The sequence below is a fragment of the Arachis hypogaea genome, chromosome 20 (assembly GCF_003086295.3).
Source record: "Arachis hypogaea cultivar Tifrunner chromosome 20, arahy.Tifrunner.gnm2.J5K5, whole genome shotgun sequence".
Classification (NCBI taxonomy): Eukaryota; Viridiplantae; Streptophyta; class Magnoliopsida; order Fabales; family Fabaceae; genus Arachis; species Arachis hypogaea.
The window spans coordinates 113,822,686-113,966,864 of record NC_092055.1 but is presented as its reverse complement, the minus strand read 5'-3'; the positions used below and the strand labels follow the sequence as shown (position 1 = coordinate 113,966,864).

The 144,179-nt window shown below is 36.4% G+C and overlaps 8 protein-coding genes, 1 long non-coding RNA gene and 1 other non-coding gene across 14 annotated transcripts; 5 read left to right on the top strand and 5 right to left on the bottom strand.

The window, feature by feature from the left end:
* Nucleotides 1-81,514: 81,514 nt before the first annotated feature.
* On the bottom strand, nt 81,515-81,623 carry LOC112786998 (small nucleolar RNA R71). Its single transcript, XR_003194437.1, has one exon. It is a non-coding gene; the product is annotated as a small nucleolar RNA R71 (small nucleolar RNA).
* A 15,169-nt stretch (nt 81,624-96,792) lies between these two features.
* On the top strand, nt 96,793-99,668 carry LOC112782886 (uncharacterized). Of its 3 annotated transcripts, none has more exons than XM_025825540.3 (4): nt 96,793-98,018; nt 98,422-98,527; nt 99,094-99,242; nt 99,331-99,668. In XM_025825540.3, exons 1-4 carry the CDS (start codon nt 97,878-97,880, stop codon nt 99,424-99,426), a joined length of 492 nt encoding a protein of 163 aa, XP_025681325.1. In that variant the 5' UTR covers nt 96,793-97,877; the 3' UTR covers nt 99,427-99,668. The 3 variants fall into 3 exon arrangements, with proteins under 3 accessions (XP_025681325.1, XP_025681326.1, XP_025681324.1); XM_025825541.3 differs by having other exon boundaries at nt 96,842-98,018; nt 99,369-99,668; XM_025825539.3 differs by having other exon boundaries at nt 97,663-98,018; nt 99,328-99,668.
* A 318-nt stretch (nt 99,669-99,986) lies between these two features.
* Nucleotides 99,987-103,808, top strand: LOC112782884 (uncharacterized). Its single transcript, XM_025825535.3, has 6 exons — nt 99,987-100,506; nt 100,594-100,808; nt 100,994-102,601; nt 102,698-102,830; nt 102,928-103,280; nt 103,370-103,808. The coding sequence occupies exons 1-6, from the start codon at nt 100,236-100,238 to the stop codon at nt 103,592-103,594; spliced, it is 2,805 nt and encodes a 934-aa protein (XP_025681320.1). The 5' UTR covers nt 99,987-100,235; the 3' UTR covers nt 103,595-103,808.
* Nucleotides 103,809-104,158: 350 nt separating this feature from the next.
* LOC112782885 (uncharacterized) lies at nt 104,159-107,443 on the bottom strand. The gene is made up of 6 exons (XM_025825537.3): nt 106,101-107,443; nt 105,758-105,928; nt 105,406-105,640; nt 105,041-105,263; nt 104,736-104,880; nt 104,159-104,555 (listed from the first exon to the last, which is right to left on the bottom strand). Exons 1-5 carry the CDS (start codon nt 106,467-106,469, stop codon nt 104,772-104,774), a joined length of 1,107 nt encoding a protein of 368 aa, XP_025681322.1. The 5' UTR covers nt 106,470-107,443; the 3' UTR covers nt 104,159-104,555; nt 104,736-104,771.
* Nucleotides 107,444-107,861: 418 nt separating this feature from the next.
* LOC112784421 (mediator of RNA polymerase II transcription subunit 21) lies at nt 107,862-110,103 on the top strand. The gene is made up of 4 exons (XM_025827618.3): nt 107,862-109,016; nt 109,121-109,198; nt 109,350-109,401; nt 109,803-110,103. The coding sequence occupies exons 1-4, from the start codon at nt 108,810-108,812 to the stop codon at nt 109,877-109,879; spliced, it is 414 nt and encodes a 137-aa protein (XP_025683403.1). The 5' UTR covers nt 107,862-108,809; the 3' UTR covers nt 109,880-110,103.
* A 1,828-nt stretch (nt 110,104-111,931) lies between these two features.
* Nucleotides 111,932-117,429, bottom strand: LOC112784420 (uncharacterized). 3 transcript variants are annotated; one of them, XM_025827616.3, is made up of 7 exons: nt 116,827-117,429; nt 114,923-115,041; nt 114,491-114,832; nt 114,214-114,260; nt 113,770-113,832; nt 113,511-113,643; nt 111,932-112,352 (listed from the first exon to the last, which is right to left on the bottom strand). In XM_025827616.3, exons 2-7 carry the CDS (start codon nt 114,999-115,001, stop codon nt 112,336-112,338), a joined length of 681 nt encoding a protein of 226 aa, XP_025683401.1. In that variant the 5' UTR covers nt 115,002-115,041; nt 116,827-117,429; the 3' UTR covers nt 111,932-112,335. The 3 variants fall into 3 exon arrangements, with proteins under 3 accessions (XP_025683401.1, XP_025683402.1, XP_072086364.1); XM_025827617.3 differs by having other exon boundaries at nt 114,923-115,031; XM_072230263.1 differs by having other exon boundaries at nt 114,923-115,864; nt 116,827-117,428.
* Nucleotides 117,430-119,376: 1,947 nt separating this feature from the next.
* Nucleotides 119,377-120,208, top strand: LOC112784068 (uncharacterized). The gene has a single exon (XM_025827179.3). It carries the CDS (start codon nt 119,523-119,525, stop codon nt 120,030-120,032), a length of 510 nt encoding a protein of 169 aa, XP_025682964.1. The 5' UTR covers nt 119,377-119,522; the 3' UTR covers nt 120,033-120,208.
* A 7,835-nt stretch (nt 120,209-128,043) lies between these two features.
* On the bottom strand, nt 128,044-128,799 carry LOC140183159 (uncharacterized). The gene is made up of 2 exons (XM_072231179.1): nt 128,588-128,799; nt 128,044-128,167 (listed from the first exon to the last, which is right to left on the bottom strand). Exons 1-2 carry the CDS (start codon nt 128,797-128,799, stop codon nt 128,044-128,046), a joined length of 336 nt encoding a protein of 111 aa, XP_072087280.1.
* A 1,109-nt stretch (nt 128,800-129,908) lies between these two features.
* LOC112784875 (large ribosomal subunit protein bL27c) lies at nt 129,909-131,284 on the bottom strand. The gene is made up of 3 exons (XM_025828210.2): nt 130,840-131,284; nt 130,329-130,430; nt 129,909-130,237 (listed from the first exon to the last, which is right to left on the bottom strand). The coding sequence occupies exons 1-3, from the start codon at nt 131,122-131,124 to the stop codon at nt 130,061-130,063; spliced, it is 564 nt and encodes a 187-aa protein (XP_025683995.1). The 5' UTR covers nt 131,125-131,284; the 3' UTR covers nt 129,909-130,060.
* A 2,052-nt stretch (nt 131,285-133,336) lies between these two features.
* LOC140182688 (uncharacterized) lies at nt 133,337-134,160 on the top strand. The gene is made up of 2 exons (XR_011878723.1): nt 133,337-133,561; nt 133,681-134,160. It is a non-coding gene; the product is annotated as an uncharacterized lncRNA (long non-coding RNA).
* The last annotated feature ends 10,019 nt before the right edge of the window (nt 134,161-144,179 follow it).

The following is a 144,179-nucleotide window of genomic DNA, read 5'->3' as shown; positions in this document are numbered from 1 at the left end:
ACTCAGGCTATAACCAGATTGCAGTAGATCCCCAGGATCAAGAGAAAACAGCATTCACATGTCCATCTGGAGTGTTTGCTTATAGAAGGATGCCATTTGGGTTGTGTAATGCGCCTGCAACCTTCCAGAGATGCATGCTCTCTATTTTCTCTGATATGGTGGAAAAATTTCTGGAAGTCTTCATGGATGACTTCTCAGTATATGGAGACTCATTTAGCTCCTGTCTGGATCACCTGAAACTTGTTCTGAAAAGATGTCAAGAGACCAACCTAGTTTTAAACTGGGAAAAATGTCACTTCATGGTGACTGAGGGGATTGTCCTTGGGCATAAAATCTCAAACAAGGGAATAGAGGTGGATCAAGCAAAAATAGAGGTAATTGAAAAATTACCACCACCTGCCAAAGTTAAGGCGATCAGAAGCTTTCTGGGGCATGCAGGATTCTATAGGAGGTTTATAAAGGATTTTTCAAAAATCGCAAAACCTCTAAGCAATCTGCTAGCTGCTGACACGCCATTTGTGTTTGACACAGGGTGTCTGCAGGCGTTTGAAATGCTGAAAGCTAAGCTGGTCACAGCACCAGTCATTTCTGCACCAGACTGGACATTACCATTTGAGCTAATGTGTGATGCCAGTGATCACGCCATTGGTGCAATACTGGGACAGAGGCATGACAAGCTTCTGCACGTCATTTATTATGCTAGTCGCATTTTAAATGATGCTCAGAAAAATTACACAACCACAGAAAAGGAATTACTTGCAGTGGTTTATGCCATTGACAAGTTCAGATCATACTTAGTAGGATCAAAAGTGATTGTGTATACTGACCATGCTGCTCTTAAATATCTACTCACAGTAGGATTCAAAACCCATGCTTATCAGATGGGTGTTGCTTCTACAAGAGTTCGATATAGAAATAAGAGACAGAAAAGGGACAGAGAACTAAGTGGCTGATCATCTGTCCTGGATAGAGCCAGTAGAAGGGACGCCCCTCCCCTCTCTTGAGATCTCTGAAACTTTTCCGGATGAGCATTTATTCGCCATTCAGGAAACCCCATGGTTTGCCGATATTGCAAACTATAAAGCTGCAAGGTTCATACCCAAGGAGTACAACAGTATACAAAAGAAGAAATTAATCACTGATGCAAAGCACTACTTGTGGGATGAACCTTATCTCTTTAAGAGATGTGCAGACGGAATAATCCGTAGGTGTATGCCTAAAGAAGAAGCACAGAGGATCCTATGGCACTGCCATGGATCTCAATATGGAGGCCATTTCAGAGGTGAGCGAACAGCCACCAAGGTCCTCCAATGTGACTTCTATTGGCCCACACTCTATAGAGATTCCCGAGAGTTCGTACGTAACTGTGACAGTTGCCAAAGAGCTGGTAATCTGCCTCATGGTTACGCCATGCCTCAACAAGGAATCTTAGAGATTGAGTTGTTTGACGTATGGGGAATTGACTTCATGGGACCTTTCCCACCATCATACTCAAACACTTATATTCTGGTGGCAGTTGACTATGTATCAAAATGGGTTGAGGCCATTGCCACACCCAACAATGATACTAAAACAGTGCTGAAGTTCCTCTAGAAACATATCTTTAGCAGGTTTGGCGTCCCTAGAGTACTAATTAGTGATGGGGGCACTCACTTCTACAATAAACAACTTTACTCTACCATGGTTCGGTATGGAATTCGCCATAAAGTGGCAACTCCATATCATCCACAAACCAATGGGCAAGCTGAAGTCTCTAACAGAGAATTAAAGAGAATCCTAGAACGGACAGTAAGTACCTGTAGAAAGGATTGGGCACGGAGCTTGGATGATGCTCTGTGGGCTTACAGAACAGCATTCAAGACCCCTATAGGGACCTCTCCATACCAACTTGTGTATGGTAAGGCATGTCACCTGCCCGTGAAACTGGAACATAAAGCTTACTGGGCAACCAGATTCCTAAACTTTGATGCCAAATTAGCAGGAGAAAAAAGATTGCTCCAGCTAAATGAGCTAGAGGAATTCAGATTCACAACTTTCGAAAATGCCAAGCTTTATAAAGAGAAATAAAAAAAATGGCATGACAGAAAGCTGTCATCTAGAATCTTTGAACCAGGACAGAAGGTTCTGCTGTTCAACTCTAGACTCAGGCTATTCCCCGGGAAATTAAAATCCCGGTGGAGGGGACCATACGTGATTACAAGTGTATCACCATATGGTTATGTGGAGCTTCAAGATATTGATTCTGATAAGAAGTTCATTGTCAATGGACAGAGAATCAAGCACTATCTTGAAGGCAATGTTGAGCAAGAATGCTCAAGGCTGAAGCTAGATTAAAAGCTCAGCAAGGTTCAGCTAAAGACAATAAAGAAGCGCTTGCTGGGAGGCAACCCAGCCATGGGGCATCAATCCTCTAAGTATTTTGCCCTATTTTTATTTTTATTTGTTTATATAAAGTTCACTGACACTAAGGTAAAGAACCATTTGCATAAGTTTACAGGGTTACAAAAGGAATCTGCACACAAAACAGAGATAGGGAGCTCACTGGTAAGAAAACGCCAGTGAAGGCCATTTTGGGCATTCAACGCCCAAAATGGGCATCTAGTGGGCGCTGAACGCCAGTAAGGATAGCTATCTGGCGTTCAACGCCAGAAAAGGGCAACAACTAGGCGTTAAACGCCCAGAAGAGCAGCATTTGGGCGTTGAACGCCCAAAACAGGCAGTGTTTGGGCGTTCAAACGCCAGGATGGTGGGGAGGAGCTCTCCTTCTACCCATCTCCTTTCTTTTCTTTTGCTTGAGGACAAGAAAAGCTCTAAGTTTGGTGTGCTTATCCGTGATCACTAAGATCATGGCCCCTAAAGGAAAACAACCCACTCCAAGAGGCAAGGACCAAGCACCTCACAGACTAGAGGAACATCCACTTCCAAACCTCAAGGTTGTTGAGTTCTAATCTTAGCCTTAACTCTGTGATAATTATTCTTATTTTAGTTTTACCTTAGGAGTCATATAGTAGTAATTAGTATCTATTTTGATTTTATCTCCAATTAAGTTATAGTTTATTTTTCTCATCATCATTAAACATGAATAAAATAGTAGATCTTTTGAATAAGAGGCAATAAAATTTTGAGTTTTTAATAAGAGAAATTCTAATTAGTTACATGTGGTGGCAATGCTTTCTGTCTTCTGAATGAATGCTTGAACAGTGCATATGTCTTTTGAATTTGTTGTTTAAGACTGTTAAATATGTTGGCTCTTGAAAGAATGGTGAACATGAGACATGTTATTGATAATCTGAAAAATCATAAAAATGATTCTTGAAGCAAGAAAAAGCAGCAAAGAACAAAGCTTGCAGAAAAAAAATAATAAAAAAATAAAAAAAATATAGAGAAAGAAAAAGAGAAAGCAAGCAGAAAAAGCCAAAGCTCTTAAAACCAAAAGGCAAGAGCAAAAAGCCAAATATCCCTTAAAACCAAAAGGCAAGGGTAACAAAAAAAGGGATCCCAAGGCTTTGAGCATCAGTGGATAGGAGGGCCTAAGGGAATAAAATCCTGGCCTAAGCGGCTAAACCAAGCTGTCCCTAACCATGTGCTTGTGGCGTGAAGGTGTCAAGTGAAAACTTGAGACTGAGCGGTTAAAGTCAAGGTCTAAAGAAAAAAGAAGAGTGTGCTTAAGAACTCTGGACACCTCTAATTGGGGACTTTAGCAAAGCTGAGTCACAATCTAAAAGGTTCACCCAATTATGTGTCTGTGGCATTTATGTATCCGGTGGTAATACTGGAAAACAAAGTGCTTAGGGCCACGGCCAAGACTCATAAAATAGTTGTGTTCAAGAATCATCATACTGAAATAGGATACTCAATAACACTATCTGAATTCTAAGTTCCTATAGATGCCAATCACTCTGAGCTTCAATGGATAAAGTGAGATGCCAAAACTGTTCGGAAGCAAAAAGCTACTAGCCCCGCTCATCTAATTAGAATCTGAGCTCCATGCAAAAAAAAAAAACTCTGAGATATTATTGCTTCTCAACCTATTAGTCTTCTATTTTATTTGTCTAGTTGCTTGAGGACAAGCAACAGTTTAAGTTTGGTGTTGTGATGAGCGGATATTTTATACGCTTTTTGGGGTTAATTTCATATAGTTTTTAGGATATTTTAGTTAGTTTTTAGTTTAATTCTATTAGTTTTTAGGAAAAATTCATATTTCTAGACTTTACTATGAGTTGTGTATTTTTCTATAATTTCAGGTATTTTTCTGGCTGAAATTGAGGGAGCTGAGCAAAAATCTGATTCAGGCTGAAAAAGGACTGCTGATGCTGTTGGATTCTGACCTCCCTGCACTCAAAGTGGATTTTCTGGAGCTACAGAACTCGAAATGGCGTGATTTCAATTGCGTTGGAAAGTAGACATCCAGGGCTTTCCAGCAATATATAATAGTTCATACTTTGCACGAGGATAGACGACGTAAACTGGTGTTCAACGCCAGTTCTCTGCCCAATTTTGGCGTCCAGCGCCAGAAAAGGATCAAAAGTTGGAGTTCGACGCCAGAAATGGACCCAAACCTGGCATTGAACGCCCAAAACAGCCTTATGCATGTGAATTGCTTAAGTCTCAGCCTTAGCACACACCAAGTGGGCCCCAGAAGTGGATCTCTGCACCATCTATCAGAGTTTACTCATTTTCTGTAAACCTAGGCTACTAGTTTAGTATTTAAACAACTTTTAGAGACTTATTTTACATCTCATGACATTTTAAATCTGCTGTGTCTCGATGAATTAATGCAAGTATTTCTGTTTTCCATTCAAACACGCTTGTTCCTATCTAAGATGTTCATTCGCGCTTAACTGTGATGAAGGTGATGACCCGTGACATTCATCACCTTCCTCAAACCATGAATGTGTGCCTGACAACTACCTCCATTCTATATCTAATTGAATGAGTATCTCTGAGATCTCTTAATTAGAATCTTTGTGGTATAAGCTAGAACTGATGGCGGCATTCATGAGAATCCGGAAAGTCTAAACCTTGTCTATGGTATTCCGATTAGGATTCAATGATCGAATGACTGTGACGAGCTTCAAACTCGCGAGTGCTGGGCATTGGTGACAGACGCAAAAGGATGAAGAACCCTATTCCAGTATGATCGAGAACCGACAGATGATTAGCCGTGCTGTGACAGAGCATGTGAGCATATTCTTCACTGAGAGGATGGGATGTAGCCATTGACGACGGTGATCCCCTACATACAGCTTGCCATAGGAGGACGTGCGTGCGTGAATCAGAAGACAGAGGAAAGCAGAGATTCAGAAGACAAAGCATCTCCAAAACTCCAATATATTCTCCATTACTGCATAACAAGTAACCTTTAATTTATGCTCTCTTGGTTATTCGTAATTCAACTGATAAACATAATTGATTTCCTGACTAAGAATTACAAGATAACCACAGCTTGCTTCAAACCAACAATCTCCGTGGGATTCGACCCTTACTCACGTAAGGTATTACTTGGACGACCCAGTGCACTTGCTGGTTAGTGGTACGCGTTGTGAAAAGTGTGATTCACAATTCGTGCACCAGTCGTCCAAGTAATACCTGAGTGAGTCAGTGCCAATCCCACGAGGATTGTGATTTGAAGCAAGCTATGGTTATCTTGCAGATCTTAGTCAGGCGGATAGAAGAGTTGTTGGATTTGGTTAAAAGCATAAAAGAAATAAAGATGGAATTACAAGGTTTGATTATAAGAAGATGGTTAAGGCTTGGAGATGCTTTGTTCTTCTAGATTAATTCCGGTCTTACTGTCTTCTTCAACTGTGAATGATTTCTTCTATGGCAGGCTGTATGTGCTTAACGCCGGTTGAGAGGTCGCCAATGCTCCTCCAGATCTGAACCCCAGGGTTAGTGTGGATCCATTCTGATTGAGGGTGAAGCTCCTGCAATCCATTCTCCCTAATGATCCTACTCAAAATGCCACAGACAAGGTCGGATCTTCCGGATTAGAGAATGCTGTGCCTTTGGGTTCTAGCCTCTACCACAAAGACTCTAATCTCTCCATACCTCGGCTAAACTGATATCTCAAGAAGTTCCCAACGAAGTCGTGGATTAGCCGTCTAAGAGATGTATAATCAAGCTGGTAGTTCAATGCTTTCCAGTTACGTAGTCACATGAACCCAAGAAGAACACGAGTGGTTGTCAGGCACGCGGTCTTAGAATGAAGAACAAAGATACATCTTAGAATAGACAATCAAACACCAATTGAAAAGAAACAGTAATACTTTTATTAATCCATAAAACTCAGCAAGGCTCCTCCCCTCAACCTAGGAGGTTTAGAAACTCATACTGATAGAAAATACAATGTGAAAAACAAAATATGCTGGAAGAGATCCTAAACAAGTGTGATATTCTCCCTTTAATACTAAACTAATGACTAAGGATTACAGAAAAAGGGTAAAACAGTCTTTTAGTGCTAAAATCCACTTTTGGGGCCCACTTGGTGAGTGTTTGGGCTGAGATTTGATGAGATCTATGTGCTAGGAGGCCTCTAGGGTATTGAACTCTGGCTAGGGGGTCCTTTATAGGCATTGGACGGTGGTCTCTTCTCCTTTGGGCGCTGGACGCCAGAATAGAGCAGGAGGCTGGCATTGGACGCCAGTTTTGGGCCTTCAATTCTGAAGCAAAGTATAGACTATTATACATTGCTGGAAAGCTCTGGATGTTAGCTTTCCATAGTCATTGAGAACGCTCCATTTGGACCTTTGCATCTCCAGAAAATCTCTTTCGAATGCAAGGAGGTCAGATCCGGACAGCATTTGCAGTGTTTTCTCTGCCTCTGAATCAGACTTTTGCTCTAGCTCCTTAATTTAAGCCAGAAATTACCTGAAATTTCACAAAAATACAAAAACTCAAAGTAGAATCCAAAAATATGAATTTTACACTAAAACCTATGAAAACTTAATAAAAATTAAACAAAACATGCTAAAAACTATATGAAAATGATGCCAAAAGCGTATAAAATATCCGCTTATTACAACACCAAACTTAAACTGTTGCTTGTCCCCAAGAAACTAAAAACACAGTAGGATAAAAAGAAGAGTAAGATACAATAAATCTCTGAGTTTTTAATAAAGTTCAGTTTCAATTAGATGAGCGGGACTTAGTAGCTTTTTGCTTCTGAATAGTTTTGGCATCTCACTATCAATTGAAACTCAGAATGGTTGGCCTCTTTAGGAACCTAGAATCCAGATGGTATTATTGACTCTCCTAGTTTAGTTTTTTTTATTCTTGAACACAGCTTTTTAGAGTCTTGGCCGTGACCCTAAGGACTTTGTTTTCCAGTATTACTACCGGATACATAAATGCCACAGACACTTTTAACTGGGTGAATCCTTTCGGATTGTGATTCAGCTTTGCTAGAATCCCCAAATAGAGGTGTCCAGAATTCTTAAGTACACTCTTTTTGCTTTGGACCACGACTTTAACTACTCAGTCTCAAGCTTTTCACTTGACACCTTCACACCACAAACATATGGTTAGGAACAGCTTGGTTGAGCCGCTTAGTCCAGGATTTTATTCCTTATAGGCCCTCCTAACCATTAATGCTCAAATCCTTGGATCTTTTTACCCTTGCTTTTTGGTTTAAAGGGTTATTGGCTTTTTGCTCTTACCTTTTGGTTTAAAGAGCTATTGGCTTTTTCTGCTTTTTATTATATTTTTTTTCTTTTGCAACATGCTTTTTATTTTTCTTTTTGCTGCTTTTTCTTGCTTCAAGAATAAATTTTTGAGATTTTTCAGATTACCAATAATACTTAACTTTTATCATCATTCTTTCAAGAGCCAACATTCTTAATTTTAACTTCAAATATGCACTGTTTATTCATACATTCAGAAAATAAGAGTAATGCCACCACATCAAGATAATTGAACTATTCTTATTATATAACTTGAAATTCATATATCTCTCAATTCTTTTCAATTAATTTTTTTTAAGCAAGGTGAGAGACATATGGATCATTTTATAACTTTAAGACATAGATAGAAATAATCATGCAATAAGAACAAGAGAACAGACAATAAAGCATAACAGAAAACAGAAAAAATGACATAAGGAGAGGGGATTAAGAGAACGAATCCACCTTAATGGTGGCAACTAGTGCTCTTCCTTGAGGATCCAATGTAGTGCTTGATTTCTTCAATGTCACTCCTTTGTCTTTGTTGTTCTTCCCTCATAGCCCTTTGATCTTCTCTAATTTCATTGAGGATGGTTGAATGCTCTTGATGTTCCATCCTCAACTGATTCATGTTAGAGTTTAATTCTCCCACAGAGGTATGCCATTGATCCCAATAGCTTTGAGGAGGAAAATACATCCCTTGAGGCATCTCAGGGATCTCATGCTGAGGCGGCTGCACAGGCTTATGTGCATGTTCTCTAGTTTGCTCCATCCTCTTCTTAATGATGGGCTTGTCCTCCTCAATGGAGATATCTCCCTCTATGACAATTCTAGCTGAATTGCATAGATGATAGATGAGGTGTGGGAATGCCAACCTTGCTTTGGTGAAAGGCTTCTCAGCTATCTTGTACAGTTCTTGAGAAATCACCTCATGTGCTTCCACCTCACTTCCAATCATAATGCAATGGATCATGATAGCTCATTCAATAGTCACTTCTGACTGGTTGCTAGTGGGGATGATAGAGCGTTGGTTGAATTCCAACCATCCTCTAGCTATGGGCTTGAGGTCAAGCCTTCTTAGTTGAATGGGCTTGCCTTGGGAATCTCTTTTCCACTGTGCTCCTTCCACACAGATGTTTGAGAGCACTTGATCCAGCCTTTGATCAAACTTGACTCTCCTAGTGTAAGGATGTGGGTCTCGTTGCATCAGAGGCAAGTTGAATGTCAACCTCACACTTTTCAGGCTAAAATATAAGATTCTCCCTCGGACCATGTTGCTCCAATTCTTGGGATTTGGGTTCACACTAATGTCATGATTTTTCGTAACCCATGCATTAGCACAGAACTCTTGCACCATTTAGATCCCAACCTCTTGGATGGGATTGGTTAGGACTTCCCAACCTCTTCTCCGGATCTCTCTTCGGATTTCTGGATACTCATTTTTCTTGAGCCTAAAAGGGACCTCAGGGATCACCTTCTTCTTTGCTACTACTTCATAGAAGTGGTCTTGGTGGGCTTTGGTGATGAATCTCTCTATCTCCCAAGATTCGACGGTGGCGACTACTGCCTTTCCTTTCCTCTTTCTAGAGGGTTCTCCAACCTTGGGTGCCATAAGTGGTAATAGAAAGCAAAAAGCAACGGTTTTCCAACACCAAACTTAAAAGCTTTGCTCGTCCTCGAGCAAAAATAAAGAAAAGAGAAGAATGTAGTAGAAGAATAAGAAAATGGAAGGAGATGGAGGGAGAGAGCAATTCGGCCAAGGAGGCTTTGATGTGTATGAGAGGTTTGTGTATGAAGGGTTAGAATGAAGGGTATTTATAGGAGTGGGCTAGGGTTGGGTTCGGTCATGGGTGGGGTGAATGGGAGAAAAATTTGATTTTGAAGTGGGTGGGGGTTGGTGGGAGTTATGATGGATTTGAGGAAGTGATATGGATGTGATTGGGCTAGGGTTTATAGGGAAGAGTATATAGGGAAGTGTGAAAGAAAGAAGGATGAAGTGGGGTAGGTAAAGATACTATGGGACCCACTGGTCCTGAGAGGCTAGGGAATTCAGATTTTCTGCCCTCTTCATGGGCGTTGAATGCCCAGGGCTATGCCTATAGCTGGCATTCAACGCCAGCTTTGCTGCCATCTGGGGCATTGAACGCCCAGCCAGTGCTCCCTGGCTGGCTTTCAATGCCAGCAACACTTCATCCAGAGTGTTTTGTTTTCACTGCTGAACTTTTCTGTCTCTGTTCTGACTGCTGCACATGATCATGAACCTAAAGAAATAACTTAAAGAAAAAACAAAATTAAGGAAAATAGAAATAATTAATTATGGTTGGGTTGCCTCCCAACAAGCGCTCCTTTAACGTCACTAGCTTGACGGTTAGCTCCTTACGAAGATGGATATGGGCTCAGAATTTCACCCCTTACAGTGAACTTTCTTCTTGTCTTCTCATGAATGAGCTCCACATGCTCTAGAGATAGGACACGACTCACTGTATGTGGTATGACTAGTTTCTTTGTGAAGACAACTCTCATGCCAGGTGAGAGGCTTTCAGTGGGGACTTTCTTATCCCTCCAGCCTTTAGGTACTTTCTTCCTAGTACCTTTGTTCTCAGTGCTTCTTAATGGCTGCCCAACACTAAACTTAGAATTGATGTTTGGGGCTTAGTACAGCTTTGCACTGAAAGAGATGGTTGGAACACTAAGTGTTGAACAGTTATCTCTCTTTTCTCAGAGGGAGAGTTGGGGTGAGGTATCTTGAACAAGATGTGATCCTCCCCTAGTTGTAAAATCAGTTCTCCCTTAGCTACATCAATGATAGCATTAGCAGTGGCTAGGAAAGGTCTTCCAAGGATGATGGATTCATCCTCATCTTCCTCAGTATCTAAGATAATGAAGTTTGCAGGGATGTAAAGGCCTTCAACCTTTACCAATACATCCTCTGCTAAGCCATATGCTTTCTTCATTGATTTGTCTGCCATCTCTAGTGAGATGTTTGCAGCTTGTACCTCAAAGATTTCCAGTTTCTTCATCACAGAGAGTGGCACGAGGTTTATGCTTGACCCTAAGTCACACATATCCTTTTCAAAGGTTATGGTGCCTATGGTGCAACGAGTCAGGAAGCGTCCAAGATCTAGAAGCTTCTGAGGTAGCTTCTGCTGAAACAGAGCATTGAGTTCTTTGGAAAGCATTAGAGGTTCTTCCTCCAATGGCTTTGTACCAAATAACTTGGCATTCAGCTTCATGAGAGCTCCTAAGTACCGAGCAACTTGCTCTTCCCTAGTGTCCTTATCCTCATCAGAGGATGTGTTCATCAGAACTCATGTACTGCAGGAGTGTATGCAAGGGAACCTCTATGATCTCTATATGAGCCTTGGCTTCCTTTAGTTCTTGGATAGGGATTTCTTGAGTGGGTATTGAGCACTCAGAGGGTGTGTCATTACTAGCGTTCAACGCTAGCTCTTGTGGCTCTTTGGGCGTTGAACGCCCATCATGCACCTTTTCACTGGCGTTAAACGCCAGGTTCCTTACCAAGTTAGGCGTTGAACGCCCAGCAGGGCTATCCTTGCTGGCGTTCAACGCCAGAGTCCCTACCTATTTGGGCGTTGAACGCCCAGTGAGGGTTTCCTCACTGGCGTTCAGCGCCAGGCTCTTGGCCAGTTTGGGCGTTGAACGCCCAGTGAGGTCTTCCTCACTGGCGTTCAATGCCATCTTATTCTCTCCAGATTCAGCCCCTACCTCTATGGTGATGGCCTTGCACTCTTCTCTTGGGTTTACTTCAGTGTTACTAGGAAGAGTGTCAGGAGGAGTCTCAGGAGTTCTCTTGCTCAGTTGACCAATTTGTACCTCCAAATTTCTGATGGAGGATCTTGTTTCAGTTATGAAACTATGAGTGGTCTTAGAGAGGCTGGAGACTAGAATGACTAAGTCAAAAAGGCTCTTCTTAGGAGTCTCCATATTCCCTTGAAAAGATGGGAATGGTGGCCTGCTGTTGAACCTATTCTGGTTCCTTCCACCTTGATTATTATTGAAGACTTGCTGAGGCTTCTGTTGATCCTTCCATGAAATGTTAGGATGATTCCTCCATGAAGGGTTGTAGGTGTTTCCATAGGATTTTTCTATGTAATTCACCTCCTCCATGGTGGGTTGATTAGGATCATAAGCTTCTACTTCAGAAGAAGCTTCTTGAGTGCTGCCAGCTGCAGCTTACATTCTAGTAAAATATTGAGAGATCATATTAACCTGTTGGGTCAAGATCTTGTTCTGAGCCAATATAGCATTTAGGGTGTCAACTTCAAGAACTCCTTTCTTCTGAGAGACCCCATTGTTCACAGGATTTCTCTCAGAGGTGTACATAAATTGGTTGTTTGCAACCATCTCAATAAGTTATCTTGCCTCTGCAGGCATTTTTCTTTAAGTGAAGTAATCCACCTACAGAGCTATCCAATGATATTTTGGACATCTTAGACAGACCATCATAGAAAATTCCTAGGATAGACCATTCTGAGAGCATGTCAGGAGGACACCTCCTGATCAGTTGCTTGTATCTTTTCCAAGCTTCATAGAGGGATTCACCTTCTTTTTGTCTGAATGTTTGAACTTCCACTCAGATTTTGCTCATTCTTTGAGGAGGAAAGAATTTGGCTAAGAAAGCATTGACTAGCTTCTCCCAAGAGTTTAGGCTCTCTTTAGGTTGAGAATCCAACCATATTTTAGCTTTGTCTCTAACAGCAAAGGGAAAGAGCATAAGTCTGTAGACCTCAGGATTCACTCCATTGGTCTTAACAGTGTCACAGATTTTAAAGAATTCAGCTAGGAACTGATGTGGATCTTCCAATGGAAGTCCATGGAACTTGCAATTCTGTTGAAGAAGAGAGACTAACTGAGGCTTAAGCTCAAAGTTGTTAGCTCCAATCGCAAGTATAGAGATGCTTCTGCCATAGAAATCAGAGGTAGGCATGGTGAAGTCACCAAGAACCTTTCTTGCCTCTCCTTCATGATTAGGTTCGGCTGCCATGTTCTCTACCTCTTATTCAAAATTTTCAGAAAGGTTTCTTCTGGAATGTTGTACTTTAATTTGTTGTAAGCTCCTCCTTCAAGTCCTCTCAGGTTCAGGATCAAGATTAAAGAGAGGCTCTTTATCTCTGTTCCTGGTCATAAACCAAGAAGAATAAAGGAGAATGGGAGCTCTATGTTCAAGAACAGAGGACTCCCTCTGAGATGTGAAGAAAAAAGGAAGAAGAATGAAGATAGAAGAAGGAGAAGAAGAATTCGAATAAAGAGAGGAGAAGAATTCGAAAATTAGAAGTAAAAAGATAAACAAGAATTAAAATATTTTTTTGTTTTTATTTTATTTATTTATTTAATTCGAAAATCAAAAGCTAATTAATTAAAAAGATTTGAAAATTAATTAATAAATTTTGAAAAAGAAGAAAGCGAAAGAAGAGAATTTTCAAAAATTAGAAGAGAGAGGAATTAGTTAGGAAGTTTTGAAAAAGAAGAGAGAGAAAACAAGTAACTAACAAGATAAGATTTGAAAACAATATAAGATAGAAGATTAGAAAATATTTGATTTTAAAATTTGAAAAAGTCAACAAGATAAGATAAGAATTGAAAAGATTTGAAAAAGATTTAATTTTAAAATTTAAAAGAAGATAAGATAGGTTAGGTAAGAAAGATAAGATAGGGAAGTTAAGAGAAGATAAGTTTTAAATTAAAAATATTTGAAATCAAAATAAAAAAGTTAGTTTCTAATTTAAAAAGATTTGAAATTTAAAATTTGAAATTTGAATTTGAAATTTTGAATTTTGAAATTTAAATTTTTAATTTTGAATTTTGAAACAAGATAAGATAAAGATTTGAAAAAAGATTTGATTTTTGAAAAGGTTTTATTTGAAAATTTTAAATTTTGAAATTTAAATTTTGAATTTTGAAATTGAATTTTAGAATTTGAATTTGAAATAAGATAAGATAAGATTTTTGAAAATTGAATTTTGAATTTGAAATAAGATAAGATAAAGATTTGATTTTGATTTTTTTTTTGAAAATATTTTATTTTGAAATTTAAAACTAAGATAAGATAAGATAATGATTTGAAAAAGTTTTGAATTTTAAATTTTAAATGCTAGATAAGATAAAATAGAATCAAATTAAAAGAAAGATATGATAAAATTTAAAAAGATAAAATTTGAAATTTGATTTTTGAAATTAAGATAAGATAAGATAATGATTTTGAAATTAAAATTTGAAATTTTGGTTGAAATTTTCGAAAATAATTTTGAAATAAAGATAGAAAAGATATTTTTTATTTTTTGAATTAATGAAGAAAGAGAAAAACAACCAAAAGGCACCAAACTTAAAATTTTTAGATCTAAGAGTAATAATTTTCAAAAATTTAAAAAGAAAAACACCAAAATACACCAAACTTAAAACTTTTAATATCAAAACAAGAAGAAAAACAAGAACACTTTGAAGATCAAGAAGAACACCAAGAACAAAACTTAAGGAATTCAAAGAAAGCAAAAACATGCAAAGGACCCCAAACTTAAAAATTTTGAAAACCAAAAACACAATTCTTCGAAATTTGCATGAAAAACACCAAAATACATCAAATTTAAAGAAATTGAAATCAAACACAAGAAAAATTACCAAGAACAATTCGAATATCAAGAAAGAAAACCAAGAACAGGTTAAAAGAGATGAAAACCAAAGTGACCAAGGGACACCAAACTTAAAAATTTTTAAAATCAAAGCATATAATTTTCAAAATTTTGAAAAGGAAAAACATAAAGAGACACCAAACTTAAGGATTGGCACAAGACTCAAACAAAAGATACTATTTTTGAAAATTTTTGGAAAAAGAAAGCAAGAAATTCAAAACTTTAACAAGAACAAGAACAAAATATTCAAACAAAAGATAAAGATTAATAAAGAAAAGAAAAAGTTTTGAAAAAAATTTTGAAAAAGAAAACAAGAAATAGGTAAGACTCAAAGTAAGAAAATCAAAAGTGAATACATAGCCAAAAGCAGAAAAGGTTTTGAAAAAAATTTTGAAAAGAAAATAAAAGATTCAAAACAAAAAGTAAAAAGTACCTAATCTAAGCAACAAGATAATCCCTTAGTTTGTCCAAACTCGAACAATTCCCAACAACGACGCCAAAAACTTGGTGCGTAGAATCCCACACTTCCGCACAACTAAACCAGAAAGTGCACTGGGTGGTCCAAGTAATACATGAGTGAGTCACGGTCGATCCCACGAGGATTGTAATTTGAAGCAAGCTATGGTTATCTTGCAGATCTTAGTCAGGCGGATAGAAGAATTGTTGGATTTGGTTAAAAGCATAAAAGGAATAAAGATGGAATTACAAGGTTTGATTATAAGAAGATGGTTAAGGCTTGGAGATGCTTTGTTCTTTTGGATTATTAATTCCGGTCTTACTGTCTTCTTTAACTATGAATGATTTCTTCTATGGCAGGCTGTATGTGATTAACGCCGGTTGAGAGGTCGCCAATGCTCCTCCAGATTTGAACCCCAGGGTTAGTGTGGATCCATTCTGATTGAGGGTGAAGCTCCTGCAGTCCATTCTCCTTAATGATCCTACTCAAAATGCCACAGACACGGTCGGATCTTCTGGATCAGAGAATGCTACGCCTTTGGGTTCTAGCCTCTACCACAAAGACTCTAATCTCCCCATACCTCGGCTGAACTGATGTCTCGAGAAGTCCCCCAACGAAGTCGTGGATTAGCCGTCTAAGAGATGTATAATCAAGCTAGTGGTTCAATGCTTTCTAGTTACGTAGTCACATGAACCCAAGAAGAACACGGGTGGTTGTCAGGCACGCGGTCTTAAAATGAAGAACGAAGATACAACTTAGAATAGACAATCAAACACCAATTGAAAAGAAATAGTAATACTTTTATTAATCCATAAAACTCAGCAGGGCTCCTCCCCTCAACCTAGGAGGTTTAGAAACTCATACTGATAGAAAATACAATGTGAAAAACAAAATATGCTGGAAGAGATCCTAAACAAGTGTGATATTCTCCTTTTAATATTAAACTTGTGACTAAGGATTACATAAAAGGGTAAAATAGTCTTTTAGTGTTAAAATCCACTTCTGAGGCCCACTTGGTGAGTGTTTGGACTGAGTTTTGATGAGATCCATGTGCTAAGAGGCCTCTAGGGTGTTGAACGCTGGCTAGGGGTCCTTTATAGGCGTTGGACGCTGGTCTCTTCTCCTTTGGGCACTGGATGCCAGAATAGGACAGGAGGCTGGCGTTGGACGCCAGTTTTAGGCCTCCAATTCTGAAACAAAGTATGGACTATTATACATTTCTGAAAAGCTCTAGATATTAGCTTTCCATTGGCATTAAGAATGCTTCATTTGGAGTTCTATAGCTCCAGAAAAGATCTTTCAAATGCAAGGAGGTCAGATTTGGACAACATTTGTAGTGCTTTCTCTGCCTCTGAATTAGGCTTTTGCTCCAACTCTTCAATTTCAGCCAGAAATTACCTGAAATTGCACAAAAATATACAAACTCAAAGTAGAATACAAAAATGTGAATTTTACACTAAAACCTTTGAAAACTTAATAAAAATTAAACAAAACATGCTAAAAACTATATGAAAATGATGCAAAAAAATGTATAAAATATCCGCTCATCAACCACCGCTGTCAAGGAATCGACGGATGATATCGTAGTCCCTAAATGTCTGTGGTGAGAATGGGGAAATGTCTACCAACTCGAATCCAAGATTTCTGTGCTAGCTGTGATGTGATATGTGATGAGACTGATGTCTATTATGCGTGCTGCGATGGCTGGGCTACCCATGATTCGATTTGTTGTGCTAAGATAGTTATGTGAGATGATAATAAAATGGCTGAAACACTGCATAAGGTTGTGCTGGCCTATTGGGGTGGATGCTGGAATGGCTACTGCGGTGGATACTGGGGTAGCTGCTGCGGTGGCTGCTGAGGAATGACATCTGACAGCTTTAGGTACATCCCGTATGATCCAATATACCCACTTCGATAATCGGCAGACAGGGTGAAGTCGACAATTGGTTGCAGACCCCGATCTCTCAGATGACTGTTGCGGCGGTTACCCCATTATTGTATCCATTCGTCATGAATCTTACGCCAGTCATGGTGTTGTACTCCCCAAAGAGTATAGCAATGTGTATCAACTGGTATTGCTTGTGTTACCAGAGGGGGGATTGTGTATATCCGTATTGCGAACCACTCGGTCCGTAGGAAGCCATTCGACACACTAAAATGACACCAATGGCCCCACCATGTCACAGACCTCAAGGTGTGCGTGTAGTTCGACAGGAATGATGATGCCGACATACGACCTCCAAACAAACTGCAAAATATTTCAAGGGGTATTAGATTATTAATAATACCATAAATTATAACAGAAAACCTCAAAACCCATACTCATCTCTTCCATAAAGTCGATTGTGTTCCTAATGTTCGCCTGAGTCATAGACAGCCATTTTCGGGTCCGTGAATAATGACTCCATCTGCAACAGAGAACATTATTCACATAGTTTGAATTACGTCTTGCCAATAAACCATAAATAACATACAAGTCAAATTCCAATAAAATAATGACGGTTACCTGCGTGCCACTGGTATTTCAGTCGGCGTAAGCTGGTGTCGGGGAATGGGCTTCAACCAAGGCATACGCTCCCACGCCTAAGTAAACAACAAACCAAGTGGCCCCTCCATCTCCTTACAATCGTATCGTGATGCATGACATAGTGACCTGTAAAGGGCGCGAGGCAAGCTGACCCCCAACTGTAATTGCTGATCTGATCAAAATTCTGGAGCAATGGTAGATACTTCGCATGGACATAACCGTCGACTTATCCACGAAGAGGGTGGTACCCAGCAGACAGAAGATGTGACACCTAACATAGCGTATAACAGACTCCCATGTGTCCAAAGGCTGTGTGTCTCTAATATGGCGAACCCATGAAAGATTTATGTAGCTCTTGGAGGAATTTCTCACTTGGGGTTTGCTGCCGAATATCGCGAGGCTCTGGGTGACCAAGAAGTCATAACTACTATTGGTCCAACCAGTCACAACCTCTCCGTCGATCGGTAGACCAAATAAGTGTAACACGCCCTTCAATGTCACTGTAACCTCACCCACTGGCATTACAAACGTATGTGTCTCCGGCCGCCACCTTTTCACAAGAGCAACTAGCATCATGGAATGCCCTATGATCACTCTAACTCTCGAGAGCTAGTAGAATCCGGTGGTTCGTAAAGCTTCGTCAACCACCGGATGCCATGTCTCTGGCTAGTCAAGCTTACGGGGAAAAAAAGATTCCTATTAGCCTGGTAAAGTTCAACCACAAAAAGAATTAATTTAATAAAGAGCAAAAAGAATAAATTAATAATTATTTTTAACAGAAAATAAAATAAATAATAATTAAACAAATTCAAATATCTTATTATTCACATTTATAACATCATTTTATTAATTAAAACAAAAAATAAAATAAAAATAATATTAAAACACAAAACAACATATAATTATATATTATTGGCTAGCAAAATATATGTTTATAATCCTAATATGTTGAAACAAAAAATAAAATAAAAAACCACATGAAATTCGAATTTTTAATAATAAATATTTTTATTATTTCTCAATTTAATCATTAAAATTTACATAACATAACAATAACCATAATATTATACCAAAAAATTAAAAAAAATACGTGTCTTATTTATTAATTTAAAAATTAACAAAAATATCATATTCTAATAAAGAATAAAAAGAATAATATTCATTAATTTTAATAATTATTAAGAATATAAAATATCATATTCTAATAAATAATAAAAAAATATATACATACTAACAGCACAAGAATAGAAAAAAACAACATAGGATTAATTTCGAAAAAAAATTATGATCAATTATATTATTTATTTATATTAATATTTAACAATACATTTAGAATAATATTATCTAAAATAAATAATAACAAACTATTAAACTTGTGTTAATTAAGTAAATACATAATTAGGATGTCCCAAATAATTGATAACATGATCATCAGGAGACGTATAATTACGTACCATTTTAAATATTCTAATCTCACTCTCAATCTTAAAACTAATTCAAAATATACAACCCACTGAATGAAACCCCAATCCCCAACACTCCACTACCCCACCACTCTCAACAATGAAATGAAATGAAGCCCCAGTCCCACCACTATTTTATACACCTACGGCACCAACCCTCAACCTTCACCATAAATGACTGCTGTTCCCGGAGTGGGGTCTGCCGCTTGCAAGGAGAAACGGAAAACACGCATATTGCATGCTGCTGCATGGATGACACATGGCGTAGCGGTGTTAACACGCAACCTGTGTGTTGTTTGGATGAAGACACATGACATTTGCGTATTTGAAGCCACTGATCAATGCACCTTAGCTTGATGAGCTGAAAATGCATAGTGTACGGTGATAGTGAAGGGGAACGAAAATGATATGCAGCCTAGCCCCACTCCTCCATTTTTATACACCAGGGGTGGATTTAAAGCCATAAATATCACCTGTTTCCGGAGCAAGGTTGCCTCTTACATGGAGACAGTAGGCAACACGTTATCTGCGTGTTGCTGCATCGCTAACACGTCAACACGTTACCTGCACAAGGATAACACATAACATGTGTGTTGAAATGCATTTCTGACACGTTCACAACTCTGTAAAACACCCCAAATATCAATATTTAAGCAAAACACCATTCTTTTCTCTATATCTAAAATAATTTCCTTCCGAACAAAAAAAGAGAAATACAAATATACGAATTTAGATCTCTAAAGTGAAAATATTGATATATTAATAAAGTAAGGGGTTAAGGATTTTTTTAAATAAATAAAATAAATATTTTATTTATTGAAATAGACAATTTGCAGCATTTTTGCCAAAATGCATTCTATGTCTGCTTTCGCTTATAGTATAAACGAATTAATACTATACGTATTTCGTTTATATTGTAAACGAAATAAGGCAAAGAATGACGTGGTCGTATCACGTTTGTACACGTGGTGTGTAATGCTCTTATTTTGTTTACAGTGTAAATGAAATACGTGTAGTATTAATTTGTTTGCACTGTAAACGAAATAAAACTGGACGGCGCCTATATATATGCATTTTGTCCACAGCGACTGTTTGTACCTTGAACTATCCACTTCTTCAACTTGTCTCCCACTTTTACCCTTGTCTACTCAAATTTACGACTTACTTCAAGATTATGACAAGCGTCGATAATCATGATGCGGGCATCAACCGAATTAAGGCGATGTGGCACATTGCGGGGACAACCGACTTTAAGGTTGGTGTTGTTCTTCGTTTTATGTTTATGTTAAAACATAAATGTGTTGCCATAGTTAGGGTATCTTTACAGAAGTAGTATGCAGTAGATGTTAGACGTATGAATATATTGTTAGGAACGGTTTAAGTGATATGATGTGATATTAGGCATACTTTAACATGAATTTCGTAGTTAAATATTTATTTAGAATTGTTTTCCTTTAATGTAGGTTATTAAGCATATTTCTATGACTTTAGTTATTAAAATAGGGTTATTAAAAATTTTTGGTAAACTTAATTATGTAAGAAGGTGTGAATGTTTTTATTTAGTCAACATTTAACTAATTGATTTTTTAGTTTAAATTTGTTAAGACTTAATTTAAGTTATTAAGTTGATGGTGTATTTGTTATTAGTTATTTAAGTAAATATTTTTACATAATCCAACTTATGAATGAGATGGAAAATGAATGTTGCTATTAATTATTTAACTAACTAATTTTATTTACATTAAATTATAAAGACGTTTATTAATTTGGTAACAAATTTTTATTTAGATATTTTTTATTTAAATTATACTACATAGATGTTTATTAATTTAGTTATTCATTACTTAAGTAAATGTTTTTATTTAAATGAATTTACAATGTAGATATACGTAGTTATTTGTTAAATTAGTTTACTTATAATCCAAATTAATTTGTTATGTAAATGTTTGTTGGTAGGATTATTTACTTTGAAAATTTTATAGTTTTATAGGTTTACACATTTTTTATTCGGGATTTTTATTATTTACCAGAGGTCTCATCTACTTTTTCCTAAGAGAGTCAGTCACACACTCCCACTACCAGACGTCATTATCCCCTACCTGAGGGAGGCTGGCTTTGGCGACGCCGTGCCACTCAGGGATTTCGTGTTTTGATAACTCCTTTATCACGACATTTGTAGAGCGCTGATATCGGAAAAAATTCTGCCTCATACACCTTGAACACTTCCTACTGCATGTACACACCAGATGGACGTATGGGCCCCATTCAACACTAGCGGCGGCACAGGTGGCATAGGCGGCAAGTACATGCCGATATGGAAAATGAAGTGACTGAAAAAGGCCACAGTCACATGTGCTAGCCGTCAATAGAACACAGAACGACCCTTGCGACCACCCCTCAAGAGGATCTAACTCCTCAACCAGGAACACTGAAGCCCGTCTGTCATAGTGAGTGGCGCATCTTCGAGATTTTCTCTCTGCTCTTCTTAATAGCATCTATTAGCCATTGTGAGAATTGATTACCCGCCACTAGTTCTGCTTCTACCTCCCATCCCTTCCTGACGAACAACTGTTGTAGCCTCTCATAGGTGCATCGCATGATGGCTGAAATCGGTATATAGCGTGTACCCTTGAGTACAGCATTCATGCACTCGGAGAGGTTCATCGTCATGTGCCCAAACTGGCGGCTGCTGTCGCAGTGTTAAAGCCAGATCTCTTTGTTGAACCTACCAGCCCAGTCCGCCATCTTCCGCGACAAACTCCTCAATGCATCCATGTACCACTCGTACCCAGCCTTGCTTGGACTGTAAGCAGCATTTATAAGATACTATTTTTTCTCGGCAGACTTGAAACGAGACATGAAGTTTGCCATAATGTTCCAGAATAGTAAGCATGAAATGCTCTAGGAGGATGTCAACCACTATCGTCTGCTCTCAGTGCAGCCTTGATCGCCTGAGATTCATCAGAAATAATCAACAGGCCTTCCTGTGGGGTGACGTGTCGCCTCAGATTAGTAAGGAAGAAAGACCATAACACCGTCGTCTCAAACTTAATAATTGCAAGGGCCACAGAAAGGATATTACTGTTACCGTTTTGTGCTACCGTAATAAGCAAAACACCACCATATTTGCCATACAGGTGCGTGCTATCGACGAAGATGAACGGCTGGTACTGCACAAAAACCTCCACACAAGCAGGGAAGGCCCAAAATACCTTATCAAACATGTTGCAATCACGCACCATGAGGTGCCCATCATAGTACGGTACAACACTGATCTCACATATCATTCCGGGACAACAACTTTCGAGTGCTTGCAGCAACCTAGACACCTTATTGTTGACTTCTCTTAATCACTGTATATTTGCGCAATTGCCTTTTGCTTTGCCATCCAGACCTTTCTAAACGACAGTTTAAAGTGATAGCTTTGCCTAACTACACATTGTAGGACAGAGATTCGATGAATGGGCTGAATTGTATCAATGGCAGGATGACATGGCAGATGAGAATGCTGTCCAATTGGCAGTGGTCTTGAGACATGGTAGGGGATAAACACATGTGCACTCCTTCTATCCTATGCACTTCCCTAACATAATAGAACAACCATGATTGACATGTACAGCAAGTATAACAATGATAATTGATAATACATAACACAATAAACTTAAACTTACCAATATCCGAGAGTTTTGTCAGAGAGCAACACGAAGACTCCAAGGGTAGCCTAATTCATATTGTCGGTAATGCACATGGTACTTCAATCGATTCGACTCTAGAACTTGGTACTCAGCACTTCTGCAAATGCTGTAATTCTAGACACTCTGCAGCACTACATCTTTGCTTTTAAATCTGTGGCCAACCCAAAACTCTACACCACCATCTAAGTTGTAATCGTCTTCACCCGTGTTGGAAAATAGATTTTTCTCTTGCATCGTGTCCAGATCCAATGTACGATAGTGACAAGGTTGGAATTGGGTGTGGGGCAGCCAGAAGATACCGATGTGATGGCTTGACCGGAGTCTCCGGTAAAAATTCCTCCTCATCATCATCTTCAAAAGAACCACTCTCGTTGCTATTTGCAACATACTCCTCGTCTAAGTCCTCACCATCAACATCCATGTCTTCCACTGGACTAGTCACGTGTATCGGTGGTGGTGCGAGAGGTGGGTCATCCTGCACAAAGTCTAACTGCCCAGATCCACCACTACCGACATTACCAACCTCCGTAGAAAGTTGCATCACTTGTTCCATGATGATTCTCCCATAGATGTCAAACATCAGGTGCATATGCTCGTCGCCATGGATCCAAAATAGACAAAACCAAAAAACTCCATTTCCTATCGGTGCTAGTATCCTATACCTCACCCTTTCGATCTCTTTTCTCCCGCTACCACCGACGATACTCAATATCAGACTCTTCAACTCAAACAAAGAACTTACTCGCCGGGTACGTAATACAATGAGATTCTCGCACTCAAATATCATCCCTATTATCATTGTTTCTCATATGACAGTTAGGATACACACTTACAACCAAATATCCACTACTATTGGACATTTTAGTTTATTTTCAAAAGAAAAAGGTAGAGAAAAAGTAATGAAATATTTGTGAAGAATACAAAGGGTTGCTAATGCACCACTATTTCGTGGTATATTTTATGCTTAATTGAGTAGATTTTATCCACTAAACTCACACTTATTCATATAATTCGCATGTTTTACATTTTCCTTCCTAATTTTGTGCTTTGATTGAAAACATGCTTCTTTGGCCTTAAATTACTAATTTTAATCCTCTCTTATTACCATTCGATGCCGTGATATGTGTGTTAAGTGATTTCAGGGTTTATAGGGCAGAAATGACTTAGAGGATGGAGAGGAAGCATGCAAAAGTGGAAGGAATACAAGAAATTGAAGGAATTGCTAAGCTATCAAGCCTGACCTCTTCGTACTAAATCGATCATAACTTGAGCTACAAAGGTCCAAATGAGGTGGTTCCAGTTGCATTGGAAAGCTAATATCTGGGGCTTCAAAATGATAAGCAATTTGCTATAGTGGCCATGCAGTTAGATGACGCGCACGCGTGCATGACGCGTATGCGTGACATGCGCCACGTGCAAAAATTGCAGAAGACGCTGGGGGCAATTTTTGGGCTCCTTTTATCCCAGTTCCAAGCCCGAAAAACACAGATTAGAGGCTGCAGAGTGAGAGAATTAATGAGGCATTCATTCACACAACTCTCATTCACATAAGTTTAGGTTTTAGATGTAGTTTTCTAGAGGGAGAAGCTCTCTCCTCTCTCTAGGTTTTAGGGCTCCTTTTAGTTCTTCTCAATTCCAGATTTCTATTTTAGTTTAATTTAGTTCTCTTCTACTTTTATTTATTCTAGTACTTTAGTTTATCTATTTCTCTTGTTGACCTCTTTATGTTGCTAATTTAGTTTATGAATTCTCATGTTAGATTTGATTTCCTTTTTTAATGCAATTTGAGGTATTTCATATTTATGATTGCTTTCTTCAATCTATGTTGTTGATGCTTTTAATTGGTTGTTTGGATTTTATTATCTCTTATTGCTTTTCTATGCTTTTATGTTATGCCTTCCAAGTGTTTGATAGAATGCTTGATTGGATTTTAGTGTAGATTTCTCTCTTTTTGGCTTTGGTTGAGTAATTGGAGACTCTTGAGTTATCAAACTCCTTTGTTGATTGATAATTGAAAGTTGCTAGTTAATTTGGATCCTTCTAAAGCTAGTCTTTCCTTAGGAGTTGACTAGGACTTGAGGAATCAAATTGATTCATCCACTTGACTTTTCTTCATAGTTAGAGGTTAACTAAGTGGGAGCAATGGACAATTGATGTCACAATTGATAAGGATAGCTAGGATAGGACTTCTAATTCTCATACCTTGCCAAGAGCTTTCTCAGTTATTAGTTTATTTTCTTGTCATTTAAATTCCTTGATCCTTATTTCAAAAACCCAAAAAGATACTTTTTTGTAACCAATAATAAATACACCTACCTGCAATTCCTTGAGAGATGACCTGAGATTTGAATACTTCGGTTATTATTTTTATTGGGTTAGTTTTAGTGACAACCAAATTTTTGTATGAAAGGATTATTCTTGGTTTAGAAACTATATTTGCAACGGGAATTTATTGTGAATTCTTTATTAGCAAAAAAATCCGTTCATCAAAATGGCGCCGTTGCAGGGGAATTGCAAACGTGTGCCTTATTATTGGTTATTGTGAATATTGTGAATAATTTTGCTTTTTCATTTCTTTGTTAGTTATTTCTAGTTTTAGGAGTTTATTCTCATTAGTTTCTTATTAGTTTTTGTTTTTACTTTCTTTTGTTACTATGAATTCTCACCCCTTTGGCTATGAGTTTGGTTCAAATTATGTTGTAGGGAATGGAAGCTATAATGAGAATATGCATCAAGGTTGGGACAATCAGAGATGGGAGCTGAGGAGCCACAAGGATTTGATCAACCCTTTCGGCAACATCCTCCTCCAACTTACTATGAGCAAGAGCCATTCCAAGGTGCATACCAAGACAATGGATATGGTGGACCCCCTTGTAGTTACCAACAAGCCCCACCATATGCCTATGGACCCCCTCCTCAACATAGCTTTGAACCACCATACTCACAAGCCCCTTTTCACCATTCACCTACATATGACCCTAACCCTTATCTACCACACCAACCACCATACGAACCATATGAACCATACGCAGAACCACCACCTCAATATACACCATCTCCATACCCTTGTCAAGAAGAACCACCTCCGTATTATGAATCTTTTCTCCCAATAGATGAATCCTCCTATCCACTCCAAGCTCCCATAGATGATACCTTTAGTGTTATTCGCCAAGGGCAACAGGATCTTCAAACCACACTTACCTCTGCTCTCATTGGTCTCACCTCTGCTCTCCAAGCTCTTATATCCCGTGTGGATCCATCTTTTACCCCCAATACTCAACCCTCAACCTCTGGTGCACTTACTTTTCACCCATATCCATCAATCCAAGAGCAACATGATCCCAATTATGCTATTGACATGGAACAAGAGAGAAGAGATCATCTTAGGGACGTAATAGATCGGGTTCACACATACATACTTCAAGAGAAGCAAGAGGAAGCCCAAAAAGTGGAGGTAGGAGAGACCCTTGAAGATGAAGGAGTAGTTGAAGAATTAGGGGGAATTCAAGAAAGTTATCAAGAGGTGAAAGTTATCAAGGAGGAGTTAGATTTTATACTAGAACAAGTGGAGAAAACCAAAATTATCGAAGAAGAGGAAGTGGTTGAGGACTTAGTAGATGCGGAACCTCCATGGGAAACTCAAGTCATAGAGCCTCCTTCCAAGACGTTTGAATTTGATGTTAAGGAGGGTGTACAACCTCCAAGGCATATCATGGTTGAAGACTTTGAGGAGGTTGATCATGAGATGGGTTCTATAATTAATGAGTTTTTACCTACAATTGAACCCTCTCCCATTGAACTAGAGGAAGAGGTTAATATTGCAGAAGCTTGTCAAGAGGTGGAGATCATCAAAGAGGAGCCCAAGAGAGTGAAGCATACACTGGCAAGGCCACCACTAGAGATACCTTCCCCCAAGCCATTACCATCCAACACAACATTCAAGTGGGTAAAATTCTTATCCTTAAAGTCTACCTTCCCCCTTGAATATGGTCTGCTTGAAACGGATGGACAACTTAGAGCTATCTGCGGTTTTAAGAGTAAAAGGGAGATGGTGAGTGGTTGGCAACACCATCCTAGGTTCGTTATGGTTAGAAGCTCAAGGCCTAATTGCAAGGGTTGGTATAATTCTCAATTGATTGGGTCTAGGAGGATGCTTGGGTGCCTAAATGAGAATTCCAAGGCTAAACCACCCGGATGGAATCAAGATGATCAACTTAAAGATGGGTGTAGAAACAAGATTTGGGATCCCGACATACAAGAGGATCAACTTTGGGAGCTCGAAGCTTGTGAAGAATTTCATCAAGGCTTGGTGAATTCACTTGGAGATGTTAGAGCTTATTGGAAGTCCAAGCATTGATGGAAGTTTCAAGATGAGTTCAAGCACAAGCCACCATGACCCGAAGCTCATAGAATGTCCAACTTAAGGACAATAACTAAAAGTGCTAGGTGGGAGACAACCCACCATGGTATGATCTTTCCTTTTTATTAGTTTTAATTTATTTCTATCAGTTTTAGTTTCCAATTCTGCATATTTACTTTTATTTTGCATATAAAAAAAAGGGATCGACGCGTAAGCGTCTAAGACGCGCACGCGTCGTATGTGTATGCGCAAATGAACAGAGAGTTGCGATGGAGACACACGGGAGGGGTGCGTGGCGCACAAGCCACCCCACGCGTACGCGTCCTCTACGTATTCGCCAATCCACGCGTAAGCGTCAGCGACGCGTACGTGTGGGCTTGTCAATTGGCGTAAAAGGGTGCTTGAACAGAGAGTTGTGATGCCATGGCGCTGGAATCGCGCAAGTAGTCACGCGTACGCATGACCGACGCTCACGCGTCAGTATTCATGTTTGGCCACCCACGCGTACGCGTAGGCGACGCTTACGCGTCGCATGGCTAATTCAGTTTTCACGCTTACGCGTGATGCACGCGTACGCGTCGCATCCCATTTTTCATTCCCTTCTCATTTTTTCTATCCTTTCTCCTTCTTTCCTCATCCTTTCTTAATTTCTTCTTCTTCATTTCTTTAACTTCTTGATGAGCAGATAATTTATATGCTTTTGGCATTGTTTTTACATAGTTTTTAGTATAATTTGATTAGTTTTTAGTATATTTTTATTAGTTTTTAAATAAAAATCACATTTCTGGACTTTACTATGAGTTTGTGTGTTTTTCTGTGATTTCAGGTATTTTCTGGCTGAAATTGAGGGACCTGAGCAAAAATCTGATTCAGAGGCTGAAAAAGGACTGCAGATGCTGTTGGATTCTGACCTCCCTGCACTCAAAGTGGATTTTCTGGAGCTACAGGAGTCCACATGGCACGCTCTTAATTGCGTTGGAAAGTAGACATCCAGGACTTTCCATCAATATATAATAGTCCATACTTTGCCCGAGTTTAGACGACGTAAACTGGCGTTCAACGCAAGTTCTCTTCCCTATTCTGGCGTTAAACACCAGAAACAGGTTACAAGTTGGAGTTAAACACCAGAAACAGGTTACAACCTGGCGTTTAACTCCTGAAACAGCCTAGGCACGTGTAAAGCTCAAGTCTCAGTCCCAGCACATACCAAGTGGGCCCCGGAAGTGGATTTCTGCACTATCTATCATAGTTTACTCATTTTTCTGTAAACCTAGGTTACTAGTTTAGTATTTAAACAACTTTTAGAGATTTATTTTGTACCTCATGACATTTTCACGTTTTACATTGTATCTCTACGGCATGAGTCTCTAAACTCCATGATTGGGGGTGAGGAGCTCTGTTGTGTCTTGATGAATTAATGCAATTACTTCTGTTTTCTATTCAATCACGCTTGTTTCTGTTCTAAGATACTCGCTTGTACTTAACCGTGATGAATGTGATGATCCGTGACACTCATCATCATTCTCAACCTATGAACGCGTGCCTGACAACCACTTCCGTTCTACCTTAGATTGAGTGTGTATCTCGTAGCCTCTTGGTTCATGATCAAAGTCTTCGTGGTATAGGCTAGGATTATTGGCGGCCATTCCTAAGATCCGGAAAGTCTAAACCTTGTCTGTGGTATTCCGAGTAGGATCTGGGATGGGATGACTGTGACGAGCTTCAAACTCACGAGTGCTGGGCGTAGTGACAGACGCAAAAGGATCAATGGATCCTATTCCAACATGAGTGAGAACTGACAGATGATTAGCCGTACGGTGACAGCACATTTGGACCAGTTTCATTGAGAGGACGGATGGTAGCCATTGACAACGGTGATCCACCAACATACAGCTTGTCATAGAAGGAGACCTGCGTGCGTGAAGAAGAAGACAGTAGGAAAGCATAGATTCAGAAGACAGAGCATCTCCAAAACCTCAATCTGTTCTCCATTACTGCATAACAAGTACTATTTAATTTATGCTTTTTACTCTTCATAAATATAATCACTCTTATCATTGATTTCCTGATTAAGAATTACAAAATAACCATAGCTTGCTTCAAGCCGACAATCTCCGTGGGATCGACCCTTACTCACGTAAGGTATTACTTGGACGACCCAGTGCACTTGCTGGTTAGTGGTACAAGTTGTGAAAAGTGTGATTTACAATTCGTGCACCAAGTTTTTAGCGCAGTTGCCGGGGATTGTTCGAGTTTGGACAACTGACGATTTATTTTGTTGCTTAGATTAGGAAAAATTTATCTTTTTAGTTTAGAGTCACTAAAATTGCGTCTTCTATTATTGTTTTTGTTTGAAATTTTTTAAATCCTTATTTTTTCTTTTTAAATTTTTCGAAAATTTTTATAAACTAATAATTGAGTTTTTCTGTTTGAGTTTAAATTCATATTTTAAGTCTGGTGTCAATTGCATGCTTTTATTTTCCTTTAAATTTTCAAAATTTGTGCTCATTGTTCTTTCTTGATCTTCAAGTTGTTCTTACTATTTTTCTTGTTTGATCTTTAGTTTTTCTTGTTTTGTGTCTTTTCTTGTTTTTCTTGTGCGTTTTCAAATTATCAGTATTCAAAAAAATTTATATACATTAAATACTTTTTTTAAAAAAACACTTTAAATTTATAACTCAATTGGCTAGAGCATTATGCTTATGTTCTTGGTAATTGGGAATCCTCCTTTTAAAACTTTTTCAAAAACAATTTTTCTTTGATTAAATCTCATGTCAAACTTTTAAGTTTGGTGTTCTCTTGTTATTTTTCATATTTATTTTCGAAACTTATTTTTAGTTTTCTAAAAAGTTTTAAGTTTGGTGTTCTTTTTATGTTCTTGTGAGTCTTCAAGGTGTTCTTGATGCTTCTTTGTGGTTTGATCTTAAAATCTTTAAGTTTGGTGTTCCTTGGTGTTTTCCCTCCAAAACTTTCGAAAAACAAGGAGCATTAGATCTAAAAAATTTTAAGTCTTGTGTCATTTTATTGTTTTTCTCTTTCCTCATTAAATTCAAAAATATCTTTTCTCTTTATTTTAAATTGAATTTTCGAAAATTATTTTTAAAAATTCAGATTTTTATTTTAAAAATCAATTCCTTTCAAAATTCAAAATCTTTTTCAAAAATCATATCCAAAGTTTTTCAAATCTTCTCAATTAAGCAATTATTTTCACTTCCAAATTTATTTTTCTCTAAGTTTTCGAAATTCACATTTTAATTTCTAATTATTTTATTTTATTTTATCTTATTATTTTTATTTATCTTAATAATTTGGTTTGTTCTACTTCAATAAAATAAAAAACAAAAATATATTTTCTTTGCAATTCATATCAATTCCATTTTATCCATCATGGATCTAAGTGGAAATGAACAGTCCAGAAGGACTCTGGGATCATATGCTAATCCCACTACTGCTGCATATGGGAGTAGTATCTGTATACCTCCCATCAAAGCAGGCAGTTTTGAGCTAAATTCTCAGCTCATTATCATGATGCAGCAAAACTGCCAGTATTCCGGTCTTCCACAGGAAGAACCTACTAAGTTTCTGGCACAATTCTTGCAAATTGCTGACACAGTACGTGACAAGAAGGTAGATCAAGATGTATACAGACTGTTATTGTTTCCATTTGCTGTAAAAGATCAAGCTAAGAGGTGGTTAAATAACCAACCCACAGCAAGCATAAGAACATGGAAACAGTTATCAGACAAATTCCTGAATCAATATTTCCCTCCAAAAAGGATGACACAGCTAAGGCTGGACATCCAAGGCTTTAAACAAGAGGATAATGAATCCCTTTATAACGCCTGGGAGAGGTACATAGGGATGCTAAGGAAATGCCCCTCTGAAATATTTTCAGAGTGGGTGCAATTAGACATCTTCTACTATGGGCTTACAGAAAGAGCTCAGATATCTCTAGACCACTCAGCTGGTGGATCTATACACATGAGAAAAACTATTGAAGAGGCTCAAGAGCTTATTGATGTAGTTGCTAGAAATCAACATCTGTACATAAGTAGTGGGTCCTCCATAAAAGAAGAAGCCAAAGCAGTGTCTACTGAACTTGGTCCTCCAGAACAAGTTGCTGAACTTAATCAACAATTGTGTTTTCTAACAAAATAGCTAGCAGAATTCAAAGAGATGCTACAAGACACTAAAAATGCTAATAAAAATATGGAAGCACAATTGAATCAAATAAAACAGCAGTTATCAAAGCAGATAACAGAAGAGTGCCAGGCAGTTCAATTAAGAAGTGGGAAAACATTAAATACCTCACTTCAGAGCAGCAGAAAGCCAAGAAAAGAACAACTGACAGAGGATGAGCAAAATATTATCCAAAATCCCTCTGAGGACAGTAAGAGCCCAGAGAGGAACAACTCTGGCATTCAAACGCCAGAAACAGGCAAGGAGCTGGCATCAAATGCCCAATGGAAGCTCAGTTCTAGCGTTATCAAGCTTCTGACCCTGGCATCCAAACGTCAGTGAGGGATCAGACACACACAAGTGCTGATAGCAACCCCTCTAAAAAGGCTTCTCCAACCACCTCTGTAGGAAATAAACCTGCAGCAACTAAGGTTGAGGAATACAAAGCCAAAATGCCTTATCCTCAAAAACTCCGCCAAGAAGAGCAGGATAAGAAATTTGCCCACTTTGCAGACTATCTCAGGACTCTTGAAATAAAGATTCCGTTTGCAGAGGCACTTGAGCAAATATCCTCTTATGCCAAGTTCATGAAAGAGATCTTGAGTCATAAGAAGGATTGGGGAGAAACTGAAAGAGTTCTCCTCACTGAAGAATGCAGTGCAGTCATTCTGAAAAGCTTCCCAGAAAAGCTTAAAGATCCCGGGAGCATTATGATACCATGCATATTAGAGGATAATTGCACCAAGATAGCTTTATGTGATCTTGGGGCAAGCATCAACCTAATACCTGCATCCACTATCAGAAAGCTTGGTTTAACTGAAGAAGTCAAACCAACCCGGATATGTCTCCAACTTGCTGATGGCTTCATTAAATACCCATCAGGCGTGATTGAAGACATGATTGTCAGGGTTGGGCCATTCGCCTTCCCCACTGACTTTGTAGTGTTGGAAATAGAGGAGCACAAGAGTGCTACTTTCATTCTAGGAAGACCTTTCCTAGCAACTGGACGAACTCTCATTGATGTCCAAAAGGGGGAAGTAACCCTGAGAGTCAATAAGGATGAGTTTAAGTTGAATGTTGTCAAAGCCATGCAGCATCCAGACACACCAAAAGACTGCATGAAAGTTGATCTTATTGACTCTTTGGTAGAGGAGATCAACATGGCTGAGAGTCTCGAATCAGAGCTGGAAGACATCTTTAAAGATGTTCAGCCTGATCTGGAGGATTCAGAGGAATTGAAAGAGCTTCTGAAACTTCCTCAGGAAGAGGAAAAATCTCTTAAACCCGAGCTCAAACCATTACCACCATCCCTGAAATATGCATTTCTGGGAGAAGGTGACACTTTTTCGGTGATCATAAGCTCTGCTTTAAATCCCCTGGAAGAGGAAGCGCTACTTCAAGTGCTAAGGACACACAAGACAGCTCTTGGGTGGTCCATAAGTGATCTTAAGGGCATTAGCCCAGCAAGATGCATGCACAAGATCCTATTGGAGGACGATGCTAAGCCAGTGGTTCAACCACAGAGGCGGCTAAATCCAGCCATGAAGGAAGTGGTGCAGAAAGAGGTCACCAAATTACTGGAGGCTGGGATTATTTATCCTATTTCTGATAGCCCCTGGGTGAGCCCTGTCCAAGTTGTCCCCAAAAAGGGAGGCATGACAGTGGTTCATAATGAAAAAATGAACTAGTTCCTACAAGAACAGTTACAGGGTGGCGCATGTGTATTGACTACAGAAGGCTCAATACAGCCACCAGAAAGGATCATTTTCCTTTACTATTCATAGACCAGATGCTAGAAATATTAGCAGGTCATGATTATTACTGCTTTTTGGATGGCTATTCAGGTTACAACCAAATTGTAGTAGATCCCCAGGATCAAGAGAAAACAGCATTCACATGTTCATCTAGAGTATTTGCCTACAGAAGGATGTCATTTGGGCTGTATAATGCACCTGCAACCTTTCAGAGATGCATGCTCTCTATTTTCGCTGATATGGTGGAAAAATTTCTGAAAGTCTTCATCGATGACTTCTCAGTATATGGAGACTCATTCAGCTCCTGTCTTGATTACCTGACACTGGTTCTGAAAAGATGCCAAGAGACTAACCTGGTTTTAAAATGAAAAAATGTCACTTTATGGTGACTGAAGGGATTGTCCTTGGGCACAAGATTTCAAACAAGGGAATAGAGGTGGATCAAGTTAAGGTGGAAGTAATTCAAAAATTACCACAACCTGCTAATGTTAAGGCAATTAGAAGCTTTCTGGGGCATGCAGGATTCTATAAGAGGTTTATAAAGGATTTTTCAAAAAATGCAAAATCCCTGAGCAACCTGCTAGCTGCTGACACGCCATTTGTGTTTAACACAGAGTGTCAGCAAGCGTTTGAAACTCTGAAAACTAAGCTGGTCACAGCACCAGTTATTTCTGCACCAGACTGGACATTACCATTCGAACTAATGTGTGATGCCAGTGATCATGCCATTGGTGCAGTATTGGAGCAGAGGCATGACAAGCTTCTGCATGTCATTTATTATGCTAGCCGTGTTTTAAATGATGCCCAGAAAAATTACACAACCACAGAAAAAGAATTGCTTGCAGTGGTTTATGCCATTGACAAGTTTAGATCATACTTAGTAGGAACCAAAGTGACTGTGTATACTGACCATGCTGCTCTTAAATATCTACTTACGAAGCAGGATTCAAAACCCAGGCTCATAAGATGGGTGTTGCTTCTGCAAGAGTTTGATATAAAAATAAGAGACAGAAAAGGGACAGAAAACCAAGTGGCTGATCATCTGTCCCGGATAGAACCAGTAGAAGGGGTGTCCTTTTCCTCTATTGAGATCTCTGAAACCTTTCTGGATGAGCATTTGTTTGCCATTCAGGAAACACCATGGTTTGCAGACATTGCAAACTATAAAGCTGCAAGGTTCATACACAAGGAGTATAGCAGGCAACAAAAGAAAAAATTAATTACTGATGCAAAGTACTACTTGTGGGATGAACCCTATCTCTTAAGAGATATGCAGACGGAATAATCCAAAGGTGTGTGCCTAGAGAAGAAGCATAGAAGATCTTATGGCATTGCCATGGGTTGTAATATGGAGGCCACTTTGGAGGTGAGCGAACAGCTACCAGGGTCCTCCAATGTGGCTTCTACTGGCCTACCCTCTATAGAGATTCCCGAGAGTTTGTACGTAACTGTGACAGTTGCCAGAGAGCTGGTAATCTGCCTCATGGTTACGCCATGCCTCAACAAGGAATTTTGGAGATTGAGTTGTTTGATGTATGGGGTATTGACTTCATGGGGCCTTTTCCACCATCATACTCAAACACTTATATTCTGGTGGCAATTGACTATGTATCCAAATGGGTAGAGGCCATTGCCAAACCCACTAATGATACTAAGACAGTGCTGAAGTTCCTCTAGAAACATATCTTCAGCAGGTTTGGTGTCCCTAAAGCACTAATTAGTGATGGGGCACTCACTTCTGCAACAAACAGCTTTACTCTGCTATGGTCCGATATGGAATTAGTCACAAGGTGGCTACTCCATATCATCCACAGACAAACAGGCAAACTGAAGTCTCTAATAGAGAACTAAAAAGAATCCTAGAACAAACTGTAAGCACCCGTAGACAGGATTAGGCGAGAAGCTTGGATGATGCTCTGTGGGCTTACAGAACAGCATTCAAGACTCCTATAGGGACCTCTCCATACCAGCTTGTGTATGGTAAGGCCTGTCATCGGCCCGTGGAACTGGAGCACAAAGCCTACTGGGCAACTAGATTCCTAAACTTTGATGCCAAATTAGCTGGAGAAAAAAGATTGCTCCAGCTGAATGAGCTAGAGGAATTCAGACTCACTGCTTTCGAAAATGCCAAGCTTTACAAAGAGAAAGCAAAAAGGTGGCATGACAGAAAGCTGTCATCTAAAGTCTTTGAACCAGGACAGAAGGTTCTGCTGTTTAACTCTAGGCTCAGGCTATTCCCCGGGAAACTGAAATTCCGGTGGAGGGGACCATATGTGATTACAAGTGTGTCACCATATGGCTATGTGGAGCTTTAAGACATTGATTCTAATAAGAAGTTCATTGTTAATGGACAAAGAATCAAGCATTATCTTGAAGGCAATGTTGAGCAAGAGTGCTCAAGGCTGAGGCTAGATTAAAAGCTCAGCAAGATCCAGCTAAAAACAATAAAGAAGTGCTTGCTATGAGGCAACCCAGCCATTAGCAAAGCTTTTTATTTATTTATTTATTTATTTATTTATTTATTTATTATTAATTATAAAAGTTTAATATAAATAATCTTCAAGGTAAAGAATCAATTGCATAAGTTCACAGGGTTACAGAAGGATTCAGAATACAAAATAGGGAAAAAGAGCTCACTGGCAAGAAAACGCCAGTAAGAAGTATATTTGGGCGTTAAACGCCCAAAAGAAGCATCTACTGGGCGTTTAACGCCATACCTGCAGCATCCTGGGCGTTCAGAAAAACGCCCAGTGACGAAAGATTTATGGTGTTTAACGCCAGCTAGAAGCAACAGTTGGGCGTTAAACGCCCAAAACAGGCTACAGATGGACGTTAAACGCCCAAAACAAGCAGCAGTTGGGCGTTTAACGCCAAGATTGTGGAGGGGAGGAAGTTTTTGTTCCCAACTTGATTTTTTTTCAAAATTTCATATCTCCATCCATTTTTCTTGCATAAACATGTTTCCATATTTTCATTTTTCAAACTTTTTCCAAAAATTTTTTAAAAAAATATCTTAATCCTAAAATTAAATCTTTCTCAATTCTTCTTCAACTTCTTCTCAAATCTTTTTCAAAACAAATCTATCTTTTTCAAAATTTTTTTCAAACTCATCAATATCTTTTTCAAATCTTCACAATATTTTTAGAACAAATCTATCTTTTTCAAATATCTTTCATATCTTTTCAATTTTAAATTACATCTTTTCCTATCATATTTATCTTTTCTAAATCACATTTTCTATCATATCTTTTCAAAATTTTTCGAAAACCCACCCCTCTTCCCTTTAAATCCTCGTTCGGCCTCCCCCTCTCTTCCACAATTCGAACTTGGCTCTCCCTCTATCCCTCTCTTTTCCTTTCTTTTGCTTGGGGATAAGTAAACCTCTAAGTTTGGTGTGTTTATCCGTGATCACTAAGCCAATACCCACCAAGATCATGGCTCCTAAGGGAAAACAAACCAACTCAAGAGGCAAGAAAGAGAATATTCCAAAACTACTTTGGAATCAAGGGAAGTTCTTAACCAAAGAACATTCAGACCTTTACTACAAAATAATGGGTCGAAGGTCAGTGATCCCGGAAGTTAAATTCAATCTGAAAGAAGACGAATATCCGGAGATCAAAGAGCAAATTCGAAACAAGAGCTGGAAAGTCCTAGCTAATCCTGAAACAAAGGTGGGAAGAAACATGGTTCAGGAATTCTACTCTAATCTGTGGCAGACAGACAGGCAGAGAATAGCTGGAACCGCATTCTATGACTATCGAACTCTGGTCAGAGGGAAAATTGTTCACACCCACCCTGACAAAATAAGGGAGATCTTCAAGCTGCCTTAACTGCAAGATGACCCAGACTCCTTTAATAGGAGAATGATGAGACCAAATCAGAGCTTGGACAAAATCCTAGAGGACATATGCCTCCCTGGAGCCAAATGGACAACCAACACAAAGGGTGTCCCAAACCAACTCAAAAGAGAAGATCTCAAACCAGTCGCCAGAGGCTGGCTGGACTTTATTGGGCGCTCTATACTGCCCACTAGCAACCGCTCTGAAGTCACCATCAAAAGAGCAGTGATGATTCATTGTATTATGCTGGAAAAAGAAGTAGAAGTTCATCAACTGATTTCTTGTGAGCTTTACAAAATTGCAAACAAGAACTCCAAAGACGCCAAATTGGCTTATCCAAGCTTGATCTCCCTGTTATGTAAAGATGCTGGAGTAAAAATAGGAGTAGATGAGTATATCTCAGTTGAGCAACCAATCACCAAAAAGTCAATGGAAGGACAAGCGTAGGACGACCCCATCAAGAGGAGAGCACAGGAGTTTCTCCCAGAAATTCCTCAATTTGAATACTGGGGGCACCTAGAAGCATCTATCACCAAGTTGCAAGAAGCTATGGATCAACTGAAGGAAGAACAGCAAAATCAAAACAGCATGCTCTGCAAACTGCTTAGGGAAGAAGAAGAGCAAGGGCATGAACTGAAAGAACTGAAGCGCCAGAAGCTATCTCTTGAAGGATGGTGCACGAAATTGTGATCATCAACAATAGCGCCAAAGGACTTGGAGCTCTTAAACGTGAATCACACTTTGTCACAATTCCGCACAACTAACCAGCAAGTGCACTGGGTCGTCCAAGTAATAAATCTTACGTGAGTAAGGGTCGATCCCACGGAGATTGTCGGCTTGAAGCAAGCTATGGTCATCTTGTAAATCTCAGTCAGGCAGATTCAAATGGTGATGGAGGATTGATAATTAAAAGATGAATAAAACATAAAATAAAGATAGAGATACTTATGTAATTCATTGGTGGATTTCAGATAAGCGTATGAAGGTGCTTTGTTCCCCTTGAACCCCTGCTTTCCTATTGCCTTCTTCCAATCATTCATACTCCTTTCCATGGCAAACTTTATGTTGGGCATCACCGTTGTCAATGGTTACATCCCGTCCTCTCAGTGAAAATGGTCCTGATGCTCTGTCACAACATCGGATAATCAGCTGTCGGTTCTCGATCATGTCGGAATAGGATCCATTGATCCTTTTGCGTCTGTCACACGCCCCACAATCGCGAGTTTGAAGCTCGTCACAGTCATCCCTTCCCAGATCCTACTCAGAATACCACAGACAAGGTTTAAACGTTCCGGATCTCAGGAATGGCCACCAATAATTCTAGCCTATACCACGAAGGTTCCAATCTGAGATTAGAAACCCAAGAGATACACATTCAAGCTTGTTCATGTAGAACGGAGGTGGTTATCAGTCACGCGTTCATAGGTGAGAATGGTGATGAGCGTCACATAATCATCACATTCATCATGTTCTTGGGTGCAAATGAATATCTTGGAGAAGAAATAGACTTGAGTTGGATAGAAAAACAGTAGTAATTGCATTAATTCATGAAGAACAGCAGAGCTCCACACCTTAATCTATGGTGTGTAGAAACTCCACCGTTGAAAATACATAAAAATAAGGTTCATGCATGGCCGTGAGGCCAGCCCCAAACGTGAAAAGGTCTATCAAAGTATGAGTAAAGGATTGATAGTATCAAAATACAATAGTAAAATGTCCTATTTATAGAGAACTAGTAGCCTAGGGTTTACAGAAATCAGTAATTAATACAGAAATCTTCTTTCGGGCCCACTTGGTGTGTGCTTGGGCTGAGCGTTAACACTTCCATGTGTAGAGACTTTTCTTGGAGTTAAACACCAGCTTTTGTGCCAGTTTAGGCGTTTAACTCCAGCTTTTGTGCCAGTTTTGGAGTTAAACGCCAGAATTCTTGAGCTGACTTAGAACGCCTGTTTGGGCCATCAAATCTTGGGCAAAGTACAAACCATTATATATTGCTGGAAAGCCCAGGATGTCTACTTTCCAACTCAATTGAGAGCGCACCAATTGGGCTTCTGTAGCTCCAGAAAATCCACTTTGAGTGCAGGGAGGTTAGAATCCAATAGCATCTGCAGTCCTTTTTCAGCCTCTAAATCAGATTTTTGCTCAAGTCCCTCAATTTTAGCCAGAAAATACATGAAATTACAGAAAAATACACAAACTCATAGTAAAGTCCAGAAGAGTGATTTTTATTTAAAAACTAATTAAAATATACTAATAACATACTAAAAATAATAATCCTAGCCTATACCACGAAGACTTTAGCCTATACCCCTTTGCTTTTAAACTTAAAGCTTCCAACCATAATGAACCTTGCAGGATAATTCTTACCACTGACCATCTTCCTCTTACTCTTAATGCCACAAAGAGCTCTAAGTTGACCATCCGTCTCCAGTAGCCCATATTAAAGTGGAATTAGAAAGCTAAGGGATATGAATTTTACCCACTTGAATGTTGTGAAGGATGATGGAAACTTAGGGGGAGGGGTCTCCAATAACTTTGGCAAGGTGATTTCAAGCTCCACTCCCTTGTGCTCTTTGACAACTTCCACCTCTTTGCAAACTTTTTTAATTTCAACCTCTTCCTCTTGGTAGCTTTTCTCCAATTCAATCTCTTCTTTATTGCTTACCGAGGGCATGGGAGACTGTGTTTCTTCTTCTTTAGTCTCCATCTCTTGATCGACCTCTTCCAAGTCCTTAGTCATGATATGCATTGGAGGTTGTACACCCTCCTCAGCATCAATTTCAATCGCCTTGGAAGGAGGTTTTATAACCTGACTTTCCCATGGAGGTTCAGCATCTCCTAAGTCTGCAACCACTTCTTCTTCTTCAATAATTCCGGCTTCCTCCACTTGTTCCAGTATAAATTCATGCTCCTTACTGTCCATTAGAGTTTCTAATGTCTCCTTCATGCTACGTTCTTCATTAGATTGTCCACATGAAGCCATGTGGGTTCCTTGAGTGTCCGAACGTCGAGAAGCTAATTGATTTATTGCTTGATCCAGTTGGCGAAGGGTTGCCTGAAGTTTTTCCACTGTTTCCGTGAGACGATCCGTTGATTCTTGTTCCGCTTGGGTATCATAAGTAGGACCATAAGGCTCTTGGATTGATGGATATGGAGATGGCAAATATTGAGGTGGTGGTTCTTGGGAGTAATTGGGTAGGAATTGGGGTGGTTCTATATATGGTTCATATGGCTCATAAGGTGGTTGGTGTGGTGGATACGGATTAGGGTCATATGGAGGTGAATGGTGGAAAGGGGCTTGTGAGTATGGTGGTCCAAAGTCATGTTGAGGAAAAGGGTTCATAGGCATATGGTGGTGGTTGTTGATAGTCCATTGGAGGTGGTTGTTGCCATGAGGGTTGATCAAATCCTTGTGGTTCCTCCCATCTTTGATTGTTCCAACCTTGATGCATGTTCTCATTGTAATTTCTTCTTCCTGCAACATAATTATAACCAGACTCGTAGCCAAAGGGGTGAGAGTTCATAGTAGGAGAAAATAAAAATAAAAACTAATAAAAAGAAAATATTTTGAAAAAGATATAATTTTTGAAAAAGGATAAGAAAAGATTTTTGAAAAAGATATGATTTTAAAAAAAAATATTTGATTTTTTTAAAAATAAGAATGATAAGATAATTTTTTTTTAAATATTTACAATAACCAATAATAAGGCACACGTTTGCAATTCCCCGGCAACGGTGCCATTTTGATGAGAGAACTTTTGCGTGGTCTAGAAATTTGCAGATAAATCCTCGTTGCAAGTATAGTTTCTAAACCAACAAAAGTCCTTTCATACAAATATTTTGGTTGTCACAAGTAACAAACCCCTTTAAAATTGATAATCGAGTATTTAAACCTCGGGTCGTCTTCTCAAGGAATTGCAGGGAGGTGTTCTTATTATTGGTTATATGAGTCTTGTAAATTGGGGGTTTTGGAAAGAAGGAGCAAGTAATGTAAGATAACAAGTCGTTAAAATAATAAATAACAAAGCTCTTGGCAAGGTATAAGAACTGGAAGTCCTATCCTGGTTATCCTTATCAATTGTGATGAGAATTGGATTTTTCTCCCACTTTGTTAACCTCTAACTATGAAGGTAAGTTAAGTGGATGAATTAATTTTTATTCCTCAGATCCTAGTCTTTCCTTGAGAAAAGTTAGAGTTATTGGAACTCGAATTAATTCTTGAAGAATTCCAATTTTCAATCAACAATGAGTTTGATAACTCAAGTGTCTCCAATGACTCAACCAAAGCCAAGAGGGAAAATTCTAAATTAAATTAAAAGCATCAATATAAATAAAGCAAAGCAATCTTAAATCTGAAATACCTCAAATAATATTAATTAAGAAAATCATAACATGAATGTAGCATAAGCCAAATAGGCAACATAACTAATATAAGCATTAAAGTATCTGAAAGTAAGAGATAAATATAAAGCAAAAGAACATTGAACCTGGGATTGAGAGTCACTCCTAAAACTAAGAGAAATCCTAAATCCTAATCCTAAGAGAGAGGAGAGAACCTCTCTCTCTAAAAACTACATCTAAATCCTAAAATTGTGAATATGAAAGCTTGTTGATGAATGGATGCATTCCCCCACTTTATAGCCTCTAATCTATATTTTCTGGGCTGAAAATTGGGTCAAAAACAGTCCAAAAATCGCCTCCAGCATATTCTGGTACGTTCAGGTCGCGGCAAAGTGACGCGGAGGCGTCATCCATGCGTTAGCGTGGATTAAAGTTTGCAGATGCGACGCGGGCGCGTCATTCACGCGTTCGCGTCGCCTAACTTCGGGGAAGCTATAGAAAATTATATATTAAATCGAAGCCCCGGATGTTAGCTTTCCAATGCAACTGAAACGGCATTGTTTGGACCTCTGTAGCTCAAGTTATTGCTGTTTTAGTGCGAAGAGGTCAGGCTGGACAGCTTAGCAATTTCTCCAACTTCTTGTATTCCTTCCACTTTTGCATGCTTCCTTTCCATCCTCTGAGCCATTCCTGCCCTGTAATCTCTGAAATCACTTAACACACATATCAAGGCATCTAATGGTAATAAGAGAGGATTAAACATAGGAAACTTAAGGCCAAAGAAGCATGTTTTCAATCAAAGCACATAATTAGGAAGGCAATGTAAAACCATGCAAATAGTATGAATAAGTGGGTAAAGAGTTGATAAAAACCACTCAATTGAGCACAAGATAAACCATGAAATAGTGGTTTATCAACCTCCCCACACTTAAACATTAGCATGTCCTCATGCTAAGCTTAAGAGAAGCTATAAAGATGAAGAGGAATGGTAAAATATATAAAATGCAACCTATCTATATGAATGCAACTACATGCAAAATGTTTCTACCTACTTGTTTAAAAGTAAAAAAATCTTTTAAGAACAAATATGAACTGGATTTCACTAATTCAAATTACAAAATAGAGTACAAATAGACTTGCAAGAAGAAAATAGCTCATGAAAACCGGGAACAAAGAATCGAGCATCGAACCCTCACTGGAAGTGTATACACTCTAATCACTCATGTGTTTAAGGTTCGATTCTCTCAATTCTCTACTATCCTTGCTTTCTAAGCTTGCTCTTCATCTAACAATCAACAAAAATTTAATGCACAGATACACATATCAAGAGGTCTTTTAAGGGTTGTAATGGGGTCAGGGTCAAGGTAGGATTGTATTTGGCCAAGTGGACTAAAATCTGAATCCTTAATTAACTTAAATTTTTCACCTAACTTAGACAATCCATGTAATCATAATACAAAACCTAACTGTCCATTAACTATGTTTTTCACATATTCATGCATTCTAATTTCAAGTACAATACATATGCATTTCTTTCACCATTTACTTTGGAGCATTTTGTCTCCTTTTACTTATTTGCACTTTTTCTCTTCTTTTTCTCTTTTTCTTCTTCTTCTTTTTTCTATTATATATATATTTTTTTTCAATGCATATGATTAAATTATTGAATGCATGAACATGTCCTAAACATTTCTTTCACATTTTTAGAAAATTCTAACATACTCAATTCTCAAACCAAATATTTTCAATCCCAATTTCTCCACACTTAATTCATGAGCACTCTCACTAGTCTAAGCTAACCAAGGATTCAAATTAAGGACATTATTATTTTTCGCTTAGAGTTAATGATGTGCTAAAGTAAAGAACAAAGGGGTAAAATAGGCTCAAAATTGGTTTGCAATGGATAATGAAAAGGTTAAGGCCATATAGGTATGTAAGTTAAGTGAAACAAGGGCGTCAATCATATAAGTGCATGTATACATCAAACCATGGAAATATAGAATTAAGCAAGACAAAGATTACAATTTTAGAGAAAAAAATACACACTAAAACAAAATTTTTGGTTGATAAAATGCAACCAATTCAAATAGGCTCAAAATCTCACAGGTTTTGTGTGTTCGAGCTCCAAACCATGTTTCAGTATAATATTTCTTCAAACAAGTGTAACATTTAAATTTTATTCAAATTAGTGAAATGCTATAAAAGGTTTCTTAAAAAAAGAAAATATTACTTTAACCAAGTGGTAAAATATGCACAAAAGTCAAACAAACATGCAAATGCAACAACTAACAAGGAAAATAAAATATTGGTGTTGAGAAGAAAATACTAACCCATGGAGATCGGTATCGACCTCCCCACACTTAAAGATTGCACCGTCCTCGGTGCATGCTAAGATGTACAAGTGGACGGGTCTCTCCAACTGATGCTTTTCTCCAAGGATTGTGCAGATGGACTTGTTTGTCTCCCCTTTTAGAAGTTTCTCCCTTTTTCCGTCTTCGGTGGCCAGCCTGAAAAAGGAAAGAGAAAGTAAATTAAATTTACAGGGGTAGAGCAAGGAAGAGGGTGGTGTAAGTGATAATCAATGCACAATAAAGAAGAATTACGTTAACACATGGTTATGACCACATGGAAAAAGTCATCAATGGAAATATAGCAAGTGCATATGGGGACAAATAAATGCAAGGGGTTTATTGGCATGCAGGCAAAGGCATGAGTAGCATAGATCAAGCATTCAATGTCCAATTAAAATATGTTATCACTCGTAACTAACCATCACGTTTGTATTGATAATTAAATTCAATGAATAAAATAGTAAACGGAATTTGTGAAAAGCAAGCATTGAATATTAGAGTAGAAAAATGTAAAGAAGTTCATAATGCCAAATGGGCTTTTTCACAAACACATAGCATGCATGTAGAAGAAGCTCTTGAAAATAAGAATTTGAACATGCAAGTAATCCCTTAAAAAGTAATATATAATTGTCAAACAAATTTACAACAATCCACAAGCATATAATAATGAATAATGACTCACATAAATTGATAACACCAAGTAAAAAAGAAAAAAGAAAGAAAAAGAAAATATGAATAATGAAAGTAAAAAGAAAAGAAAAAGAGGATAACATATAAAAATAAGAAGAATAATAGAAAAGTAAGGAGGGAAGGAGAAAAAAAAAGAAAAACCTTGTTAATGGGGTGAGAGAGAGTAAAAAGTGAGAAAGAAGGAAGAAGGGAGGAAGGGAGGGAGAAGAAATAAGGAGGGAAAAGAGAAAATAGGATTTGGGGAGAAAAAGATATGATAATTGGCAAACTAGGAAAACTGTGCGGCGCAAGCGATGCGGTCGCGTGGGGCATGCGATCGCGCGACTTGCGCTTAAACTGAATGACGCAGTCGCGTCGGTCACGCGGTCGCGTAACCCGTTTTAGGCTAATGGCGCGAGGGTAGCCTCGTACTCGCACAACTCTCTGTTCAAAATCATTAAATGCCAAATTTTGGATGACGCGATCGCATGGGGCATGCGATCGCGTGAGTGGTCAATTATTGGGGTACGACGCGGACGCGTGGGGCACGCGATCGCGTGAGCGGGACTGCGCGTCCAGCGCCAGTCCAGCACCACTCTAGCACAACTTTCGGGTGTGCACCACTTTGACGTCGAAATCCTGGTCACGCGGCCGCGTGGGGCACGCGGTCGCGTGGGAGGCCATTATTCCCATATGACGCGGTCGCGTCAACGACGTGGTCACGTGGGACAATTTGTGTCATTGGCACGCCTCCAGCTACGCTCTCGCGTGACTCTCTGTTCAATTTTCTTTTCTTCCCAATGCACTGGCGACGCGGACGCGTGGGTGACGCGGTCGCGTCGCATGCGATTTTTTTTTTAATGCATGAAAAATGCAGAATGCAATGCTAATATGAATGTGATGCAAAACTCCAGGTTCAATATAATAAAATAAAATAAAACTCGAAAACAAATAAAACTAAATAAAAATGAAAAAGGAACGATCATACCATAGTGGGTTGTCTCCCACCTAGCACTTTTAGTTAGAGTCCTTAAGTTGGACATTTGGTGAGCTCCCTGTTATGGTGGCTTATGCTTGTATTCATCCAGGAATCCTAACCAGTGTTTGTACGTCCAGTGACCTCCGGGGTCCCAAACTAGGCATGTAAAGCCCTTAAGAAGCTTCAAACAGATTCTTAGGCTCCCGGGGTGACAAATGTCAGAGCAGATTCCAGGATCCCAAATCTTGCTTTTACACCCATTTTTGTTGGAATTTGTATTTTTCCAGCCAGGTAATAAGTAATTTGAATTCTCACTGCAGGTACCAAACAGCTTCCTAGACCCATTCAGTTGAGCTCTACACTAACCTTTGCTTTTAAACTTAAAGCTTCCAACCATAATGAACCTTGCAGGACAATTCTTACCACTGACCATCTTCCTCTTACTCTTAATGCCACAAAGAGCTCTAAGTTGACCATCCGTCTCCAGTAGCCCATATTCAAGTGGAATTAGAAAGCTAAGGGATATGAATTTTACCCACTTGAATGTTGTGAAGGATGATGGAAACTTAGGGGGAGGGGTCTCCAATAACTTTGGCAAGGTGATTTCAAGCTCTACTCCCTTGTGCTCTTTGACAACTTCCACCTCTTTGCAAACTTCTTTAATTTCAACATCTTCCTCTTGGTAGCTTTTCTCTAATTCAATCTCTTCTTTATTGCTTACCGAGGGCATGGGAGGCTGTGCTTCTTCTTCTTTAATCTCCATCTCTTGATCGACCTCTTCCAAGTCCTTAGTCATGATATGCATTGGAGGTTGTACACCCTCCTCAGCATCAATTTCAATCGCCTTGGAAGGAGGTTTTATAACCTGACTTTCCCATGGAGGTTCAGCATCTCCTAAGTCTGCAACCACTTCTTCTTCTTCAATAATTCCGGCTTCCTCCACTTGTTCCAGTATAAATTCATGCTCCTTACTATCCATTGGAGTTTCTAATGTCTCTTTCATGCTACGTTCTTCATTAGATTGTCCACATGAAGCCATGTGGGTTCCTTGAGTGTCCGAACGTCGAAAAGCTAATTGATTTATTGCTTGATCCAGTTGGCGAAGGGTTGCCTGAAGTTTTTCCACTGTTTCTGTGAGACGATCCGTTGATTCTTGTTCCGCTTGGGTATCATAAGTAGGACCATAAGGCTCTTGGATTGATGGATATGGAGATGGCAAATATTGAGGTGGTGGTTCTTGGGAGTAATTGGGTAGGAATTGGGGTGGTTCTATATATGGTTCATATGGCTCATAAGGTGGTTGGTGTGGTGGATACGGATTAGGGTCATATGGAGGTGAATGGTGGAAAGGGGCTTGTGAGTATGGTGGTCCAAAGTCATGTTGAGGAAAAGGGTTCATAGGCATATGGTGGTGGTTGTTGATAGTCCATTGGAGGTGGTTGTTGCCATGAGGGTTGATCAAATCCTTGTGGTTCCTCCCATCTTTGATTGTTCCAACCTTGATGCCTGTTCTCATTGTAATTTCTTCTTCCTGCAACATAATTATAACCAGACTCGTAGCCAAAGGCGTGAGAGTTCATAGTAGCAGGAGAAAATAAAAATAAAAACTAATAAAAAAATATTTTGAAAAAGATATAATTTTTGAAAAAGGATAAGAAAAGATTTTTGAAAAATATATGATTTAAAAAAAATATTTGATTTTTTTAAAAATAAGAATGATAAGATAAATTTTTTTTTAATATTTACAATAACCAATAATAAGGCACACGTTTGCAATTCCCCGGCAACGGTGCCATTTTGATGAGAGAACTTTTGCGTGGTCTAGAAATTTGCAGATAAATCCTCGTTGCAAGTATAGTTTCTAAACCAACAAAAGTCCTTTCATACAAATATTTTGGTTGTCACAAGTAACAAACCCCTTTAAAATTGATAATCGAGTATTTAAACCTCGGGTCGTCTTCTCAAGGAATTGCAGGGAGGTGTTCTTATTATTGGTTATATGAGTCTTGTAAATTGGGGGTTTTGGAAAGAAGGAGCAAGTAATGTAAGATAACAAGTCGTTAAAATAATAAATAACAAAGCTCTTGGCAAGGTATAAGAACTGGAAGTCCTATCCTGGTTATCCTTATCAATTGTGATGAGAATTGGATTTTTCTCCCACTTTGTTAACCTCTAACTATGAAGGTAAGTTAAGTGGATGAATTAATTTTTATTCCTCAGATCCTAGTCTTTCCTTGAGAAAAGTTAGAGTTATTGGAACTCGAATTAATTCTTGAAGAATTCCAATTTTCAATCAACAATGAGTTTGATAACTCAAGTGTCTCCAATGACTCAACCAAAGCCAAGAGGGAAAATTCTAAATTAAATTAAAAGCATCAATATAAATAAAGCAAAGCAATCTTAAATCTGAAATACCTCAAATAATATTAATTAAGAAAATCATAACATGAATGTAGCATAAGCCAAATAGGCAACATAACTAATATAAGCATTAAAGTATCTGAAAGTAAGAGATAAATATAAAGCAAAAGAACATTGAACCTGGGATTGAGAGTCACTCCTAAAACTAAGAGAAATCCTAAATCCTAATCCTAAGAGAGAGGAGAGAACCTCTCTCTCTAAAAACTACATCAAAATCCTAAAATTGTGAATGGCAAAGTGACGCGGAGGCGTCATCCACGCGTTAGCGTGGATTGAAGTTCGCAGATGCGACGCGGGCGCGTCATTCACGCATTCGCGTCGCCTAACTTCGGTGCAGCTATAGCAAATTATATATCAAATCGAAGCCCCGGACGTTAGCTTTCCAACTCAACAGGAACGGCGTTATTTGGACCTCTGTATCTCATGTTATGGCTGTTTTAGTGCGAAGAGGTCAGGCTGGACAGCTTAGCAATTTCTCCAACTTCTTGTATTCCTTCCACTTTTGCATGCTTCCTTTCCATCCTCTGAGCCATTCCTGCCCTGTAATCTCTGAAATCACTTAACACACATATCAAGGCATCTAATGGTAATAAGATAGGATTAAATATAGGAAACTTAAGGCCAAAGAAGCATGTTTTCAATCAAAGCACATAATTAGGAAGGCAATGTAAAACCATGCAAATAGTATGAATAAGTTGGTAAAGAGTTGATAAAAACCACTCAATTGAGCACAAGATAAACCATGAAATAGTGGTTTATCATCTGTCTTGAAGAACTTGTTTACTTTCAACTAAGTAGATAGAAACATCTTAGCATATAGTTGCATTCACATACATAGGTTGTATTACATGAGTCTTACTTTCCCTCATTCATTCCTTTGTCTCCTTGAGCTTAGCATGAGGACATGCTAATGTTTAAGTGTAGGGAGATTTGATGTACCACTATTTCGTGGTATATTTTATACTTAATTGAGTGGATTTTATCCCCTAAACTCACACTTATTCATATAATTCGCATGTTTTACATTTTCCTTCCTAATTTTGTGCTTTGATTGAAAACATGCTTCTTTGGCCTTAAATTACTAATTTTAATCCTCTCTTATTACCATTCGATGCCTTGATATGTGTGTTAAGTGATTTCAGGGTTTATAGGGTAGGAATGACTTAGAGGATGGAGAGGAAGCGTGTAAAAGTGGAAGAAGTACAAGAAATTGAAGGAATTGCTAAGCTGTCAAGCCTGACCTCTTCATACTAAATCGATCATAACTTGAGCTACAAAGGTCCAAATGAGGCTGTTTTAGTTGCGTTAGAAAGCTAACATCCGGGGCTTCAAAATGATATGCAATTTGTCATAGTGGCCATGCAGTTAGGTGACGCACACGCGTGCATGACGCGTACGCGTGACCTTGCGCAGAAGACCATCGACGCGTACACATGACGTACGCGTACGCGTGACATGCGCCACGTGCAGAAATTGCAGAAGACGCTGGGGGCGATTTCTGGGCTCCTTTTGGCCCAGTTCTAAGCCCAAAAAACACATATTAGAGGCTGCAGAGTGGGGGAATTAATGAGGCAGTCACTCACACAACTCTCATTCACATAATTTTAGGTTTTAGATGTAGTTTTATAGAGGGAGGGGCTCTCTCCTCTCTCTAGGTTTTAGGGTTCCTTTTAGTTCTTCTCAATTCTAGATTTCTATTTTAGTTTAATTTAGTTTTCTCTTCTACTTTTATTTATTCTAGTACTTTAGTTTATCTATTTCTCTTGTTGACCTCTTTATGTTGCTAATTTAGTTTATGAATTCTCATGTTAGATTTGATTTCCCTTTTTAATGCAATTTGAGGTATTTCATATTTATGATTGCTTTCTTCAATCTATGTTGTTTATGCTTTTAATTGGTTGTTTGGATTTTATTATCTCTTATTGCTTTGCTATGCTTTTATGTTATGCCTTCCAAGTGTTTGATAGAATGCTTGATTGGATTTTAGTGTAGATTTCTCTCCTCTTGGCTTTGGTTGAGTAATTGGAGACTCTTGAGTTATCAAACTCCTTTGTTGATTGATAATTGAAAGTTGCTAGTTGATTTGGATCCCTCTAAAGCTAGTCTTTTCTTAGGAGTTGACTAGGACTTGAGGAATCAAATTGATTCATCCACTTGACTTTCCTTCATAGTTAGAGGTTAACTAAGTGGGAGCAATGGACAATTGATGTCACAATTGATAAGGATAGCTAGGATAGGACTTCTAATTCTCATACCTTGCCAAGAGCTTTCTCAGTTATTAGTTTATTTTCTTGTCATTTAAATTCCTTGTTCCTTATTTCAAAAACCCAAAAAGATACTTTTTCATAACCAATAATAAATACACCTCCCTGCAATTCCTTGAGAGATGACCCGAGGTTTGAATACTTCGGTTATTATTTTTATTGGGTTTGTTTTAGTGACAACCAAATTTTTGTATGAAAAGATTATTGTTGGTTTAGAAACTATACTTGCAACCGAAATTTATTTTGAATTCTTTACTAGCAAAAAAATCCGTTCATCAGTTGCACATCCTTTTATAACTGCTGAAAATTTGTCATTAAGTATCTCGTTTACAGTGTAAATAAATTACTACTACACGTATTTCGTTTACACTATAAATGAAATATACACCTTTCCTGTTTCATGTCTTTTTCGTTTACAGTGTAAACGAAATAAGACATAGACATAAGATGCATTTTGGTAAAGTGCTACAAATTGTCTATTTCGATAAATAAAATATTTATTTTATTTATTTAAAAAAATCTAAGGGATTAATCATCATTAATTTTGTAATTTTTATAAAATATATATTCTACTATCTTAATTTAAGTGTAGTCAACTCTTTATTTTATTATTTGATCAACTTTTTTATTTTAGAGTATTTTTTACTATTTATTACAAAAAAAAATTATTATTTCGAGCTAACAATAATATTGGTGTTAAAATTATATAATTAACTAATGAATATTTACTTGGTTGCAATAAGATTTGAGATAAACTCTAAATTATTGTTAAAGCATTATTTTTTTAAATAGAAAAAAAGAAAAAAAAAAGCTACCCTAAGAGAAAGAAATAATGTCTTTATATAGCAAATTACATAAATTATCCCATAGTTCTAACTATTCTAAATTTACAACATCTTTTTTTTGTTGTATTTATTGTTGAATTAGTTGATCTTTAAACTAACTTCATTTCAGTGCTCCAATGCCTATGCATAACTTCATGTATTCTAATAACAGATCAGTATCTGAACTCTTATTATTAATTCTAGTGTCGTGCAATGGTTATAATGAAAGTTGTTTCGGGATCCATTTTGCGGGCTACTAACTCGACGGGTCCTCGACCCATACGCGTAAAAATACCCGCGCGTATCTACCTCCTGAGGAAGACCTGGACAGTTGGCAGAAGTTTTGAGATGGATGGGTCCAAGTTAGAGGGCCCATCCGAGTACAAGGTATAAATGGAAGGGACCTACCCCTCCCCCAAAGTACGTCATCTTTGCCCTAATTAGTTGCCTCGTCGTACGGACACTTACTTTGGCATCCTCAAGGTCTGGTTGCCGAAGAACCTCGACAAGCCAATAGAGATGAGGTACGATAGAACCAAAAACCCACAAGAACACTTAACGGCCTTTGAGGCCAGAATGAACTTGGAAGGCGTAGGCAACGCCGTTAGATGCCATGCGTTTCCCGTAATCTTGGAGGCACCGGCAATTCGTTGGTTTAACTCCCTTCTGTAAGGATCCATTACGGCCTTCGTTGATATCACGCAAAAGTTCTTAGCACAATTCACCACTCGGATCGCCAAAGCGAAGCACCTGATCAACCTATTGGGAGTGACCCAATGTATTGGCGAACCAACAAGGAAGTTCCTCGACCAATTTAATGATGAATGTTTGGAGATTGATGGCCTGACGGACTCAGTGGCAAGTCTGTACCTGACCAATGGTCTGGTGAATGAAGATTTCAGAAAATACCTCACCACCAAACTCATCTAGATGATACAAGAGATTCAGAATGTTGCAAGGAAATACATTAATGACGAAGAGGTCAGCTAAGTATTAACTGCCAACAAGCGGCAGCCAGTTGGCCATCCAGCCCGTCAGCCCGGCAATACCGAAAAGCCAAGAGAAGCGGCAAGAGAAGGGACATCCGAAAAATTATTTAAACTATTTTTCCAGGTGGATAAGTTCACTAACTATACCCCCCTTAACCGCTCCCATTATCGAGGTCTACCAACAGACCACAGAGAAGGGTATACTAGCCAAACTAAGGCAGCTCAAGGATAGGACGGGGGGAACAAAAGCCTTTACTGTGATTACCACAATGGTTTTGGCCACAAAACACAAGTTTATTTTTACTTGAAAGATGCACTGGAACAAGCCATCCGAGAAGGAAAGCGAGCTGAGTTCTCACAATTTACTCCGGACACTACTCCAACGATGTTGGTAAATGTAGTGGTGGGAAGGGATGCCCCACCTAAGTCGAAGTCAGTGGCGAAGAAGGACGCCAGGGTGTTAGTCGTGTCCTCGGGAAGCTCCAATGTCCATTTCAGGGAACTCCCTGAGATATCATTTAGCTCGGGAGACCATTGATGCCATGACCTTCCTGAGGACCCGCCAATGGTAATCACGGCGAAGATCAGGATTGGCCTAATCAAACGGATCTTAGTGGACAAAGGGGTTGATTCAAACATCATGTTCTGAAACGTGTTCGATGTCCTAGGACTCAAGGAGAGTGACCTCATGGACCACCGTCATGGGGTCATAGGATTGGGAGACAACTACATCAAGCTTGATGGATCTGTCACCTGCCCAATCTGTGTGGGTTCCAAAGAGAGCCAGAAGTCGGCAATGGCAAATTTGTGGTTTTAAGGGATTCTACGGCATATAACGTAATCCTTGGCAGAAAGACCATCAACCAACTGTCGACCATCATTTGTACGAAGCTCCTTACAATAAAATTCGTGGTGGACAACAGATCTGTGGGGTTAATCCAGGGTAAAGGTACCAGGCTTAGAGGGAAGAAGATGAATGAGGAAAGAAAGAGAGAGCAAAGAGAAAACAGAGAAGATGAGTTTTCAGTTGTGTATATTTGAATGGAATGAATGAATCATTACAATGAATGAATATCTGCAATATGTAACTGCAACAATAGTTGGACTCCCTGCCAGGTGGCACACCAAGAACCACACACCTACTAACTAACTAATGCACCATCACAGTAATACACTTATCACGCCTAATACACTACCACAACTAATACATACACTATCACAGGGAGACTTAAAAACGGCAGTTGCTTATGACAACGCCAGCTTAACACTCAGAAAGAAATCAAATGAAGCAGTCGGGGTGTTCTTGGCGGACCTAGAGGCCAGGGTTGACGAGAAACCAAGGCCTGAACCATAAGGAGACCTGGAGAAATTTTGGGTAGGGGATAGAGAGGATAAGTTTACGTTCGTAAACTGAAACCTCCCCCATGAATTGAAGGAACCGCTCATGGAGGCCATTAGAGCAAATGGAGATCTTTTCGCCTGGACTCTAGCTAACATGTCAGGGATAGACCCTGACTTCATGTCGCACCGCTTGGCCGTGAAGCTGGAGGCCCAACTGTAATACCCTACCACACAAAGTCTTATGTTTAAGTCATAAAGCTAAGGTGGCAAGGTATTACGACCTCTAAAAGTAAAAATATATTTATAATAATATTTGAAAGGAATTTTAACTAGAAGCCTGTGAAGAAGAGTTAAGCAAAGCATTAAACAGAAAATCGCATCACTCACGTAAGCGATAAATATGAGAGAAGAATTCCAAAGATACATATAGCAAGGCTTCTGACTCAGCTCGCGAAGCTAGAGCCGGCCAAAGCAAATACACACACACACACACACACACACACACACACACACATATATAAGATTCCAAAAGACCCAGAATACAATTTATAGAACCTGTTTCTCCAAGTCGACCTTTAGGAGGGACAAAAACATAAAATATACATAGTGGAGAAATAATAGTATCTATATGTACAACTTAACCAAAACATAAACACAAAGGACTAGGATCCTTCGCTGACAGAAGCTCCCAGAATGCTTCAACGAGGTGCGTCTCGACCTGCATCTGAAAACCACAACATATGTATGGGGAGAGAACCAGAGGTTCTCAGCATGGTAACGGTGTCCACATAACTAACATATGAGGTCCTGAGAAAGCCAAAGGCGATCCTAGAGCTTCTGACAACAGATTATAAAACTTAAAGATTTAAAACAGAAACCATAAATAGGGTGGTTCTCTAAGGTTCTTCAATTTAACTAAACTCTAACTAAAACTCTCGACTATTTCCCCTTCCTCCATAATCCTCAAACACTAGTAGAACTACACAGACAAATAATACAGACAAAGTAAACACAAGTAGAATACAAATACGGCAGGTAGCAATTATAGCAGGTAAGCATAGATTATCAATTAGGCAATCCCTAGAAATACAAACTCAAACAAAACAGACAAATGCATATGATGAATGCCTGCCCTATGGCTGATGATATTATGTGTTGGTTATATAGCCAATCCGACATGTCCTGGTAGCTAACCATAGACTGAAACACCCATTGCGGAGCAAGTGGATTTGAGCTACAACTTCCTTGCTACTACCCGCTTAACCCAAAGCTAGTGGAATAACCACTACTGTGGCTACTATCCATGCGGGTGTTTAAAAGCTCAACCTGGAGCAAGTGGAATAATCCACTACTACTGCTACTATCCAGGCATCATAAACAGTGACCTGGAGCAAGCGGGATGATGAGCGGATAATTTATACCCTTTTTGGCATTATTTTTACATAGTTCTTAGTATGTTTTAGTTACTTTTTATTATATTTTTATTATTTTTATGTAAAAATCACATTTCTGGACTTTACTATGAGTTTGTGTATTTTTTTGTAATTTCAAGTATTTTCTGGCTAAAATTGAGAGACCTGAGCAAAAATCTGATTCAGAGGCTGAGAAAGGACTGCAGATGTTGTTGGATTCTGACCCTCCTACACGCGAAATGGATTTTCTAGAGCTACAGAAGCCCAATTGGAGCTCTCTGAATTGCGTTGGAAAGTAGACATCTTGGGCTTTCCAAAAATGTATAATAATCCATACTTTGCTCGAGATTTGATGGCCTAAACTAGCGTCTAAACGCCCACCAAAGACCTTTTTCTGGCGTAAAATGCCAGAACTGGCACCAAAGCTGGAGTTAAACGCCCAAACTGACATCCAAGCTGGCGTTTAACTCAAGAGAAGGCCTATGCACGTGTAAAGCTCAATGCTCAGTCCAAGCACACACCAAGTGGGCCCTGGAAGTAGATTTCTGCACTATCTGCACTTAGTTACTTATTTTCTGTAATCCCTAGTAACTAGTTTAGTATAAATAGTACTTTTTACGATTGTATTCGCATCGAACCTTGAGTGTTTATGCCATAGGTTACGTTTTGGAGGCTGGCCATTTGGCCATGCTAGACCTTTTTCTCTTATGTATTTTCTACGGTGGAGTTTCTACACCTCATAGATTAAGGTGCGGAGCTCTGCTGTTCTTCATGAATTAATGCAAGTACTATTGTTTTTCTTTCAATTCACACCTACTTCTTCTCCAAGATATACTCTTGTACTTAATTCAGTTAAGTCAGAATGAAGGGGTGACCCGTGACAATCACCCACTATCTTCGTTACTCGCTTAGACGAGATCCGCGTGCTTGACAACCACAAGCGGTCTACATGATGTTCAACGTAGTCATTGAACGACAGCCGGAGTATACTCTCTTGAGTCTCTAATCCACGGACCGAGTCCGTGAGATTAGGATCTTCATGGTATAGGCTAGAACCAATTGGCAGCATTCCTGAGATCCGAAAAGTCTAAACCTTGTTTGTGGTATTCCGAGTAGGATCTGGGAAGGGATGACTGTGACGAGCTTCAAACTCGTGAATATTGGGCGTAGTGACAGTGTGCAAAAGGATAGAGAGATCCTATTCCGACGCTAGTGAGAACCGACAGATGATTAGCCGTGTGGTTGCTGTACCTGGTATTTTTCATCCGAGACGAGAAATCTGACAGTTGATTAGCCGTGCAGAAACCGTACCTGGTATTTTTCATCCGAGAGGATCTTATAGCTTGCCATGGAAGGGAGCACGCATTATTGGAAGAAGACAATAGGAAAGCAGAGGTTTAGAAGCAACAAATCATCTCCAAACGCTTATCTAAAATTTCCACCAATGATTTACATAAGTATCTTTATTTTATTTTATGTTTTATTTATCTTTTAATTATCAAAACCTCATAACTATTTGAATCCGCCTGACTAAGATTTACAGGATGACCATAGCATGCTTCAAGCCGACAATCTCTGTGGGATCGACCCTTACTCGTGTAAGGTTTTATTACTTGGACGACCCAATGCACTTGCTAGTTAGTTGTACCGGAGTTGTGAAAAGTGTGATCATAATTCCGTACACCACGGGGTGAGCCACAATCCTTCTACTACCCAGGTATCTTAATTACTGACCTGGAGCAAGCGGGACGAACCACAGTCCTTGCTACTACCCAGGTATCTCATTCAAGAATTCATTCAATCTCAAGTCAAACATTAAGTATAATTCGTAATCATGTCATCATTTTCATAATTTTCCTTTCTCATCTTATACCCAGAACAAGTGGACAACGCCACTGCCTACTACCCGGGGTTCACATATCACATTCATTTACAAACCCTCATTTCCAAACTTCCTAAATCATCATTCATTACTTCAAACCTTTCTTCACAAAATTTACATTATTTCACCGACAACAACCTTAACTTGCCAAGCTTCATAAATACCAACCAATCCCAATTCATCAATAACATCAACATTCCAATAATATCATCCTTATTATTTACCAATCCTCACATACAGTATTAAACACATCATTCATACAACATATAATCCAACCACTCAACTCAACAACACTAACAACAAGTACTCTTATGTTCATTAATCAAATCAACAACCGACTTCAATTCAAACTTATCCTATATATGGTCATCTAGACTAAGTTTTCACAAGACATTATATTTTAGTTACGAGAAACCAAAACCATACCTTGGCCGATCTCTCCCTAATGCCGAAGCACCACAAAATACCTCTACTCCTCAAGTGTCCAAAGTGTCACCAATATCACTTAATTTGCCTCCAACATCATTATTATTGTTCCAATTCACATTTACACAACCTAATTTCACACAATTACATACACAACCACTAATTTTACTACTCAATCTCATTTAATTAAAGGATTCATAAGAGTTATGAGTTTCTTACCATTACCGACAAGCAATTGGGTAAAAACCCGATAATTTTCCATTGCCAGAGTTCATCTAAACCATCAAAATTATTCAATTCTTAAATTCTCAGAACCTAATATTTTTGAAACTGAAGGAGGAGAAACTGGGAGAAAAAATACAGTAGTCTAGTGCACAAAATTGTGATCTCAACTGTGCCAACAACTTGATACGCATGTTCATAATCTCAATTCTTTTTTACAACTCCGCACAACTAACTAGCAAGTGCACTGGGTCGTCCAAGTAATAAACCTTACGTGAGTAAGGGTCGATCCCACGGAGATTGTTGGCTTGAAGCAAGCTATGGTCATCTTGTAAATCTCAGTCAGGCAGATTCAAATGGTTATTGGGTTTTGATAATTAAAATATAAATAAAATATAAAATAATATAGAAATACTTATGTAATTCATTGGTGAGAATTTCAGATAAGCATATGGAGATGTTTTACTCCCTCTGAATCTCTGCTTTCCTACTGCCTTCATTCAATCATTCATACTCCTTTCCATGACAAGCTGTATGTTGGGGGATCACCGTTGTCAATGACTACCGTCCGTCCTCTCAGTGAAAATGGTCCAAGTGCGCTGTCATCGCACGGCTAATCATCTGTCGGTTCTCGATCATGTTGGAATAGGAACCATTGATCCTTTTGCATCTGTCACTACGCCTAACACTCACGAGTTTGAAACTCGTCACAGTCATCCCATCCCAGATCCTACTCGGAATACCACAGACAAGGTTTAGACTTTCCGAATCTCAAGAATGCTGCCAATTGATTCTAGCTTATACCACGAAGACTCTGATCTTTCGGAATAGAGGCTAAGAGATACACGCTAAAGCTATTGCAGATAGAACGGAAGTAGTTGTTAGGCACGCGTTCATAGGTGAGAATGATGATGAGTGTCACGGATCATCACATTCATCAGGTTGAAGTGCGAGTGAATATCTTGGAATAAGAATAAGCTTGAATTGAATAGAAAAATAATAGTACTTCGCATTAATTCATGAGGAACAACAGAGCTCCACACCTTAATCTATGGGGTGTAGAAACTCCACCGTTGAAAATACATAAGTGATAATGGTCCAGGCATGGCCGAATGGCCAGCCCCCTAAATGTGATCAAGAGATCAAAAGTGATACAATGATAGTCTCAAAAATGATCAAAAGATGTGAAATAAATCACTAAAAGTAGTTTTTATACTAAACTAGTAGCTAGGGTTACAGAAAATAAGTAAATGATGCAGAAATCCACTTCTGGGGCCCACTTGGTGTGTTCTTAGGCTGAGCATTGAGCTTTACACATGTAGATACTTCTCTTGAAGTTAAACGCCAGGTTGTAGCCTGTTTGTGGCGTTTAACTCTGGTTTGTAACCTATTTCTGGCGTTTAACTTCAGAATAGGGCAGGAAGTTGGCGTTTGAACGCCAGTTTGCGTCATCAAAACTCGGGCAAAGTATAAACTATTATATATTGCTGGAAACCCTGGATGTCTACTTTCCAACACAATTAAGAGCGCGCCAATTGGGTTTCTGTAGCTCCAGAAAATCCACTTCGAGTGCAGGGAGGTCAGAATCCAACAGCATCTGCAGTCCTTTTTCAGCCTCTGAATCAGATTTTTGCTCAGGTCCCTCAATTTCAACCAAAAAATATCTGAAATCACAAAAAAATACACAAACTCATAGTAAATTCTAGAAATGTTAATTTTGAATAAAAACTAATAAAAATATACTAAAAACTAATTAAATTATACTAAAAACTACCTAAAAATAATGCCAAAAAACGTATAAATTATCCGCTCATCATAGCCTTACCTCAAGGTTAGAATGGTTTCGAAGAGGATTTCGAGACGAACGCGTGGCTGCTGACGGCTCGTCAATCGGAGCTTCGAATTGAAAGTTATAGTGAACTGTATTCGGGCAAGGGTTTGAGGTTTTCCCCCTTTCCCCCACCGTTTTGCACTCTCTCTCTCCCTTAACTATCTTTAATGAGCTTTAGGCCCAATACGGGCCCGATTTGTCTGGTTCGACCCGTTCAAGCCAATCTTGGGCTAAATTTTTTAAAATTAGTTTCAAAATTCTTATTTTAATTAATTCTACCTCATTAAACTATAAAATTCTATTTACTAATTTTGCGGGTTTTACACCAACCAGTCGTATAGCAAAAGAGGGAAATGTTGTTAGAAAGAATCGACGAGGTAGCCAGACAGACAGCTAGCTTGTTGGAAGCCAGCTTCATCAGGAAACTCAACTACTCCACATGGCTCTCAAACATGGTGCTTGTGAAGAAGGCGAATAGAAAATGGAGGATATGTGTTGATTACTCAGATCTCAACAAGACGTGTCCCAAGGACTTGTTCCCTCTTCCCAACATTTCAAGGAGGCTTCATCAGACAAGGGTACAACGCCGAGGATTTGAGGGTCCACCCACTTAAGACTAGTAGGCACCTCGACAGAAAGCACGTGATACCCTTCCTTGCCATCTATCTTGGTAACCTACAAAACGAAGATAGTTCCACTAAATGGGTTTACCGTCAGACTTTTCTGCCGATAAACCTGACAAAAAAAAAAAAGAAATATGACTTATTTATTGACACTTTTTCTTGCACTTATGAACAAATAGCTTTACGGTAGTTAGTTATGTGTTTCCAGTGTTATTTGGAATAACCTCTTGAAGTTATGCAATAATATTTTTAGTGCTTATCACACTACTGAAATTGGCAAGATTTTGCATTAATCAACAAATTTAACAAGTTATAATTAACAATATAACATAAACAGATTCATAATCAATAATTTAACATCATTAATTAGTTACTCATTCCCTTAATTAAATTAAAATCCAATTAAATAACTAAAACAAACAGAGATAATGGGTTTTACTCTCACTTCACGAATGCACAAAAGTGATGAGATCAACCTGAATGAGCACAGCGAAGCAAACTTCAGCTAGGGGAAGGCAGCAGCGATGGAGAGGACGTGATGATGACGACGAGAGATGCGAAGCAAGGAGATGCAACGAGGCAGGTTGCTTGTGAGCCAAAGACGCGACGACACAGGCGCCACAGACGCGATGTTGTCGGAGACACACCAAAGCCGACAACGAAGCAGAGGAGACGGCCGACAATCATCAATTCTAAAGTGAGATTGAGAGAGACTAAGAGACTATGATGTGATGAGGTGAGGAAGAAAGACAGTCTTCGAGCTCCAGGGGAGGGGTAGCCATTTAGGGCATTAGGCATTAGGGTTAGGGCTTTTCTTTTTTTCTTCTTTTTATTTAAAACGATCAAAACAATGTCGATTTGGTAAAGGAAAAAAAAAGGAGATTTTCGAACCAGTCGAGTTACACAAACACCGATTTGTTGATTTTCATCAAAACTAGATGTTTAACCTAATTCTTTCTGGTTCTTTACCTTATGCGGTCGCTGATCAGATTGCTTAATTGGACCGGCCAAGTGACTGATTCACTAATTTTTCGGCCAATTCAGTCCAGTTTTTATAACTATAGTAACATGGGAATTAATTATTTTGATCGTGCAACAGGCTAGTTAATTCTTTTTGTTTGCCAATATTAAACTAGAATTTTCTTTCAAGTAGAGTCAAAGATGCCTTTAAAAATTAGAATTGACCTCATCTACTTGTGCATATACGTATTGTACAACGGATATTGGATATCATTAGATACCAAATACATGTTACTATATTAAGTGGGTTTGAATCAATATAATTTCGTACAGTGACGAGTGACGGATTCATAAAATTTTAATAGTGAAGATAAAATATATATAATATGATAATTTTTATAATAAAAATATTATTTTTATATAAAAAATTAGCTATCAAATTATCTACTATAAATTTGTATATATATATATATATATATATATATATATATATATATATATATATATATTATTTAACTTATTTTCAATGTATATTTTATATTTTAAAATTTATTTTATACAAATAATTATTTTTTATGTATACGTAACATAATTATTGGTATAATTATATTTTATTATTATAAAATATGATTAGTTTTCAGAATATCTAATTACAAATTAAAAAACTAAAATAATAATTTAAATAATAACATATAATTTAGAATTTTATTTTTTTATATTTCATATTTAAAAAAATTGAATAATTTTTCATTGACAATATAATCAAAATGTCTCTTTTATATATATATATATATATATTGTTAGACAATTATTTAAAAATATTTAAAACCCACCTTTCATATAATTAGCTCTGATCTTAATGATATTCATAGTTGAAAGAGTTCATTCAATTAGTGTAATCGTTATGGAAAAAATTAAAACTAATTTCAAAAGAAAAAAAATACCAATGGATAGATAATATTTTTTAAGTCGATTTTTAAGAAAGAACACCAATCTCATTTAAATTTGAGAATTTATCATTATAATGCACATCTAATATGAAATTTTTAAATTGACTATCAAGTGTCAAAAGTTGAATAAAAAAATATTGTGGGGCCAAATTTAATAATTTAACGGGGATAAATAAATATTATTATTATGCACTATTCAAAAAAATTTTAAATTGTAATGGAATATAAGTAGATTCGTCCCTGATTTCATGGAACATAGCGAATCCAGAAATCTTTTAAAGAGAAAACCAAAAATTAAATATTATATTATATAATTGATGATATTAATTTTTATTATTATTTTTAATAAAAAATTATTAATAAGTGCTATATTAAAATAGAAAATTCTATTAAAAAATAATAATTTTATATTTAATATATATATCTACTTAATATACTAAAATTGGTTTTTCCCCAACTAATAGAAGTGAGGTGTCGATTCCTCATGAATCTATTTTTCCGCTAAAATGGATGTACTATTTTCTCTTCTAAGTTTATTTTATAAAAATATCTTTATTATAATTATACTATAATTAGCATTTAAGTAATAATGCATAATTATACTAATTTAGGAAAATATCATTATTATAGTTATATAAAATCAATATTTAATGCATTATTAAACTACTTATCAATTATCAATCGAAAATATTTTTAATCATTTTAATAATAATAATAATAATAATAATAATAATAATAATAATAATAATAATAATAATAATATGATAGTAGCACCAGTTATTAATAACCAATTTATATTTCTCTAAATAAATTTATTTTAGAAAAATATTTTTATTATAATTATATTACAATATTACAATTAATATTTAATGAATAATGCATAATTATACTAATTTAAGAAAATATCTTTATTATCTATCTATTCTATCTATCTATTCTATTATATAAAAATTGGATTTTTGTACTTGATGAAACTGATGTGGCATACTCTTGAGGTGTTTCCTGATTTATTTCATTTAATTCGTTAAAGCAAATCAATTATAATTAATTAATTATATCAATTAATTAATTTGATTAGACATTCAAATATCATCATTTATTATAATTTATATGAATTAATTAATTATAATTTATTATATCAATTAATTAATTTAGTTAATTATATTAATTATTTGATCTGATTGGAATAAATATCAAATTATTTAATCAATAATAAATATGATAATGAAATATATGAATTAATTTAATTAGTTTATTTTTTTCAATACCATCTATTTATACAAGATCAAATGTTTTTTTATTCATTCGTTCTCTTTTCTCTCTCTCTTCCTCCCTCCCTCCCTCTCTCCTTCCCTCTCTCTGGTGTTTAGGGTATAATTTTTGTAATTTATTTATTTTTTGTTTTTTATCTTTATTTATACATTTAATTTTTTTTTTTTAAATTTTTGTTTATTTTAATTGCTTATTATTAGGCACATACTTTTTTTTTCTTTTAACTTCTGATTAACAAAAAAAATGTGCCATCTTTATGCTGTTTTTAAGAGCAATATGATTATGTCACTATTTTCAGATTTCAATGTCCTACAATAGAAAATAATTATTAGTTTTTTATTGTTGTAATATAAGAAAAATAGTTGGAGAATATTAGGCACAGTAGAAATCAAAATAGGGAAAACGAGATTCTAGGATTCTAGGAGAGATTTTATTTTTTATCTTTTCCTAGAGTCCGATTGTTTACATATATATATTTTTGTGATTCACAATTAATATATACATTGTTCGTGTATGTGGTTTATATGTTAATATTATTATTAATTCTTTTTATTATTATTATTTTTTGTGTGTCTCTTTGTTGCTCTTTATTTTAGTTATATTAATTGATTTCTCTGTATTGATGCTCTTTTTATTTGAAATATCGTGACAATTTAGAGTGTATGTTGTGATCCATGTGATATTCGTTAATTTTGTGTATCTTTTCAGATGGTTTATGTTATAATGTGTTTAAGGAGTTGACTTAAAATTATAATATGATTTATAGTATGCTAAAATATTAGGATATTATCATATAGATATTTTTTTTATTTGGCCATTAAATTCAACTATATATAGGATCTAGAAAATTATGCAATTATGTGATTAGTTATTTTTTCATATAATTATTGTATTGATCATTTACATTAGTGAGATTATTTTTATTATTAATATTTATAAATATGCTATTATTTATATAATTGATTGAATCATCTTATTCGTTTAAATTTAATTCTATTGAATTAATTATTCAAGGTGCCATCGCTATTTCTATTTTTAAAGAATTTTTTTAACATTATTTAACAAATCTAATAACATAATAATAATTAAAAAAGACAGAACAAAAAATTTTTTAATGTGAAAATAGGACAAAAAAATAAATTTATTTAATAACTTTTTCTGGATATATGTTTTTTTTATAGATAATTATTGTAAGTCACAAAAAATTATTAAATTCTAACAATAATTATTAAGGAAAAATAATTATTATAATTAAAAATAATATCAATTTAAATGATATACAAATAAATTATGCCAAACATAACAATTTAAAAGGGTTACTTTTAAAAGAATATAGTTTATGATATTTAATTTTTTACTATTTATTAAAAAAAAGCATAATTACTTAACGATATTTATTTTTTAAATTCACTATGTATGCAATTTTATTTATTTTTTTTTTTTTTACAAAATTTTACTCATGATGGTAATTCTTCTACTGGTGTAAATGCGGATAAGTATATTTTTACTTTTTGATATAATTGATATATTATTAATAATAAATGGTAATTAACCCCTCACATTTTTAATCAAAGCATTTTGATGATAGTTTCTATTTATAGATATTAATGGATGATTATTTCTTTAAAAATATAATGCATTATGATTTTAGGTTATTTCATAATTAACAATAATACTTGATTATTTTTTTAAAAATAAATTGCATTATGATTTTAGGTTATTTCACAATATAATTAATGTTCATAATATTGAATTACTCTAAATTTTTTTATTTTCTATTATTAGTAGTTAATCCCAAATTAAAAAGATTATATTGAATTATTAAATAGTCCAAGAATAACCGGAATTAATTTAGTTTATTTGTTTATTAATATAATTGATTGAAAGCATAAATGATAAATAAGACAAGTAAATAATTAGAAAAATAGAATGTTAGTAATTACTTAAAATAGATAACAAAATAAGTTATAGGGTATTACTTTATTTAAATTATTAATAATTAAAAGAATAAAAGGTCAGTAATTATTTTTAAAATAGATATTAAATTTAGTTTTATGGTACTAATTTATTTGAGTTGTTAATAAAATTTTATCATTTTCAGATTTATATCTACTCAATTTATGTATTTTATTTTATTCTACTTTAACAAAAAATTGAGACGTGCATTTTTAATTATTTTTTTAAATAGTATAGCGAAATAAGTTATATCAATTATAATTAGTTATCGATAATTGATATCAATTAATTGATTGTATTAATTTATAAGATGAATAACGTATAATAAATGTTGTGAAATTAATTATAATAAATTAATAATTAATAAATAAAAAACTAAAAGAGACCTTTTTATTGCTTTTTAATAGCTATACGTTTTTATAATTTTACTTTCTCTTTATCTCTTCCTTTCACATTTATTTTTTTAATTTATTGAATTAAATCAATTATACTAATTATTTATATTAACTAATTAAATACTTTTTAATGGGTTATTATAACTGTGCCTTTAGACCATAGGTTAAAAATATTATAAAAAATATTTTATAAAAGTTGTTAAAAATAAATATTTTTAAAATGTGTCCTTAAAATACAAATTAACTAAATTATTTTTCAATTTAATGTGTTTGATTCATTCAATTGTATTAATTATAACTAATCAATTATGTAATTTGATATGATTAGGATAAATATTTCATCATTTAATATTTTATTTGATTCATTAAATTACATTAATCATAACTTCAAATATTTAATTTAATTAGAGTAAATATCAAATTATTTTAAATTTTATTTGATTCATTAAAACAAATTAATTATAACTAATTTATTATTTAATTTGATCGAGATAAGTATTTGTAATTTTTTATTTTTTTTTATCTTAACTTTGCTAATATTTTTCTATGATTTTGTTTTATATTAATTTTTTTTATTTATTTTGATTAATAATTTTTAAGGGTATTATTATTTTATTTAAAGACAATTTAAATTTTTTGTAATATTTTTATTAAAGTTGATCAATAGGTTCTTTTCTAAAATATTGTTTTTGAAATTTTCTTAATAAGATCATATTTTAATTTTTCTCTTTCATCCTTTGTATTAATTAATTATATTAATTTTCTATTGCAATACATTTTTTGGGAGTTCTATGGTGGCATTAGTTTTGGTGACTAAAGATTGCTTAAGTTTGACTTACAAATAAAATACTAACACATGACATGACAAGAAAATTAAATCTAAAATCAAAATGATTCTTTCTCTCTTTTATAATTTCTTATGATTATTTTTATCAAAATAATTTTTATAATTACTTTTATAATTATAAAAAATAAAAACAAAATAATTTTTTAATTATATTTATAATTATAATTATTATTTATTATTATTTTTATTTTTGAAAAATAATTTATTATAATTATTTTTACTAAAATAAATTTTTTATAATTATTTTTATTTTTTAATTATTTTTTATTATTATTATTTTTAATAATTTCTAAAAATAATACTAAAAGTATTTTTAGTTATTTTTATTATTATTTTTACTAAAATAATCTGTTTATAATTATTTTTTTTGTAATTTTGAAAAACTAACACCAAAATGATATTCTCTCTTTTGGTGTTAGTTTAAAAATAATCATAAAAATTTATGAGAGAGAATATCATTTTAGTGTTAGTTTCCTAAAATTACAAAAAAAATAATTTTGGTAATAATAATAATAATAATAATAATAATTATTATAAAAAATTTATTTTTTTTAAATAAAATAATTAAAAAATAGTTTTGGTGTTGTTTTTAAAAATTATTAAAAATAATAATAATAATAATAATAATAATAATAATAATAAAATAATTATAAAAAATCATTTTAGTAAAAATAATTATAAAAAAATATTTTTTAAAAATAATTATAAAAAATTATTTTTTATAAATAAAAATAATAATAAAATAATAATTATAAATACAATTAAAAAATTATTTTTATGTTATTTTTTAAAAATTATTTTTTATAATTATAAAAATAATTATAAGAAATAATTTTACTAAAAATAATCATATATAAAAAATTTTAAGAAAAAAACTATTTTTATTTTAAATTTAATTTTTTTATGTGTTAATATTTTATTTATAAATCAAACTTTTACTATTTTTAATCACCAAAACTAATGCCACCATAAAATTTCTCTAATTACTATAGTTTAAAGTTGAAATATTTTACTTTCCTTTAGTTAGTAGAGTTATCATCATTAGAAGGGTCAAAGCCTACATTCACTTTCTTTAAATGTAACAGATGTCAATCCCGAATTGGTTTATTGAGCTTGGCCACCTTAGCCACCAAAACAATATAGCCACCACAGACCTCTTCTACATTTTTTATCTACTCTTCACATTATTTTTTCTATCTTCTTTTACTTATTTTTAATTGATCTTTTTATTTTATTTTTAATTGTTTATTTTACTTTTACTTCTCATACATAGATTTATTATAATTCATCAAGGTTCTTTTTGAATTTAAGTAATTTTTAGGTTATATTTTACCATTGATGCTTTTATTTTGTTTAGTTTATTTTTTTTCAGTCTGTGTTTAATATAATAATCTATAAATATCTATTCTATTATATAAAAATTAAATTTCTGTACTTAATCATAAAACTGTCGTGGCATGTTTCTGATGGTGTTTTTTATTTATTTTTTTAACTCATTAAATTCAATTTATTATAATAAATTAATTATATCAACTAATTAATTTGGTTAATTATTTAAATATCATACAATTTATTATAATTTCTACCAATCGATTAATTGTAATTCAAATTGAATGATTATTTTGTTACTAAATTATTATTTTCTAATCTATTTATGGACAATATATATATTAATTATAATCGCAAATTAAGCTATTTTACATTAAATGACTTATATAATGGTCTTTATTATCATAAATGTTGAATTAAATAAATCATTATTATTTTTGATTTAGAATTAAATGAGAATAAAACCAAAGATACTATTTTATTTTGCCTTTCGGGTTTAATAGGTGTCACATTCAAATATAAATAGTGACTTCCGAATTTTGGTCTCCAACACATCAAAGCCATCTCCGTAACTCTTTTTTCATAAAAGGAATTGCGATTCAACTCTATCAGAGATACAGAAGGTTTTCAAAGAACAAGGGAATGATCTGAATTTACACGAATTCTAAATATTCGAACTTACGATGTTGTTTCAGTTAGTTGTCGTTATGAGAATGACTCTAATCTATACGTGTCTAAGGATTAGAATAGATTAAATATTATTTAAGTAATTTATTTCTAATATTGGTATTTGATTAAATTAGTTTTAGAGAAATTTAAATTGTTGACTCAATTTATATATTACGACTATTCTTTTTGAATATATTATTTTTATATTTTTAATATAAATTTTCTTTTTTTCTGATTTTTAAGTTTATTTTCTTTCTTGGATATATGTATCACTTTTTTTTATATTTTAGATTAGTAATGTAATTATTAAGAAAAATATATTTAAGAAAAAGAAAAAAATATTAAAACATCACTATTTTAAAAAAAACAAGAAAGATACGTGAAAAAAAGGAAAACAAAAAATTAAAACATCATTATTAGAAAAAAACTGTTAATATACGTATGAATGGGTCAGAATTGAGGAATATATATGGATATAAAAAATAAAAAATTATTACACGATTGTAGAATAAAAAATAATCATATATATAAAACGAAATAATTATAGTAAAAAATAATTAATATATGTGATTTAAATATTTTTAATAACTTATAACATAGAGTTTAACAAAATATAATTTATATATTTTTTATTTATATATGTATAGAATTATTTATGTATATGTATATATATTAAGGAAAACTACTGTAATATATATATATATAGAATTATTTAACAAAATTAATATATAAGGTTATGGAAAGTCTCATCTAAATTTGATAAGAACAAGACGATTAGCTTCCATAGAAATGGTTCTCATGGATAATAAGGTAAGTTGATTATTTTTCATGATTCTTTCAAGTGATGCTAGGTCCATTTTATGAATATTTTTTTGTTTATATTTTAAGTTTATTTGATAAGTAAACCCTTGCACGAATCAAAGACAGTGCGATTTTATAGATTTATAAGTACTAATAGCTTTTATATTTAATTTGTTTTATAGTGTGATAATAGCTAATATATTTGTTGGTAGATTTAACTATTACTATATTATTTATGATCACATTCAATATATATGTCTGATTTATTGAAGAAAGTAGATTATTAAAACCGATTAATAACTATTTTAGAGTTAATCCAATTAACACTAGATTAAAAAAAACAAACAATGCATAACATGTTACTTTTTTATTAATCAAATTATTATAATTCAAAATAATTTTAAAAAATAATTTAAAATTATAATTTCAGTCTTATCACGTGCATGGCACGGGTAATTACACTTGTTTTTTTACTAAAGATAGGGAGACTCGAACCCACGACCTTTTAGGTGAATATAGGGAGACTATACCATTTGAACTATAACTCGTTAGCATATTTAATATTATTCATAATAACCAAAATTTTAATTTTTATCCGTTATTATTATAAAGAATGTGTTCGGTACCTCGGGGTTCCGGACGGGTCGGGATAGATCCCTGGGAATTGGTGGGGATAAGCTTGAATATGGGCCTGATGGAAGTGATGTGCGAGCAAATGACCTCTCAAGATCTTTGTGTAGATTGGGGGGAGCCACCTGCAATGACACTCCGACGCCCAAGTCAGGAAGTATCCAGGTAGCAGAGAGTAGGGTATGGTGACGTACCTTGGGGAGGGGTAGGCCCTCCCCATATATACTGTGTCAGAGGTGGGCCCCTCAAGGACAGACCCACCTTCCGCGAAGTTTTCCTTTGCCAGCTGTTGCCAAGTGAGCTGGCTCCCTAGAGGAGAGGTACCCGGGTCAAGGTCCGGTTGTGTGGTGCCCTGTAAACCGGTCGCCCGGATCCAATGAGGCAGCACGTTGGCCGGGTCGGCCATGAGGCCAGCTAGACTATTCTACCCGTGTGCAATGACTATTCTAATGGGTTTAATGCTCATAATGGGTTATTCAAAATCCCGTGTGCAATGACTATTCTACCCCTGTCTTTTGCGCTTCTTTATGCGTCAGTTTCCTTTACAGTTTCTCATTCAGTTTTTCAACTTCTACTATCATCACAATCTTTCAATATTCTCCTTCTCCATTCCAAATTCACTGCGGCGATCTTCCCCCTTTGCTCAAGCCTCCCTCATCCTTTCGACTCCTTCACACCAACGCTACTATCCAGGTACGCTCTATTTCTCATTCTTCTAACTTGTATAGCTTTGTTTTGCTATTCGTGCCATTTCTGTATGCATGGTGTTCCTTTGGGTTGAATTGCATGCTAAATGACGTTAGTAGTAGGTAGATGCATTAGTGGGGTTACCATTCCAAAATGTTAGTTTTTTAGGCGTTGTTTTGACTAGATTTAGGCTTAGCTTGACTCTAAGTTTCTGGTAGGCAAACTGTAGCTTTCATGTATTAGTGCCGACCTCCCAGTCTCTTAGACTAACTGAGTGGTGCCCCCACTGTAGGTATGACCCAGCGTCCTATGGCCTCACACCCCGTTGCACGAGCTCCCGTTGCAAGAGTACCTTACCACCGGTATGCTTGGGTAACTTCAGACGTAAAGGATTCTCCCAACCAGATGGATCTAGTAGAGCTCATCGAGTTTCGGCAAGCCGAGTATCTTTGCAGTGGGACCGATGAGGAATCCCATTACGAGGTCTTCGTCCTTGCCCCAAATGAGCGGATCTATCAACTAAATATGCACGCCCCCCAAGTTGCCGATTGGATCTGGTTCTATAAGGCAATGTTCACCCAACTGGGAGTTCGCATCCCCTTTTTCCCCTTTCAGATGGCGCTACTCAACCGGTGTGACGTAGCGCCATCTCAATTGCATCCGAACAGCTGGGCTTTGATCCGCTGTTTCGAGATGGTCTGTGAATATTTGGAGCTGCCGATTTCTGTCGAAGTCTTTTTGTTTCTTTTTTACTTTGACAAATCCCTCTAAAGAGGGGAAGGCGAAGAAGGGCTTTATGTCTTTCCGGTCTGCCCAGTGTCGGAGGATTTTTGGTCTGTTTGAGAAATCTTACCATGGGTTTAAAGATAAATATTTCAAAGTTCGTCCAATGGAGGGCTGTCACCCATTTTGGTTGACGTTGGAGGGAGAACGCCGCATCCCGACCTATTGGAGTTTCGGAGCGGGAGCCAACGCCTTTACCAAAGTTACATATAAGGGATTGACCTCGGAGAATAAAAGGGTTGCTGACGTCTTGTTGGCTATATTTGGAAAAAATCATGTTAATCCCCATCTTCTTATGGGTGATCAGGATGTAGCTAGGAATTATATACATGAGTAATGGTGTTTTTTTTTTTTTTTGCTTCTGTTATTATGCTTGTTTGATTATCTGGCCCAACGACTAACGAGTTTTCGTGTTCTGCACCAGTGTCAATGGCTGGCGAGCAAGTTGGCCTTGAAGCTTTGTTTAACACCTTCCTTGCTGGCGATAGCGACAAGGAACCGGCCACGAGAACCAGGCCACTGATAACCAGGAGGAGCCTTCTCAGAACACCCTCAAGGCCGGAGCTCAATCCCAGCCCTCCCAGGGTGAGGTGATCGGGACTAGTGGTGGCCCGAAACCTCAGCCAGAGATCGAGGTGGAGAACCTGGACGTGATGATAGTGGACAACCCGAGAAAGAGAAAACCGTCTTCTAGATCGGAGGGAGTTCTTACCATGATGGAGAATAACTTCGATGCTGGGAAATTTATCGATTCCCAACTGCTCCCGAGCATGGAAGACTTCTTCCATGGTGGGGATCTCCCTGCGCAGGCGAGGTGGATGTATCGTACACTGCTCCGGGGAGCTGCTATAGGGAGGAAGGTGGAGTTTGCTCTGGCGGGGACGTATTCCTTGGAGAACAAGCTTGAGTCCTCTATTCAAGCGAACAACAAATACAAGGCTGAAGTTGAATCACTTCGGGAGTAGCTGGCTACTGCCGCAGAGAAGGTTAAGACTTCTGATGCCGCCATTGTGCGGCTTACTGAGCGGGAGATGACTCTGGAGGGTCAGCTCAACGCTGCCCAGGGCAAGGTAAAAGAGGTCGAAAAAGAGCGTGATGAGGCCCTAGCCTCGGCAACTGCGGCTAAGGATGAGGCGGTTGAATTAAAAAAGAAGTACAAGGAGACCGTGAAGCAAAGGAAGAACGCCATCTTGATGACTGAGGAGGCCCTCATGGCTCAAGTAAAGCTGCTAGCTCCCGACTTCGACACCTCCGTTGTTAGCGTCTTCAAGACTATCAAGGATGGCAAGATTGTCGACATCCCGAAGAAGTGATTTGGTCTTGCCTTTGTACTTTGATTTCTGTAATATGTAGATTTCTATATACTTTTGGCGAACTTAACTGCCATTTTTTGGCGTATATGTAACAAGTATTGTTTTGGTAAACTTGGTTGCCGTTTTTGGCATATATGTAACTAATTGCTTGTCTACCGTCTGCATTTCTTATCATTTTACTGGTAGCTAATCGTTTTGCTTGGTAGTCGTTGGAGCTGTCTTATGGCTTTTAACATTTTGGATTCCCGGGGTGATCAGTCCTGGGGTGTCGTTTTGTTTTGCTTTAATTATTTAAGTGTGAAAAGAGAATATGATGAGTTTCAAATAAAATCAATGGGCATGATAATGTGGGCATGATAATGCCGAGTAATATAAATGCAGTGCAAAAAAGACATAGGATAAACAATAATCATAGGACAAATGATCCCACATACAGCAATACAGATCTTACTCGCCCGGTTAAACCGGTGGGGTGCTTGGTCGCCTAGCATGCCTCAGCTGCTAGGGATAGAATCTCCTTAGGTTAACCGCGTTCCAAGTCCTTGGTATTTCTTTGCCATCAAGCTATTCCAATCTGTAGGCGCCGTTGCCGAGCACCTCCTTCACCCGATACGGGCCTTCCCAATTCGCCGCCAGCTTTCCTTGCCCAGGCGTCGGTAACCCGACGTCGTTACGTCGTAGGACCAGGTCGTTCTGCTCGAACTCTCTCTTGAGTACTTTGGCGTTGTAGCGCAGGGCCATCCTCTGCTTCAATGCCGTCTTCGACAAGTAGGCCATCTCCGTGGCTTCATCCACCAAGTCTTTTTCCACGGCTTCTTCGACTCTGCCCAGGAGTAGCCGCGGGCTCGGTTTGCCGATCTCTACGGGTATTATTGCGTCTACCCCATATGTGAGTCGGAAGGGGTCTCCTCAGTAGACGACTACTGGGTCGTGCAATAAGACTAGAGGACCGATGCTAGCTTGTCTGCCCATGTTCCCTTTTTCTGGTCAAGTCGCTTCTTGAGGCTCTGCAAGATAACCTTGTTCGCCACTTCGACTTGTCTGTTAGTCTGGGGGTGCTCAACTGACGAGAACTTTTGCTGTATTCCCAGACCAGCGAGGAATTCCCCGAATCTCTTGTCAGCAAACTGGGTTCCATTATCCGAGATGACGACTTCCGGGATTCCAAACCTGGCTATTACCTGTCTCCACATGAACTTCCGGCAGTTTGCCAAGGATATGCTAGCCAGCGGCTCGGCCTCTATCCACTTGGTGTAATAATCGATGGCCAATATTAGGTATTTGCCCTACCCCGGCCCCATTGGGAAGGGTCCCAACAAATCGATTCCCCACTGCGAGAAAGGTTGGGAAGCTGTTATTAGACTCACTTCGGTCACTGGTGACTTGTGGAAATTGACATTCTCTTGGCATTTTTTGCACCTTCTAACGAATTCCTTAGAATCTTCCATCATAGAGGGCCAGTAATAACCTGCTCTGACGAGCTTTTTGGCTAGGGCCTTCCCTCTGATGTGATGACCGCAACATCTTTCATGGACTTCTCTGAGCATGTAGTCTGTTTGGTCGGGACGTAGGTGCTTCAACAGGGGTTGGCTAAGCCCCTTCTTAAATAATTGGTCCTGTATGATTGCATACTTTGCCACTTCTCGCCTTATTGTCCTTTCCACTTTCTCGTCGGTGGAGAGTTTGGCCCTTTCCGAGAAATCAACGATTGGGCTCATCCAAGAGGGTTCTGCCTGAGTTAGATGCAAAGCTACTGCCAGTTCCTTTATCAAACCTTGGATGAGAGATCGGTTCCCTATCCCTGGTTTTGTGCTCGCCAGTTTTGATAGGAGATCTGCCCGTGTGTTCCTCTCTCTCGGGACGTGTTGGACCGTGACTTCCTCAACTCTCTGACTTTCTTCAGGTATTTCTACAATAATGAATCTCTGGCTTGGTAGGCCCCATTGATCTGCGACGTCACGACCTGTGAGTCACTACATATTTCCAGCCTCGTAGCTCCGACCTCCCTTGCAGAGCTAGGCCGCCTAGCAGGGCCTCGTATTCTGCTTGATTGTTCGACACCGGGAATTCGAACTTGACTGACTGCTTGTATACAACTTCAGTTGGATTTTCTAAGATGATTCATGCTCCTCTGAACGTTTGGTTGGATGCTCCGTCCACGTGGAGCCTCCAACATGTGTTCGGAGTCCTGGAAGGGTCCCCTGTGACCTCTACCAGGAAGTCAGCCATGGCTTGAGCTTTGATCACGTACCTGGGTTCATACTACAAGTCGTATTGGGATAGTTCGACAGCCCAAGTCATCATTCTACCCGCCAGATCGGGTTTCTGGAGTACTTGTCGGATTGCCTGATCCGTCCTGACGATTACTTGGTGTCCTTGAAAGTACTGCTGCAACCTGCGCGACGAGGTTAGGAGCGCATATGCCACCTTCTCCAGCTTGCTATACCTTAGCTCTACTCCTTGTAGTGCTTTACTCACAAAATATATTGGTTGCTGGGTCTTCCCCTCTTCTCGCACTAAGACTGCTGCCAATGCCTCATCGGTTACCACCAAGTACAAGTACAGCACTTCCCCATTCTTAGGCCTCGCGAGGACAGGTGGTGCCGAGATTATCTCTTTGAAGTGTTTGAAAGCCTCCTCACATGCCGGGATCCACTCGAATGCGATCCCCTTCTTCATCAAGTTAAAGAAGGGCAGAGCTTTGGCCGCCGACGCACCGAGGAAGCGGGATAGCGCGGTGAGTCTGCCCGCCAACCTCTGGACGTCTTTCACACTTTCCGGGCTTTTCATTTGTAGGATTTCTTCACACTTTTTCGGGTTGGCCTCCACTTCTCTTTGGGTTATCATGAATCCCAAGAATTTTCTGGCTTTGACGGCGAAGGCACACTGATAAACCACTATTTTATGGTTTATATTGTGTTTAATTGTGTGGTTTTGTCATGATCCTTGCCCACTTATTCATCAATTTAGCATGCATTTTGATTTCCTTCCTAAATTCAGTACATGTTTAAAAATTGCTTCCTAGAGACTTTAATTATTTACTCTTAATTCTCCTTTGTTCCATTCGATGCCGTGATCTGTGTGTCAAGTGTTTCAGGCCTTATAGGGCATGAATGAGATGGAGATTGGAGAGGAAGCTAGCAAAAATGGAAGGAACACAAGAATTTGAGGAGATAACCAGTGAGAAGTGACGCGGTCGCATGGCTCACACGACCACGCGAAGGAGCACAAATCGCAGTGACGCGGCCGCATGGCTTGCGCGGCCGCGCGGATTGGAAAGCGCAAGCGATGCGGTAGCGTGGACGACGCGAACGCGTGGAGAGGAAAAAGCGCAAGCGACGCGTCCGCATGGACGACGCGATCGCGTGACATGTGCGATCTGCATAATCTGCAGAATTCGATGGGGGCGATTTTAGACCTTATTTCGGCCCAGTTTTTGGTCCGGAACAGCAGACTAGAGTCAGAGAATATGCAGAAACAACACACACATTCATTCAGTAGTTTTAGATCTAGTTTTTCACTCTCTTAGGTTTTTCTCTCTAGTTTTTAGGATTTTAATTTTCAATTGGTCTTAGCATTGGAACAGTGAGAAGATTTATTTCCTCATCAAGACTTCATCATTCTAGTTTGTTCTCTTAACTTGGTTTTATTCTTCCATGTTCTTTGTTATGTTCAATTTTGTCATTCAGATACTTTTATGATTAATCAATGCAAGGATTATTTCTCTTTAATTCAATTTCAATTCCAATAATCATGTCTTCCTTTAATTCCCTTTTATGTGCCATGGATTCTTTATTTACAATGTGTGAGTAGTTTCATTACTTGATAGGGAGTTGATTAAAAGGAATTCTTGAGTTAGAAGGATTGAAAGAGAATTTTATAGTTGGGTTAAATGTTGGATTGCTATCTTGTCACCAACGCCAATCCCTTTGAACTAAGTGGGTTGTAACTCGTGAATAGATTTGGCAGTCCAACTTGTTTGACTTTCCCTTACCTAGTAAAGGATAACCAAACAGAGTAACCGTTAATTATAAATCAATCTTAAAAATCACTCCATCAATGATAGAGATTCTAACTAATCAATTCCCAGTCAAGGCTTTTATTTATATTATTTAAAATTTCTCAATTTAAATTCTAATTTACTTAGCTCAACTTCTTGGAACATCTGATTAATAAAACAGCACACTTTTCTGCAACTCGTTGGGAGACGACCTGGGACTTAAAACTCCCAGTAATTTTAATTTAAACTCTCTGTGACATATTTCTAAATTGATAGACAGATTTTCGGTGAGTTAAGAACTATACTTGCAACGTAATCATTTTAATAAATTTTTAATTCACCAGCTTCTGCTTCCCATCACACACTTCAGCGGATTGAGCCTCATATCGTGTCGTCGAAGAGAGGTGAAGACGTTTTCCAGGTCGCCGATGAGGTCCTCGGCTTTGGCAGTCTTGACCAAGATGTCGTCTATGTATACCTCCACCGTCTTGCCGATGAGGTCTTTGAAGACCTTGTTCATCAGCCGTTGGTATGTAGCCCCTGCTTTCTTTAGTCCGAACGGCATCACCTTGTAGCAGTATGTCCCTCCTGGCGTTATGAACGCCGTTTTCTCTTCATCTGGCCGGTGCATCGGTATCTGATTGTACCCAGAATAGGCATCCATGAAACTCAGATACCGGTAACCCGCCGCCGCGTCAACAAGAGCATCGATGTTGGGAAGGGGGAAGGAATCCTTGGGACATACTTTGTTAAGGTCAGAATAATCCATGCACATTCTCCATTTCCCACTGGGCTTTTTCACCAAAACCATATTCGACAGCCAAGTCGAGTAGTCGAGTTCCCGAATGAAGCCCGCTTCTAGTAGGCTGGCCGTTTGCTTGGCCACCTCTTCTGACCTTTCTTGGGACATTTTTCTCCTTCTTTGGGCCACTGGCTTTGCCTCTGGTCTCACGGCTAGCTGGTGCGACATGAACTGGGGGTCTATACCCGGCATGTCGGCCGGAGTCCAGGCAAACAAGTCACTGTTAGCTCTGATAATCTCCATCAGGGGTTCTTTCAAGTCATGGGGTAGGTTTCTGTTTACAAAGGTAAACTTCTCATCCGATTCGCCGACCCTGAACTTTTCAAGGTCCCCCTCCGGTTCCGGCCTGGGTTTGTCATCAACTCTGGCATCCAGGTCGGCAAGGAAGACACCGGATGCTTCTCTAGACTTCTTCCTTAGGGAGAGGCTGGCGTTGTCACATGCGATCGCCGTCTCCAGATCTCCTCTGATGGTCCCCACTGATCCATCATCAGCAACAAATTTCATTAGCAGTAGTTTGGTGCAAATTACCGCCCCAAACTCGTTGATGGTCTTCCTCCCCAAGATGAGGTTGTAGGCCGTGGAGTCCCTTAAGACAACAAACTCCGCCATTAGTGACCTCTTCCCCCGACCTCCGCCAATGGAAACCGGGAGGGAAACTACTCTGTCAGGCTTGATGAAGTTATCGCCTAGGCCTACCACGCCGTGTTGGTGGCCCCTCAAGTCGGTGTTCCGTAGGCCCAAAGTATTAAATATATTGCGGAACATGATGTTGGAATTAGTTCCCGTGTCCACCAGGATCCGTTTTACTAGATCGGTGCCCAGCCTGGCCGTGATCACCATCGGAGGGTTCTCTGCGACCTCGTCAAACCATTGATCTTCGGGGCCGAATGATATCGAGGGTACCCTCCGGGAGGGCGGCGTGGAGCCAGAGGACATAGCTAAGACCTTGGCGTCCTTCTTGCTAGCTGATTTCGATCTAGGGGGGACGTCTCTTCCGATCACCACATTTACCACAGTGAGGCCACGCTCATTATCCTCCTCGGGCTCCCGTCTTTGTCTTACGGCGTGGCTTTTGTCCTTGTTTGATCGGTCATGGTCCCGCCTCCTCGGTTCCCTTATAAGATGGGAGAAATTAGCCAACTTTCCTTCCCGGATGGCTTGCTCCAGGGCATCTTTGAGGTCGAAGCAGTCTTAGGTCTTATGGCCATAGCCCTTTTGGTAATCTCAATAGAGGTTTTTGTTTCCTCCCGTCCTATCCTTGAGTTGTTGGGGCTTCGACAAGATGCCCTTGTCGGTGATCTGCTGATAGACTTCGATAATTGGAGCTGATAGTGGGGTATAGTTGGTAAACTTTCCTACCCGGGAAAACGGCTTGAAGGTTTTAGCTGATCCTCCGTCTTTGGAGTGCTCTTTCAACCTTTCCCCGCCGCCGGATGGGCGAGTATTGGAGTAGGCAGGCTGCCGTTTATTGGCTGCCACGACCTGGCTTACTTCTTCATCATTGATGTACTCCCTGGCTATGTTCTGAATTTCCTGCATTGTCCAAACGAGCTTGGTGGTAAGGTGTTTCCTGAAATCCTCGTTCAATAACCCGTTGGTCAGACACAGGCTGGCCACTGAATTGGCTAGGCCGTCAATCTCCAAACACTCGTTGTTGAATCTGTCCAGGTAATTCCGAGTCGACTTGCCGGTTCTTTGTGTTACTCCTAGCAGATTGATCGGGTGTTTTGCTTTAGCGATACGCGTGGTGAACTGAGCCAAGAAGGCACGAGTGATGTCGGCAAAGGCAGTTATGGAGCCCTAAGGGAGGGCATTGAACCAACGAATCGCCGGTCCTGCTAAAGTTACGGGAAAAGCGCGACACCTTACTTCATTGCCTACCCCTTCCAGGTTCATCCTGGCTTCAAAGGCCGTTAGATGCTCCTGGGGATCTTGAGTCCCATCATACCTCATATCTGTCGACTTGTCAAAGTGCTCCGGTAGTCGGACTCCGAGGATTGAGTGGTGGAAAGGGGTCGCCCCATGACCACCAGTCGTCGAGTTCTCCTCGGTCTTTCCCTGCTGTTCTCTCTGTGTGGTCGGCTTCTCCTTGACCTTTCCCTGTTGTTTTCTTGATGTGGTCGGCTTCTCCTCCTTCGCTCCCTGCTGTCTTCTCGTTCTACGGTATCTCTTGTCGACGATCGGGAGTAAATCACAGGATCTCGTCGTCTCCGGGGCACTTCCCTACTTTCCTGGCTTTCTGACTCTGTCCGGGGGCTCGGAGTGTGCCTGGAGTGACTTCGTCGGAGACTTCTTTCTCCCCTTTGAGGAGATCGGGAGCGCTCTTGACTAGGAGTCGGCTGATAACGCTCCCTACTAGCCACCTCTCGCTCTAGGTTTTGCACCTTGTGGCGCAGTTCTTGTATTATTCTGGCGCTATCACTACCTGTTCCTCCAAAGGGTCGTCTCTCGGGTTGCCGCGGGGGGATCTGGTACGCTCACGAGTGGGAGCCCCAGTGGCCACTGATGCGTGAGCATCTTGTCTATCTTTTCCTAGTGAATTTGCATCTAAATTGTTGAATTTAATTAAGAATTAATTATATTTTAGCCACTATGGATGCTATTTTGAGTTTTGTACAATACTGTTTATTTTAGGTAGCATTTGGCGGAATTTGATGAAGTTTCTACAGAGAAAGAGAAGAAGCCAAGGAGATGACCAGCGAATACCGATGCAGACGCATGGCTCACGCGACCGCGCGGAATAGAGGAAATTGCAATGACGCGATCGCGTGCCTAACGCGAACGCGTGGACTGGAATCTACACAAATGACGCGAACGCGTGGACGACACGGACGCGTCACATGCGCCATGTGCAGAAAAAGTAGAAAAACGATGGGGGCGATTTCTGGGCTGTTTTGACCCAGTTTCTAGCCCAGAAATCACATATTAGAAGCTGCAGAATGGACAAATCAAGTGGTCCCACCCATCAGCTGAAGACTTGTTAATTAATTCGAATTTAAATTCAAATCTTAAATTAGAAAGAGATATTATTTTAAGTTTAATTTTAAATATTAGATTTTAAATTTATTAGGATTAGTTATAAAAAGGAATCTGATGCCATCAGATGGGAACTCTGTACATTTGGACCTGAATCCTTATTTTCTCTTTTCCATGAGCAACTAAACCTCCACTGTTAAGGTTAGGAGCTCTGTCTATTTCTATGGATTGATTTTATTGCTTTTACTATTTTAATTTATGTATGGATTTATATTTAAGAATTGTTTTCGCTCTTTATTTTATGAATTTGGGTGGAACGGAAGTATGACCCTCTTTCTATTTGAGTTCTTGTAAAACTTGGAAAACCTCTTTACCTGAACAACAGCTTGAAAACTATTTCTCCTAAATTTTAATTATCTGAATTTAATAGGATACGTGACATATAATCCTTTTACCTCTTGGATAATTAGAGTTTTTGTGGCATATAAACTAGAAATTGATTATCACCCTCTAATTGGAATTAATTGACCAAGGAATTGGCAGTTAATGAATTTTAGGGAGACTAGGAAGGTCTAAGGAATTAGGGTCTAGTCACATACAGTTTGTCATAAATTAAATCCTGCATAATTAAATTAGTTAGTAAGAAAAGTTAATCCGGAAAAATAGATAACTCTGAAACCTTAACTATCTTCTCCATATATTATTCTCATCTTAATTACTTGCCTTTCTTCAATATTTTTGATATTGTTTAATGTCTTTTATATTGCATCTCAACACTATTTTCTGTCTGTCTAACTAATCCTATCAAACGCTATTGTTGCTTAATCCATCAATTCTCGTGGGATCGACCCTTACTCACGTAAGGTATTACTTGGTACGACCCGGTGCACTTGCCGGCTAGTAAGTGTGGTTGTAAAATACCGCATCAAGTTTTTGGCGCCGTTGTCGGGGATTGGCTGTGATTAACAACTATTCGTTGTTTGATTGCTTAGATTAGATAATTTTTTTATTTATTTTATTATTAATTTTTATTTTGCGTTTTTTTTAAGTTAATTTTTTTTTCTTTTCTTTTACGTTAAATTTTTTTTTTCTTTTCCTTTACGTTTATATCCCCCCTCCCCTGTTTCGTTTTTCATTCTTTTTTTTTATTTTTATTAATTAAAAAAAGAAAAATAAAATAAAATAAAATAAAATTAAATTAAATTAAAATTAAAATTAAAATTATATATTTTGATTTATTTTCTCAATTTCTGAATTTATGTTTGGTGTCACTCAGTTAATTTTATTTTAAATTTTTCTTTTTATTTTTCCTTTTAAATTTTGGAATTTTTGTTATTTATTTATTTAGTATTTTTTATTTTATTATTTTACACAGGTTACCTCACAGGAACTTCTCTACACTCGGACGTAGAGAGTCCCATCTTTTCTTGTCTTCTGGTTGTTTATGCGCAGGAACAGAGACAAAGGACATCTCTTAGACTTTGATCCTAAACCTGAAAGAACTTTCAGGCGACGTTTACAACAAGCAAGACTTTGCAAGGCTGCAGAATCCACTATGGCAAATAATAATGCTAATGCCAATGTGGTAAATCTGAATGGGGATGATCAACAGAGGAGAGTGCTTGGCTCTTATTCTGTCCCTACTGCGGATCTTTATGGAAAAAGTATTGTGGTACCTCCTATAAATGCAAACAACTTTGAGTTGAAGCCACAATTGGTCACCTTGGTGCAACAGAATTGCCAGTATCATGGACTTCCTCATGAAGATCCAAATCAGTTCATATCTGATTTTCTGCAGATATGTAATACTGTGAAGACAAATGGAGTGAATCCAGAGGTGTACAGACTCATGCTTTTTCCGTTTGCTCTGAGGGATAAAGCAAAGCAATGGCTAGATTCCCAACCAAAGGAGAGTCTGAATACTTGGGAAAAGGTCGTTACTGAATTTCTCACTAAATTTTTCCCACCAAAGAAGCTGAATAAGCTCAGGTTGGAGGTTCAGACTTTCAGACAGAAGGAGGGTGAAACTCTTTATGAAGCTTGGGAGAGATACAAGCTACTGACTAGGCAATGCCCTCCTAACATGTTCTCCAAGTGGACCCAACTGGATATCTTTTATGAAGGCTTAGGAGAGATGTCAAAGATGAGCTTAGATACCTCTGCAGGCGGTTCATTGCACAAGAAGAAGACACCAGAGGAGACTATTGAGCTGATTGAATTAGTTGCAAGCAACCAATATCTCTACTCATCTAACAGAAATCCTGTGAACTCTGAGACCTCTCAAAAGAGAGGTGTGTTGGAAGTAGAAGCTGTTAATGCTCTTCTTGCTCAGAACAAGCTGATGTCTCAGCAAATAAATCTACTTACTCAACAGATGGGTGGCATGCAAGTCTCAGCTATCAACACCCAAAATCCACCACAGGAAGTCTCCTATGACATGGCAGGTAACTTTATGCAAAATGATAATTATGATTATGCTCAACCCTCTTCTGAACAGGTGAATTACATGGGGAGTGGTCCTAGAAATCCCAACAATGATCCATATTCTAAGACATACAACCAGGGATGGAGAAATCACCCAAACTTTGGGTGGAGGGACCAACCTCAGAGACCTCAGAACTTCAACAATAGCTCTCAGGGCGGTTTCCAGCAGAACAATGATTTGGAAGCAATATTGACAGGTTTTAAACAGGAAACTAGAGCATCCATCAAGAACATGAAGATTCAAATGGGTCAATTAGCCACAAAGGTTAATGAAATTGATCAGAGGACCACTAATAGCCTTCCTGGTAACACAATTCCAAATCCAAGAGAGGAATGCAAGGCTATCACCGTAATAAGTGAACAAGTGGCAAGTACGGAAGCACAAGTTATACAGGAAACCAGAGCCTCTATTAGAAACTTAGAAGTGCTAGTGGGCCAACTGAGCAAGCAAATACTTGAGAAGTCTGCAAGTACATTTCAAGAGGATACAGTGGTGAACCCAGGAGAAGATTGCAAGGCTATTCAATTGAGAAGTGGTAAAGTAGCTGGCTCTGAAACCAAGGCCAATGAAGAGCTAGTTGAAAAGGAAGCTCCAGATGAGAAGAAGGAAGAAGTAGAGCATGCCCCTCCAAAGCGTGCAGACAACCCATTCCCAGACTCTCTTGACACTTATCCTACACTGCCAAAGGCTCCTGAGTACAAGCCTAAGATGCCGTATCCTCAGAAACTTCAAAAGGAGACCAAGGACAAGCAGTTTTCAAAGTTCTTGGAAATATTCAGAAAGTTACAAATCAATATTCCTTTTGCTGAGGTTTTGGAGCAAATACCTATCTATGTCAAGTTCATGAAGGAGCTGTTGTCAAAGAAAAAGCGTTTAAAGGGAGATGAGACAGTAGTCCTGACTAAGGAATGTAGTGCTGTCATTCAGAATAACTTGCCAAGGAAGATGGCAGATCCAGGGAGCTTTCAAATTCCATGCACCATTGGGAGCACAACCTTTGAGAAAGCCCTATGTGATCTAGGGGCAAGCATAAATCTAATGCCTTTATCTGTGATGAAGAAGCTGCAAATTCAAGAGGCACAACCCACAAAGATAGCATTACAGATGGCAGACAAATCTATGAAGCCTGCATATGGATTAGTGGAAAACATCTTGGTTAAAGTGGGAAAGTTCTTCCTCCCAGCAGACTTTGTGATTCTTGACACAGGGGAGGATGAGAATGCCTCTATAATTCTAGGAAGACCATTTCTAGCCATTGGAAGAGCTCTAATTGATGTAGAAGTGGGTGAATTAGTGCTTAGAGTGCATAATGAGCAACTGGTCTTTCATGTCTTCAAAGATGTACATTCAACAGGTGAAGAAGAGAGGTGCATGCAGGCTGAGCTTATTGATCCAAACCTTCAAGAACCCCCTGATGATGCACAGCAGAATTTGCAACTCAAACCTCCTGTGGCGACAACCGATAAAATTCCGCCTGACATCAAACCTAAGTTTGGTGTTGAAACTGCATCATTCACCAAGGAGGAGGTCCCCAAAAAGAAAAAAATACCCAGAGGATGGAGAAACAAAAAGATCCCCACTGAAGGTTTCTCCCCAGGAATGAAGGTGGTGTTGACCAGCAATCCAGCATGGGTTTATACAGTAATCAGAATCCTCTCTCTGGAGCATATTGAGCTACGTTATGGAGACACAGGAAAGAAGTTCAAAGTAAGGGGTGAAGAGCTGAGCCCCTATTATCCTCCTCCTTAGAGGAGATGATCGTCAAGCTAGTGATGATAAAGAAGCGCTTGTCGGGAGGCAACCCGATAATTTCGTATCCTTAGCTATTTTTCGTAGTAGTAGTTTTCTTAGTTATTTTATTTTATTTTTTTGAGTTCTTACTAATTTTCTGATCATGCAGCTATGTTCTTCCAGGAACCGAACACCTCAAGCTATATTTATGAAAAAAAAAAAAGCACCCGACGAGCCAGCGTCGCTGACGCGAACGCGTCATCTAGGGGTGCAAGAAAAAAAAATAAAAAGTTACAGAGAGTTGCGCGGGAGTGGCGCCAGAATGGAGCCTTTCGCACAAACGATCCCACGCGATCGCGTATCTCACGCGTTCGCGTCGTTTGTAATTTTCGTCATTCACGGGTGACCTGCAAATTCGACGTAAAAGAGCGTTTGGGCAGAGATTTGTGCCAGCTTGGGGCAAGAAGTGTGCTAAAAGCACAAATTTGGTCACGCGGACGCATGACTGATGCGTTCGCGTCAGTAGCATATATGGCCATCCACGCGAACGCGTGCCTGACGCTATCGCGTCATTATGAAGAATGCGCGTCGTACGCGATCGCGTGCTGCACGCGAACGCGTCGCTTGCGCCGCCCAGTTTTCTTTCTCTCTCTCTCTCCCAATCCTAGTTCTCTCTTATTTTCTTATCCTTTTATTTTTTTTTCATTTTAATATTTGTCTCCTCTATTTTCAGTTCTTATTTGCTTGAGGACAAGCAAACCTTTAAGTTTGGTGTTGACGCTGCGCTTATAGGTTTTCTAGTACAAAAGGGAGGCGAATCGTCTTCACGGAGGAACACAACCTGAAGAATAAAATGACCGCTAGGATAATTAAGGTGGTTGAGTTCCTTTCATTTTTATTCCTTCCCTCTTTTCTATATTATGTTCCAGTTTCTTGTTATTTTTCTTTATTTGTTGCATGATCCTTTATTAGTTAGAATCCTAGGACTAGTTTAGTTTTACTATTGCTTTAATTCTGAAAAAAAAATGTCTCATGTATTACTCACTGAGCCTAATTTCAAATCAAAAATACAGGAGTGATATATTGCATGAGAAAGTGGGTCTATATTGAAGAATAGTCTTATTTACTTAAATGTGGTGGTGTTTTCTGTGATTCTGAATGCATGACATGAATAGTGCATAATTTTTGATAGTGAAGTTTATGAATGTTAAAATTGTTAGCTCTTGAAAGAATGATGAAAAAGAAAAATGTTATTGATAATCTGAAAAATCATAAAATTGATTCTTGAAGCAAGAAAAAGCAGTGAAAAACACAAAGCTTGCGAAAAAAAAAAAACAAAAGAAAAAAAAGCAAGTAGAAAAAGCCAATAACCCTTTAAACTAAAAGGCAAAGGGAAAAAAAAGGATCCAAGACTTTGAGCATTAATGGATAGGAGGGTCCTAAGAAATAAAATCCTGGCCTAAGCGGCTAAATTAAGCTGTCCCTAACCATGTGCTTGTGGCGTGAAGGTGTCAAGTGAAAAGCTTGAGACTGAACGGTTAAAGTCGTGATCCAAAGCAAAAAGAGTGTGCTTAAGAACTCTGAGCACCTCTAACTGGGGACTCTAGCAAAGATGAGTCATAATCTGAAAAGGTTCACCCAGTTATGTGTCTGTGGCATTTATGTATCCGGTGGTAATACTGGAAAATAAAATGCTTAGGGTCACAGCCAAGACTCATAAAGTAGCTGTGTTCAAGAATCAACATACTGAACTAGGAGAGTCAATAACACTATCTGAATTCTGAGTTCCTATGGATGCCAATCATTCTGAACTTCAAAGGATAAAGTGAGATGCCAAAACTGTTCAGGATTGCAGTTGTAAACCCAACTATAAGAGAAGACATGGGCTTAATCGAACTCTTATTCTCATGCAAATTCACATGCTAAGCTTATATTAGTTTTGGTTGCTTGAGGACAAGCAACAGTTTAAGTTTGGTGTTGTGATGCGTGAGCATCTTGTCTATCTTTTCCTAGTAAATTTGCATCTAAATTGTTGAATTTAATTAAAAATTAATTATATTTTAGCCACTATGGATGCTATTTTGAGTTTTGTACAATACTGTTTATTTTAGGTAGCATTTGGCGGAATTTGATGAAGTTTCTGCAGAGAAAGAGAAGAAGCCAAGGAGATGACCAGCGAATACCGACGCGGACGCATGGCTCACGCGACCGCGCGGAATAGAGGAAATCGCAATGACGCGATCGCGTGCCTAACGCGAACGCGTGGACTGGAATCTACACAAATGACGCGAACGCGTGGACGACACGGACGCGTCACATGCGCCACGTGCAGAAAAAGTAGAAAAACGCTGGGGGCGATTTCTGGGCTGTTTTGACCCAGTTTCCAGCCCAGAAATCACAGATTAGAAGCTGCAGAATGGACAAATCAAGTGGTCCCACCCATCAGCTGAAGACTTGTTAATTAATTCGAATTTAAATTCAAATCTTAAATTAGAAAGAGATACTATTTTAAGTTTAATTTTAAATATTAGATTTTAAATTTATTAGGATTAGTTATAAAAAGGAATCTGATGCCATCAGATGGAAACTCTGTACATTTGGACCTGAATCCTTATTTTCTCTTTTTCATGAGCAACTAAACCTCCACTGTTAAGGTTAGGAGCTCTGTCTATTTCTATGGATTGATTTTATTGCTTTTACTATTTTAATTTATGTATGGATTTATATTTAAGAATTATTTTCGCTCTTTATTTTATGAATTTGGGTGGAACGGAAGTATGACCCTCTTTCTATTTGAGTTCTTGTAAAACTTGGAAAACCTCTTTACCTGAACAACAGCTTGAAAACTATTTCTCCTAAATTTTAATTATCTGAATTTAATAGGAAACGTGACATATAATTCTTTTACCTCTTGGATAATTAGATTTTTTGTGGCATATAAACTAGAAATTGATTATCACCCTCTAATTGGAATTAATTGACCAAGGAATTGACAGTTAATGAATTTTAGGGGAGACTAGGAAGGTCTAAGGAATTAGGGTCTAGTCACATACAGTTTGCCATAAATTAAATCCTGCATAATTAAATTAGTTAGTAAGAAAAGTTAATCCGGAAAAATAGATAACTCTGAAACCTTAACTATCTTCTCCATATATTATTCCCATCTTAATTACTTGCCTTTCTTCAATATTTTTGATATTGTTTAATGTCTTTTATATTGCATCTCAACACTATTTTCTGTCTGTCTAACTAATCCTATCAAACGCTATTGTTGCTTAATCCATCAATCCTCGTGGGATCGACCCTTACTCACGTAAGGTATTACTTGGTACGACCCGGTGCACTTGCCGGCTAGTAAGTGTGGTTGTAAAATACCGCAACAAGTTTTTGACCCTGCCTTCCTCCTCGCGTGGGTTGCCTCCGTCGTCCACCGCCACAGTACCCAGAATAAAGTCCATGTCAGCGAATCCCCATAGACAGCGTCAATGTTCGATACCTCGGGGTTATGGACAGGTCGGGATAGATCCCTGGGAATTGGTGGGGATAAGCTTGAATATGGGCCTGATGGAAGTGATGTGCGAGCGAACGACCTCTCGAGCTCTTCGTGTAGATTGGGGGGGAGCCATCTACAATGACACTCCGACGCCCAAGTCAGGAAGTATGCAGGTAGCAGAGAGTAGGATATGGTGACGTACCTTGGGGGAGGGGTAGGTCCCTCGCCATATATACCGTGTCAGAGGTGGGCCCCTCAAAGACAGACCCACTTTCCGCGAAGTTTTCCTTTGCCAGCTGTTGCCAAGTGAGCTGGCTCCCTGGAGGAGAGGTACCTGGGTCAAGATCCGGTTGTGTGGTACTCCGTAAACTGGTCGCCCGGATCCAATGAGGCAGCACGTTGGCCAGGTCGGCCATAAGGCCAGTTGGGCTGGGCCGCAACAGAATGTAACATAAATAATATAGATAAGTTATTCTAATATTTTTTATATATGAATTTAAAATAAATTAGTGAACCAAATATGTAAAATATTCATACTAATATATAATTTGTTTAATATATTATTATTTCAATATCATAAAAAATAAATAATTTAATTTTTAGAAATATATACTTTTTATTATTTAATTAGAATTTGTTATAAAAATTAAAGTGTTTTTTATATGATAATAAATTTAAAAATTAAAAAAATTATAAATTAAAAGGAACAATAAAAAAGAATTTATCAAAACAAATGATTAATAAAAAAGTAAAGAATAAAAAGAACAATTAAAACAGATTTATTGATTAAAAAATAGTTAGTCTAAAAAAATTTAATACACTATTAATATTCAAAATATAATAATTAGAATTTAAACTCAAATCATAAAATAAATTTTTTTAATTAATCACTAAATTAATAACTCAATTTTAAAATTAAATACATCATCATATAATATATAAAAATTTCAAAATTTTCTGGAGCCATAACCCCACTTGCCCTCTAAATCCGCCGGTGGAACCTTTGGGAAAAATAAATAGTTAAACACCAGATCCGCATTGGTCAATACTTATGCACGTATATGTAACACATTATTCATTTATTTTACAGAGAAGATAAAAGAATATATAGTGGCCGGATAATTCGTTACCTAGCATAATTATACTTTTAAATGTGCAACACAGAAAATAATGGTATTAGAAAATTTTCAAGCATATCTCAACAAGACAACAACTGTATTATGCACTGTGAAATAAAATATTTTAGAATTAGCATTGTTATATTATATATATATATATATATTATAGAAAAGTTTTCAGGTGTCCCACTTATTTTATTGGAACTTTAATATTTCATGTATTAAGTTGCAGGTTGATTTTTTGTTTTATAGTTATTCATAAAAAGACGAAAATAGTCCTTCAATCAAGTAAAAACTAAAAAGACAAAAAGATAACATATTAGCTTGAACCTTAAAAAAACTTGCACTCCTGTATAGGGAAGTCATGTGCAGAAATTTTATTTCTTTATTTATTATGAGTTATATTGTTTGTGAAATCTCATATAAAAAAAAAAGGATTTTGTTTATAAGATGCTTAAAAGTAAAATTACTTGCATTAATTTGAGCTAAACGTATAAAAATAACAAATTTATTAAAAGAAACAATACTTTTTTATATTCCAAAAATTATATATACCATGTTATTGTATATTGATTAAATAATTATGCATCTATTTTATATATTATTTCTTAATTTGAGAAATTATAATTTATATAATTGACACATTGATTTTAATTGAAAAAAATTAAAATAATAAATTTTAATCTTATTTCATACACGATACATGACAAATTATTAAATTTATAAAGACTTAAATTTAATATTTGCAAATATGATAACATTATGTTACTACAATTTACTTCTTCATTGTCCAAATAAAATTATTCAATTTGAGTAATTTATTTTCTACTTTAAAGGTATAAATTGTAAGTATTAATTATGATAAATGATATGCCTAGTAAATAAAATAATTAAAACTTATTTTACTTTTATTTTTTAAAAAATCAAAGTATTATTGGTTTTTAGAAAAATCAAATAATATTTTTTAGTAAAAATTTTTCTTTCAAATGTATCAAATATGTTTAAAATTTAATAAAAATACTTTATTATTTTAAAAAGTGTTTTTTCACAAAAAAAAAAAATTCTAATCCAAATAGAATATTTTTTTAGTAATGGTACACATTCAAATTTTTTTATGAACCAAGTCTAACAAGTTAAATAATAAGATTTGGAATAATACTAACTATAACTGATTTTTGTTATGTTAAACTAATTTAGTTATACTTGGTTAAAAAAAATACTTAAATGTATAACATTAATTTTTTTTAGGTTATTCAATATATTTAATATTAATATTATTTTTCTTTAATAGGTATAGATGAACTAAAAAGACAATTATACTTACCTTGCATATAATGACTTCTTTCTTATATAATAGTATTTAAATATAGTATAAATATATCGATTTAAAAATATTTTTATAATATATTATTGAAATTTATATTTTACTATATTATTTTAAACAATAAAAACAAAGAGAAATAGAAAAAAAATGGTGATAAATATTAAATAGATCTCTATAATTAAAAATGATTTTTTTCTTTTTTTTTTCATTATTTTTAAATTTTCTATTTCTTTGCTTTTGTTTATCTCCTTATTTATAATATATTAAAGGTAAAATTAAATATTGTTACCTTGAAAAACTAACACATAATATAAGTAAAAAATATTACACATACATCTTAATAATAAAGTTGATATATTTTTTTCATTTAATATTTTCTTCGTCCATCTTTAATTTACTAATATTAAGATCTTTTCGCTTCGTTTACTTTTCTTAATTATCATGGGGTATGAAAAAAAATATTAACAATAATACTTGTTAAAATCTAAATTAAAAGATGATTATTCTAAATAAATTCTAAAAAATCACAACAAAAAAGTTTATATGTGCTCATTTATTTTTTGATAAGAATTATCATTATTTTTTAAAATATTAAACAAAATTTTATCATAAAATAAAATAGGAGAAAAGAGTCAAACAAAATAATATTAATTTAAGACAATTATGATTCTAAAATTTTTCATCTAATCAATTATAAGCAGCATAAGTAATTATCATTAACTTACACGTGTAAGCAATTAGTTAATAAAATTAATGAAAATATATTTAATATTAATTTTAAATTTATTTATTAAAATGGTTTCTTATATACAAAAAAATTAATTCATTATGGCTTTACAAAATTTGTGAGTCTATAATTCTAGTTTTTTTTTTTTTAAATTTGACTACGGTTTGGTTTAGTAAAGTTTTTTGAAGAGGTGTTTATACTTTTTAAAAGTACAAACTCTTCATTTTGTGTTTGGTAAATAAAAAAAGAGTATGTGCTTATGTTTATAACTTTTAAAAGATCGAAATACTTTTGAAAGCAACTAAGGTGGAGCTTTTTAAACTTAGCTTTTGTTTTTCAAAATTTAAAAGTTTAATATAACCTCATATATTAACTAATTTTCGAATTTATCGTTTAAATTTATGTCTTTTATAGTATTTTTAAATTTTAAAAACAATTTTACCAAACGTAATTGTTTTTGTTCGTGTTTATTAAAAATAATTTTTAATTTAATTTAGCAAATATAAATGCTACACTTTTTAAAAATGGAATCGAACGGATCTGCTGGCATCGACGTCGAGCAGCAACGGCGGGACCGAACGACGAGGAGCAACGACGAGATCCAGCGACCGAACGACGAAGAGCAGCTCGGTGGTGAAGAACAGCGGTGGTGGATTCCCTTCCCCTTTTCTTCCCTACCTTCCCTTTCCCCTTTTCTTCCATTAAAAACCCACCTCCCCAGCGTGATTAACTCTTTTCCTGTTCCCCAACCTTTAACCCGTTTTTCTTTTATATATATATATATATATATATATATATATAGGAGTAATTTGGTAATAAAAATTAAAATTTTGGTAAAAAATGATGATTTTAAAACTAAGTTAAACGTTTGGGACCATTTTGTAGCGAAAAACAGGTCGAAGATAAAATAAATTTTCAGCCTCTACCTTAGAGACCAAAATCGTAAACCCTTTTACCAAATTAAGCCTCCATATATCTTTCACTGTTAATTAATGACTTAATATTTTATTTTTTTAATAAATATTTTTTACCAATAATGTTAATGATGCACAAAATTTATTATTTATTTTTTCTATCAATCCTTATTATTTATCTATTGTCAATTTCTAAGTTATTCTTAATAAGTTTTGCTCATGAAACTATCTATACTATTATCCTATATCATAATTTAGTTAACAAGAATGATGAGATTAACTTTTTTCCTAAGATTTATCATTAATTAATTTTTTGAAAAAGATTTTAATAAATTTATTTCTTTAATTAATGAATATAGATAAAATTAATTTGTTATGAAATTCTATTTTATCCTTAAAAATCTAGCACATTAAATTTAATACTTATACTTTAAAATGAGTTTAGTTGATAAAATTAAAATATAAGTAATATTATTCTTGTACAAATTTTTATTAATATTATTATAGTAGTGCTTACTTGAGCAATTAAATTTAGTTTATATTAGTATTAAAATTGTCCTATTTATTATTCTAGTCATTTAAAAAATATATATTTTTAACTTATTTTACATTCAATTAATTAAATTAAAAATATATTTAGTGACAATTCCAGTTAATATATCATTTTTTTCAATAAAACAAATTAATAACACTTACCTAGTAAAGTATTATTTTCTATTGCAAATATGTAAGCTCATTTTTTATAAAAGAATAAAAATTTTACAAAATCTAACTCGCCCAATGATGCAGTTTTAAATATATCTACTCAAACTAACTTGAAGCTAATTTGGATAAAAGAGCCATTTTCAAATCAATTAAACTGTCTAAAGGATGTAAGGGTTGCATGCCTACCAAACAATTTCTTTGTAAATGTCCACAAAATTTTCTTTTCTTAAATCTAGACCATTTGTATTTTTTTTATATTAAATTTGGTTGGTTACAAATAATAGAATAGTCATATTCCAAAAAGTACACTGGAACAGGTGAAAAGCTTCCTATATTATATAGTTCGAATTTGAATCCTCTAAAGTTTGAATTTTACTTTAGAGGATAAAGTATGGGAAAACTTTCACATGTACCAATCACTTTTTTGGTACAGCAATATAGCAAGTACAATCTGATTAGCAGTCAAATCCTTATCATATAGTGATGAATAAAAAGTCTAAAATGTCCTTAGTTATATAGTAAAATTATGAAAATGACAGACTGGCTTTGTGCTTCATGGTTGAAGCTAATAGAAAACTGAGGTCAGAATGTATGGCTCTAATGGCTGGAAGCTGATGGGCCATTTATTTACCAACCCAAGAAACATATTAGATGGACTTGGATTACTAAATAATAAAGAACCCAGACCCGGTAGTGATATTTATTTTGTTTGTAAAAATTTTAAACGTTGTCGTTTTCATGTAAAACAATCCCCCAAAAGTATTGTTTTTGTCCTCAACGTTTGGGGTAAGTCCCAAAGTTGTCCCTAACATTTCAATCGTCCTATTTAAGTCCCTAACGTTTCAAAATTGACTTAATGTTGTCATGCCGTTAGGGATCCATTAACAGAATTGACGGCGGAACAAAATTGAGACGATTTTGAAACGTTAGGGACTTAAATAGGACGAAAACGTTAGGGACAAAAACGATATACAAAAATAAATTTTAATTTAATTTTATCTTTCAATAATATTAATTTTTTACTGTATATAGTATTCAATTATTTTATAATTACATCTAAATAAATTACATTTAATCACATTACTTTTATTTTAAATTATTTTTTTATAATTTTAAAGAATTTTGATACATTAAAGACAAAAGGTATAATTTATATTTTATATATATATATATATATATATATATATATATATATATATATTATTTTTTTCTTTTCTGCAAGTTTATATACTAGTCATTCTACAAACATTTCATGATAACTAAAAATCTTTAAGAGTAAAATTATAAAAAAAATTAATTTATTTAAAATGAAAGTAATATGATTAAGTATAATTTACTTAGATGTGATTAAAAAATAATTGAATACTATGTATAGTAAAAAATTGATATTATTAAAGGATAAAATTAAAATTTATTTCTATGTATTATTTTTGTCCCCAACGTTTTCGTCATATTTAAGTCCCTATCGTTTCAAAAATGTCTCAATTTTATCCCGCTATCAATTCTGTTAACGGATCCCTAACGGCAGGACAACATTGAGTCAGTTTTAAAACGTTAGGAACTTAAATAGGACGATTGAAATGTTAGGGACAAAAACGATACTTTACTCTTAAAAAATTATTTTATATTACTTGACAAATAATTAGATTGTTATATTCAAAATTTATTAACTAATTACTTTTGTTAAAAATATTATTATATAATTGTTCATACCCTAACCCAATGTCCAGGCCCAGACCCAAACACCTTAAGAAGGCCCCATCAGTAAGGTTGGCCTTCCCCCGCAACTGACATTCGCATAGGAGGTCGGTTCCAACGCTAGGAAGTCGGTAAAGAGTGTTAACGGACAGATAACACTCATTCAAATAAGTAACTGTCTCTAAAATCTTTCAACCCACTCCCCAAGTCAAATCTCAACCTCCCTAAGATAAAGGGACGGTTATCCTCCTTAAAAGGTGGAACCATCCCAACGGTAGTTATGGGTTTACCATTATAAGTACACTGACAATCCTCAGGTAATTAGAAGTCCCATACTCTTAAACTTGCTTAGACCATTGCTGACTTAGGCATCGGAGTGTCTTTCCAGGTACCACCCCCCTTCCCTTGCACATACATAAGTCGGACGAGGACTCTTGACCGGGAGTCGGATCAAAAGCCTCCTCATTCACCCGATTGGGCCAACCTTATGAGTCTAGCCCATCAATCTCTGGTTACCCAACGTAACAATAATATATTTTTTATCAAAATATTTTAAAAAATAATTTATCTAAAATATTATATATAAGTATATAACACATAGAGATATTAACTTTTTTATTTTTTTTAAATTAAAAAAAGCATAATAAGTATTAAAATTATATACAAGTCGGACTATTGCAGAAATATAATCACATAAATGCAACGTGAATCACCCTAATCACATCTCTATGTAAATTAAATGAGTCAGACTAGATTTAGCTTTCTATATAAATCAAAACAGTCTAGTTCGATTTATACATATTTGCATGTTATCCTAGTAAATCTAATCAGGTTGTTTCAATTTATGCATGCGTGCATGCTATCCTAGTAAATCTAAACATAGTGATTAGATTTACACATGCATAAATCAAAACAGGGTGATTAGATTTATATAGAGAGCTAAATCTAGTCTAGGTCATTCGATTTACTTAGAGAAGTGATTGGGGAGATTCATATAACATTTTTTAATAACCATATTTTTTTATTCATTTGATAATTTAAATAATTATCAATAACTTTATACTATTCACATACGGTTTCTACCTTCTTCGATTCTCCATATTTATAGTTGCACTAAATTTTCGTATCTTTTTTTTTGTTTTAGTTAAGTTTAAAATTTTAAACATTATTTTAGATTAGTAACATACACGAACAAAAAATTATTAATTTCTAAAAAAATCGATATAATTTAAAATTGTTCATTTGAAATTAACACATTATTTTTATAAAAACCAACACATTTAAATTAGTATTCAAGCAAAAAAAATTAGTATTAAAAAAGAATAAAAAATTAAAAATTTTAATAAATTTTATTTGAATTGTTCAGTACAAATAAACATGAAAAAAGTTATTAATGGGATCAAATATTATTTTCTCCAAGAGAACCTTATTTAGTTTATTTAATGGGATAAAATATTATTTTGGTTCTCAATGTTTTGGCCAAATCCTAATTTGGTCCTTAACGTTTCAAACGTCATACTTCAATAAAAAAAAATTTAAATCTCCTATTTCAATCCCAAAAAATATTTAAGCAGGTTTAATGTTGTCCTACCATTAAATTTGACACAAACAATTCGCATATTGAATAGCCAATAACATTCGATTTCAGTATATAAGTAATATCGATCCACCAACCGTCACTAATATAAAAAATTTTTCTTTTGATTTTGAAGCGTTCATAATTGATTATTAAGATTTAAAATTTTGTACCAAAAAAATGAGAAAAATGTTATAAAAAGATTTTGACTATATATATTTTTTTAATATATAGAAAAAGATATGACTTAATTAGTAATATTATTAACGTCTATATCAGTCATTTTATTAACTATTAGTGTTAAATTTAATAGTAAGACTATATTAAATCTGTTTAAAATTTTTTGAAATGAAAATAGTATTTAAAATGTTAAAGACTAAATTAAAATTTGTTCCAAATATAAAAAATCAAAAATACTACTTTATAAAGAAAAGAGAATGTGGCACGTTTTTTTACTATACTATATTAATACTAAATAGATGTATAAGACTTAGTTCCATTTGTTATCTGTGAGTCGGATTTCTCAGCCTAAATAATAAACCAAAAAAAAAAAATAAAAAAGACTGTAAATTTAACAATTATGGTTTCAGAGTTTGTAATCTCATAAAATAATGCTAGCCAAAAATCATACAAAAATGATGCACTTAAAAATTATTCATTATCCTTAAATTAATATAAGAAAAATCATGTACCAAAAATGTCTATTAACCGTTCAATAAAGAAATCAGCAACCAAAACAAAAGGTCATGACAAAAAAAAATGGAAAACATAAGGTAAGCCATCCAAAAAACGAACGACTAAGCCACCAAGCCACGCCACCAACAAGAGAAGCTTGTGTCAAGAGGCAGCAGGATGTAATTTCCATAAATCATACCTCGTGAAACGCAAAATTTGATACACACCTCACAATGCTTTCCATTATAAACACATGTTACATAGAAAATCACAACCCTTTGTTTAATTAATTATTAAATTCAATGGACACTTTACATGGAACATGAGAGTTCCAAAAAAGTGCTCTGGACCATTTGAAAACTTTCCTAAAATATGATCTTCTACCCTTAAATAGTTTCCCTTTCGGTGTTTGCTATGGTACGATGATAAATTCATATGTACCGATACGTTTAAAATATAGACAAATAACAATAAGATATGTGGAATTTATTTTCCACGTCAGTATTTAATTTTTTCTTTTTTAAATATATAGTATATCACCACTTTTACTAAAACACCCTTTTAATTAAATAAAAATAAAAAAATGTATTTATTTAATTTTATAAAAAAACTTAAATATCCTTCCTTTATTTGATTAGACAAAAATACTCTTTTAAATTAATCAAATTTTAAATTTCAATTAATCCTAATTTTATAATTTCAAATAATTGAAACAATAAAACAAAAACATATTAAAAAAACAAAAAATTAAAATTATTATTCATCTGTGTTAAACATATTAAAAAAACAAAAAACTAAAATTATTCTTCGTCTGGTTTCAGAAACCTTCTCATTCAAGTCTTTGAAGGTTTCAATTTTCTTCATCTTCTTCTCTCCTCTTCCTATCCTCTCTCTCTGTCTTTGCATATATATTCAGACGGTGAAGAATCAGGGGCTACAGCGGTGGCGTTGGAAGGTACAGGCCACATGTGCCGGCTGTGTTTCCACTCCTCAGGACCGGACCCATGCATAATATTTCTCCATCTTCATTGATCCCACAATTCTCTCTGGAAAGAAACATCAATTCGAGGTCGAGTTTTCCCACAACAGCAAAAATTGAAAACCCTAGATTCGAACAATCGGCATGGACTGCTAAAGAGAGACCAACGACAAAATCGAAAAACCTTAGATCAAACCCCTCATATCTCTTCAGAGGCGTGAATTAGAAGGTTTTTGAACCCAAACGAAGAACAATTTTAATTTTTTGTTTTTTTAATATGTTTAACACAGATGAAGAATAATTTTGATTTTTATTTTTTTAATATGTTTTTGTTTTATTATTTTAATTATTTGAAACTATAAAATTAGAATTAATTGAATTTTAAAATTTGATTAATTTAAAAGGATATTTTTGTCTAATCAAATAAAGGAAGAATGTTTAAGTCTTTTTATAAAATTAAATAAATAAATGTTTTTTATTTTTATTTAATTAAAAAGGTGTTTTAGTAAAAGTGGTGATATACTATATATTTAAAAAAAAAAATTAAATGCTGACATGAAAAATAAATTCCACACGTCTTATTATTATTTGTCCATATTTTAAACGTATCGGTACGTATAAATTTATCATCGTACCGTAGCAAACACCTTCTCTTTTATATTTATTCACACTTTATTATTGGGGTCCATGACAAAGCATGCCTTCTTTTAGTCTTGTTTCGGTTACCAAAATTTATATTGGGCCCAGCCCATTTACGGGCCCACAATGAGAAGCTGGAGAAGGTTGGGGGATTTGGCGAAGATTCACGAGAAGAGTCTAGCTTCAGTTGCGGTTGTTGCTGTCGTTGATTCTAATTGTTATAGTTCCAAATTGTAATGCAGATTCAACGATTTCACAGATAGCTTTGAAGTTAGTTAGAATGGAGGAGGTGAAATCTGCAGTGGAGGAGCACATGGATCTCATGGCGGATCTCGTCCAGAAGCTGTCTTCCGAGTTTCGTGCCGGCCTCCTCCCCGCCTACGATAACTTCATCGGCTTCTTCCACGCCATTGATTGGAAGGTAAGTTAATTCACAATTGAATTCTAAATCTGTGTGGATTTGCGTGTTGATTAATTAATAATGTGTGTTAAGAATGTGGGAAGTTGTAAGAGGAAGAGAGAAAAGAGATGTTTTCAGAAAACACAGTAAGAAAGAAAGATGAAAAAATGAATGAAGTGAAATTGGCAATCTGAAACTGATTCTGTTAGTTGCCTCGCTATTTATATTGGCTATGACTAACAAGTTCATTACAAGAATAGCTTAACTAATCAATCCGATAATCATCTAACAATATGTTATTAATTGCTAACCATACTCTAGCTAAAATCACATAAGGGTCATGTAATAATGTGAAATATGGATTTGTTAATTCTGTTATTATTTCTATCCAGTTAGTTAAGACGGTTGGTTGGTTGTGTTTCAGGAACCATGGTTGATTGGTTTGGGTGGGTTCCACATAGTGTTGCTTCTTGTGACTATCATCACCAGGAGGAAAACTAACTTCCAGATGTGTTTGTTCCTTCTCACATGTATGAATATGATCTGTTACTTTTCATGTAGTTAGCTATAGCTTCTTTCCTCTTCATAATATGCAATTTTTATGTGAAGTTTTCAGATTCCTGTTTTCATTTTGATTTTGATTTTTGAATTCATGTGTGCAAATCCTTTTTCTCTCTTGTCGTATTTGATTTGATCATTGTGAACATTTCTAAACTTGTCACATAAGGAAGAGGGCCTACGGAACTAGATATATTTGTTTAGGATGATCTTAACTAGTAACCACTGGTGAGAGATGCTGATATGAAATATCGTTTTGATTTTTTGATTTACAAAATGAATGTAGCTAGAATGCAGCAATGTGTTTAGGACATGGGAGTATGACAATTTTGTAACAAGTTGTTAAGTAGGTGAATCATTGGAAGTCACTAAATCTTGAAGATATCAATGAATTTCTCCGGGATTTGTAATACCATTTAAACATCTTTATTATATTCATTGACACATCTCTTTGTGCAGTTGAATGGCAGTCTTGAAGATATTCCTGAATTTCTCGTCTTTATGTATCTTTTCTTACCGAGAGAATGTTCTAATGCAGTGGCCAGTGTATATCTCGCTGAGAGGCTTAACACTGTTCTGAGGATGAACTCGAAAAGCTTCTCTAGTCAAAACTATTTTGATCCAAATGGACTATTTATCTCAGTTCTTTGGTCGGGACCCCTTCTTGTCATTGCTATGATAATTCTGGTTAGTATTTTCCATCATGTAACTCATTTAAATGATGGTCCTCTTTTCTTATTCAATACATTAACTTGAAGTATCTTGTCTCTAGCAGATCAACACACTCTTCTCCTTGTGTTACTTGATTGTTAGGTGGAAAAGAGCTGAACTAAGACATCGTGCAAGCATTGCTCGTAATAAGGAGGAATAGTTGTTCATACTATCTTTTTTTTCCTTCCGGATTAAACTCTAAGGAATTTCGTCTCAGTGAGGAGATCAGATTACATGGTCGTAGAGATGGATTTTTTGTTGTTGTTTTTCTTATCATTGTAATATACCTTTTCATGTATACTTACTACACTATTCAAAGGGGAAGTGGGGGTATAATTTTACCCCTTTTAGCTCGTGTTCATCATAACCATGGATAATCAAGGACGAGAACTATTTCCTTTATTTATTTATTTATTTATTTTTGTTTCCTTGTTGAGAGCCGTTCACTTATTTTTCTTCAATACTGGTGCCGTGTAAACTTCGTCTGGAATTTGACTATTGGTTGGCTCTTAAAATTTTTGGGATATCAAAAGAGTAGGACAAATGCTGTATGTAAATTTGTAATGGTGTGTTGGTGTATAAGAACATTTTGACGGTCATACGAAGCATGCTTGAGAATTTTTCTTTTAGTTTTTTGAGTGAAAATTCGTTCATGTTTAAATTGTACAGTCAAGCAACTCGCGATTCAGTGAAGAAGATCTACCAGCTCAATCCTTTTATGTGCATAATTGCATTTGGTTATGCTCGAAAGAATAATGAAATTGTTATTGAAATATAGGAACAATTTTAAAATCCGCAATCTCCCATAGCCTAATAATTGCAGTCTATATCATCATTGTGTAACGCGTGCATTTGGCCAATAGCCGTTTGAAGCTTCAACGGTCGAGTAATTTAAAAAATCAAATTCAAAAACCCTCTATTCCCCCATTCTTGTCTACTCCCATTTCCCTTTCCGTCAAAGAAGAAGGAATGGCTTCCAAATCAAAAGCTGAAGAAGATGAGGAGGTAAAGATCCCAGTTTTCACAGTGCTGAAGAACAACACGATCCTGAAGAACATCTTCATTGTCAACAAGCCCCCGTCACCGTCAGCCTCAAGAAGCTCTCACGAAGATGTTCTGATGGTTGGTCGCCACCCTGATTGCGATCTCATGCTCACTCACCCCAGCATCAGCCGATTCCACCTCCAAATCCGCTCCAAACCCTCCTCTCAATCTCTCTTCGTTCAAGATTTATCTTCCGGTACTCCTTAATCTCGTCTTTTTGTTTTTCTTTTTATCCGTTGGAAGAAGCTTGATGGCAGGTCTCTCTTTTCCGTTTTATTTGCAGTTCACGGGACATGGGTTTCTGGGAAGAAGGTGGAAGCTGGAGCTAGCGTGGAGATGAAGGCAGGTGACACGCTCAAGATCGGGGTTTCCAGCAGGGTTTATCGTCTACATTGGATTCCCATTAACCGTGCCTATGATATGGAAAACCTATTTCTGTCCCAGCTTGAGGCGGTTCCAGAGGAAGAACAACAAGAAGAGGAAGAGGAGGGAAAACAGGTAGAATTATTTGTGATATTCTGCTTGCTGTATGCTTATTTCTTTATGGTTTTGTTAGCAATTTTTATTATATCATGTGTCACACTCTTGTTTTGAGCCTTGTAAACATTGCTTTGTGTTATGGAATAAGGCTTGCTTTGTCTTTTTTATCCTTGTTGGAAGTTTATGTTGCTGCATTTTTGTAGATGTTGAAGAATTGTATTCCTGTTGAAGAGGATGAAATTCAGTCAGTGGATTCAATTCTCAAGTGTATCTCCTCTTTATTCCTTGATGAGAATTTCGGAGTTACCAAAGAAAATGACATTCTAGCCGCATCCCCTGTGTTGGAAGAAATGAAGAGTCAATGCAGAGATGAAATGATTGGATTTCCAAGCTCTGCTGTTGAAAATAAACTCTCTGACTCTATAATCGAGGTTCATTCACCACCTGATATGAAAGCTGTGAAAGTTGTTGGCCAGGGAACTGAGATGCAGGGATTCTACACTCCACCTGGCAAAATTCCTTCTCAATTGTCGTCCTGTGAAAACCAGTGGTCCTGCTTGCTTTTTAATACTGATCCTGCATCTTTCGGGGAAGAATGTGTAGCCGAGGGTATAGTACATACAGAATCTGAGTATGAGTGTACAGCCAAAGATACTGGAAAGGTTACTGACATTTTATCTGCTGGAGGAGGAGTGTGCAGTTACGACGACACATGCAGGTCAGTTGAGGAAGTAATTCCTTATACGAATTGTAAACACATCGAAGTTGAAGAAGTTGGTGTGGATTCACTACCTGATGGAGAGAAACAAGATCCATGTGGTGAAGAGTTCTCACTGGATGAGATACTTGAAGATATTGGAAACAAATACACTGCTGGTATCTGCTCCTCGTCACTTCAGCTAGGGTCGGAGAATTTGTCAATGGCTTCAGAAACTGTTCTGAGTATTAGGAATAACAAGACCCTCCAATATAATATGGAAACCTTTGGAAGTTGCAAAGAAGCAATGGCTAAAAAATCAACAAATAGTAATATTTGGTCAAGAAGGGGTAAAGCTGCCAATGCTCCCCAAATTCAAACCAGCAAGAGTGCATCAAGGAGCAAGGCTAGTGCTGATGAGGAAGAAGACAATGATGATGAAGTCTTCACTCCAGATAAGGAAAACTTCAGTCCAAATACCCTTCAATTGCTATGCTCCAAAAAGATGGGCATGCTTGAAGAAGTTAAGCCTTCCAAGTCTCAAAGGTCGCAGAAGGATCTTTTCTCTGTTTTGGATGGGGTGAAAGAAGAATTATTTGCTCCAGATCAGGAAAATCTCAGCCCAAATACTCTTAGACTGCATCATCTGGCAAAGAAGAGTATTCTCGAAGAAACTAAATGTTCCAAAGCTCAATGTTCACAAAATTCAGAGAGCCTGTTTAGTGCCAACATCTATCCAGATGAAAATATAATTCCCTCTTCACACACAGAGAATGAAGCTCCAAAAGTAGCCCCAGAGCACAAATCACGAAGAAAGCCTTTTGGCAGTCTTGAGTTGGCACAGTGCTCAAAAAGTTCAAATAGAAAGATAATGGCCGCTTCAAAGAAAGAGAACGCAACTCCAAAACTAGCCCAAGAACCGAAGTCGCGAAGAAAACCCTTTGGCAATCATATTGAGCTGGCAACAGATACTATGACACTGGATAACAGAGTGGCAAGGGTGCCCTTCCAACTTCTAATAGATGCAGGAGGGACCACCTGTCCTGTTTCTGCTGCAAAAGGCATTGATGTTGGTAAGGATGGACGAATTTTTGACATGCACATCAACCATTCGGTAAGTAGACATAAGGAGAATAATCCATTTATGCTTATTATGATTGATTAAAAAAATATATTTTAGTGAATGCTTACACATCTGTTGCATTAACAGGATATTTGCTTGGACCAAAAGAGGAGCTGGGATATGGTTGTGGACACTGCAACTCTTATGAACAAGGAATCAAGGAATGCTCTACAGCTTTTACAAGGTCTCAAGGGAACTCAATTAATCGTCCCAAGATCGGGTAATATATTTTTGTCAAGATTTTTGCCTCACTAACTGCTTCAAATTTTGCTGTTTTTCAATCCTCATAAATATGGTTGTCGTTCTGTAATATTCAGTCATAAGGGAGCTGGACAGTAAGAAGAGACAGTACTCCGTTTTTAAAAGAAACTCAGGCGCTTCCTTGGCACTAGAATGGATTGAGGACTGTATGTTGAAGACAAGATGGTGGATTCATGTCCAAAGCTCAATGGAAGAAGAAAGGTTGATTGCTCCTACCCCACCTGCTTCTCCTCAAACTCAGTTTAATGAAGAGAGTTGGACTTTTCCTGCTGCGATTATGGAAATTGCTTCACCGACGGCAGAAGATCAAATCCTTGACTTTGCTCTTGCATATAAAAGAAGGCAAAATGATGGACAACTTGTCCTGCTTAGTGAGGATGTCACTTTGAAGATCAAAAGCATGGCAGAGGTATAGTATACACTTTTCATATTTGCAATCATGGTTGTCTTCATTTTCCAAACTCTCTTGGATGAAATTCTCTATGATTGTTACTGCAGGGGTTGCTCTGTGAATCAGCGCAGGAATTTCGCGCGAGCCTGGTGAATCCATTCTCAGAGAGGTTCCTATGGACCAACAGCTCTCCTCGAGGGCAGACTTGGTCTTGTCAGGATGATCATGTTTTGAGGGAGAAGTACTGTCGTCTGCCGGTGAGGAAGTCATCAAAGGGTGCTGCAAGTGGATTGAAGCTCATTCTGCTTCACAATTCTCAGTATGGGAAATGATCCGCCCAACTTTAGAGTTCAGTCCAGCCTGCTGAACAGTTTTGTTTAGTCCTTATTTTCCTTGTTGTATGGACACAATTTCTCTAGCAGTCTATTACCTTATAGAACCAATTGATGTACAAATTTTTATCCATCTTGCAATGATTCAAATCCTGCCACAGGGTTAATTCGAGAATAAAATTTAGTGTCATATATATTGACTCTGTCTACCAAATGAGAGGACATAATAATTTTCTTAGATCGTGATTTTACAAAGATACAATAATGATTTTTAATTATATATTACGAATATTATAGTAATTATGTAGTTTTGGTAATGAAATTCAAATGAGTCGATTCAGGTCGAATGTCTTGTGATTTTATTTCACTTTTGTAAACACCAATCTTTGTTATTTGTTTTTAAGGTACATATCACAGATCTATTGTTATTGTTATTAATCACAAATCAATTCATGGTAGAGACATTTCTTTATCCTCCAAATTTCTCATTAGAAAAATTGATCTTCCAAGCACAGGGTAAGTGAAGTGTTTGAACACATTGGTGTCATTGCTTCGAAAAGGATCTTGCTGCTAATGAAATTCTTTATGTTTTATAACAAATAAAAGGATCTTCGCGAAAATCTTTGTCAACAAAATGCAAATACAAAGGTAATTAAAGCAATTTCACAAGTAAATTGAGAAACATGTAATACCCACTGAAAATTGAAATGTCTCGACTCTTCAATGAATCATGTTTATTGTTTAGTGTTGCCTAAATAATAGCCTCAAATTCTTCCCTATTACTTGAATATTGTTCATTGATATGGTGACAAGGATCAATCTTGTGCGAGACAATGTGACTCAATCTTTCTCTACTCAGGTTTAGCTGGTCCTTTGCTAGCTTAACACAGCTTTGATCTCATTTGCATAGATTGGAGTCCCTCTAACTATGCAACATAAAATTTTTGGCATGCCAATTCTTCTGCGAAACATAGGTGTCACATTCAATTATTAGTAAAACCTTATATGTCTCAGTAATTTTGTTATGTTATATATATCTACTAGTGCAAAAGTGAATAATATTAATACTACCATAAACCAATTCTTTGGCCCAGAGTAAGGAAAAATATGAATCTGAAGGTAGATATTCTGAAGCACATACCTATAAGGATTCAACCGTTGAGTCAGTCATTGTGAGTCACTCTTTACTTCCTTCCAAATATTTCAAAAAGGTGGATAGTGCAATTTTATCATTGTTTGTGTTTCTGTCAACTAACCACTCTTCCAAAAGTTGAACATTTACATCTCTGTTACAAAACGTGATCTTTGGTTGTCAAAAAGGAAGAAAGTGAGGATGTTTGAAGATAGGAGGAGAGGATGCATTTGCAAGAATTATCCTTATCATTCAAACCAAGAAAGCAACAATCCAACGTGAACAAAAGATTTAGAAGGAAACAGCAGTGGCACCTTTTCAAGGCAAGAACTTGATAGTTTCGGCGTAAGTAATCGGCATACTTTGTAAGGGCATCTTGTGCATATGGTTTGCCCACAGTCCTTATTGCAGCTGCACCTAATAAATTTTCCAATGATCCATGCTTCTTAATAAGTTTTACAGCAGTCTTTCGACCAAAACTAGGGACCACATGTTGGATACCAGGAACACCATCTACTTCATCACCTACAATACATCCTACAAAGCGAGAGCACACATTAATAACAATATTAGACATAATGACATTAAGATTTATCACCAGTTACAAGAACTTCACATATTGTCAATGAATATATATGTCAAACATATCAAACGATGGCTAGGTGTATGTTGTACTCACTAAGACTCAGATCAGATTGGGGGTCACAATTATACTGATCTTTGTAGTGCTTCAGGGTGTAGAAAGACCACCTTCTTAACTCCGGCAATGGCATAACTATTTGCACATCTTCAGAGATAAGCTGTTTGAAATCCTTATCAGGGGAGGCTATCACCACTCGAAATCCTTTATCGAGAACTTGTCCTGCAAGTGTAGCCACAACATCATCGGCTTCATGGCCATCGACTTTTATAATCTGCATGCTTTCATCTTGCACTAATGAATAATGTGATTGAATCAAAGTAAAGTAAATAATCAAATACTAAGGCATATATAGACACAAAGCATATTGTTCATGAGAATAAAAACTCACAGGCACATTGCATTTTCGAAGAACATCGCTGATAACTTGATAGGACTTGCCAACATAGCCTTTTGAAAGTCTCTGTGAAGATGATAAGTGTCTCATGAACTTTGTTCTCTGTGCTTTATAAGAAGGTAGTAATTGTCTACGATGCTCACTACCTCTTTCTCCGTCAACAACCTGCTTAATCATGAGATAAATCTCAAAGGGTTATCACAATTGGATTAACGAAATTTGTCAAGTAGTTTTAACCTTATATACAAATATTGAAACAAACCATAATCAATTCAATTCATGGGGGCAACAGCAGAACCAAAATTTAAGGCAGAAAGAGAATGTTACAGAGTCTTACAGCAATGACAGGGTCAGTAAGGCTGACTTGGGAGAGGAAAAGAGAGAGCCATCGAAGAAAAGAGTGCAAGCTAGGTTTGCTTCCTTCGTAACAGAGTGGATTAACATCTAAAAAGAACACTCTTTTCTTCTTCTCCTTGTTGTGCCCACCAACTGTTTGATTCAATGAGTCTGAAGAATTAAGCTTCGTTTTCTTGGTAGTAAGTCCTGTGGCAGGCTTTTGAATTTTACATGATACTACTGACAATGAAACTGTGGGATTGAAGTTGCAGCTGCACCAAAAACAAGGTTGAGCAAGGTAAGACCCTGCCCCCAACCTTGTTTCCAGTGTTCTCATGTTCGGGACAGACAACATAGTAGTAGTAACCATTTCTTTTCACCCTCTCCCCAGTCCCCAATGTTTCTACAGTTAGATGTATAGTTGAAAAAGCCAAAAAACCAAGGTTCTGAAAACCGGTTCGAACCGTCCGGTCGAACCGTGAACCGACGAGGTTTCGGTTAAAAACTATAACCGCCAAATTTGAGAACCGCTGATGAACCACCGAACCGACCGGGAGCCGGTCAGTCGAACCGAACGGGGACCCGGCCGTTCTTCAAAATTTTCCCAAACGGCGTCGTTTTGTTTCATGCCTCACGACCTCACCCACTCACTCCTCCTTCCTCATTCCCTCACTTCCGTCCAGCCACCGCCCTGTTATCGCCGCCGTCGCAACTTCTGGAAGCGGCCTTCCCCACTACCGTGGTCTCCGCCACCGATTGAACTTCGAAGCCACTATCCCGCCGCGCCTCGTGCCTCCATCGCACAGCCACTGTCCCGCCGCGCCTCGTGTCTCCATCGCGCAGCCACTGTCCCGCCGCGCCAGCTCTGTTCCACCGCGCTCCAGTCCTTCAGCGGCGTCAGCTCTGTTCCATCGCGCAGCCCTACCCTCGAAGGTATTTTTTATTTTTGTAACTGTAATTGTGGTGTGGTTTTAGTTTGTTAGTTAATCAGTTAATCTGTGATTTGATTCTGATATTCTTGATTCCAACCTTTCTGCTGTTGATTTTGTTTATTGTGTATCACTGTGTCTAATTATCTATGTTGAGATCAATGGGTTGCTGCGGGTTGCTGTAAGCCTGTAATAGTGAGAACATTTGAAAATTTTTCTAAACTTTATACCATTTGGATTGTAATTCAAACAGTTTTAGAGTGCTACTTTAGGTAAAATATCTTATGGTTCTTAAATGCTTATTGCTATTGATGGTTCGGGAATGCAGGGAAGAGTAAAGAACTAGAAGCTAAAACTTTTAATAACTGTATTTATTATTAATATATTAATAATAATTAATAGATGGAAGGATGATGGGATCTCTCTACATGGCAAATCATAACTCATAATAATTTGAAGCACTAGTAAATGGTTGAAATGTCACTTTCACTAAACCCAGTTTTTTCTCTATTGATAGTTCATGTGTTTGGCAATAACCAGCACTTGAAAAGGACATTGTTGTTCAGAACAATTATCAGTTGTGAAGGTCATAATAATTTGCCAGAATATTTGAAACTAAAACCCAAAATCAATGGTTGCCACTTGCCACCCAAAACTAGAATTATTCCGTACACTTTTTTTTGTTTAAAATTAAAATATTTGCAATTATTAAAAATAAAAATGAATGATTATGCATCCTTCTTTCTTCCCTTTTTTTTTCTTTTTTTTATTTCTTTTTTTTTTATATTTGGTAGAAGTACTAAAGAATTGAACTAAAGGAATAAGGAGGTAAGGACTAAAGTAAAAGTTGAACTGAGTTTGAACATAATTCAGCATCAATATTTATTTATTGGAGATAAAATACAATTTTAGAACCCAAATAGTTGCATACTGCTTGCCTCTCAATCTATTTACAATCATGTCAGAAAACATGCACAAACATATATGAATGGTGGAGGAGTGTGATTGCAGCCATGTATCTATACACATATTTTATACTTTCATTTTTTTAATTTGATAACTAATAGCATGGTTATGGGATTGTACCTTGTAGATGAATAGTGGAAGTTGTTTGGTGGTTCTGCGCCATGTTTATAAAATATGGCAGTTTATGTTTGGTTGTTGACAAATTTAGATGTTGGCATTTTATGTTTGGTTGTTTTTTGTTATGACTTTTGAGTTTGTATTTGAATGAGATTATAACATTGTGATTTATGTAATACTTTTAATTTGAATAATATTTTAAAATTTATATTAAACTATAATTATATTTCAGTGTGTATTTATATTTTTATTTGTTATAAAACGATTTTTTAAATCAGTTGAACCAATAAATTAATAAATCAGTAGTTAAAACGGTTTGATGACCGGTTTGGTTATTAGAATCTTTTTTTAAATCCCCGCTCCTAAACGACGTCGTTTGACGTTTTTAATTAACAAAAAAAAACCCTAGTTCTGAAGCTACCCACCCCACTCCCATCTCTCTCTCTCACTCACTTACTCACTCTCAGCTCACCTAGATTCACCGCCACCGCACGCTCGCCGCCGTCGCCGTGCCTCTCGCCGCCGTCGCCGTGCCTCTCGCCGTATCCTCTGCCTCGTGTGCTTGCGTCTCATCTCCCTCCTCCGCTAGTGAGTGCTCGAGCTGTGCGTGGTTGTTGCTGCCTGCACTGCAGCGTGGGTGGTTGTCTCTGCTCGATTCTGCCAGGTCTCAACTTTTGCTCCAGGAATTTTCAGTTTTAATGGATATAATTTCTCAATTACAAGAACAAGTTAATTTGATTGCACATCTTGCTTTCAATACCATTGGGACCTTGCAAAGGGATGCTCCTCCTAATCGGCTCTCACCACATTATCCTGAACCACCTCCTCATCCTACGGAGGATGGCTCAAACTTTTCTGAACAGCCCAAGCTGATGAGTGCTGGTTTGGTGAAGGCTGCTAAACAGGTATGCATCATTTTAGCTAAAGCACAGGGTTCCTTACTTCTTGTTTTCTTTGCTGCCCTAATCTTCCTTATAATCTTGAAACGTTTTTGGTATCTTTTCTGCAGTTTGATGCATTAGTTGCGGCACTTCCAATATCCGAGGGAGGTGAAGAAGCGCAGATTAAAAGGATTGCTGACCTACAGGTGTCGACCTAACTGCTTTTCAGTCTCATCTTTTTTTTTTTTTAATTATTATTTTAGGGTTTTCGCTTTTCTTAATAATGTAAAGCCTCATCTGAAGAGGGAATCAGTTGTTACATTGGGATTCTGCTTATATTTGTACTTCACATTACAGGCTGAGAATGATGCTATAGGCCAAGAACTACAAAAGCAACTCGAAGCTGCAGGTTATCTCCAATTTCAATCTTTTCATCCGAGTTTTCTGCTTATTTTCTATTCAGATCGTACTAAAATGTAAATTAATGTTGATTACTAAGATATGATTAGGAGAGATCTCTAGCTAGTAAAGTTGTTAACTAGAGGCCTTATTGAACAGCAACATTTTGGTCATACTCATATTTAGAAAAACTGTTTAATCTTGAATAGAAGTATCTAATTAGATGTTTTGAATGGTTAGCCATGTGTGCAATTTATATAACATAAGATGCAACGATTTTGAATAATGAACTGGTTTCAAGCTACTTTAGCATTTTTTTCCCTTGTTCTTTTGTTTATTCGGTAAACTTGCATTGCTCTATAATTTGATCAAGGTTGTTAGCTAACATTCTTGCCTGCTTCTTGATTTCAGAGAAGGAATTAAATCAAGTTCAGGATTTGTTTAAACGAGCGTCAGATAACTGTTTGAATTTAAAGAAACCTGAATGAAGAAACTGGAATGATTCTATTGACGGGAGATTGGCACTTTGGTAGCCACAACTTTATCTCCAGTTTGACATGAATCATAGTCTGCAGTATAACCTTTTAGAAGCCTTTGTTAAGTTATTAGATTCTTCATGTCGACGAGGCTGTTGTAGTCACTCTATCAAATTGACATTGAATTATGCTGTGTTAGAAGTTGGTAATGTTAATATTATTATAGGGATTTGTTATGAGACGTGTTACAAAATTATACCGATCTCCCCTCTCTCTCTCCTCTCAATCGTCCTCTCCCTCTACCAGTTATTAAAACCCTTAAATAAGTTGGTAAAATAGTTACATTATCTGACTAATCAAGATTGAAAGGCAATAATTCTCTCTAACAATCAGACTTATAGAGTTGCTTACTTCTATTAATGAGACACATAAAAAGTTTTGCTTAACAAAAACTTAGTATGAAGTTGTTTCATATTTTTCTTAATTGAAAATTAAATACAAACATTTTATTAATAAATTTTACCAAACACATATTAATACTTGATTTTTTTAAGGAAAAAACAGAAAAGGAAAACTATGTGCCAATCAACATTTATTGTCACAGGAAAATATTTCTAATTGGTTATTATTTTTCTATCAAAAATCTTAAGATTAGGTCCCTTTTTGTGAAGTCTTATGTAGTTATATCAAATTAGTATATGATAGAAATATATATATATATTTAACGACCATTTTCGTTTTCCTTTGAAAAATTCAAGGCAGGCAAAAAACCCAATATGACATCGAATAATTTGGAGCTTGAGCAAAACACTAATAAAAAATAACATTGCTATTATAGTATTGTTAGGTATATAAAATCCATAATAAAGTTTAAATTCTTCTTAAAATTTTCCTATGAAATTGGAGGATCTAAAATCCAACACTATGAACTAAATGATATCAACACTTGTATGTATGATCTAATATGATTTCACTGTACAAAAATGGCATACTAAGCAAAATCTGTGCTATTAGGTATTCTATCTTTCATCTGTAAATTCTATGCTGGAAAACCGATCCAAACTGCACGAACACCCCTACCATCCGCGTCGTCTCTCCCTCCCCTCTTCTCTCTTTTCTTCCTCTTCTTCCATATCTTTTCGTTCAGTCTCTGCTCTCTCTTTGTTTCTTTTGTTTTCAACGTGTGGGATGACCGAATGGGAATTTTATTCTAATTTTAATTTTTTTATTAGTAAGAATATTTTAATAATTTTGTTTATTTCAATTTCTATATTTATCTTCAACTAAACAGGATAATGACATATAACTCATTAGACTTTATCTTTGAACGAAGAGTGTGCCAATAGTCAGACCATGGATTGAATACCAACACTTCAAGATAAAAAAACACCAACTATTTGCAACATAAGAGAAAATATTACGACGTAAACTCTGTTAAACTCTAAAGTGGTCATTAAAATTAGCCGCTTGCACCGAAAAAAATCACCGAAATTTTAATTGCGCTATAAAAATCTCCAAGATTAAAAAAATTGCACCTCGTGGTTCCTATCCCCTCTCTGTCGAATTACACATCATACCTTGAGTAACTTAACACATATCCTTACTTGTTAGATTAGACAAAACGACGTTACTTTAGTTTTGACAATAAATATTTGTTGAAATGATAATAATACAATTTTTTTAATCTTAAAGATATTTATAATGTAATTAAAATCTCAAAAACTTTTTCGGTACAAACAGACAATCTCAAAAACTACTTTGGACTTAATCCAAATGCTACATTGCAAACGTCGATAGGGTGAAAAAGGAGAAAGATTTATTGCACAATCAACTTACGTCTAACTTTTTCTTTTCTTTTTTATGGGATTGTATGCCGCTTGCTATTATTCTATTGCTTCTGCTATTACTTTCAGATTAAATACTACATGATGGTTTTCATAACAATATAAAACATCTATTAGCAAAAAGAATACACAATTCAAATTATTAAAATTTATAACACGAAGGATTAACAAATGTCAATAGCCAATGCAATGCACGGAGTCTCAGACAAATTGAGTAGGCTGGGAGAAAAATCTAAGCATAAATTTAAAATGAGGTTGACCAATACAATCAATCGTAGCTATCACTTACATACTCATTGTAAGTAGTTTGTACTACTCTTAACAGAATGAAAACCAATACTAACATACATATTTAGGAGAATAATTCTCATTACTGACTAAATAACTGAACCTCAATGTAAATATGTAATAATCTAACAATTATGCTTCCCCAAGTATAAACCAACACTGAATTTGAAACTATATGGTATAAGCAACTTTGTAGAATGGTCAATGGCATTCATCTAAAACTGTAGAACATTAAATGAAAAATGATGAACTAGGGGCCACCAAATTTACATGGCCATCCTCTAAGGAGATGAAGAGGATGGTACTGTCAGTGCGCATAACAGCTTTAGCAGGCATTTAACCTTCTTCTGACTCTGCAGATAATAATAGATATCATAACTAGAGCATTCTGGAAGATTCCAGGATTTTCATTCAGTGTGAAAGAACAAGAACAAAAACAAAATCAAGGGTTGAAAATACGCAAAGTCGACCCCAAAATTGACAATGCTCAAACTCAGCTTGATAATATTTAGCTCAACTCATGGTTTGACTGATTTATTATTGAGCTTAATCTTATTATGGAATCTTGATGCACAAGTAAAATTTCAAAGACCATTTGAACATTAACCCTTAGATATTAATTAAGCTTTTGGCTATAAGCACATACTTATTTTCAACATATTTATTCTACAAGACACATTATGCAAATAATTGAGATATTATATATTATTATTGATAATATATAATGATATAGGTGATATTATGCCAAGGTCTCAGGCATCTACATATCTATGTGAACCGATAAATGAATATACAACCCTGCTCATGGAACATAGCAAAGTTAAGTTTGACTCATTTAATAAATGAGCTCAAATTTTTAGCTCAAGCTCAGTAGCTCACGGGGTCAAGAGCTTAGCTTATAAAGTAACTAACAAATTGAGCTAAAAATAGCTCACATGCTATTAGGAACAAGGTAAACTACCGAAATTGCACCAAAAAACTCATATCACTATGAAAAATAACCAAATAAGATTTCTACGAATGACAAATAAGTCTCAGAAGATAAAAAACGTGACAAAATTAACAAAAATATCATATTTTTTTTACATAAACGATAAAGGAATTTTGTATTTAGCAAACAACTTGTACATTTTATTTTAAATTCAATCATTCACAAAAAACATCGAAATAATTCCTTGACAAATCACCAAATTTTAACTATGACAAAGTCTCATTTTTCTAATAATGCTTACAAAATATCGCATCGAAATCTAATATCTAAAGTATTTTATGAAAAAATATAACTAATATCCCGTTAGTTTTCTCACTTTTTAAATCTTTTGGAGCTTATTTGTTATCTTTCCAGGTTATTTTTATTAGCGGCATAAACTTTCGAGTACCATCTTCGTAGTTTATTTTTGGGAAAGTATGCAGATGTTAAACAAAAGGAGTTGTCGCCTTCTCTTCATGCAACAAGGAAATTAAATGAACAAGATATAGCAATAGTTTCAAATAGAACATTTGCTTCATACCATATATAGCTTCCATGTTATTTTCCTTGTAAACACCAAGAGGTGATCCATGGACAGAGAGAAGCATCTCGCCAGGTTTCGGCAGCCTAAGGGTTTTGGGTGTCATCCCAACAGACAAGCGCTGACTACTCACCTGCAAAAGGCAACAAAGCCAAATTAATCACAGCTGTTTAAAAAATAGCCTCAGCAATGAATACTAGAGTTCATAAAGTCATCCATAAAAAACAGAAGGTAAAAAATAAAGGGAGAAAATACGGACATTGGGAGTCTGAAGACCTTCTTGACTTGTGAGAGTCTGAGCTTCACATGGCTCCTCAAAAACCTATGTAACAGACATTCAATCAATTCATATTATCACAATACATTGCAATCACTAATTAGTTGTTATTTGCAAGATGTTTAAGTTAGTCATAATAGATTTAGCAGCGTATGAAAAGAAACTAGTAATAGGGGTAAGTTCTCTTCCATCTGTACATGAAACGATCCTAAATGAATAGCAACATTTCTCATTCAAATCAATTCATGGATGCTTCAGCACATGATGGAAATGAGAATGGAAGTGCTATATTAATGCTGCTCCTACACAGCTACCCCAATTTTATGTTGCATCAAGTCCAGCGTAAGTGACCCAAACAAGCCAGCTAAGGATAGGATGTTACAAAATACAATTAATCAAAGTGCACAGAGAAGATAGAGAACATACAAAGTCCTTAAAATGGAGATTTTCATCACCAAGAAATCCTGTTCTCCCTGCCAACAAAGAAGTAAACTAACAGGTATCAACTACAATCTATGCCAAAATGTATAAGAACTATAATATCTATAGTAAAATCGTTCAAAATTGAAGGAACTCAAACAATTTAAGGGGCATAGAACAATAGTATGTTTCATAACACACATTTCCATTTTTTTAATTCAATTTAAGAAACTTTAATTCAGATATGAAATGAGTTAAATCGAAAGAGAAAACTAAACACTACCAGTATTGCTAGAGTATTCAAAACCACCAAACTGAGGAACCGAAGGACATTCCGAAGGAAAAGCAATTGAAAGCCTCTGGAACAGAGAAGCGTGCAAATCTCTTCCTACACCACCACAGGTCGTGGACATTCTGCTCCCTCTCTCTTTCCACTTCACATCGAATTTCCCATTCCCTTCATCTTTCACAATTGAGAGATTCGGTAAGGTTTCTTCGAAGACCTGCAGCATTGGCTTCCGGAGCTGTTCCTCACTGAAACATGACCAAACCAAACGAAGTTCCATCAACAATCGCTCGATCTCAACATCACGAACCACCCTAATTGCACTGATTTGACGCTCCACTGCCACAAACACACAGGTAGAGTTTTAATGAAAATAAATAGTGAAAACTTTATGCTGATCAAGAAATTTGTTATTTGATTTTGCTGTACCTTCGATTTCAAGCTCCTTGAATTGAGGTTGCTGCGTTTGGGTTTTAAGTTCCTTCAATTGAGTTGATTGTTTGACCATTTTCTTCGCTCTATGCCTTGGAAATTTTGCCTTTAATATACTAAAAATAATATAGTAAGAAAAAAGGGCTACAAATCTACAAACTTGAAAAAGCCAAAAAACCAAGGTTCTGAAAACCGGTTCGAACTGTCCGGTCAAACCATGAACCGACGAGGTTTGCGGTTCAGTTAAAAACTATAACCACCAAATTTGAAAACCGCCGATGAACAGCCGAACCGGCCGGGAGCCGGTCAGTCGAACCGAACAGGGACTCGGCTGGTTTTCAAAAATTTCCCAAACGGCGCTGTTTTATTTCATACAAGGTTCTGAGAACCGGACCGGTCATCAAACCATTCTAGTTACTAGTTCACTGGTTTACTGGTCCAACCGGTGGTTCAACCGAAAAAATCATTTATGAATAGAATAATAAATAAATTATAAATAAACATCCTAAAATATAATTATAGTCTAATATAAATCTTAAAATATATTCGAAATTTAAAACACTACATAAAATATCATCAACCAAATTCACACGATCTTATCAAAATACAAACTCAAAAGTTAAATAATAAAAAAAAAAAAAACCTAAATATTAAATGCCAACATGGAGACGCCCTTAGTATATATTACATTATGGAGTACAAAAGAAATTTATAACAAATTGAAAACGAGAAAAACATTAAAAGTACTACTAAACAGATACAGTAAGCAATAATAATAATAATAATAATAGCAGAAAGAAATTGCTTAGGTTGTAAATACTAAATATACAAATCTAAAAAGCAAGCCTTATATCAAATGCATGGCTCTGGTTTCTCTCAAGTTGCCATGTATGTTAAATAAATGGTCCACACATGTGCACAGGAACTATTCAGCAGTGGCTGCAGCAAGTGTAAAAGCAGCAATTGTAAAAGCAATACCAAACCATTAGCAGATCAGCAAGAAAAATAGTGACCGAATTGAAGCTATATATCAATTAAATCCCAGAAAAGCAAAAGAAACATAGAAGTTATTAACAAAGGCAACTTCATCCGTGTTTTTGAACCTGTAAATGGACTGGAGCGAATTTGAAAGTAACAAAATCAAAATAGGAGGATTGGTAGGCAAGTTATTATTCACAGATGCATTGTTATCAGCAATTGCTTCTTGATTAATACTATCATTCATAACTGAAATTAACAAATCATACACAAAATTAAAAACAGCAGCAGTACAAATTATCATTCAGCAACAAACATTATTACATTACAAAACAGCAACAAGTAATCCCTAGTCACACTAAACCTGAAATTTCAACAGCAGCAAGTAATCCCTAATCACATTAAACCTGAAATTTCAACAAACATTACAAAACAGCAACAAGTAATCCCTAGTCACACTGAACCTGAAATTTCAACAGCAACAAGTATAGCAACAAGTAATCCCTAATCACATTGAACCTGAAATTTCAACAGCAGCAAGTAATCCCTAATCACACTAAACCTGAAATTTCAACAAACATTACAAAACAGCAACAAGTAATCCCTAATCACACTGAACCTGAAATTTCAACAGCAGCAAGTAATCCTAATCACACTAAACCTGAAATTTCAACAAACATTACAAAACAGCAACGAGTAATCCCTAAACAAAAATTTTAATAATGATTTGATTTTCATTTTTAGCAGCAGCAAGAAATTTTCAACAAAAATTTCAGGAAGTAAAGAAAGAGCAGCAGCACAAAATCAGCAAAAATTAGCAATTTCACAATTTCCCTTTAAAAATCAGCAAACAGAGGCAGGCTCTGGGGAGAGAAGACGGAGACACGAACAAGAACCGAAGAAGTGAAAGCAGTGACACTAACCTTCGACGGAGACACGGACGACGACGAGCGGCGCACGGCGAGCTGCTCCAAGCCAACAAAACAGAGCACGGAGGACGGACGGAGGACAGGGGGAAGAAGGACGCCGAGCTACAAGAGAGGGCTTGGCCACGGACGGCGCTGACAGCACGGACGGCGGCAGCACTGCGGCAGAAACGTTGTAGGGAGAACCTAGGGTTTTGATTTGGAGATTTAACTTTGCTTCAGAGTTCACTTCAGACTTCAGAGTGATTCCCGAATTGGTAGGGGATAGGGGGTGTTGGGGGAAGGGGGTGAGGCCGTAAGGGAGTAAAGGCAAGGCTAGGTTTTTTATTCCTTTCTTAAAAAAATCAAAACGGCGCCGTATAACTTCAAACGTTTTTTTTTTGTACGTCATATTACAGGCTGAGAATGATGCTATAGGCCAAGAACTACAGAAGCAACTCGAAGCTGGAGGTTATCTCCAATCTCAATCTTTTCATCCGAGTTTTCTGCTTATTTTCTATTCAGATCGTACTAAAATGTAAATTAATGTTGATTACTAAGATATGATTAGGAGAGATCTCTAGCTAGTAAAGTTGTTAACTAGAGGCCTTATTGAACAGCAACATTTTGGTCATACTCATATTTAGAAAAACTGTTTAATCTTGAATAGAAGTATCTAATAAGATGTTTTGAATGGTTAGCCATGTGTGCAATTTATATAACATAAGATTCTCCAAGTGCAACGATTTTGAATAATGAACTGGTTTCAAGCTACTTTAGCATTTTTTTTTCCTTGTTCTTTTGTTTATTCGGTAAACTTGCATTGCTCTATAATTTGATCAAGGTTGTTAACTAACATTCTTGCCTGTTTCTTGATTTCAGGAAAGGAATTAAATCAAATTCAGGATTTGTTTAAACGATAACTGTTTGAATTTGAAGAAACCTGAATGAAAAAACTGGAATGGTTCTATTGACAGGGGAGATTGGTACTTTGGTAGCCACTCTATCAAATTATTAGATTTATAATCTGATATGAATCATAATTAGATTCTTCATCTTGACGAGGCTGTTGTAGCCATTCTATCAAATTGACATTTAATTATACTGTGTTAGAAGTTGTCAATGTTAATATTATTATAGGAATTTGTTATGAGATGTGTTACAAAATTATACCGATCTCCCTTCTCTCTCTCCTCTCAATCGTCTTCTCCCTCTACCAGCTATTAAAATTCTTAAATAAGTTGGTAAAATAGTTACATTAACTGACTAATCAAGATTGAAAGACAATAATTCTCTCTAACAATCAGATTTATGGAGTTGTTTACTTCTATTAATATGAGACACATAAAAGTTTTGCTTAACAAAAACGTAGTATAGAGTTGTTCCACATTTTTCTTAATTGAAAATTAAATACAAACACTTTATTAATAAATTTTTCCAAACACACATTTATACTTGATTTTTTTAAGGAAAAAAAAAGAAAAAAAAAACTATGTGCCAATCAACATTTATTATCACAGAAAAATATTTCTAATTATTTATCATTTTTCTATCAAAAATCTTAAGATTAAGTCCTTTTCTGTGAAGTCTTATATAGTTATACTAAATTAGTATACGATAGAAATATATATATTTAACTACCATTTTCGTTTTCCTTTGAAAAATCCAAGGCAGGCAAAAAACCCAATATGACATCGAATAATTTGGAGCTTGAGCAAAACACTAATAAAAAATAACATTGCTATTATAGTATTGTTAGGTATATAAAATCCATGATAAAGTTTAGATCCTTCTTAAAATTTTCCTATGAAATTGGAGGATCTAAAATCCAACACCTTGAACTAAATGATATCAACACTTGTATGTATGATCTAATATGATTTCACTGTACAAGAAAAGTTCTCTACTTAGAAGATTTATTTCATTGCAACCTTGCAGAACAAATAATATGATGGCTTCATCTATCTAGCATTCAGAAGCATTCTTAGCACACTCTTCGTCTTTGGTCTTGCTAGCATCTGGTTTCTCACAGCTTGAGATGTTTTGCTAACATTGGAATCAAGAATGTAGTCTTTGTTCACCAAATTATGCAAAACCCACTTCACCAATTCGGTTCCCTCTGTCACCGCAGGCTTTCCACTTTCCAGTCAGCAGTTCAAGCAGGATGACCCCAAAGCTATATACATTCCCAGCCACTGTTACTGTCATTGTATATGCATACTCTGCCAACCAACCAACCAACAAACAAAGCAAGTTAAAGTACATGCATGAGTTGAATGCACTTTCAAGGTCCTGTGCACATCTAGTATTTGGTGAATTTACTCAAATTCTCTTTGAATTAGACATAAATATGGGAAAAATACATCTTTTATTCATTCTTACTTCACTTTATTTTATAGATATAGTGTATATCAATTATTGTTTTCAACAAATTTAACCAAAGGAAATGAGTGGTTGCCTTTTGTTATGCTTAGACATCTATGGCCCTGGCCTACTTATGAATGGCCATAAGCTTGCTTGAAAGACTTGTGTAACGAGAGAGTTACTAAACAAGATCATAGAGAGAGAAAGCACACTTATCATTCTTGCTTTGGTTTTTGCACCAGTTGAACTAAAACCCCTCCCTAAACAACTTCAAGGCCCACCTTCACAAACCTAACCAAAAACCACTCCTAATTTCTTTTCAATCTTTTAGAGTTCTGATTATCCAAGCCATGGATACAGATGAATTCAATTTCCCTAGAATCAGTGATACTCATGCACATGCCATTGATTCACCTCTTTTGTGGAATCTGTCACCAATAGCATCTCCTAATCCATACCAAAAAAACAAAGGAGAAGAAGATGGTGATTTCTTTGGAGCAAAACTGATATCTCAGGTTCAAAGGAAGAGCTTCTCATCAGTTGAGACCAGAATTCAACAACGAACTTTGTTGGATGATGATGATGAAGAGGAGAAAATAGACTTGTTGTGGGAGGATTTCAATGAGGAGTTGATGTGTTCTTCAACAACTGGTTCTTCTGCTACATCTTCTTCAAGAGAAGAAGTTGAATTCAGATGTGCTACTCCAGCTTCCTCAAGATTTGCCAATAATAATAATGATGCACTAGTTCCAGCAACTAAGAATATCAATAGGCCTAGCATGGTGGTGATTGTGAAGGTCTTGAAGAAGCTCTTCTCTATTAACAACTATCAAAAGAAACCAAGAAGGAGAGTAAGATAATTATCCTTTTCCTGTGGTGATTTATGTCAATCAGGTATAAAATTGATCATTTATTCATGTATAACATTAGAAAGGCTTTTATTAGTCTTTGGTGAGGGGATTAATCCTTATCACTAGAGAGCTATGCCTCTCCAAATGCAATGTAAATATAAATTATAGAGAGAATTCTTGTCACATATGTTCCTATTGGTTCTGTTCTAATCTCTTTTAGCCAAGCCAATTAGATGAAGTTTTAGGCTTTTAAAGTGGCACTATAATCTTCTTGTTTTGGTAGAGGAAGGAAAATAAGCACAATAATGTAATTTCCATTATTCATTTTTTTATTATTATTATTATGATAAATCCTTCCCCCCTATCATTCCTTTCATTATTGTATGAATATGATAGCTGGAAACAGGACACTTTACCTGCTTATTGGACCAAGGCTTGTCCATGGGCTCTACATTTTGTTTTAATCCTATTTTGTATACTATATGCATCAAATTTGAGTACTTTAACCAAGTTGGGTTGGTCTAGTGGTTAGCTCACTAGTCCGCTTAAGCAAGTGTCGGGGGTTCGAATCCCGCCTTGTGCATGCAGCAACCCATTGGCCAGCGGCAAACCCTTAAATGGAGCTCAGTACCGCGACGGATTAGTCCTTGACCTGCCGGGTTGGGGGATACCGTGGGAAACCAAATTTGAGCACTTTACCTCCAAAATTGTATCAACTAATGCCAATTTCCACCCACAGTTGAGGATTTATATGAAGTGCTTTTACATAGTTGGTTTTCACTTTAATTGGATGCATGGACAGAGAAAGGTTTTTATATTAAAAGTAGATAGTTGTATAATTAAGCAAACAATGTTCTTAATCTGTGTAGGTTTCTTATATTTGTACGGTGCATGGAAATAGAGGGAATGAGACATTGTTATAGCCTGAAAGAATGTAATTATTTTGTATTTTCTTTTTCTTACTCAATTTGCTTGTCTGCTTTTGTTGTCTTTACATGTTAACCTCTCACTATAGTTGTTTTTTTCTTTTCTTTTTTAATTATAGAAATATGATTGTAATAATATCCAAATTATACCCAATAATTTTGGTTTCGAACAAATTAGTTTCTAATAAAATTTAAAAAATAAATTAGTTAACTCTATCTATTTTTCTCTTAAACGAAGTACTGGTTCTTTTGCCACTCAATGACTCGAATTAAAAGCAACAGGGTTAGGTTTCTGTTTCAACAAACAAGGTTATGAATATCAAGGTACTCCGATCATGAGAGAACGAGAAAGAGAGCAAGAGAGAGTGGGTTGGGGAAACACAAGTTAGGTAGGTCTAGGCAGTCATGATCCAAAGTCAAGGATCCAAGGATTTGGAACCGAGAAGAGTATGTCCGTTTGGAGAAGGAATCCTTTAGTATTTTTGTGGATGGGCTACCAGAAGATATATCGAAACGTGAATTGTTTGGCTTATTTTCATGGACAGGCGGATCATTGATATATATCTATCAAGGAATATGAGAAATGGTGCGGTATACCTTTTTGCGTTCGTACGATATACCACAAAGGGAGGAGCTTTGAAAGCAATTTCAGAAATGAATCGAATGCAATTGAGAGGTCAGGAAATTTTTGTGGGAGGGACGAGGTATAGAAGGGATACTGACCAGGGGAAGAAGACGGTGGTTGTGGACACTACAATTTGGCGGACTGATGATGGAGTTGTGGAACGTCGAAAAACTAGTGCTCTGGGAGGGGAACAATTGGAAGAACGGAAAAACATGGACACTGGTAAAGATATGCATGGAAAGTGTGGGATGAAAAAGATAGACGTCTCGGTGGCACAGCCTAATTTGAGCTGGTTACAGAAGAGTGTTATCAATACCATGATGACAGACTTTGGTTTGTTGAACGCGATAGCTTGTAAGGAGTGGCCTCACGTGGTCAAGGTTTGTGAGATGGGGGCATACAATGATAGCATTTACAGTATGGAAGCGGCGCTCGTACTTAATGGGAACGGTCGGTTGAAGTTTTTCCATAGGGTGTGGAGGTAGGGAGGAGAATGACCGATGCGAAACTAGAAGGGTGTCGCTCGAGTGCTTCAGAGTACCGTTACATGCTTAGTCAGAAGCTGCGTTTCGTACAATCGATGAACAGTGGGGTAAGGTGGTGAATTGTGACGATGCAACAAAATCATGTCACTCCTTTAGTGTTGGACGAGTGCAGATTGACACATGCATGTTCGAGGTCATTATGAATGGATACACATTACTGTAAGGACGGTTGGATTCGATGTGTTCGTAAAGGAAGCGAGAACTGAAGTCGATGACTTACTGCCTTGTGTGATGAAGGATATGTTGGAAGGCACTGATGGGTTCTCTATGGGAGGAAAATGTGCTATGCGAGATCCTGAAAATCACCACGGTGGTAATAGCAGTAATATGCGGCTGTCGGAATGGGATGCAACAGCAGATTTGATGGTGACGACGGTTAGAGAGGAGGATCAACGACAAGAAAAAGTTGTAATTCAACATGAGGATTTGAATGAGTGGAGAGACAATTTTTTAAATTTGAAAATAGCAAGAACAACAGTTAGGTCAATCAATTCTGGTGTGTCGAGGGCTGATCAATCGTATTTTGCAGCAAGTAATGAAGATGCTAATTCGGATAGAACTGAATCCTAGGATTATGGTAGGACCGGGATGGTGGCTGGGGTGAAAATTAATAGCAATAGTAGGAGGGGCGGACGTGGGGCTGCTGATGCTAATTCTCTGTGGGCAACCGGAGTTTTAGTAGAAGACAGATTGGGAGTGGGTTTTGCAGCTGAGTACGATGCTTATGATGCTATTGAAGGAAGGCATTGGGGAGAAGGGTGTCATGCAGGAGTTCAGGCAAGGAATAATGGGGATGAACATTCGAAGAAAAATTGTCCAGGTTGTTGTTCAGAAAATATTGAATTGGCTAATGAGATAAAAGATGATGGCCAAGAGGTAGATGCGATACAAGGACGGCTTGATAGGGAGGATGGAGGGACTGGTGAGACTTGGAGGGTTGCAGAGGACTTGGAAGATGCAAGAATATCTGAAGACAGCGAAGCTGAGACTGAATCCTCTGAAACCAAATGGGATGATGAAATGCAGGAAAACAAGAAGGCATGGGAGTTGGCAGTGGAATCTGGAGCAGTTCAGTATAATGAGGAAGATGATATTATGGCTATACTCCAAGCACATAACGAGGCAATTGCGCAGAAGAAAAAGCAAGCTAAACAAAAGGAAAAGGCAAGAAGAAGTAGGCCGAAAAATCGCAAAAAGGTGTGTACAATTGGTTTAAAATGATTTTTAGTTCTTGGAATATTAGGGGTTTGGGGGGAGTTGAAAAATTGAGTATGGTGAAGAGTTTTAGGAGAAAATTTTAGTTGAATATGTTAGGTTTAATAGAGACAAAGAAAGAGGTAGTAACCAAATATGATGTAGTGCAACTGTGGGAAAATAATGTGGTAGGATGGGAGTACGTGGGGTTGGAAGGTGCTTCCGGTGAGCTGTTGTTGATGTGGGATGAAATGATTTTTCAGAGGAGCAACTATTATAAAGGGGAGAGATGGTTGTGTGCGGATGGCGTTGTGCTAAAAAATAATTTTAAGTGTACTTTCTGTTTAGTGTATGGTGTGCACCAAAGGGAAGAGAAGCTTGTCGTGTAGGAAGAGCTGAGCTTTTTATCTGGGCTTTGTCAAGTACCTTTTTGTTATTTGGGGGACTTTAACGAGGTTGTTCAAGTGGAAGAGAGGAAAGGAGCTACCACTTTGACAGTGACTGCAGCTGAGTTTAAATTTTGGATTCAAGATATGGAGCTTTTGGACCTTGCACTTGCTGATCATATGTTCACATGGTTTAGAGGTTAGTCGTGTAGCCGCATTGATAGAGTTCTGGTTAGTTTGGAGTAGTTGAAAGAGTTTCCTAAAATAAGGCTTAGAGAAGGTCCGAGAGGTTTATCAGACCACTGTCCATTGATTGTGGATATCACAAGATTGGGAGGGGGGCCGAGACCTTTTCGGAGTCTGGATGCTTGGTTTACTCATGAGGGTTTCTTGCGGATGGTGAAGGAGGAGTGGAGGAATTTGGGTGACGTACAATTCATTGACAAGCTGAAGGCTTTGACGGTCCTGCTGGGTAAATGGCATAAAGAGAATTTTAGGGACATGGATATGAAAATTATGAAGTTTGAAGAAGAGATAAAGAAAGTAGATGATATGGTTAGCAATGGGGTTGTTGATGGAACTGTGGAAGCAAGAAGGAGGGCGTTGGTGAGCTCTTGTAAGAAATAGTATATCAGAAAAGAATTACATTGGAAGCAGATATCGCGATCCAGGTATGCCAAGGATATGAATAAGAACACTCGCTATTTTCACAATCTAGCCTCAGCTCGAAGGAGAAACAATCGGATTGAGTCCTTACTTATTCATGGGAGGATAGTAAGAAATCAAGCAAGGATTAAAGTTGCTATCAGAGACTTTTATAAGAATTTATATCATCAGGAGACCTCATCGGTGATAGGGTTCCACGATGGACTAGTTAACCGGATAACGGAGGAGGAGGCAGCAGAGTTGGAATGGATGCCGTCTAATGAGGAAATTAAGGATGCAGTTTGCGATTGTGAGTCAACTAAGGCACCGGGCAATGATTGGTATAATATGAGTTTCATTAAGAAGTGTAAAGTGTTGGGAGGATGTTGGTGGGGAGTTCACTGCAGCCGTGATAGGATTTTTTCAGTCAGCTGTTTTACCCAGGAATGCGAATGTTACTTAGGTGGCTCTGGCGCCAAAGTTTGTCGGAGCTAAAGAAATCAAGAACCTTAGGCCAATTAGTATGGTGGTATGTGTTTATAAGGTTATATCAAAGATCCTGGTTCGGAGGATGCGAATGATAATGCTTGGGTTGGTAGGAGAAATACAGAGTGCGTTTGTGCATGGTAGGAAGATACATGATGGGGCTTTGATTGCATATGAAACTGTGCAGTGGCTGAAGTTGAGGAAAAAGAGCTCCGCAATTATTAAACTAGACTTCCAAAAGGCTTATGATCGAGTCAAGTGGAGTTTTGTGGATATTGTTTTGCAGAAGATGGGGTTTGGCCGTAGATGGAGGGAGTGGATAAAGGAGTGTGTGTGTTCTGCGTCTATGTCAGTCCTAATAAATGGATCTCCCTCTAAGCCCTTCAAAATGGAAAGGGGTCTACGACAAGGGGATCTTCTTTCTCCCTTTCTATTTGTGCTTGTTGTGGATGTTCTACATAGGATAATTAGACAGGCGGTGTGGAATGGACGTATTACTCCGTTGTTGGTTGGAAGGGATAACATTGAGTTGTCACATTTACAGTTTACGGATGACACTATACTTTTTTGCCCTTCTGAAGAAGAGACGATCAGAAAATATTAGTGGTTGCTACGCTGCTTTGAGATGATGTCAGAGTTGAGTGTCAATTTTGACAAGTCTAGCTTGATCCCGGTTAATTGTGAGAAAAGTTGGGCACGACAGATGTGTCGATTGTTGGGGTGTAAAGAGGCATATTTACCTGTCAGATATCTTGGCATTTCTTTGGGGGCGAATCCGAGGCTGGTCAAGACATGGAAACCAGTGATTGATAAAGTAGAGAAAAAGCTAAGTCTATGGAAAGCAAAGTCTCTAAATAAAGCGGGTATGCTGGTTCTCATTAAATCTGTTCTTAATAGCCTGCCTATTTACTATCTCAGCTTGTACAAAATGTCGAAGGCAGTAGCAGACAAAATAATATCCTTATAGAGATGCTTTTTGTGGAGTAAGGAGGATGGGAGGGACAGGATGCCTGTAGTGAAATGGAAAGTTGTACAGGCCCCCAAAAAGGCAGGAGGTTTGGGAGTTAGTGACGCGGTTATTCGGAATACAACGCTCCTGTTCAAGTGGTGGTGGAGATCTTCGAAAGAGGATTGTCCACTTTGGAAGAAAATTGTATGTTCCTGTAATAACATGAATCCTTCTGAGATGATTTGTGATCAGCTTGTACTTACAAGAGGGGGTCCTTGGAAGGATATTTGTCAACTACAAATCAGGGAGCCACAAGTGAGAGAGAAGATGATTAGAGGCTTGGCTATGGAACTAGGGGATGATAGGATAATTCGCTTTTGGGAGGATAGCTGGTTACCTTGTAGTGTTCTGAAAGTTATTTTTTCAAGACTTTTCTCGGTCTCAAATCTTCAAGGATCTGTCATAGGGGGATTGTGGGTTCTGGGATGGGCTAGAGTGGATTTGGAATTTCCAGTGACGACGAGAGTTATTTCAATGGGAGCTAGAACTAGTAAACCAGCTTCATGCGGTTCTGCAATCAGTGAAACTGACAACTGAGAGAGAGGACAGAGTGATTTGGAAATTTGATAAAAAGGGTGTTTATTCTACTAACTCATTTGTACAGGTATTGCAGGCAGAGGTACTTCTCTCGGATATCACAAGCTATAGCTTCACTAGTACTATTTGGAGAGGATTCGTCCCACCAAGGGTTGAGTTGTTTACTTGATTTGCACTGGTTGGTAGGGTGAATATAAGGGAACGACGGTGTAGATTAGGTGTTATTGGCCAAAATGATAACATGTGTGTTTTATGTCATAAATATGTTGAAACTGCTTTTCACTTGTTCATTGGTTGTGAGCTCACTTGGCAGGTGTGGTGTGCTTGGTTGTTCGCTCTTGGAAGGATATGGAATATTCCAGGTACGCTCAAGCAACACTATGAAAGTTGGATGGATATATCAGTGAGAAAGATGGAACAGAAGCAGTGGTTGGTTGGTTTTTTTGCGGTCATCTGGATAATTTGGCTAGAAAGAAATGATATAATCTTCAAAAATCAAGGTTCAAGTGTGGTGGATATTATTAACAGATCTTTTACAAGTTACGATGAGTGGATTGGTAGTGAACTCTGTGGTTGATGGTAATGTCGAAGATGTCTAGAGGTTGTTATTTTTAACATTAAGAGGTTTTGTTTCTTTTTTTTTTTGTTTTACCTTGTTGTGTTGAGTTTTTTTATTTCAAAAAAAAAAATTTACAAATATCAAAAGTTTAAAATGATAATGGCTAACACATTCTCTCATATGTGAGGGTTGGAATAGGTTCAAAAACAAAAAGGAATGTTGCATAACAAATATTTATTTATAAAATATAAATGAAGAGAAAGTTATAAGTAAACAAAAGGAGTCATACTAAGAAATATTTCAAGTGGACTGGGAGTATCGGTGCTCCAGTTGTTTTAACCGTTGATTTGAATTATAAAAAATATATATAATATATATTAATTAAAATCAATAGTTAAAACAACTGGTGCACCAGTATTTTCCGGTATACTTAAAATGTTTTCCATACTATATGACGTTCTAAATGATAAATAGAACATGTATGTGATCCTTGTATTTAAAATTCTCTGACTCCGAAAAAAGAAAGAGTAGGGCAAACAACTTGGTAAGTGGTGAATCCAGAGTCTTTGCATAGCTTCCCACATTCCTTCTCTGTTCTCTCCTTCCCTCCAACATGAAGGAACATTAAATTGTCAACTATATAAATATGATACATAAATAATAAAATAATAATTTATAAAATAAAAAATAAAATTTATAATTAAATAATATATAAAATATTAATTTATAATTAAAATTAAATAAAAATTATTTAATAATTATTAAAAAATTTAAAAAATATATTTTATTACAAAACTCATAAAAATTAATTATACTAAAAAACAAATGAAAATTAAAATATAATATTTTAATTATCTAAAATTAAATTTATTTAAAAATAATTTTTTAAATTTTAAATCAAACATAAAAATATAATATTTTTATCATAAAATTTTTAAAAATTATTTATAATCTTTCCATCCACACACACTCTTAATATTACGGTACTTGGAGAGGATAATTTTAAGGCAGCGTCCAGTACCTCCTCCAACATCAACCTGCATTGACACTCCTTCAAATCCATCATATGCTTCCAAATATTTCTTCGTATGTTTGGCAGAGATTCCTGTCATTGCTTTGTTGAAAGTGTGACTAGTTCTGCATCCTTCTCCATGTACTCCCACACCGACATCCCATTAGCCTTCTTGAACACCTCTATTCCTCCATCAACAATCGCATCCTTAATGTTTACCCTAATTAATTATAATTCAAGAATATATTAATGCAGCTCAATCAGATTAATTAATTATTGGAGGTATCAGAATTTATTATTTTTTGCCATCACTTAGTTATCAATTCAATTTTTTTAGTTTAATTTTTTTAATCTAGTAATCCATCGACATATTTTATCTCATATTTTTTAACATTGATGATTATCTGATAGCCAAAAACAATAAATTCTGACGACCCTCTAAAATTAATTAATTACTCACTCATCAAACCCTTGTTAGAGCTGGGTGGCAGTTGAGATTTGAGAAAAAAGCTAGATTATGACTGATTTTTGAGAAAATATTTAGCAGCATGTGAGAGACTATAAAGCCTCTCAACCTTGCCGCCAACGCCATGGTCGACGACGACACTCGAATTGAGAAGTGAGAATCTGGCAAGCACACGAAGCATTTTGTCCAGCCTGTTGTAGAGTTGAGGGTGCTGTGAAGGAAGAGTATGCACCGTTGGTGGCTAACTCAGACAATATCTGAAAGAGGTTGAGTTCAACAGCAGCATTCAATATGAAAGGGAACACTTGAAAAGTTGACAACAACATCGCATACATGCATGCATCGTCGTCATCATATCCTTCTTCCTTTCTTGCCGATGAACTCATCATTTGTTGCTAACGGTGCAGCTTTAATTTCATCTTTATTGATTTAATGATAAAACTACTAGATATGTATGAGAGAGAGAGAGAGAAGTGTATTTGTAATGAAAAAAAAAAGTATAATCTGTGGGTAATTTCATGGAACTAATTCAATTTTTATGTGTATGAGTTAGTTTAAATATTTTGAGGTTAAAATGTAAACATTTAAATTTATTTTATAATAAAAAATAATAATTTATTCTAAAAATTTGGAATTGTAAAAGGGGTAGGTTTTTCCGGTGAGGAAGTATGAAGAGCTCATGGAATATTTATATAATGTGTATAATGGAGGTTTAGGGATGTCCGATTCAGTATCAGAGATATAACCATTAGTGTTACATTTTTTCTATCAGCTTAAACTTTTGGGATGAGTGGTGGTTTCATAACATGATATTAGAGTTTTAGATTCGAAAGGTTAAGAGTTTAATCTTTGGTAAATCCTGGTAAACCCCAAAAAATCAACTTAAGCTTTTTGGATAAGTGATTTCATGACATGAGATATTTATTATCCCTGGTACCCGATAGTTAATATTCATTTTTTAACTTATAATCCATTGTATACATTGTACAAATATTCCATTGGTTCCTAACGGAATTCTTCTTCGTTTGCAACTTGCTCAAACCATTAAAATATAATCTGTCCAGAGTCCACAGCTCCACATAAGGGGCGTCTTTTCTTCGTTTTTTTTTTTTTTTGGCACATGTCATGTTCAAAATTGCTAAACATCTTCCTTTTTTAAATTATTTAGAACTAAACATAAAAGTTAATACAATACATGAGTATTTATAATTCTTTTAGCAATATATGAAGTTCATTGGCTAAATAATGTGTGACTTGAATTTTTTAAATAATGTGTCGCAAACTAATAAAAAATTATAAATGTACTATAAGCTTAACTTTTGTGCATATTTCATAAGTTTTATATATATTTCAGAATATATATCTTTTCACGATGCAAAGTTCCGGCGCCGGGGGAAGGGGAAAAAAATGAAAAGACGGGACGGGAGAATGATTCAGTGATATCAATGTATATCAATCTAGCTTAGCTTGTGAAGGTGGGAAGTATGACAACTCATCATCAAACAGAAAATTATTGAACAAAAAGAAATGTCAAGAATAAGTGAATAACACATACAATCATATTTAGTTTTCTATTTCAAAATCAAAACAAAACTGAATACAATGCTATAAGGGAATCACAGATACAGGGGGAATTTTTCACATGTATCAGCACACTGGATTAGTGATGGCAATATCAAGAACAGAAGCTAGCACCATTTGGTGTTGAAGTACTGCTGCTTCTCTAGCCTTTCTGCGTTCGCGCCTCATCCTGAAATACTCCCTCTTCCTTGCTCTATAGCTGTTGGGGTTCTCAGGTTGCACTTCTCGTGGGTAAACACTCACCTGAAGTAGAAGAAATCATAATAATTAAGCTTCAATTTGTACTCTCTATAATTTTTCTAAGTAACATAAGGTGTAAAAAGCTTCACTTAACCTTTTTCCTGTCAGGCCCAAATTTCTCAAATTTCACAACTCCATCAATCAAGGAAAAGATGGTATAGTCTTTGCCAAGCCCCACATTCTTTCCTGCATGAAACTAAAAGTATTGTCCAAAACAAAATCAAAACTTAGATGACCCTGTATGGTCTTTTTTTTTCCTTCTTCTTCGAAGTGATAGTATGCTACACATTTTATATTACTCGTAAATTTCTAAATGCCAAAAACGTGGTAATGGTCAAATTTTTATATATAATCAAGCTTCAAAGTTTAAGGAAGCATGATTTTGCAGTGGTAAGCAAGCTATAGTACTACCTATTCACTTGAAACTTGAAAGGTTCTGTATAAAATACAAATGTTTATGTAAGGAAGAAAGCAAACAATCAAACATAGCAAAAAAATGAAACATAATAAACACTATTCGAACCCCTCAGTCAGCTTAGGCAATAGAACAAATAGATAGAGTGCATATTCAAAAAACAGAGAATGAAAATTGGAATCAATAGTACCTTAGTACCACGTTGGCGAACGATGATGGAACCGGGTTTGGCGACTTGATCACCGTAGATCTTGACGCCGAGGCGTTGGCCGGGGGAATCACGGCCGTTCTTGGTGCTGCCAGCTCCCTTCTTGTGGGCGTTCTGGATGGTGAGAGGGAGAGGAGGCCGAATCTGAATGTGTGTGCGAGGGAGAGATACAAAGGAGGGAAGCTGCGAAGCAGAAGCATAGGAAGAAGAAGACGACGACAGAGAAAGGCCTTTGAATGCTGTTGCCAGGTTGAAACTCACCGCCATCGTTCAGCCACAGGTTCTCTTCTCTGTTCTCACCACACTGTATTATTACCTCACAAGTCACACACAATTTAAGCCAAGAAGAAGATAAGGAAAAGTTAAAATTACATCAAAGTCCATTCACGTTTGCTAAAATGACCAAAAAAATTATAAATAAAACTGTAATCAAACTTAAAACATTCATATATTTCTAACTATCAAGAAAATATAATATATAAGTATTTTTGTTAAAGCATGTAATTTTTTAAATTATGTATTTTTCAAAATATATAAGTAATATAATTTGATACAGTGTACACGCTAATATATCCGTTACATTTATATTTTATGATTTAATATTTTTTTAAATATTGGATCAGGAGGAGGTATAATTCTCAAAAATTGTAAATCAGCATTCTGGTGACGGGGATGATTATAGGGGCAAGTTGGAGCTACAATTATAAATTTGGGGTTCTAATTGAGGCAAACAAAATTGTAGGGTCATTTTGAGTATCGGACTAAATTTTAGGGGCCAAATTGAGATTTAACTCTTTGTTTTTATTGCACAATAATTTTTAGTTTTAAATATTCAAAACATGTTAGATTTGGACTTAACTAAGTGTATTCGTATTTCGCAGCTCTTCTCTATTCAATAAGCAACACTTTCTCTACTTTTGAGTTCAAATATAAAAAATTAGCTAGGTATTTTTTATTTATGTAATTTAGTATTATTTTACATTTTACATTTTATTGTTTATCTAATTTAATTTTTTATATCATAAAAAATATTAGAATATTCAATAAGTATTGATATTATTATATTTGTATAAATTGATAAAAAAATTTAATAAATATTATAAATTTTATTATTTGTCATTCTAACTTCTTTTTTACCTATTTTACAGGATATATATTCAAATTTTTATATAAAATAATCATGAAAAATAAAAAAATTGATGCATTTTTTAAGAGGAAGGCTAATATTTAAGAAGGAAAACATATAACTTTTATAATATCAACACCTGTAGATGGTTTTTCTACTTTAATGAATCACGAAAAAAGTGAGATACAACCTCCAAAAGTTCAAATAATTGCATCTGATGAGTTTGACCTTAATTCTTTGGAACAAGACCCTGGAAAACGGCTTTAAATTTGACAATATCACCCAAATCAGAGAGATGAGGTTAGACGAGCTTATCTTAAACGGAGTCCATATCAAAAGCATCTTGACAATTATCTTCTATCTGGCCCCCAAAATTTTGTTTCAAGCTCCGCCCACTGGTTATACTCAAACTTTAATTTAGCTCTTAAAATTTCAATTTCTTTAATTTAGTCCCTAAATTTTTTAAATTTTAATCACGTTAGTCTCTACGGTGATTTCTGTCACAGAGTCAATTGAAAAGTTTAGAGACTAAATTGAGACAATTAAAATTTCAATAACTAAATTAAGGTTCGAGTGTAACTTTAGGGACCAAAATGAGTATTTTCTCTAAAATATCACTCACAGATTATACTTTTTGAATTTTTTTTTTGACAAAACATCATTCATGAATTATATTTTTTCATACATGTAAAATACATCAATTAAAAAAAACTGTGAAAAACACTAAATAACCTCCAATAAGAAAGAAAAACTTAAATAGTGTCACTCCGAAACCTGAAATAATGTACCTAACTTATTAAGGGTTTGAAGCCAAATTTGGTAGACCTATTTTTCCAGGAATTTTATGATTCATATACTCATATTCTCTCATTTTCTTTGTTATCAACTTATCATTCATTATTTCATCGTTTTGGATTATACACCAAACTTAAAAATGATCTGAATCACTTGAATATCACATTTATTTAATTTATTAATAACTATCTTAAGAATAATAAAGTAATTGTTAAACCTTTTAACACATCTAATATATTAAAAATGTATTAGAATTAAAAAAATATTTTTAATAAAATATTTTCTATTATTTCCTTAACTAGTTGTTAGTCAAACCTTTTAATTTAAGAATTTGACTAAAGACTAAAGAGTACGTTAAATTATATATTAACTATTTTTTATTTTTCTAATGCATAATCTATAAAAAAATTCTAAAAATAAAGTAATATTTATTTTATATTTTCTATAAAATAAAAAATGGTTCTTTACATTTAATACAGTTTTTGCTTTTGTAATCAATCATATTATATGATGTGTTTTCTCTTTCTTCTCTTTTTATGTTGCTGTTCCACTTAATCATATTATATGATGTGTTTTCTCTTTCTTCTCTTTTCATGTTGCTGTTCCACTTATGAGTCTCATGCCATACCTAACTCAATCGCTCACTCTCTTCATACACACACCTCAGTCGGCGTTTTACTTTTCATTTCTATCTCCGATCTAACTCACACACTCTTTTTAGATGTAGTCGGCGTTTTACTTCCCATTTCTATCTCCGATCTACCTCACACACTCTTTCTAGATGTATGCAGTTCTTCCATTTCACTTCACTTCACCTTTTAAAAATAGTATATACATTTTTTTTCCAAAAAGAATATTTGAGCTTGTTATTTTAAGTCGTAACGACGATGTTGGTGATGCAGATTGATTAATTGATTTATATAGCTATGGTCAGAACTCAGAAAGATGCTGATCGGTGGTGAACCAACTGGTGCATTAGAAGAAAAGGCGACTAATTTTGACTTTGACTTGTTTGTTATTGGAGCTAGTAGTGGTGGCATTCGTGCCTCTAGATTATGCGCCAACTTCGGAGCTAAAGTAACTAATCTCTCATCTTATTTTATTTGATTTACTTTGCAAATTGTTATTATCAAGTTTATGTTGATTCATACTGTGTATATAGAGCAGAACAGACTCCATTATCCATTAAGTAAAGCTTCAAGTTTTGTAAACTTTAATGGTGTTTGGTTTAGAAACACTTAGATTACAATTCATACATAGGTTGTTTGGCACAATTTTAATGTGTATGTGGTACGGATGCACATGTGGCGGGAGAGTTTTCAAAACGGGATAAATTAGTCCCTCTTTGTCAAAATAATAAGACACATAAATCCTTCTTCTCCTTTCTTCCACCTCCATTCACATACCATCATTTTTATTTTTCTTCCACCTCTTTACCGTTTCTTCTTCTTGTTCTTCTTTAAATAATAATAACAACAAACATTCTTATCAAATCAAAATAAAGCAAATAGATAGCAATATTGAATCGAATCAAAATAAATCAAAACTGTGATTATAATCCATTCACCATGAACAATTTCTTGAATCCTGAATAATTCATGACACAAGGTTACATGATAGTTGACTTTACATAATAACAATTGAAAGCGAATCAAACATGGAAACATAAAGCATGAACCTTTTGGCACTTTTTGGGAGAACTTGGCCGAGTCAGAGGCACATTCCTTCCATTTCTTATCCAAAGCAAACAAAAGGAAAAAAGTTAACTAAGACTCAACTCATCTGTTACATGAATGAACGTTCATTCTTCAGCATATGTACTTAAAAAACAAAACTAGACAAGAAGCTTCACCAATCTGCGAACTTCAGTGGAGGAATGCTTCCTTAACTGATTCGCATTCCTCTTAATTTCAAGAGCGACATATGGTGAGGATCTTCAAGTTGGTGCTTAATTTCTAGAATCTTCTTTTGTTCATCATCGAATAAGCCTCCAAAGGATCCAAATCCTCGTCCTTTGACTATTTATTTTGTCTATTGTGTACTTCGTCAGCATTTGCTTTGCAATTCAGACACCGAGGAGGCGTGGTAGTGGCGGCGTAAAGGCACTCCACGATTTCGTCCAAGTGGCACTTCAATTTTTGCTAAGGAGAAATAACAGATTGAAGAATGGGAATAGTTGAGATTTAATTTTTTATTTTTGAAAGGAAGAAAAGAGAGATAGGAAGAGATAGGATTTGGTGTTTATTGAGGAAAGGGAAGAAAGGTTCTTTGAAGAAGGCGAAGAGCGAGGACACACCGTGGGGCTGGAAAAGGTTGCTTCGCGCATGACTCTGCTGACGCTTGAGTCATCGAGGATGGATATAATGAGCTGCTTGAGCTTGACTTTGATGGTGAAGAACGCCTGCTGCTGTTGCTCGAGGTACCCGCGACGCTGGTGTGCCTGTGCACACTTCAGTGCCACCATGAGTGCGTTGGAGATTGGTGACTCAGAGGAGAGGTTTGTGCTATGGGAAGTCGGCATGCGCTCGAGAGCAACATGGAAGTAGAGTTCGAGTGCCCTGCACTAAACAGAGTGACGAAGAAGAGGGACTAATTTGTCCCATTTTAAAAACTTTTTCGTCACGTGTGCATTCGCAACGGCTAAGTCAGTACAACGGGAGTCACATCAGACTTTTTCATTAGGTCTGACGGACCCACATGAATGGAGGGATTCATATGTCTAATTTTTTAAGAGGTCAGAGATTTAAAAGTAATTTCAAATGGTCAGGGATGAAAACGTTTGTGGGATAGAAATTCAAACACATATTTTAATGATTTTGGCCCACGATAGGGCTAAAGGGCTAAGAACCACAAACGAACCCACATTGGGTTCAAGCCCATGATACATAAGCACCTCACTTAATACAATTCAGCCACTCACCCCCCATTATTGAGAGAGAGTCATGATGAAGAGAAGAGAAGGAGAGTGAGATGCCCTAACTTTTACTACTCATCACCATCTTCAATCTCACATAACTTTCAAACTGTAACTCCGATCGAAGAACTGTTTGCGGCTACGCGTCGCTCTCGAATTTCTCTTTGATTCTATACCACTTTTGCGGTGAGTACTCCCAAGAAATCTACCTCATTTTTGTTTTTTCCCTCAAATTCGAGTTTTAGTTAGGTGAATGTTAAAACATTATCATTTTGGTGTTTAGGGGAGGCTTACCTCGGGTCCTAGAGTGGTTTTGACCCAAGGTTTCGTGGTTCAAGGTAAAAAAACTCTTTTTCTTTGAATCTTCTCCTATACGTGTGAATCCTAGTTTAAATATATGTAAAATTTGGTAAAATTAGAGTTGCTTAGTTGATTTTAGTGTGTATTGGGTATTTGGTGTGGTTGTGGAGCTTTTGTTAAGGCTTGAATTAGCGCTTGGGCTAATTTTGGGTCACTTGGTAGAAACTTGAAGGATTGACCAAAGCTTGGGTCCATCTAGAGAGGAAAGAACTCAAGTGTTAGGAAACCGCCATCAAAGAGGTACGATTTTTAGTTTCAGGTAGATATTATGTAAGATTATGTGAAAACCTAGGTTAAATGCTCTAGGATAGTGTTGAATGATGATTGTGGATGATGGTATGTGGTTTAGTGTGTATGATTGTGTGAATGATGTGATATGTTGTGAATTTGAGAATTGAAATTTTGGTATGCTTGGTAAAAATTGATGGTGTTGTGATGTATGTATGCATGATTGAATTGATAGAGGTTATGTTAATTACCTATTAATATATGAAAATAGGTCGGAGACCGTGATAGGGTAAGTATCCCCTAGTTGGTAAGTTATGGTAAGTTGATGACATTTGCCATATGTGATTTGTTGTTGGGATGATGAGAATTTGTTGGGTAATTGATTGTTGGTGAATAATTTTGTGGAAAAATTCATTGATTGATTGTTTGATTATGGAGTTATGTTGGCCGGATGCCTTAAATTGTGTAGTTGGTATTGTGATGATTTACATGTTGATGTTTATGTTGTTAAATATGGTTGAGAATGAAAATGAGGTAATTATAGATGGATATAAGGTTGGATGGTAAAATTGTTGAGATTGAGGTGGAGGAGAATTTTGAGTGTAGAGGGTGTGTAAAGATTGGTTTGTGTTGGTTTAGAAAGGAAATGAATTGAGAAAATAGCAAAATGAACATTATGCAGAATTTTGATAAAATTGGATTTTTGACCAACTTCGACGGGCCATAACTTGGCACTCGAAGCTCGAAATTGAGTGAATTTTATCTTTAATTAAAGATGATAATGAGAGATTTAAAACTATTTAAGAACGGAGGAAAACAAAATTTTGTAGCAAAAGTTAAAATTTGAAATTGCAGACTTTGTAGAAAATCAGCAAAACTAACTAGTGTGCACACGCACAGAGTTGTGCGTGCGCACCAGCACCACTCATAACGAGTGTTCCAAATCGTGCGTACGCATGAACCCTGTTTTCTCCAAAACTCTATTTTTGACTGTTCTTCCTTTCCAGCGTGGTTATAACACTCTTTAACTTCTGTATGGAGTTGAATAACCGATAATTAAGCCTTGAATACACTGGAGAGTGATATGACAAATTAAATTGAACTATTCCTGGATAAACACTTAGTTAATCGGATAAAATATTGTGGGAATGGTGGCTTTGTCCCTCTCGCGGTGAGAATGGTGGTCTCATCTTGCTCACGGAATAATGAGATTGAAGTAGCTAATAAATGAATGGGGTTATATGCTGAATCTTTTCAGACTGGACGGAATTGTAAATTGGTTTAATATGTGATCTTGATTTCTTGCCTGGCAAGGACGGTGGTATCATCCCACTTACTCAGTGCGTAAACTACTCTGCGAGGATGGTGGTTTTATCCTATCCACGGTGAGGACAGTGGTGTTATCTCGCTCACTAGAGAATGGAATTGATAAATTGATAAGGAATTGGAATTAATGAATCTAAGTGTGAAAAATTGATAATGAATTGGGATAAGTGCATTTGATAATTTATAAAAGTGCTAAAAGACATTGATATTGATTAATTTTAGCCTGAATGGTAGGTTGGTAAGATCTGGGTGTTATCCCACTTGCGTATTGATTTGATAATTATTTTGGCACCTACACCAGGCAAGGACGGTGGTTTTATCCCGCTTGTTTTGTAATTGCGGTATGATGTGAGGACGGAGGTTTAATCCTGCTCATGTATTGGGGAGGTTAAGAATTCCCTCTGGTTGTGCATATATTTGTATGTGAACTGGGTTATGATGAGTTGTGTTTTACGAGGCTGGTTAAGATTATGACTAGGATTGAATTGAATTGAATTGACTTGAGGCTTAGATCAAAAGCGAGGATTTATATGAGATTTATGATGAAAACTATGATTTAAAAGTGTGGCGGGTACTGTATCCCAGAGTAGATAGAAAAGTTGAGGTTGGAAATTCCCTCTCTTGCTGCAATAGACAAGTTGATGTTGAGAATTTCTTCTCTTGTGTTGTGATATTAATTGAAAAGACATTAAGATTGATGTTGTGGAGATGGTAGTTCGTCCTGCCCACAGAGAGGATGGTGGTTTGATCTCCCTCACGGATAGACAAGCTGAGGTTGAGGATTCCCTCTCTTGTTGCGGTGGACAAGCGAAGTTGAGGATTCCCTTTCTTGTTACATCGGAAAATTGGATGGAAGGTTGAGGATTCCCTTCTATTCAATTTCTGGCAGTAGTGTGGACGAGTTAGGTTTAGGGTTTTCTTTCTTACTGTAACACCCTACCATACAGAGTCTTATGCTTAAGTCATAATCCAGAGATGACAAGGTATTACGACCTCTAAAATAAAAATCTAGTACGTATAGTAGTGTGAATAAGGATTATAACTAGGAGCCTTTGTGGAAAAAGGGGTAAACAAAAACCGTAACTTGAACGCGCAACACTCCGATCGATAACGTAACGAACAGGGATAAGCTAACGCGAGATCATATATATACAAAGAGTGTCAAAAACGGGAATATCAAGACTCAAAATCCGGTTGCGAAGATAACCGGTCCGAGCATAGTAATATATACATATAATAAAACAAGGAAACCCCAAAAGAAACCCAAAGGGACACGAAAACAGAGAACCTATTCTCCAAAAATCTCCCATAAGAGGAGTCATCACAGTTGTATTATTTAATGGAGATAAAAGTATCTAAACAAGATATATAAACCAAAACAGAGTCCCGAGAACAAGGATCTTCGCTAATCCAGAAGTCTCCAGCATGCCTCAACGAGAAGCCTCGCGTCCTGCATCTGAAAGCCACAAAATCCGCATGGGTGAGAACCAGAGGTCCCCAGCATGGTAACAGCTTCCACATATATAATACATAATAATAGAGAAAAGCCGAAGGCAATCCTAGAACTTCCTCCAGATAATATCAAAGCTTATAAACAAGCTAAACTGTAAGTGGCAACTGACTAAAGATCCTTCAATCTAACTAATACTTCTCTTTCCAATTCCTTCAGACCTCCCAACCACCAGCAGGAGTATAATATAGCAAAAACAGTTATATCAGACAAGAGATTTACAAATAGGAACAGATAAGGCATTTAGACAATTAGCAAGTAATATGCAGTCACATAGGCAATCTCAGACAATTCATATAGTATGCATATGATGAATGCTTGTCCCTAGTGGCTGATGATATCATCTGTCGGTTATAGAGCCAACCCGACAAGTCCTGGTAGCTAACCATTGGACTGTCCCTCTGTCGCGCATCCCCAACTCGAGTTATACTCATCATAAACTTGATCATAATCATGATCCATATCCATCACCCTCACTGGTGAATATTTACGGGGGCGAGCTCATCCGGGCCTTTCACAGTGCCCGGCCACACTTACGACATAGGGTCGAAAGAGCTTCAAGTCTCCACCTGGAGCACGTGGTGGCTAGCCACTGCTTCCTCCCAGGGAAACCCTCATCTCCGATGGTGGAAGTGCAAACATTCACAATTCATTCAACAGCATATATGTATTTTCACTTAGCCATAATCATGGCTCCACTGTAACACAGCAATAATCCAGCTATCCGGCTCACGGTTAAATCCATAACCAGCCATTTCATTAACAATTACGGCACTTCGGCCCATGGCATAACAAGCACTTCCACCGCCATCCTCCGCATCTCACTTAATCATCTTTGATCCTCAATGATCATCCATTTTCCCTTGCTTCACTCGCAAGTTACCACATTCACTAGCCCCTTTTCTCATTTCTAGGCATATCATAATGATTTAAGACATAAGTGGTGAGATCGGAGGCTTAGAAGTATGAAATTTGGCTTTTAAAACTCAAAAATCAACTTTGGAGATGAAAACAGGGCCACGCGTATGCGCACTCCACGCGCACGCGTGGATGGCCACAGAAACTCATCGACGCACAAGCGTCATACGCACGGACGCGCGGTTTGAAAAATAGCCAAACGACGCGCGAGCGTCAACCACGCGTACGCGTGGGTGCTCTTGCGCCCCAGGCACAAAACTGGCATAACTCTGGCACAACTCTCGGGAAAATAGCTGGGCATTTGGTGCAGCGCATCGACACGCCCGCACACACCACGCGCACGCGTGGATGGTGCTTTCTTGAAGAACAGCGCGTACGCGCCAAGTGCGCCTACGCGCGGAGGGTCCTTCTGCTAAAAATTTTCTAAGTTAAAAGCTGCAGAATTTACAGATTCAACCCCCAATCTTCCGACGGACATAATTTTCTCATTTTAAATCGTTTTTCACCCGTTCTTCGAACGGAATGGACATCCCGGATCCAAATTTTATTTTTAAACAAATTTGGCACAAAACAGAGATCCGTAGTCCAAGTTATGTCCCGTCAAAGTATGCCCAAAAACCATGTTTTCATACAAAACCACAAAGTGCCATTTTCAAAACAAGCCGCTTTCAACTCTTTTCAAAATCAATCAAAACATGCCAATTTCATCCCTTTTCTTTGAAATCAATAAAAATGTACCAAAATCAACATCAAGCCATCCTCAACTCACACATTGACACTTTACCAAAAATTTCCAAAACCACATCCAACCATTTTAACACTTCTCAATCAAATGGCTAAAGAACAAACACAATATCATATCATACATCCTTCCTCATCCCAATTTCCAATAATACCATTTCCAATCAACCATCATTATACATAATCATCATCATACTCACCATCAACATGGTACCACCCACCAATTCAACCTTAATCATTCATCAAGCATATATCACAACATGCATTTTCTCATACATCACACAACCAAGGCATCAATATTCATAATCACATATATGATCACATCATATATCTCAACCAATCAACAACATCATCAATTCAATGCCTATCTTAGGGCCTCTAGCCTAAGTATTTCCTACCACATTATATATTAGATACGAGTAACCGAAACTATACCTTAGCCGATTTCCCAAGCTCAACCGGAGCACTTCCAAACCACTTGTCCACAAGCTCTCAAGGTCTCAACACCTCCAAGAACAGATTTTATCACACAAAACTCCCTCCCAAGCTTTCCAAAATCACCAATCAAGCTCCAATATTCACATACACATAACCTAAGCCACAATCATCATACCCATACACAACATCTCAATACCCAAACATCATAGAACAACAAATTACACTAGGGTTGAGAATCTTACTACACCCAAGGTCCAAGGAGACAAGGTTAACCTTCTTCTTCAAGAGAGTTGGGTCCTATAACATCAAAGAGCCCAAAATCTCAATATTTCATCCATGAAACTCGAAAACAAGGGTTGGAATTTCGAAGAGCAAAACGTGGCTTACCTCAAGATTGATTGCATGGGTTTTGTAGAGCTCTCCGCGATGAACGCGTGGCCGCAAACGGTGCGATGATCGGAGCTCTAGATCAAAAGTTATGGTGGTTTGAAGATCAAATGAGAGAAAGAACTTGAGAGAGTGTTCTTCCCTCCATGGCCTCCATTTCAGCGTATTTAGTGTCTCAAATGAGGAGAGAGAGTGCTGAAATGAGGATTTTAGGGTTTAGTTATGTTGGGCCAAGGGCCCACTTTGGGTCCGGTTGGCCCGGTTTGGCACGTTCGGTCCAATCTTGGTCCGATTTCTATAAAATTGGTACCGAAATTCTCGTCCCAATATCCTCTATCATATTAAGCCATAAAAATAACATTTTTGGCTTTCTAGAATAAATTCTCATTTATGGGTTAATTAGCCGTTAATTAACCGGGTCTTACACTTACTGCATCACGGTTTTTCTCTGTTTGGGAAGTGTGGCGGAAACTATATCCTAAGAGTGTGGCGGACACTATATCCCAAGAGTGTAAGAGCACTATATCCCAGAAAAGGTATCGGGTACTATATCCCAAGAGTGTGGTAGGCATTATATCCCAAGAGTGTGGCGGGTACTTTATCCCAAGAGTGTGGATACATAACAGAGAGACAATATCCAGGTTAGCTACCAAATGTGTCAGGTTCTGGCAGTTTAACCAACACGTGAGCTCATGGCCAGTAGGATAGGCATGTATCATGTGCATTTGTTTGCAGTCATTTGGGTGTATATAATTGTTTGGTTTGCCTACTTGTTCACCTATCTGCTACTTGTACTACTTGAATTAATTGCACTCTGTTGTGATTGACTTATTTGTTTTGTTTGTATTTGATTCTATTAAGAACTTGAGAGTGGAAATATAAGAATCCGATAATGTATTGAGACTATTGAGACTGTTGAGATTTACTGAGACTAATGAGATTATTGAAACTTATGAGACTAAAAACGGTGAATAATATAATAATGATGATAATTTGATACCGTTGAGATTGAACGTTGTTAATGATAACTGTTTGAGACTGATGAGATCGAAAGGGATTGATACTGAAACGAACAATAATGATATTGTGAGAAATAATAACTTAGTGCTAGAAAGAATTGAGGTTAGAGACGGTTGACAAAGGCTGAGACTTAGTAACTTAACCCTGTTTGGATTAGAAAAAATCCTAGGATTGAATTTTGTGAGTTTGGAGACTAAGATTGCCTAGTAGGTCCATATAATTTTACATAGTCTCTATATAGAACTATTACCCTACTGAAAACTTTCGGGTTCTCACCGTTGTGAAAATTGTTAATTTTTCAGATAACAGGACGTGACGCATCTCGCTGAGAGTACGAGACTCGTTGGCGAAGCGAAAAAGAGCTTATTTTTAAAGTTTATTCTGTACTTAGCATATTTCTCTACTGTTGAACATGTATTTGTATACTTTCCTCGTAGAGATTTTATTTTGGAGAAACAGGATTGTATTTTTGTACTTCTGGTTTTATAATATTTTCTATCCAACTTTATTTTTGCGGATCGAGACAAATGATTATTATGTATGTTATTTTGAAAACTATGTATATATATACATTCTACTTTAGTAAATGGCGTTCACTTTTGTTAACGTTATTCGTGTGTAAATATTGGTCACTCGATGTTTTAATTTCTTCAAGGGGTATATATATAAAAGCCTTTGTTAAGTTATTAAATTCTTCATCTCGACGAGGTTGTTGTAGCCACTCTATCAAATTGACATTTAATTATGCTGTATTAAAAGTTGATAATGTTAATATTATTATAGGAATTTGTTATGAGACATATTACAAAATTATACCGATCTTCCACTCCCCCTCTCTCTCCTCTCAATTGTCCTCTCTTTCTACCAATTATTAAAACCCTTAAATAAGTTGGTAAAGTGATTACATTAACGGACTAATCAAGATTGAAAGGCAATAATTCTCTCTCTAACAATCAGACTTATGAAGTTGATTACTTCTACTAATATGAGATACATAAAATTTTTGCTTAACAAAAACGTAGTCTGGAGTTGTTCCACATTTTTCTTAATTGAAAATTAAATACAAACACTTTATCAATAAATTATATCAAACACACATTAATACTTGATTTTTTAAGGGGGAAAAAAAGAAAAAAAAACTATGTGCCAATCAACATTTATTATCACAGAAAAATATTTCTAATTGTTTAACCTTTTTCTATCAAAAATCTTAAGATTAAGTCATTTTTTGTGAAGTATTATACAGTTATACCAAATTACTATACGATAGAAATATATGTTTAATGACCATTTTTGTTTTCCTTTGAAAAATACAAGGCAGGCAAAAACACCCAAAATGACATCGAATAATTTGGAGCTTAAGCAAAACACTAATAAAAAATAACATTGCTATTATAGTATTGTTAGGTATATAAAATCCTTGATAAAGTTTAGATCCTTCTTAAAATTTTCCTATGAAATTGGTGGATCTAGAATCCAATACCTTGAACTAAATGTCTAATATGATTTTTGATAGACGAGAATTTGTCGTATCGGTCTAGACTTTCTTCCTAAAGAAA

Coding starts and splice junctions, on each gene's coding strand:
- LOC112784421 (XM_025827618.3), top strand. CDS start 108,810: ATGGATATAATTTCTCAATTACAAGAACAAGTTAATTTGATTGCACAT. Junction 109,017..109,120: donor TGGTGAAGGCTGCTAAACAG/GTATGCATCATT, acceptor TCTTTTCTGCAG/TTTGATGCATTAGTTGCGGC. Junction 109,199..109,349: donor AAAGGATTGCTGACCTACAG/GTGTCGACCTAA, acceptor TTCACATTACAG/GCTGAGAATGATGCTATAGG.
- LOC112782886 (XM_025825539.3), top strand. CDS start 97,878: ATGGAGGAGGTGAAATCTGCAGTGGAGGAGCACATGGATCTCATGGCG. Junction 98,019..98,421: donor TCCACGCCATTGATTGGAAG/GTAAGTTAATTC, acceptor GTTGTGTTTCAG/GAACCATGGTTGATTGGTTT. Junction 99,243..99,327: donor TCATTGCTATGATAATTCTG/GTTAGTATTTTC, acceptor TCTTGTCTCTAG/CAGATCAACACACTCTTCTC.
- LOC112784068 (XM_025827179.3), top strand. CDS start 119,523: ATGGATACAGATGAATTCAATTTCCCTAGAATCAGTGATACTCATGCA.
- LOC140183159 (XM_072231179.1), bottom strand. CDS start 128,799: ATGAGTTCATCGGCAAGAAAGGAAGAAGGATATGATGACGACGATGCA. Junction 128,168..128,587: donor CAGGCTGGACAAAATGCTTC/GTGTGCTTGCCA, acceptor ATAATTAATTAG/GGTAAACATTAAGGATGCGA.
- LOC112782885 (XM_025825537.3), bottom strand. CDS start 106,469: ATGGTTACTACTACTATGTTGTCTGTCCCGAACATGAGAACACTGGAA. Junction 105,641..105,757: donor TTCGAAAATGCAATGTGCCT/GTGAGTTTTTAT, acceptor GAAAGCATGCAG/ATTATAAAAGTCGATGGCCA. Junction 105,264..105,405: donor CCAATCTGATCTGAGTCTTA/GTGAGTACAACA, acceptor CTCGCTTTGTAG/GATGTATTGTAGGTGATGAA.
- LOC112782884 (XM_025825535.3), top strand. CDS start 100,236: ATGGCTTCCAAATCAAAAGCTGAAGAAGATGAGGAGGTAAAGATCCCA. Junction 102,602..102,697: donor ACATGCACATCAACCATTCG/GTAAGTAGACAT, acceptor TTGCATTAACAG/GATATTTGCTTGGACCAAAA. Junction 103,281..103,369: donor AGATCAAAAGCATGGCAGAG/GTATAGTATACA, acceptor TTGTTACTGCAG/GGGTTGCTCTGTGAATCAGC.
- LOC112784875 (XM_025828210.2), bottom strand. CDS start 131,124: ATGGCGGTGAGTTTCAACCTGGCAACAGCATTCAAAGGCCTTTCTCTG. Junction 130,431..130,839: donor TTCGCCAACGTGGTACTAAG/GTACTATTGATT, acceptor CAATACTTTTAG/TTTCATGCAGGAAAGAATGT. Junction 130,238..130,328: donor TTGGGCCTGACAGGAAAAAG/GTTAAGTGAAGC, acceptor CTTCTACTTCAG/GTGAGTGTTTACCCACGAGA.
- LOC112784420 (XM_025827616.3), bottom strand. CDS start 115,001: ATGGTCAAACAATCAACTCAATTGAAGGAACTTAAAACCCAAACGCAG. Junction 113,833..114,213: donor ATCTCCATTTTAAGGACTTT/GTATGTTCTCTA, acceptor TCTGTTACATAG/GTTTTTGAGGAGCCATGTGA. Junction 113,644..113,769: donor AAGGTCTTCAGACTCCCAAT/GTCCGTATTTTC, acceptor TGCCTTTTGCAG/GTGAGTAGTCAGCGCTTGTC.